Source organism: Mastigoproctus giganteus, chromosome 8 (assembly GCF_048544385.1).
Source record: "Mastigoproctus giganteus isolate SK-2022 chromosome 8, ASM4854438v1, whole genome shotgun sequence".
In the NCBI taxonomy this organism is placed as follows: domain Eukaryota; kingdom Metazoa; phylum Arthropoda; class Arachnida; order Uropygi; family Thelyphonidae; genus Mastigoproctus; species Mastigoproctus giganteus.
Genome location: NC_143582.1, coordinates 97,590,408 through 97,734,586, shown reverse-complemented (window position 1 = coordinate 97,734,586; position 144,179 = coordinate 97,590,408). Strand labels below are relative to the sequence as shown.

Sequence of the window (144,179 nt, the reverse complement as noted above, 5' to 3'; positions counted from 1 at the left end):
AAAGAGAGTCATTGAGAAAGTCCAATTGCGGCCCCTTCCCTTCCATTCTTGACAGAAAGCTTCTCTTATCTTTGGTTGGCAACGAGAATCCAACTCAGGCCAATTCTACTCGACGTGAGAAAATAATAACTATTATCCACTGCACTTACTAGGATAGCGCTGTAAGTTAGTTTACAACTAGCAAACTACAAGATTATCATTGGGTGAAATTGGTCACGAGTATTGTGAACAAAGAAGTTAATGCTAAGTAATAAATTAGAACGTATTACTGTTATACGTTAGAATAGCGTTTAGTATAGATAAAGCCTACATTCTACCAACTATTGTTAATTATATTGTGTAGCTATTAACTGTCGAATTACACTAAAATTCAACCATCATACAGAAAGGTATTTATTATTGTTCTTCGATAGTAATTACTCTTATCTTTAAATTGATAATAAAGTATTTTTTTTAAAAATCGATTGTATTGAAAGATGTTTTAAACATTAAGAAACAGCACTGGGACTATTAGTTTACTATCCTTACTCGCAGGTTCTAGAATGATTTGCATTTAACTAACAAACAAGTGTCTATAAATTGGATGATTTCTGTGGTTTTCTTTTTAGATACGAAAATTGTGGAAAAAAAAATCTGAGATATTCGAGTTCGGTGTATAAAATTTTTAAAAATCAGAATAATACTATTCGATTAGACTGAGATTTCGGATTCTTCCCAACAGGAAGGTTGCTGGATAGGTCTGGCTGTTGCGTGTCCACTAGGCAACCATTTGTGGGTAGAAGGCGGTTAACTATTAAATCAGCGAGTGCCAAATTATGTTAATATGATCTTAAAAAAGCTGTATGTAGACGCACACATGACTGCTTATATAACCTGCTTTCTAGAAGAGCAAACAAGTTTACGACTATTTGAACAAAAACTGTTTTTATTGAAACAGTCATAAAATTGTTTGCTTTTGTACTTTTTGTATGCTCTCTCGCGGAGAATGCATTCAGAATGACAGTCATATAAGTTGTTAAGATCAAGGTGTTAAGCTGGTTTGTTAGGCCAGCAGCTGGTACCGATCATTAAATTCGCTAGTTCTGTAATGGGTCAAATGTTTACTGACAAAATAAGCCACTAACGATGTATGAGCACTCTGTACTATATGAGCACTGTTGCCTAGAAAAATGCATGACATATACCAGGTTTACATTATAAGAAACTGCCCTTAAAACAGGTTGGAGATCATTATCCGTTATTTTGGGTGAATGTGTTTCTCTGAGACAATTTCTTCATCTAATGAACGTCATGCTGTTGAGTAGGTGTCAAAAGGTACTGACGCTCTATATAGCAATGCTAAGAAAAAGAAAAAAAAGGTTTTCGACCCTATGTATTACGAAACGCTTTAATATAGGTTATTCTTTGCCTGCAACCTGTAAAAGAATGTAATGCATGTATTTCGGGCAGAATATATTTTTATTTATAAATTATAAACTGATGTAATTAGTTCAGTAACTTTTCTGATCATCATCTGGTTATTTACTTATCAAATGGCAAGTTGAACAGAAACAATGCTTGTATTTCACTTTAAGAACTTTGTGTTGAACATGATGGTTTTATCTTTTTGGAATGTCACTGTTATCCATCTGCTTGTTGAATCAGAACGACTTGAAAATGCTAATACTTTACATCTAAATCTGAACTCTTTGTATTACTTATTTCTAAATCTTTAAAGAAATAATCATTTGATATCTGTACTCTCTGGCACAAAAATTAGAAACCTTCTAAAAGTACTCCAAAAATTTTGTCCGCTATCTCACCTTCCGTAACCTTCTATTTTATCATTCAGTATACTATGAATTGCTGTGCGATTACTTTCATCTGCCACCTCTTAGCATCAGAAGAATTATTGGTCATCAACTTTCTTGCCGAAATAATCACTGAAACCTACGAAGCAACTGATATCCTAAGCAAAATCAACTTCCATCCTTCTCCTAGACAAGTCAGGAATCTTACGCTGTTTCACCTTGCTTCTTCCAACAGACTTTATGAAGTCCACTAAACATAATCATTAGATTAGCAAATGACTCTCTCATTGACTTTTTTTCATAATTCTGAATCTTGATGAACTCCAACCACAAGTATGCCTCATCTGTTGAACCCGCAAAGAGGTTAGTTCTGACAAAAGAACTCACTGTAGTATATTTTATTTACTTCTTTTTTTTCGTTTTCTTTTCTTTTTCTTTTACTTCTATTAATGTTTCTTCTACCGATAACTAAACTTGCTGTACACTTCTTTTTGTAGGTATTATTTTAATGTTTGAACCTATTTTAATGGTTTATTTTACTGTTGGATTCCTCTTTTATTATAGTTATCAACTCTGCTCCCAGATACACTGTGAATGGTTATCTGTTGAGTATCTTGTTTTCAATAAAATAAAAAATTACAGCTCCTACACGTAGTGAAACTGATTCCGTGGGCCTAGGTATCTCCGAGAATCTAGCTCCAGATTTGATTATTCTTCCACCAGGATATTTCTCAGCTGCTATATGGTGGCCGGTAGAGAACTAGTATAGCCGAACTGCTCTTTCCAACGTGTCCGAGACATTCTCAGTTGGATTCAGATCTAGAGAATTAAGCGGCCAGAGAAATTTTGGCAATGTTCCTCAAACCATTCAGATACAGTTTTTGCACGGTGGACAGTTGCGTTGACATCTTAAAAGAATCCATCGCATTCAGGGTAAAAATGAAGCATTACAAGGCGAATATTGGTTGATCCGCTATGACAGAGAGATATTCATTGCAGGTAACACCCTCTACTAATTGTATGAGGGGAACAAGTTCATACCAACAGAATATACCCCATATCGTGATATCAGTTCCAGTGGTGGACACGAAACAGTTCGGACATGGCTTCATGAGGTTCACGCCACACTTTCACCCTATCTTCGGTACAAAAATAATGTGAATTGAAATTGGTAAGACCATATATATAATCTTTTTTCCCTTTCCGCAGTCCAGTCCAGTCTTGGCGTTGGTGGCACCACTCCATTCGAATATTTAGATTTTTTACAGAAAGAAGTGACTCGTATAGGCACACAACTACCAAATCCAGATTTTTCAACTCCAGCGAAGAGTTTTGTTGAATATCGGCCTTTCTTCAGACTAATTTGAATTTTTCAGTCAGTTACTGCACACTGGACTTGCATTCCTATGCACGATTCCCGTTGAATTCCTGCGTCTCATCCTTGAAGTACTGACTTTCTGCCTCATATCTTCCTTTTAGAGCTGTTGTTTCCTTTCGTCTTCTACTCATTGCGTACTATTTAGATGGTTGCTTTCGACGCACAAGAGTTCCTTTGTTTTCTCAATTGTGTATCCTGCTAAACGTGTTCTAATAATAAAGCTTTCTGAAATCAGCAAGGTTACATGTCTTCCTCATGACCAGATCGACTAAGAGTCTCCAGAAAAACGTACAGTACTAACTGATGTCAAGGAACTTGTGATTACACCATGTGACAAATTATATTTGCAAACCGCACACTTAAAAGATTTTTAATTTTTCAGTGACTGTAGGATATAGATTAATAATTAAAGAGAAGAAGAAAGCATAAATGACAAAAAATAGTGACATTTTACAATTTATTTCATGAAGGGCGAATAAAAATGAGTTTAATTTTTTTGAGGCACATTGTACTGAAACGTTAAAACTCGTGCCATTTTTTTCAAAAAAAATTAAGAAACCTTCAGACAGAATTTAATGTCATTTGCACTTCTGCTTCCTTCTACCTTTTAACTTTTCAAGTTCAAGGTAGTCTGTATTTAAAATAAGACTTTTTATAACTTCCTTCTTCTATAAATAACCGTAAATAAATCACCTGGAGAGAAAGGGGAAAATTGGAATTCAGTGTTTCGTTTCCTGTATGAGTTTTTTGACACAATTTATAAATTACACTTCATTAACTGCGTTTTATATGCGTTTTTCCTTCGTGCACGTTCCTAAGGAATTTTACGTAACTCTTGTACTGATTTTTCATTTTAGACTTTTAGATTTTGATGAATCTAGTTCCACATAATTATCTAGTTATAAAATTACCGATCTTTTTATAAAACTGGACACTGCCATACTGTAACGTGCTTTTATAACCTAAATAAACCAGTTCTTTAAGAGCATTGAGTCTCAAGGCTTCGGGATAAAAAAATAAATAGTTCGTGTTCCGTTTAGTCGCAATGTGCTTAGCGGGATTTTGTTAGCTAATTTATATGATGAGTTAAATATATATGATTAAAAACACACGTTTTGTTATTACCTTACATTTTCAATACAATAATTACGTTTTATATACATGCAGTCTGTGATTTACTTTGCTTCGATATATATAACTTTAAAAATTATAAATTTAAAACATTTGCCTTTTCTCCTCGTTAATAAATACTGAAAAGAAGAAATCTCAAAAATAGGGTGTCTTACTTGTTTTTGACAACGTGCTCTACAAACCTGCTAACGTTGGCGACTTGTATGACAACATACATAAGTCGCTTTCATTGCAGCAAATACGACCTCTTTGTTGCAACCGATGGACCAGTGGGTAACATTCATAGGCGCGCCCACGGTGGACTGAACCCCCAATAATGCTTTATATTATGTAATATAAATAAATGTTAAAACACCAGTTCAAGAAAAGGCATAGAGTATGAAGGAAGAATGATATGTTAAATAAGTTTAAACTTAACACAAATGATTAATGTCATGGAGTAGTCGATTAAATATTACATCGAACTGCGATGTTAGAGAATACAGAGTAAGGAAAAGTTAAGCTACATATTGAAAAAAAATTGGAAAACAAATTAGTTAATACTACATGGAAAGGTATGTATATTCAAAGTTATAAACAAAAGAGAAGCCTAAAAAATAATCATAAAAATAACAAATAATATTAGTGTATACTGCATGGTACGTTATCAAGAGCTAGAACCATTCAGTACAGCCAATAACAATCAGCGATAGTTAACTGTTTCTGATTGCCATCTGCCAGAAATTGAGACTTAATAATACGCCAAAAGGCCAGAGTTAGAAAGATGAGATAAAAATGTAATAAAAGATAAACAGTTTATTAAAATTTATAAGCACACTGGCAGATTAACAGCTAGCCCAACAGATAGCAGACTGAATAAATAAATACACAAATTATATATAAGAATTGGGGGGGGGGGTAATCTAAGGATAAAAAAATGTAAAGTGAGGGAAGAAATAGGGTATAAATAGTACCCCAATCCTCATCGAATATTCTAATAATTCATGTGGCATATAAATTGGGAATATGACAGATACAGATATAAAGAGAAGATAAAAGCAGATCATCCAATGGTACTCGGACATACCGGGAGCATAACTGCCAACCCATAATATGCAGTAAAAAGAAATCAAACAAAGAAAAAGAAAAGCAAATTAAAATCTGCAGATCAGGCAAGAAAAGACATTAAAACAAATGAAACCAAACAATTACATTAATACTTATATTAATAATTACTAGGGACCCCGCCCCCTGCTCGCCTTGCTCGCCAACCCCCGCGCATGCTTTTCTACTAATATGTAAAAGTATGATGGAGTAAGTCAAATCTTTTCTACGTAGTCGTTTGGCAGTCGTTTCTACGACTGCCAAAGACACACCTGCCAAAACGCACTGATCGATATCTAATCTAATATATATATATAAGAAAATAAAAAGTGTAAGAAAAAACTATGTGAATTCTGAGTCAATGAAAGTTATTGTTAATTGTATGTTCTATCTTAGCTTCTTCACTGGACAGACTGATGGCTATGCAGGCCCTCAGGGGTCTCATGGTTATCCAAGCTGACACCATGCTGTAGCTTTTGCTAGCTGATTTGGCGTGGGATACTGACACTGGCCATTAGGGTAACCCCAGGCCAGTGTGGGACAGAGCTGCAAAAATCACGCTCCACCATAGGAATCTATTTCCCTATGTTCTTTATTTCTACCACGTGGGGTGGTTGAGTGTCCTTCCACCACCCTGGGTGGCCCCTACTTCCTTTTGCGTGATGAATCACCCCACCACCGACTTTCAACTTCCACCCTCTGGACCAGGATGGACGTTCTGTACCAGGGGGCCCCTTACTGTCTCCCCTTTCAAATCAGGTGAGTGCCTCAACTACTTCCGCCTCTGTTCTCTGCCCCTTTTATCCCACCCTCTTCCTATCTCCCCATTATCTCTCCTTTCCAATATTTTTTATTTATTTTTTTATTTTTTTGGCTCTCCTTGGATGCCTAGGCTACACCAGGGTTCACCCCGCCGGAGCTTTCTTCTCTCCTAATGTGTTCTGGCCCGAACACATCAGCATCAGGCATCTCTCATATTGTGAAGTTATACTTCATAACTGGGTTGTCACTATTGCAACACCAGGGTACCTGGTGTTGCAATACCCACCGAATGCCCACCCACCGAAGAGAAGCCAACAAGCTTTGATAGGGTGCCGTCTGGGTGGTGGTATCCGCCGAGAATAAATAACAATAGTCTTCTCCACTGAAGTGTTATTTATTCGAGGTAGTATAATACCATAGCAACTCGTTGTGAAGGCAGTCACAATATGAGATAACCAAAACCAATAAGTACAATTAACTTAATTAATTAATTCAACTATTTTGGTAGGTAGCTATGTTAAAATGATGCATTTGCACTAACCTACATATTAGTCAAATCTAACCTACATATTAGTCAAATCTAAAGATTGAAAAGGAAGAAAGGTAAAAACCCAATTTAGAATGTAAAATTCAATATTTAAAGTATTGATACTCAGCAAATGACACACTGCATTACCTATAACCTGTAGAAACAGGAAGAAAGCAAATGAAAAACTTATAACTTATTTTTGCAGAAAAACAATACTTCAAGAGCGAGGCTATCATACTCGAAGGAGGACTGTACGGAAAAATAGGATATCCAGTGTACAGCAAATAACATCTAAATTAAACCAACCCAAAAACTGCACCATTTCAACCCGTACCATACTCAGGTGAATTGAAGAAACTGGGTATTGATAATCGCCTGCCTATTCGGAATCCACTTGTTTCAGAGAAAAATAGAAATTCCGTTTGCAGTGGTGCTGAGAACGTCGTAATTTGGACTGTCGTGTGGTCAGACGAATCACGATACACTTTTTATTGCACTGATGTTATGCGGAGAGAGTGTGGCGATAACCTGAAGAAGCGATGGACACTGCTTGCTTTGTTAGAGAACAACCCAAGCATCTGGAGGTGGTATTATGGTATTGGGAAATGTTTTGTTGGCAAAGACTGGGTCTGTTGATACCGGTGGAATGTCGAATGTCATCCAGGAAGTACTTGAATTTTGTATCAGATCTACTGCACCCTGCAATGTTACACTTTTATGCCGAAGGTGATGTAATGACCATTTTATGGATGTCAATGCAACAGTGCATCGTGCTAGACTAGTGCAAGAATAGATGGAGAACATGACATGGATTTCCGTCATCTTCTCTGACCCCCACATTTATCTGACCTCAATCCTGTTGGAATTGTGGGATATGCTGGAGAGAGCTATTCGGAAACGAAGTCTTCTTCCTTCAACTTTGTCGCAGCTAAGCGATATTTTGCTGGAAGAGTCGTTACAATTAGACCTAAAGGGCACTAAAACACTTTATGGAATTCATGCCGCGCAGCACACTTTCTGTTATTCGAAACAAAGGTGCCCGATTGGATACTGAATTAAGGTTTTGGCTACTATGTGTAAAATAATAGAAGACTGTTCATTGCATCAAAAAGGCCCCGTTTTTGATGAAATGAAGGCAAACGTTCGCTCTATTGAAATTTTTATCACTTGCAGGTGTAAATTCACGATCCTGCATTACAAAAATAAGTATTCTGCAACTTTCTCGGAATTTAACTCCTGTTTTTCCTAATTTAATTATAAGTATTTACAAATCGCACGATCTCTGTCATCAGGGAAGTACATTTTTAAATAATCTTTATTACACGAAAAATTAATGTACGATTTTCCCTTCGAGGTGGTGAAAAGTAAGGTTTATTTTTTTGTCTGAACCCTCCTTTCTGAAATTTTTCTTGGCAAAGTCTCTTGGCATTTAGTCCAAGAACATCTAATAGTTTATAACATCTCACATGCTTATTTTTTGCGACGCCTCAGGCAAAAAGTACCGGCAAAGAATAATACACGGGATACAAATTGGCAGCCTCTTCCCTTTTCATTGCATGCATAAAATATTGCTGGCATCATCACTGCGCAAAGGACACGGGCCAAATTCTGCTACTTTTCTTTTGTGCCATAAAAATACTGTTTAGTTCCTCAGAAGTTTACCGATTTCATTTCATTTATTCTGTCTGTTTGTTTTGGTAAATTCATTTCTCTTTTTATATTTCTTATCATGCAGAGATGTAAAATATCTCGAGCCTTCCATTTACTCCTTCTCTATGCGCCCATTTTTATAAGTAAACTAGTTTGCTTTTTTACTTTTATGATCTTTTTATTGTAATTTCGCCTCGGTACTAAACGATTGTCCATAACATTAATATAGTAAAATAATTATTAATGTTCTTGAGTAATTCAAGGTTACTGTGAACAGTCTGTATCTCTATTTGATAATGCCGGTGCCAATTATTATCCTAAGCTTTCTTAGAAATTGTCAAGGGCAAATAGAAACGATATTACAAAACAGTTTCAGTATTTTCAAGAAAGGGCTCGATTTGCACTGATAAACTGGCCATAACAGGAATTTAAATTACTTATAAAATCCTCGGCAGAAGGTAACGACCTCTTTCTTATGGTTTCTACTGATCATGACAAGTTGAAGCATGTTTTCATAAATGCGCACAACTCTTTTCTAGCCTCAGTTTAATTGTAATGAAAAAAAAAAACAAAACGAAAGCGCGGTTGAGCGGCGAAAAAGGGACAAATCGAGAAAGTTTCTTTCATGTGAGATCAACTAGAGTTTATTTTAAATCAGATGATCGCTCATCATTTTAATGACGTCGCAAAGGAAATATATATTTAATATTTTTCGAGATGAGCTATTTTAGAGTCTTACCCTACCAGACAACAGTGTTCTCTCCCCCATAAACAATCGCCCTTTCTTTTAATGGCATCCCCTTTCCTGATGGAACAGCTGCATTAGGCAGGGGCTATTTCCAGGGTTTCCCGAACAGTGACAGAAGGCTGCGAGAAGAATTAAAATCAGAAAACTACGGTACCGCAATTTTCATAGGTTTGAAAGTTTTTTCTCTGGCGTACAGCTAAGATGAAGCTCCGTGCAAAATTTCATTAAATTTGGTCCAGTAGAAGATAAATTAAACTGGAATGAATTTTCGTAACGCATGACGGTTTTTCGTTTCAAAAATTTTGGAACAATGCCAGTAAAAACGTTTTTAACGTCAAAACCAAAAATATTTTTGTTCCTGTATTATCAACAGAACAATAAAAGTAACCAGATTGATAATACATCCAACCTTTAGTCATGAAAACGTGGATTTATCATCTTGTAATAACTCATGAAACAATCGTCTGGTACTGTTACCTGTTAATAAACTGCCGGCGTTTCGAATCCCTTTAGCTGTTGCTCGACACGCCGGCTGTGTTTTGTCGGCGTTTTAAACTGTAGCAATATTTCCAAACGTCGGGATTTCTAAATGAGGCCAAATTTTGGAATAGCTGTTTGACAGTTCAGCATTTCTGCTTTAGGTATTTTGATGGTCGATAATTTGAACTAATCGCCCCCAAGTAATGCGTCGAGGGTAGTCAATCTCGAAGTTGGCTTTCCATGAGTATGGTCTACATCCTTTTGTTGAGGGCTTCTTTCGATCATCAGCTGTAAATTGTGCAATTTTGTCCAAGAAGCCAGTAGATAAACAATATGCAAGCCTAGTTTTAGAGGGCTTCCACATTTTCGCATGTCCATCTGAAGTGTGTGCACGTCTGACATGGATTTCTGATAGTTCAGATACAAAAGAAATTAATTACCAATAGAAATAAGAAACTTAAGCATTTTGCTCACGCCTGAAATGCTAAATTATTCACAGTCGTTAAGACTGTGATTAATTTAGCATTTTTTTTCGTCACTTAGTACTGAAGACAGAAATGGGAATTAGAATACCAGTGATCAATGTTTTTTATCGCGATCTTATGTATCGCGCTTGTTGTTCTTGTTCATTATATTTTCTTTACGCATGGATGGTGTGTATTAATATTTATCCTCTGTATAAATATGTATTCACTGGCTGAATTTCATGTTTTTGGGGCAAAAAAACTTGGTATAATTCATGGGGGAAATAACCTATTTTTTTTTTTTTCTGCTGAGCAGTGGCGGATTAAGGATAGTTGGGGCCCCTAGGCAAATTATATTTGGGGCCTCCCAAAAAATAATAATAATAAAAATGAATAAAAAAAAATAAAAGTTAGGTGGCAAATAAATGAAATTTTTGTACTTTTGAATTTTTTGAACTTCTGGATTTTTCTGCCTGTTAAAGGGTTAAAGGATGATAAATAATAAAACTTTTTAGTTTAATGAATAATTTTTTATGTCGTTTTTACAAATGTACTTTGCGAATTTTTAGAATTCGCGAATTTATTGATTATGTCTTCAAAGTTTATTTTTTCGGCAAACTCGTGTTCAATGGAAATTAGGGATAAGATTTAAATAGTTGGTTTTAAATCGAGTGAATGTCTGTCAATTCTTGAAGAGACGTATATCTTTATGTTATTAATATATATTAAAATATATCGATATATATATTTATTAATATATACGTATTAATGCATATATTATTATTTAAGCATTGGCTGTTTATTACCTTATAAATTATTTTTAAACTTTAGCGTGTCTTCTAATGTATAAAGGTTTCGCGTTACCTAACTAAATAAGAGTCGTATCTGCTACTATGGCAGTTCAGGATGTCATCGTGTCTCAAAAAGGTAATTTATTATTCTCATCTATCTTTTACACTGTATTTGTTAATCTTTGTGAGCGAAGAAACAAAACCGGGAAAGCGATCTCAAACTGTATAGCACTAACGTGGTAAATAAAATTTTGGTGAGATTGAAATTATTTAATGAAACCAGTTTTCTGATATGTGCTACTTATTATATGATCAACATGACTCAAGTTCGAATAGCAAAGCTTAATAATCGGTACTCCCCTTTTATTAAGCTTTCCTATTCGAACTTGAGTCCAATCATATCGGTACTTTAAGAAATTCTATAACTTATCTAATGATCAACATGATTAACAAAAGAACAATTATTTTCAAATGTTACGCCTTGCTCAGTTTGCTCTGGCTGTAACTTTGTTCCAGTTGCAGTTTCACAAACTTTGATTTGTGAAACTTTCTGGAGCAATCGCCCCTCGCGAAAAACAAACAATTACGCCTTGAAACAAACCCATACAGCTGACTGAAAAGGCATGTAAGAATTTCTCTACTCCGTGGCGAAGTTCGAACTCCAAACGAGTTAGAAGAGGCGAACCCGCTACTTCTCCCTCGGACTTCGTTACTGCTGTTACGTAAAAGCAATGCATTTAACGTTAAGATGTTATTTCCAAGTCGTCCTGTATAAGAAATTTATAACTGCATTACTATTACCTTGTACAGGTACTGCGTTATGGTTTTTTACTAGACTAGTGGTGGCTCGAGTAATACCAGAGTGATGAATATAATTTGCAAAATGACTTATGAAACTGTCTCAAAAATACACGGCATAACTTCAGGAACGAGTTCCTAATATGTAGACAATAAAAATATTTTATTTCAACATAGTTCCGGAAATGCTTGATTCCCGAGTTATTAACTGGAATGTCTTATCTCCCGCAGGTGATTTCCTTCATCACAAGGTACTGACAGAATCTGGTGGTATTCCATTCCGACCATGTACTCAAATCAGGAACAAGCGGATATGCACTTTATGTACGGTTTGGTGGACGGCAATGCTCTGGAGACTCCTCGTTTACCACGAAATGTTCCCAGAACGAAGATGTCCAGATAAGAAAACGTTTGAAGGTATCCATCGCCGCATTTATGAACATGGGACCTTGACACCTCGTGCTGCCGACAGAGGACGACCAAGATCTACGACTCCTGAAGTAGAGGAAGAGATTTTGGATGTTGTGCATGTCACTCCTGAAATCAGCACACGCAGAATAGCAATGCAACTGGCTGTTACCACATCAGCTGCCGGAGTCGATGGGGAAACATCGACTTCGGTAGCTGATGTGGAAACTCTCCGCAATCGAATTGTGGCAGGTTGTGAGACAATACCAAACATGCCAGGAATTTGGCATCGTCTTTGCGAGTCCATGAGACGTCGATGTGAGGCCTGGATTCAGGCAGAAGGTGGACATTTCGAACAATTACTATAAGGTGATGTGAACAGTTAAATGTCGTAGACAGACCTTCAAAACTCGGAAACCAAGCATTTCCAGAACTATGTTTATATAAAATATTTTTATTGTCTACATATGAGGAACTCATTCCTGAAGTTATGCCGTGTATTTTTGAGACACCCTGTGTGTGTGTGTATATATATATATATATATATATTTTTTTTTTTTTTTATTTAAAACTAAATTATGTTCACAGAGCTGTTATAAACATGTTGCTTGTCATGTCCATACAAAGGAACTAGATGCGACATGTCACTGATACACTCAAACAGGTACTGGGACTCAAAACATTTTGCAACACAACCAAACTGTGTGGATAAAACAACGAAAATTGTCTAGACTGCAGTGCAAGCTTGGGAATACCATTGACTTTAGATCTCCACGTTCAGGTCTCATTACACTGACTACACTAACAGCGCAAGATAGCAATAGTCCGCGTATATCTTCGCCCAGGTATTATTCATCCGGAGAAGATCACGTCTTCCAAAATTTCCACCGTATCCTGCAAACGCTTCTAGACTACCTGAGACACCCACCTAGCTTTTCCAGTTACACTACTACCAGGAATAACCACATCTACCACAGTCATTGACGGACTCATTCTACCAGGACACACCGAACTTACCCTCCTGTAGAATTTGATTCATCCTGCACTTGTTTTCTAACTCCTAGACTGAACCCATTATCAACTGACCGACCCAGACTCTACATCTGGTACTCTTTTTCTCTCTTCAAGCAGACATGATATAATAAATAAAAGCTATCGTAATCACATATACGACAGCAAACCCTGAACTTTTGGTCACAGGGTAGGATACTGCTAACCCAGATCTAGGTGTGGGTAGATATTGTAGTTACGCACCATCCATTCGCCTATGGCAATAAACACGCAGCTGCATTGCTGATTGTTCCCGGGGTTTATCCCAACTTTCTTTTGCCTGATGGAGCATATGAGCTTTGCTCCACTGAAAGACCACGGGAATGCCTTCGTCTACATCCCCTTGTTCTCTCTTTACCGCCCCCATTTCTCGTTCATTCTGTACTTTCCCCATACTTTACTCTACTCTACCTTTTTTTTTTTTGTCTCCGTCCAGAAAGCTCATGTGACCCTGGTGGAGACGAGCCAGCAACCCTGACTACCTCTCAGTGGCGTGTGCAGCAACGTGGGGCCCCACGGCCAAATGCCAGGACAGTAAAACAAAACACAACACTTACATAAGCAACGCAAAACACTTCCTGTCATTCACAGTGGTACTGTTTGTCACCACAGCGTATATACGGCGCAGAAATGGGAACCACTGGAAGCGCCACACTCCCTAACGCCATGCACAGTCCTCGTATAATGCAGGAGTAAATAATACTTCGTTATAGCTGCATACCAAATATTTATAATCATATACCAACTTCATTTCGCAAAAAAGAAACTTGTGTTTGCTGAAACCTGCCACTGGCTGCTGCTGGTAGATTTACGCACGTGGCATTTTTCTCGTGGTAATAAAATAAAAAAGATTGGCATTTCCATCTATATTTATTTTGAAGACTAAATGCATAAGCCATAATATCTATATTCATAATCTTATTGCATTTTTTAATTAATAAGCATTGAAAGGCTCTCTTATAGCGTAAGTGAAGAATCTATCATCTCCACCAGTGAGTTTGTCATGAGTAGGTCTGAATAAAGCCACGTTCCACCTATTACAAGACAAAGGCACAATCATTCGTGATCTTTCAGGGTCACCATCCACGAATACAAGTACAGTAGTTTATTATTACAGCTGATATCAAATGCGCACGGATATCACAGCGAAAGAATTCATGGACGTTGTACGAATAATATTTTTTCTGATATTTCAGTGAATATAAAAAGTTTATTCAACGGCTGATTTATATTTTTGAAGGAGATGGCCTTTCACCATTCTTCAAACTTATAGAAAATTTAGGGCTAGATTGACATAATTTAATAATCTGAGTTTGATTGCAGATGAATTCATTTTGGCGACAAAATTCTCTTTAATTCCTTGAATTAAAACATTTATTTATTACTTGAACTTTTATATTATTTTAGTATATACAAAATAGGATGTTCATCGCAAAAAAAGGAAACACCCAAAAGAAACAAGCATTCCAAAATGAATTTTTTGTTATACTTTTATAAGTAAGTCAAAAATTTATCATCTAACACAGCTTTCCAGCTCATAAATATTAAAATTTTAATTTTAATATTAAAATTTCTTTTTAAATTTCCAATAGGGTAAACTTTGAATGTAAGATTCCTTCATCATCGAATATGCTTTGAAGTAATTCTAGGAAAGGATGTTGCACCTTTATATAGGAATGGTTTTAAGCTACCATATTCTTGTATGCTTCATAAACTTAAAGCCATTCACTCTTTTATTTCGCTCTCTAATGGATGCACCGCCTTGCAAAGTTTTAAATTAACACCGGAAATTCTTGAGTCGAAATCAATGGGAAACGTTTTTCGATTCACAATATTCGCCAGTCCTCATCCTCCTCTGACGTACAAGATCAACACTGGTGCGTTTTCGGTCGTATGCTAGTCCTATCCATGCCATGACATCAATGAAAAAAGTAGTGAAGTTTAATCTCCAGCCCAATTCGCTCGTTGAATAATCCCAAGGGAAGGTGTGGTGATAATTGTGAAATCCTTCTCCCATCGCTCCAAATGAAACAAAATAATTCTGACGTGCTGCGATGTGTCTGTTGTAAGGCCTGTTACCCCATAGATGGGCCGCACTGTTCACAAACCAAGTGAGATGCAAGCCCAAGCAGTATCTGAAGGCGACCATCATGAAAAATGATGTTTGATAATCCAAACCCCATAATGTTGGAAAATATCCAGGCAGGCAAATGCAGAAAACGAAGATTAATGGTTTGTAGAACCTAAAACAACAACAACAAAAAATCAGTTATTAGTCACCATTCGTAAAAATAAAGGCTATACATCACAATAATTACATAATAAAAAAGTTTAGTAAAATTAACACTCTGATTGCAATTATTGAACTTACCAAGCTTTGAAAATCTAAATTTGCTTTGAACACCTGTTCTTGAACGAGAAGCTAGGAGCGTTCACTCTTCTACTCGACCTGAAGTAAGTTACTGTTAGCTATAAGAGATTAGCTGATTACACAGATTTAAATGTACAAATGCGCAGAAGAATATTTTGAAGATGAAGGAAAGTGCGAGTTTTAAAGACTTAGATGTGTGTATACGTCATAAGTTGACCTAACCGGCCGATTGTACCATTCAGGATTTAAAGTACTGCCTAGGGATGATTTAATTTGATAATAAATGCTTTTTCATTGTGAAAAAAGCACTTAGATTGATGAATGACATTCGCTTCTTCACACGTGAATTCTTTCCAATTATATTTTCTCTATTATCTTAACCTTGCTTGAGACTTTTTTTTTTTTTTTTTTTTTTTTTTTGCTGAAGACTTGATATTTCAGTCTATTATGATGGTGTCCATCAGTTAGTAACGGTTATTCTTCCATAGTGAAACAAAGAAGATGGGAAGGAGGCTAAAGCCCCCAATAACATTTTGTTTTCTCCTAAAGTAATAATGTTTTTTACAGCCGGTCCAGAATTAGCCTCTGTGGTCATTCCGTGCGCTATCACAAAATTAAGAACTGATGCAGATCCAGAAAATCTTGGTTGCCGTTAATTTTATATGTGCATACATTCACAATTGATATGTAAACTTTTCTGTCCTTGATCACCATGAGAATAAGTAAGAATTTATTATTATATTACATAATTGCAATATCATGCGTTGATGTTTGAAAAATCTACCAATGTGCGCCACCAGTCTTCAACGGCAAGAAATTCCACGCTTAGAATCGTTCTTTATCACCATCAACGACTCTAAGAATAATAGCCAACTCAACGCGGTCAGCATCTGTAATGCATTTTAGTAATGTGGCAAGTCCACTTCACATTACTGCTGTGTGCTTGACTTTATTTGCCGTTAACATCTATCATCTCATTTTGCAATTCATGGCTTAAATAACGATCGCAGATTTCATTTTAGTGATAGGAATGCCCATGCAGCTCTGGAGTATATTTATAAGTTAATTTCAATAAATCTATTAAAAATTTCCTGAATGCAGTGATACATCTATGAATGTCTGCCTATAGCCTCTACACTAAGATCAGATTTTCTGAAATGCAGGGGCCTAGTTGCTCCACGTCCTAAAATCGCAAGAGCTCTAGGCTAACAAGATTACTCGGTCCTTGAAAAAAAGATGAAGATCTTCAAAAATGTCTGAGCCAATCTACGCGGCTTTATTTTTAGGGTATAAAAAATGTGTGTGCCTACATCTGACATTTCCCTAAACGTCAAATTTATTTGAGGCCAAAAATTGTGTAATACTTACCAAGCTTTCTAGTAAATCTTGTGAGTTCTCCCCCCACCCCTTCCTGAATGTGCAACTGCTACTCGTATCTGAAGAATTCTGTACACTAGCCACTGTGCCACTACCAATATTTTGTCAATTTATTTCTATATGATTGCATCTAAAATATTCAGTGAGTTTACGCATAGATATTCGGTTTTTTGTATTTGTTGATTATGATTCATTGAATAGTTTTATAGACCTTGTTTAAAGTTTACCTTGTTAAAATTCCGTTAATAGCATGTTTCTTCAGGAATTTAGCTCATTTTAGAAAAAAAATATGAATTATTATAAGTCTTAAGCATATTTTAACAGGGTATAATGTTTAAAATAGTAGTCTAATTTATTATAGCAGGTAGAAAAACAGCAGGCGGCTCAGATTCATTCACTCCATGGAAAATGAGGCCTTATTTAAGTTTCAAAGTTTCTCGCCTATAGATTAATTACGTTATGAAGCACTCTTATACCACGTGAGAAATTCAAAATTAGTGTAGTAAGTTAGCACCTAATTACCCTAAATTTGATAGAAAGATAAAGTTTCAGACCCTTCCTCCTTCCAGTGGTCTTTGCAATTAAAATGTATTATACAAGTCTGATATTTTAGGAAATCTAGTTTTCCTTTTCTGCAACATTTCTATGTAATTTTTTTTGCATCGGCAATTTAAAATATCCATTACTAAACTCTGCTAACCTGGCAATAAAATCGGATTGATAAGTATTTGATTAATACTATAAGTATCGTTTCTTATATTTTAACTCCATCCATGAATGCTGTAGCATGTACTGGAGGGTATCGGATAAGAAAAAGGGATAGCCTTAACGGAAAAACAAGCAATAAACGTAAGCTTCCATAAAATCGCAAACACGACACCAATAAACCTCTGTAAAAATACGAGCAGTTGTGAATTATTCATTTATGCTTCCGAATGCCCATTCCAAGTGTGATTTTACTTCTCAGAATGCGTCCTTGAAAAAAGATGCAAGGTCTTTAGAACTCTTCTTGAAGTTGGATTTACAAATTGTCCTCTGTAGAATTCTATTAATATATTAAAGTTGGACAAAAGTGTCCTTAAATTTATTTTAGCTGAAAAGAAACATAAAAACGCTTTGCTGTGTTTTTAGATACGGCCTTTATAAAGATAAGCTGGAGTTCTCTAAGAAATTAGGCGCCTACTTGAAATATGGATATCCCTTCGAAGTACTCGGGAATATCGAATCTGCATTTTGATTCCTTTTCGCGAGTGGTGGCGTGCTGTGGGTTCAAACAAATGTTTGCCTTTGTTTTATTAGTCAATTGAAGGGGCTGTTCATGCCCAAAAAATGCTGGGAGTGCTTTACTGTTCGAAATCTTTTCTAGGCTTAAAATAGTACACCGTATGATTGACTCAATTGTAAAAGTAGGCGACCTGTGCATTTAGAAAGTCAATTCCCATAATGACCTTGGCTTTACTTAGAACGATATGTGTGTGTGATACATGTATGTGCAGGAAAATAAAGCCGTATGATCCGACTAGTGTCCAAATCAGTTACCTGGCAATGGAGGGCAGACAAAATCACATGGAAATCCAAAGTGGTGTCACTGTTGGTATGCGCTTATCAGATGTTACACTGCAGAGAACGCCTCAACTTAAAATGTTCAAAAACTAAAGCCATCGTTGGAGACATTAACGAATGGAAAAACATCCGGAAAACACTGGTGAACAAACAACTAAAATAATGCGGTTACGGAGAGAGATGCTCAAACAGTCTTTGCTGAACGAAGAAATAATTAACCTTTGCATTTAATGCGGGAACATTACAATGCAATAGCACCCGCACGATGCGAAGAATCCTACAAAGGATGCACTGTGGGAGTAGGGGACATTTTGGAAACACTGATCGCGGACGGACACAACCGTCCGCGATCAGTGTTTCCAATACAGTTGCGTTGGCTCCGGGAACGCAAAGGATTGACGCAGGAAATAAGTCTTGTGTTCTGTGCCATCCGATTTACTCTTTGCGTTGTCAACGGACGCATTGGAGGGACGGAACTGTGGGTAACCACCGATACTGCTTGACCCTAAACACTATGTGCATGGTAGGGAAGGGACTCACGAGGCACTGGAACCATCCTGTTATGTACGGACAGTACAGGATGCCGAAGGACGTCTGCATACTTCATCTCTTCTTTCCCCATCCCACTTGAGGCTGCTGTGAACTCCAGAGCACAACAGAACATCATTTCTGATCAATTATACTCGGCCACGTTTATAAGTTTACCTCCCCATGGACAGAAGTACTTTCAAGATGACACTATGAAACCCTTCGTTCCGTTAAAAGTCGTTTGGGGAACACAAGACAGATTTCAGCCATCTGCCTTGCCCAATCCACTTGGGATAGAACACAGCCCTCTGCTTATGTCACTCCAAAAAGAGAGAAAAGTTTCGCCCTACCCATTTTACATGAATAGTCCAGCATTTTGCGTTGCAATTTTCAACACCTTGTTGATATATATAATCCTTATTGTAGTAATAAACAGTATACAACAATCCCCTCATACGGTGGAAACGCAGGTAGCATAGTATTTTTTTTTTTATTTCAGTCATAACTGACTGAAATAACAAAGGCACAAATTAATCAATAATTAATAGACTGTTGAAAGCTATGAGATGTGCAGGGTGATCTCTTGCGGTTCGGATCATAGGCTGGTATATTGTTGTACTGTATTACTAAATTTCGAGCAGCCTAAAAATAAGTCTCTGCTTCTTACAAATGAAATGAGTAACTGCTGCTTGCTGGCCCATGTTAGGGAGGGATAATTGAAATATTTATTTATTTTTTTAAATAAGAATTAAATAACATATTGAAGTAAGTGTGTGTGTGTGTGTGTGTGTGTGTAGGCGCTATATTGTTTTCATTATACACACACGTTAATACTATTATATTCATATTTGTATATAACGACTGACGTGTATTGTCTTGTCACATTATGCCTAAGCCTGCCAATGGGCCATAAAAAAAAAAAAAAAAAAAAAAAAAAAAAACGAAATCATCCAACCAACTAAGTGACCTGTAATATCTGGGTCTTGGAATGGACCGGAAGATGCCGGATATCGTTTTCCGCATTCATCGTTAATGTCTTATAATTACTCTTATATTTATAACTATTTTTAATAATTAAGCACACACTTGATTATTAAAAGTACCACATTTCATTAATGAGCGTTCCGTTTCTTAAAATAAAATTTTCCATTTCAATCCCTGGACTAATGACGATAATATATAGTACGAAGTGGCACTTGAGTAATACCCAATAAACTGTTGTACAACTGTGTTTTGCCACTTTAAACTTAAACGGAATTATGGGTTGTTGCGAGTTTGTAGCACATCAGCGACTCAGAGAATTTGAACCGTTGTGTATTATATCTGCATAACTGTACAAACCTGGATGTTTGGGTGCGGATTGTGTGGGCTGAAGAACCCTACTCCTCCCCGCCAGAGAACGGCTAACTACTACCGCCATTGAATTTAGAAATTCCTCAAATCTATAAGAGCACTGGACCCTTAAAGTGGTAAGCGGCGAAATTATTGTATTGTTGTCCTATGATGTCATACCGAACGAGGAAAGAGTATTTATATTAACCAGATGGTACAAAAAAGCCTCAGACTTCTGCGTCACCAACAAAAAAAAAAAAAAAAAAAAACCTACCAATGAGTTTCACTGCTCGAGTAGGCACCGATCCAGCGAACTTCTAATCCCCCCACCCCAACGTGTCGGCCTCAATACTAATTTCAGCAATTTACAATCCACTGCCTATTTTTGCTACATTCCAGTCTGTGCCACTTCAGCTGTAATTTGAATTCATGGCCCCAGTTTAAGCGGCATTTATAATCTTGAAATTTTCACATTCACTCATTTTGCTGTTCCGTCTTAGAGCCTTATAGACCTCACCTTAACCAGATCTCCTCTAAGGAACCTATTTACCAAGTTCTGTGCCTACTTGTTCAAAGTATTTCTTCATATGGACGCCATTTTCCCAATCTCAGGAAATGCCCATCTTGGACCTTCTCACGAAGCTGGATGGATATCTTCATGTTTAGGAGCGGTCTTCATTCTTGGACACAGTATTCCAAGCGTTGTCATACAATCAACTTATACATAGTGGACATAGAGTTTTTGTCAAGCGGTTCCTGTGATTCCCCACAAATCCGCGTTGAGTACTCTGTGATGTATGCACAACATTGCAAGGCCACTCAGTGTGGGTTATGTGTGAGTAGTGTGTTGTTTGACTGGCCTCTTAGTTACTGGGAGGCTCGATCACCATGGAAGGAGCCTTTCAGCATCCGTCCACCGGCACGAGGAGCCGAGCCAGGAAGGTAGAAGGAATGCCTGACGGACTCTCGCCCCACTTGCAAAGCAAAAGAGGAGAGAGGCCAAGTTAGAGGAACGGAGCGAGTTGGACAGGAAATGTAAGAAAAGGGGAAGGAAGCAAGGGTAGGCAGAGTGGGATGTTACCCCCAGCAGAGGGCCAAACGGCCTGATGATCCTACGCCTGTCAGTTGACCAGCGTCAGCAGAACCCCTTCGATGAGGATTCATCGGGGGTGGTTAAAATCCCGCTTAGGGGAGTCCCAGGCCAGCAAAAGAGCCCGAAAGCATCTAATCCCACGCCGACGGAGAGGCGGCGTCAGCAAAGGAGTTTCACGGAGAAGAGGTGAATGCAGGAATCCCATTAGTTTATCTCCTGCAGAGAAAAGTGTCGACGTCGGCAAGAATCTCTGGTGGAAGCTTTGTCAAGGGAAGTTGAGAATCACCCGGTGAAGTCTTCTAGGAGCAGCAGAGAACATGTTGGAATTAACTTATACAATGAGACTATGACATTCTTATCTCTGAAAGCAAATTTTTTGATAAATCGCCAACGACACAATGGCCGCCTAACCCCTTGTCTGCACCAAAGAACTTCAAATTTGCCTGTATTAACCCTCAAATCCATTTCTTTCTCAGTTGTTTTCAGTTCAACACTCCTCCCCCAATTGCATACGTTATTTCCGTTTGGGCTTTCCGAAATGTTAATGCCTTGCATTTCGATGCATTGAAGCAGTGCTGCCACTCTTCTGACCACCCGTGAAGCCTATCCAAGTCGTTCTGAAGGAGCGCTGTTGATGCTGCTCATTAACCACTCTCCCGATTTTGACATAATCTCCGACATTTGCCATTATTCCCTCTATCCCTTCGTCAATCACATGTAAGAAAGTCAGTAACAACCGTGGTCAGTGTACAGATCCTTGAGGGACCCTACTATCTTAACCAATCTTGAGGGACCCTATCTTAACCAATCTGAAGAGTAACCATTAATCCCTCCCCTCTGCCTGCTTTCCCGCACCCACCCTTGAGATCCATCTACAGATCTCAGGGTGCTTTCTTACATTCAATAGGGTGGATGTACGAAATATGATTTCCAACATCCACCACCTCATGATTATCTAAATAGCTTACGAGGTAGTTAAACAAGATTTTCCCTTTACATGAATCGTACTCTGATAGTTTAATGCACTCTCTCGTCGTCTCTTTCAGAAATATTGGTATATGACATTGACTCCCCTCCCGGACAGTACCTCACTTGAATTTAGGCTCGTAAGTTTTTATAATCAACACTCAGCTTTAATCTCAATATCGCTAATTTCATACCGCTTAGCTTCTCACAGTTTCTCCTTACCGCGAAATGTTTTTCTTCTACAAAGATCAATACAAAATACCCGTCAAGTTCATCTGCTCGGTTATCTAAGATTATCAAATCCATTACGCAAAGGGTTCGATGTGATTCGTTCATTTCTTCTCACTCACAAAAGTTAAAAACTCTTTATATCCTCTTTCTTTCCTCTCTTAGCCAGTGAATTCTCTACATTGTGTGTTTTTCGCATTGTATATTCAAACGTATTCAGACATGATTTCTCCGTGAATCTCCCAGGGGTCTCGAAGTAGGATCTTTTTAATTTTAGGTAATAAACTGGATTTAATTTTTAAGAATAGTTTTTTGCGAGTAATATTTTAACTCCTCTTCAGTTATAAACTGTTCATGGTTGTAATTTTCTTTGTCTCCACTTTGAAAAAAAATGTTCACGGGCATGCTAAACGCTCCGAATAACTGGGATATCTGTCAGTGGTACCCTCCGCCATTCCTGGTACACCCCTTTTCACTTATTTCGAAACATAACCGTTTTAAACTGTGATAATTTCTTATCTGCCCAATAACTTACAAAAATGCAGACACTCCTACAATTTGGAATTGGATTGTAGAAGACGACCACTGAAAAAACGTACTGTCTTATGATCTTTGAGTGGAACACATCAGTATCACATCTTGGTTAGATGCAAAATTTCATCCAAACGAGACACCAACATTTTAATCTGGCTGCAGTCAGATTGATATCCTTGAGACACAATAAAATCTTTGGTGCTGGATCCAACCAAACTTGCTCGATACATTTTTTTCAATAATGTATAACAATATTAAAGACGCTCTTTTTTCTAGCTCTGTTCAGGACTGGGAAAATCTAGCAAACCAGAGGACTGGAAACTTTAGTTCTTGAATTGCCATCCACCATAGGAGAGTGTAATGGTTGACTTCAAGGTGGTGATTTCAACCTCATAGCCTTAATAGTTTGGCGCACTGCAACCACATTAAGATTTTAAGTTAATGACTTGGTCTTCGCGGTAGCACAGTGGTTATCATCACCGCCATCCCCACACTAGGTGGAAAAGCCTTGGTTTGAATCCCATCAATGATGCGGGGAACCGTAATGAGCTTTTTTCACTCCGTGACTCAGTTAGTCATTCTTATCATGAGTCTCAAGTCAGGGAGTTTGAGTGGGATCAATTAGTTGACAATGAGATGGAGTCTGTTCCTATCACTAAAGAAGCACTAATACAGAGTATTAACTCCCTCAGGCCAACTAACACAGCTGGAGTTGATGGAGTGACCCACTTCATGGTAAAGTGTCTTAGTCCTTACCTAATTGAACCACTCCAAGCAATTTATAGCTCTATCCTTGCTTGCCGAGTTTTCCCTGAAAGCTGGAATAAGTACGCTGTAATTCCAATGCCGAAAATTACAAAGCCTAACCTTGTGGAGCATTATAGGCCAATATCTACTTCATCTATCCTGTTAAAAGTACTGGAGAAAGCTCTGTTGCCAAAGTTGTCGAATCAGATACTGGCTGGGCAACCTCAACAAATTCATTATTCAATGACTGCAAGATCAACAATAACTAACCTCCTCACAGTTCAGGCCACGATACTAAATGCTTTCCAAGCCAGAAAGGAAATGACAATAATTTATGCCGATATAAAAGCAGCCTTCGATAGTCTGGATGTACATGCCTTACTTCATCTGCTCCAACACACCTTCCAAATAAAAGGAAATTTGCTGAAGTTCCTACAGACCCTACTTACTTGTCGGTCCATTTATTACCGCACAGATAGTCAGATCCTCCAACGCCAACTCCATGCAGGAGTTCCACAGGGTGGAGTTTTATCAGGACTCCTCTTTACCGCCATGATGATCCCGTTTTGCAACGGTAGGGATGATGTATGCACTTATGCAGATGACATTAAGATCCTAACACCCATCCAACCGTCCATGAACAACAGGGCATTGTGTGAGCAGATTAATTATAAGCTTCTGAACTTATTCGTGTACTTAGACAAATTTGGCTTGACCCTAAATCCGCAGAAGACAGTAATCATGGTGTACTCGCTCAAAAAATCGCCTACGCTCGTACACCCCAAACTTAATGGCAAACCTATCCCAGTTGTTGAGACGCATAGAGATCTGGGAGTAACATTTGATACGAAACTTACGTTCAACTCTCATATTGACCTGATTGTGAAGAAAATGAACTACTTACGGTGGGCAACAAAACAGCACCTCTTGCACGTGAAACAGACTGCAACAACCTCATAGCCATTTCGGCCATTTTGTATGGCGCTGAATTGTGGGCGTCAGCCACCCCTACCCACATTAGGAGAATATATGCGAGTGAATTCTGGCTGCTGAAGTGGGCAAACCATAAGCACCACCTCCCTCAACAGTTAAGGACCACGCAGCTCTCTGAACAGCTTAAACTGCAGCGTTTACCAGACATCATTTCCTGGAAACGATTAATAACTACAATCAAAATGATGACTGGCACGATATCATCACCATGCTTCTGGCAGCTTTGTGAGTGGCACATCCCGCCATCTGCATTAAGAGGTACAAAATCCTTGAGAATGAAGACCAACAGACTGAAAATGGCCGACAGGTTTATACCCGCCAGTGCGTTAGAATCAATTCAGTGCCTAACACATATCGGAATTGACCTACTAAGGCTCATAGAAGACCCGAAATATAGGAAACAAACCGCAGTGTGGCTCGCTGAGGCTACTGTTGCCTAGTAGTTGTGTGAATTTCTGTCGAACTGTGTGTACGCAATTGAATAATGTATATCTCGCACAAGTTGATCAGTGGATGTGATGTTAAGATGAACTTTTGTATTACAATTTCCAGGACTCTAGACAGAAATGTAGTGAAGAGTAATGTAGTTTAAATGTCATCTTTTCGTGTATATTTAACCTTTCGTGTATATTTTAGACATTCTTTTATTCGCATTTTATGATAATCCCCTGGCATTGTCTGCCGTGAAGGGAATTTGTCACTTACCAATGTACACCTATATTTTAAATTTGGTAGGACAAATAAAGATTTATTTAGGCAAAGCTGGAATCGTCCCCCACCGGCAGGTTCGGGCAGCAAAGCGGGCAAATCGATCAGAGGACATATGTAATTTGCAGATATAATACGGTAAACACGGTGAGATGAGGTAATACTCGTGTTTTTCAGAGAGAAAAATATGAGCATTTTTTTTCTTATTGTTTTTTTGTGAGATAGATCAATGACTCCACAAAAATGTTTTCTTTATTCTCCTACACGACCACTAGTTCCAGGAGCTTACAGTTTATCATTTTTGGAAATGAATACAATCGTTAACTGTATTTAGTTGTCTCGCTGGCCTTGAATCACGTTCCCCTCAACGCGTATTTGACAGCAGTACTTGACCGCTCGAATGTATCCGAGTGTTGGAGTGTACAATAACCGATGGATTACACAATTTCGAGTTCCACGATGGACTCAGGCCGTTAAACACCTCTATTATTTAGCAAATATATTTATAACATCCGCACGGTAACTTTCAACCTTTTGTATTTGCCCATATGCCACCTAAGAAGAAATTAACAGTTCAGTGAAATGGAACCTTCTCAACACTCATACACAGAAAAAGGCTACATTCTAGGAAAAAAAAAGGCTACTATTGTATAGTATTACCTACAATAGGACAGTTATAGAGAGTAGAGGCAGGTTTTGGACGCTCATCCATTGCACCAAACCTGGGCATCTACTTAATTTGTTTAATTTCTGTAATATTATCGGTTTAATTTCTACAAATTTGTAAATTTAATTTATGGAATCTTGTAAATTTATAAAATTATTTTCTGTAACACAGTAAATTTAAACTATCTTCATTAAAGTTAGTTCTTATAAACTATTAATTTTGTGTTTTGTAAGTTTTAATTTAACAATAGAAACTTAATTATCCGCTTAATTTGTGTAATATATTGCAAGTTAACTTACCTTAATTACAATGATTGCTAGAAGATCAATTTTAAATACTTCATCTGAGGATAGCATGACTCAGATGAGAATGGTTGTGGCAATTCACCTGTGGGTCATTAGTTAATCGCAGACAATCCTAGTTCAACTGATGAGCGTGTTGTAAGGAGTGTACCGATCTAAAATTAACTTGGCACACACATTGCTAAATGAAAGTGAAGAAGCGAATGGATGTCCACAGAAATAAATTGAGGACTCGACAGACTCAATTAACAGTGCACGAGATTTAATATATTGTGTCCGTTCTTCCTCTGGATATTTATCAAATTATAGATATTTTCCCTTAACTTTACAGTACGATTCAAGTACTAATGTATTCCTCTTCCTCTGCCCAAGAACGATGGACTATCGTCTTCTTAATCATATAAACAGGCATTTTTCATATTTCTGCAAACGCCCGAATGTGTCCATTGCGTTATACGTGCAGCTCTAAACTTATGTATCAAGGAAACTCTCTAATACCCTAAAAACGTAAGATAAGAATGCCATCAACCTTGCCTTATTCCCCCACGGAGGTCACACATTGCTGCTTCCTTCAGATTTAACAAAATTAGGTGTTGACAAGAGTGTCAGCGATCTCTGCAGAAACGATTGCTACCCAAACAACAGTCCAGAAATAAATAAACAGCAGGAATTAAAGATTTATTCTTCAAAAAGCATGTACAAAGTTATGATCATTCCTATTCTCACACTCGTGGGTAAAACTTTATAATAGGAAAGGAGATGATCTCTCCCTCTACCTACCAAGTAACGCAATATAAGCGTTCAGACTCTCGAATACCAGCAGCACAGTAAAGTAAATTTATTATACTGTATATTTTAAACTAAATGCGAAGTATGGCGGAATGAGAAATTGCAACAAGCATCCAACGTGTTCTCCTTGCGAAGATCATATTGGAGTGCATACTGTCTGCCTTTTACAGTGGAACCTGCACTAACCAAAATCGTTTCAGCAAGCAGCGATGTCATAAGTATATTTGCCAACTTTGCGAATAAATTAATTTGAATGAAGAGGAATGATAGGACAATTATGAGAGATTGTACGGATAACCAAGACGACTAGGAGCAAGGAAACACGCAACTGTCAAATACCTAAATATCGAACTTAATTTAGACCAACGAAGCGCACAACATAGTGACAGATAACTCCTGGCGTAAGGTTGGCCTAGAGTTCTGCATGCTGACAACAGTAAACCCCTAAGACACGCTAAAACTCCAAGGACAATGAGAAGGAAAGCCAAGAAGAGATAAATCATCGATGGAATGTTTGTAGAATACACGCGATATTTTTATATATTTATTTTTTTTTGCGCAAATTAATAAATTCAACAAAATATAAATTCAGATCAAAAATCCTACAATCTACAGAATTGACGTGAAGAAAGTCAACAGCATCGTGCGCAGAACAGTGCCATGAATAGGTCTCCTAAAAAACGAGAGTACATAATTTATTTTGTATGAAAATCCCAAACACGATAGATATTAGAACCTGTAGTATTTAGTATCGTGCATGGATTGAAGGTTGAGAAGATGAAAGAAGATACGTGTTTACGTTACACTTGAACTTCTGTGCTTAGTAATTTTCAGGAAATACGTACGAAGGAAACATTTTCCAGAAAGTGGAAGTTGAATGAATAAATGAGGAAGAAGAAAAGTTGGTTCTGTGAGTTTGAAGTTTGGCTGTAAATGGATGTTGACTGTTTGCGACACGCATTCGGACTGGAAGAGAGAGCGGGCACGTGTTCGGACTGCTGCTTTGGAAAAGAGAGCGGGAATTATAGAAGCCAGTTCAGAAGAATAATGCCCATGGAAATGTCTATAGAAAAGGCAAGCAGCAGAAACAAAATGTCTGTGAGATAGAGTGGAGAGATTCTGTTAGAGATGTCATTAATCAACCTAACTGCCCTGTTTTGAATGGAATCTAGAAGCCTGAAAGAGGTTTTTCGAGCCCCAGATGTACGAACAATATTCCATGGTAGGAACTTAGAAGAAAAGGAACTCTATGAGCGTCAGTGAGAGGAAGCAATATTTGTGATGTGCTTATGCCAAGACAGATTAGAAGTTAGAGCAATTTCTAATGGAAATATATGATCCTGTCTAGAAATCTGAGTGTCACTGAATATGATACGCATAGAAGCTGAAGAATCCTTTTTGCGAGATATAAGATAGGACTGAGTTTTAGAAGGATTGAAATCAGCTAAGTTATCTTTGCTCCACTGGAGATCAGTATTTAAGGAATTGGCAGAGGATATTCGAGAAGTTGAAGCTTCTCAAGGCAAAGATCAGGGCAAAGTTTCTCAAGCTGGAAGTTGGAATGCGATGTGCTATCATCAGCAAAACTATGGATAGGGTTTCCCAATGATAGACGGTCATTAATATACAAGAGGAAAAGAGTGGGAGAAAGAACTATATCTTGGGAAACACCAGAATTAGTGGAGAAGTTATAACACAGAGAATCATCTACCATCACCCGCGGTGAGCGATTAAAGAGAAAACTGGATATCCAATTACAAAACCAGTTGCATAACCATAAGATGGAAGCCTTATTTAGAAGACCTTTATGCTAAACACGATCAAAAGCCTTTGAAATCTCAAGAGCAAATGCCTGAGTTTCATCAAACTATATCAACTAGTAGTCTTATTGATATTCAAAGAAAGAAATATAACCAATAATGCTTCATTTAATGTGACCCATGTATTTTTAAAACAACAATCTAGATGTAGCTATGGTACGTGATTCTAATGTTCAAATGAACCAGTTTCCCATGGTTATATTGTGATGCTACATAGAACCGTTACAATTGGTCCTCTGACAGATAAAACATAATACAAATCAATCCCAAGAGGATTGCATGGTGTACGGCTCAAGGAAGTAAACTCTTCAAATCTTGCCACTAACATTGCTATCAATAACTACTCAAAAAACCTCTCGCCTGATTCTCTCTACAACACTAACCCAAAATAATGCTAAAGCTAGTAGAGAAGGCAGTACCCGCTGTAAATCTAGCGTCAAAATCCACATTCATCGACCGAATCGGACTCTAAATATCTAGAACTCACTGGCAAGGTCCATAGACCTCGTCAGCAACTCCCTGCCAAAGTATCTCTAATCTGTCAACAGACTCACTCAAAAGAAACCCAGATGATAAACTTAACTAACAGACATATGCTAAGGTGGTAAATATGCACCCGGAAAAGCACGACAGGTTAACCTCAAGGTCAGTAAAGTGTAAAGTGTGTTTAGGGTCAAACGGCACCAGGGGTTTCCCCCATCTCCGCGTAGTTTACATTGTAGGTGAACCAGTTTACTGGAAAAGCCAGAGATTTAAAAGTGTATGGACTTTGTATATGTGTGATGCCTTGTACCGTTGTTCATCTGGTCATTTAGCCGCCAGACCTCTACTGAGGCCCGACGTTGCCCCACTTTCGCCCCGTGGAGGCAGACCAGGTATCCACTAGAATATAGTTCACTCTGGCAGGTCCTGCCACCTAATTTCCTGAGATTTCAGTGGCTAGGACCTAAAAAAAAATAATAATAAATAAAATAAATAAATAAATAAATTAAAAAAATAAAAAATAAATAAATAAATTAAAAAAATAAAAAAATAATAAATAAAAATGTGATCACGTTGAGGAGGAAGCGCTAGGAGGTCAAAAGAAATGGTGGGCGAAATTGATTTTCCGTTGTAGAATTTAGATTGTGTGGGGCGTTCACTAGCGTGCAGGTAGAGTGGGGAGGGAGACTGAAGACTGGGGGGGGGAGATAGAAGTATGGAGCCGATAGGGAAGACAACTCCAGTTTACAGTGGGGCATGCCCATGCCCCACCAGAAGGAAAAGAAGGGGTGGCGAGAAGGGGGGGGTGACAGCAGGGCTGTCCCCTCATCCCCTGCCAGGGAAGGGTAGAAAGTAGGCCAGGCAAGGGAGCTTTCCTATTCGCCAACAGGGCATACATGTGGGGTGGCTTCAGTCGGGCGCCAAGGTGTCAGGGCTGCCCCATTTGGTATTCCCAGGAGTGGAGTGAAGATATCTCTGTCCAGGTTTTCAGTCCAGGTCTGTCTGACATTTGTGCAGATCATGCTTGGTCTTTTATTAAGTAGTTACTCGTGGGATCCAGGTCCGTCCACTGGTAGATATTCAGTAGGATAGGCTTCAGTCACAGTCAGGGTGGACTCCCGAAGGTCCGATTGTAGTCAATGCGTTTGGTTAACAGTTCTCAAATGGAATCGGTGTCCTCCATCGGTCAGTATTTGGGAGAGTGCAGTTCAGGCACAGTCCAGTTTTATCTTGGTTCATCATTTGTTGTGATTGTTGTTGTATTTATCCTAGTTGTCCTAGGTTTTCCGGCAAAGGAAGAGTCTGGCGTCTTACAAAGAGGCACTGAGCAAGGTTGGTTAGGGCATTGTAGGTTCCCTCGTCCTCCAGTAGGTAGTGCTCCTGATTTTTGGGGTTGAACTGGACTCGTGTGATGAGGTGTCCACGCAGATCTTCGTACAGTTCACACTCGTGTAGCAGGTGGTCCCAGGTCTCGAGGGAACCACATGCGCAGGCTGGGTTATCTGTCAGTCCAAAGAGGTTTAGCCTGTGGCGGATAGCTCCATGTCCTGTGAGAAGGTAGGTGACGTGGAGACCAGGGCAGAGCCATGTCGGATATTTTGGGTACACCTTTTGCAAGTTCGGAAAGAACCTTCTCGTGATGTCTCCTTTGTCAGAAATCGTCCAGCGTTGTTGCCATATCGATGTCAAGTACGTTTGCAGCCTGTATTTCTCAACTTTACAGTTATTAGCTGGGTCCGTAGTGTGGTCCTGGAAGGTTGTGACTTTGCCACGTCTGGGTTGCTGAAGCATGCCATTGCGAGTCACCTCAAGATCAAGAGGGAGAGCGCCCGTGATCACTTGTAGTGCATAAGTAGAGACTGTCTAGTGCATGAGTAGAGACTGTCTTGCATGCTCGGGTGAGGGTCAATAGGATGGGTCTATGTATGATATCCAGTCGTCTGCGGTTTACCGCTGTCAAGGCTTTGTGGAACCAGACACCGGAGGTGTATGCGATTGCCGAGAACCCACAAGGCTGAAAAGAACAGGCTGCAGAAATACCTAAAAGAAACCTGGCAATTCCGCTGGACAAACACAACAAAAGGGAACATCACCAAAAAGTTCATCCCGGACGTAGACAGAGTATACCCCATTCTTCCAACCTGGCTGCAACCCGGACTTTACACGACCTACCTCCTTACGGGTCATGGGGCTTTCAATGCAAAGCTTACAGCATTGGGAATAGTGGAGGATCCGCGTTGTACTTGCGGGGAACAAGAAAGCTGGGTGCACATTATGTTTGAGTGTGTCCAATACGAAGACCTTAGATGCAGACTAATAACTAGAGTTCACTATTTACCGAGGGATCTCGAGTCACATCTACTAGATACACAAGAAGAATATTTAGCCTTAACTGATTTTGCCCAGGGATTATTTAGCAGGCGCCAAACACTAGCCGCCATATACCGAAGACCTTAACGGAATGAGACAAAACAAAACTGCAAATAGCAGCGAGACGACACAGAGGAACCGACTATACAGACCTTGGACCGACTACAAAATGCACTAGGAAAAGACAAGTGACAATAGATTGTCGAACTACAAGAGTCATGATTACCGCCAATAGAAGCGAAAAAACACCTTTAAATAGTTGTGACATCAGAACAAAGGGACACTGCCCCAAGACCTTGCAGCATAGACCCACTACATAATGACAAAAGGTAGTGTAAGGACTAGCAAACATCACGGAAGGGATAAAACCCCATAATGACAGCCAGTAGACTTGATTATGACCCCAAGATAATGACCAGAAAATAAGCCCCAGACCACATGCAGTCTGGAAGGATGACATCCAGATTTAACCCCCTATTAGTGTCCCACCTAGATGAGACTCAACGGCCAATTTTTTAGGGCCTGCAAACTGATGGAGACGACATACGTGGCACTCTCCCGCCGGAACAGCCTATTGGCGACCCGAATCCGCACTCTCTTGAGCGGATCTTTCTTTCCAAACTCCTGGGGAGGAGAGGCTTGCCTCTCCTTGCCTCCCCAATTTTTTCACTCTGGTGGGGCACGGGCATGCCTCACTACCTGCAGGGGCCATCTACTCTGTCGGCCCCTTATTTCCAATTTCTTCCCCCCAGTCTTCATCCTCCCCCCAAACTTTTGTCTTGCACAGCGTTTAGCCCTACATGTCAAAATCAAAAGAGAACATCAAAATTCTTGCCCGAACCTATTTGGTTTTTAAAACTCACTTTCACCGCACAGCCCCACGTCGCGCACTATTAATACTAACTTGTAAAGTATCACTAATATCAACCTCGATATTTTTTTTTTTTTTTTTTTTTTCTTGGTCCTAGCCACTAAAATCCCAGGAAAGTAAGTGGCAAGACCAGCCAGAGTACAAATATTGGTAACACCCGGCCGGCCTCCCTGTGGCAGGTATTGGTAACGTCGGGTCTCACTAGGGGCCCGGCGGCTAACAGGCCGGACGAACAATGGGCACAACAAACTACACAGTACATATCCCACACACTTTTAAATCTCTGGCTTGTCCGATACAGAGAACATACGCGGAGATGGGAGAAATCCCAGGTGCCGTCAGACCCCGAACATACCTAATACCTAATACCTAAAGTGTGCGCCTTTTCAGGCCCCAGTCGCAACGTGTGACTCTGGCAAGCATGGCAGCGTATTTTTTCATCTTAGCCTGTATATATTTTAGGTGTGGGGTGAAAGACAGATTATGGTCCAGGATAACTCCCAGGTACTTTAGTTCTGTGACTAGCTTAATTGTCCTATTGTTGATTTTTATTTGCGGCGGTCTTGTTGGGGTTAGGTAGCCCTTAAGTAAGATGGATTTAGTCTTGGTGGCCGAAATGGTGAGCCGATGCCTTTCCGTCCATTATTGCAGTGTGGTTACTGCTGCATTCGCGAGAGTTTCTAGTTGGGCTCTTGAATCTGCAGTAAGGGGTAGGGACAGGTCGTCTGCATAGGCCAATGCCTGTACACCCCCTAAAGCGAGGGAGAGGAACTCGTCCAGTGCATAGTTCCACAGGAGGGGGCCTAATACTGAGCCCTGGGGGCATCCTCGGTGTATCTGTCGATCTACCTTGCAGTAAGGGGCCTGTACCAGGATCCGTCTGTTTGTTAGGTAGCTTCTTATGCAGCTGAATAGATTTGATGGCAGTTGGGCTGCCCTGAGTCTTGCGAGGACGCTCGGCCACCAGAGGGCGTCGAACGCCCCCGCAAAGTCTATAGAGATGAGGAGAAAGTATTTTTGTCGGCAGCTCTCCGCCATGTTAAGGATACATTCCAGTGCGTCGAGGGTTGAGTTTCCAGGTTTAAAGCCAAACTGTTTGTTTGCTGTTAAGCTAGCTGTGAGGTAGTGATTTAATCCTATGTCTGAGCAGCTGCTCCAACACTTTGCTGAGCACAGACAGAAGGGCTATTGGCCGATAGGAGTCCGGCTTGTGCTGTGGTTTTGAAGGGTTTTTAAGGAGCAATTTAATGTTTGCCACCTTCCAGTCCGTGGGGAACCAGCCTGAGTGGAGACAGTGGATGTAAAGGTCCAGGAGCAGATTCGGGGTGTACTCAGCCACTTTCCTTACTATTTCCGGCTCGAGCATATCTAATCCTGGGGTTTTCCTGTTTCTTATCTTGTTAATAGCAATTTGGAGTTCTGCTTGGGTGAAGGGCTCCTCCGTCCTTGGAGATTTGTATACATCGTTGGCTTGGCATAGCAGTTGCTGTTCAGGAGTGTTGTCTCCTTCAATGGATTTAAAAGTGGCGTCTAGTATATTGTTTACAGTATCGTGCCAGTTGTTGGTCATGGCACCCTGGGGAGTGATGGTGGAAGGGGTTACCTCCCCCCTTGGCAGCTTATTTGTGACTATCCTATAGATGATACTCCAGGGGTCAGAGTTGCCGACAGTAGAGACCAGATGCTCCCAGGACAGCTTTTTCCGCTGCCTGATCGTCGCAGTATAGGTGTTCCTGGCCTCCCTGTACTGTTGCCTGAGTGGTTCCACCTCAGGGGCGGGCCAGGTCCGTCTGGCTCTTTGGAAGGCGCGTCTCTTCTGGTTCATTTCTCTTCTTAAAATATCAAGTTCTTGCGACCACCACGCAACGGCTCCCGGCCGAGGGGTCCTTTTCCTGATTGCTTGATTAGCTGCATTTACAATGGCATTGGTGACAGCGCGTTGGTGTTGGTCCGGAGTTTGTTTGTGGAGTCAGTAGTTAAACCTCCCTCTCCTCTTGTCAGGCGGTTAAACCCGCAATCAGCTGATGTGGTTCAATCAATTGACCCAGGCATCAATGTTCGCCTCCGTAGCCAAATGAGCAGGAACAGCAGTGCGTAGCACACGCTTCTTGATTAGACCGGGGTTCGAGCCCGTGACCACCAAATATGGAGGATGCCGAATGGTCAGGGAATAACCACCGCATATCCCCGGAGCAATATGGCCTTAGTTGCTAATGCTCCTAAAAACCAAATAATAACAACAACAACATCCTCACACAAATAAATATTTAACAGACACCAGATCATCGATACCTGGAAGAGACCAACACCCACAACGCTTGTCTTCCATTTATAATATAACTGCTGTCCAACTCGCAGGCCCCGAGTGCCAAGCGAGTGATCAAAGCGAATTTAAAAATTGAACTTCAAAGCGACTTCTCCAGAATCAGCAGATTACTGAGAATTTAAATCTTTATTTGCAAAATTATTTCATTTCTGCTCTTCTGAATAAAGAAGCAAGCTCTTCAAAAAAGAAAGGAAAGGTACCTTTCTTCTTGTATATTGAACTAATTTATGTAACACACTAACCACTAACCTCGGATCGCTTGGTCACTGGTGGCACCGCTCCTGCCTCTACATGGCGGGGCCGGTAACCTGTGGGAAAAGTTATCCTCCGGGGCCAAAAGGAGCAACCATGGATTTTGACAATTACCCAGCACTTGAGCCTAAACGCTCAACTCATGACCTGATTGAAACCGACATGACGTATCATAAACGAAACGACAACGTAGAAATGAGAATCAGCAGGAATTCCCAACATTCCTTACATTCCATTCTCTCTCATCCAAGCCTATGAGTGCTCTTTCACCATTTCTAATTCAGAAATGTTTAGAAAGCGTGGCTGGTTCACCGAAAATGGTGAAAAGACTCCGATCCGGAGATCTACTAATTGAAACAGCGAAATATCAACATTCTCAGGCTCTACTAAAATTATCAAATTTTGGAGGAATTCCAATACAGGTCACCACTCATGCTACACTAAATAGTTCCAAAGGAGTAATAGCTGATTGGGACCTGATGAATGTCGCTGAAAATGAGATAGTCGAAGAACTAAAAGAGCAAAAAGTCGTCCAGACAAAACGAATAATGATTAAAAAGGATGGTGAACTTGTTCCAACTAGAAACATTATTCTAACATTCGATACACCTACATTACCATCATGTGTGAAAGCCACGTACCTAAATTTCCGAGTACGTATGTACATTCCCAACCCAATCAGATGTTTTAAGTGTCAAAAATTTGGACACTCGCAAACAGTATGTCGAGGGGACACTACATTCCCGAACTCCGGCTCCAAAGATCATGCGCAAACTGACTGCACTGCAGTAAAGCCACAATGCCCAAATTGCAAAGGCCAGCATCCAGCGTATTCAAAAAATTGGGAACTCTGGAGAGTAGGCAAAAAGATCCAGAAGTATAAAGTCGAACAAAAGGTCACCTAACAGGAAGCTAGAAAGAAAGTTATTCTCAATATGCAAAAAATCACGTATGCTGCAGCAACCAAAAAATACCAGTCAACAGCAATACAAACGGCAGTAACAGTACCACCATCCATTTCAATTGCTGATTGGGCTCGATCAGTGCTATCATCCCCACAGCAGTCACCTACAGAACAATGTAAAGTAACTTCTGCTAGCAATACCCCGCTAACATTCCCCCAACTGCTTCTGATACCCTACCAGAACTTGCAAAATTAAAAGCATCACCCCCAAACAGTTCAGACCAACCATGCTCAGCAAATATGGATATTGATTCTGGTACCCTACAGAATGAGCCAATACTAGATCTACATGCAGAAAATGATATGGAAATTGGACGCCCCACTTTTCCAAAAAAAGAAAAGATGAAACTAGATCGAGTCAAACAGGCAGGATATAAAAAACAGACAGAACCATACACAACTTCTAAAATTAAATAATGCACAACATTATACAATGGAACTGTAGAGGTCTAGGAAGCAATATTTTTGATATTTATGAACTAATCAAACAATATAGCCCAGTTATCCTATGCTGAAAGAAACCAATCTAACCCCACAAGTGACTCCAGTGATCAAAAACTATAGTATCTATCAACAGGACAGAAACAAAACTAACTCAACAAGAGGAGGCGTAGCCATAATTGTCGACAACAAGGTTCCTACAAAACAGATCCCGCTGCAGACTACATTAGAGGCTGTAGCAATAAATAAATAAATTTTCTGTTTATACTCCTGGACGACCAAACGGTCAGAGGAGTTTACAAGATACACAGAATACAAGAAGCAGCAGTCACGGGCTTGAACCCCGGTCACTCAAGGCACGTGTAATTATGCACCCGCGCGCCTGACCACTAGGCTACGACGGCCTGTACAAATTGATCTGAGTGTTATGTTAACCGTAGTCTCACTGTACCTTTCCCCAAACAAAGAATTCACTGTGAAAGAGCTGGAGGAACTTATAAAGCAGTTTACATCTCCTTTTATTCTGCTAGGAGATTTCAATGGGCACCACCCTGTATGGGGATCTCCCCAGATAGACAAAAGAGGAAAACTCATTGAACCAGTTATTGATAACCAGAATCTCACATTATTAAATACTGGTGCTGACACCTATATCCACTTTCCCACCGGAGTATCTACTGCCATAGACTTATCAATATGTTCCCCAAAATTGTTCCCAATCATTCAGTGGTCAGTCTCAAATAACCCACTGAACTGCGACCATTACCCGATTATTTGCAGATTGCAAACAAACACGACCTCACATATAATCAGTCCCATAAAATGGAAATTCTCCAAAGCAGATTGGAACAAGTTCACCAATGCAATTTCCTTTGATGATCAAGTTGTTAAAAACCAGCCTATTGATGATGTTACCGACCATATTACTACACAGATAATAACAACTTCAACCAGTGCCATACCCAAAGTCACAATCGGTCCACATAGATATGCCAATATTTGGTGGAATGGTGATTGCCGTGATGCTAAAAAAGAACGGAATAAGGCATGGAATCTTTTTCGCAAGCACCCACCAACCGACAACCTAATTAAAACTCAAAGCCAAGGCACGTTACGTGTGGAAAAAAGCAAAAAAAAAAAAAAAAAAGACTCTTGGATCCGGTTTGCTTCTACCATCACTAAAAATACTGAAAGTATAAAAATATGGAATAAAATAAAGAAACTAAATGGAAACACCTCCCAGAACTAACGCCTATTCTAAGCTGGAAGGGTAAAGAGTTTTCCTCTTCAGTGGATATTGCAAATGCCCTGGCAGAATGCTTTTCTCAAATATTAGCCACATCAGCATATGATCCTGCCTTCAAACAGCATAAAGCCAACGCAGAAAAGTATAAACTGAACTTTCATACAACGGCATCTCTCTCATATAACCGACCTTTTACATTACTGGAACTAGAGAGCTCCTTAAACCAGTCAGCGAATACTGCACCAGGGCCTGATGGAATATACTACATGAAGCTTAAACATATAAACAGTTAAGCTCTGAATTCACTACTGGCATATTTCAACCAGCTATTCTCAGAAGGTTATTTCCCTCGTTCTTGGCGCCACTCAATAGTCCTAGCCTTTCCTAAACCTGGAAAGGATCAGTCAGATCCACAAAACTATCGGCCAATATGTCTCAGCAGTTGCCTTGGTAAGATAATGGAAAAAATGATTCATGCTCGATTAGTCTGGTTTCTAGAAACTTATTCGATAATGGACAAGAATCAGTACGGCTTTAAGAAAAATCGGTCAAGCCTAGACCTTATATCAAGGCAGAATCCAACCCTAGATCAAGGCAGAATCCATCATACGGAATGCTTTTATCCGTAGAGAACATCTCGTCATGGTCTGCCTGGACATTGAAAAAGCCTTTGATACAACCTGGCGCTATGGCATTCTTCAAAATCTCTATGCACAGGACTTCGGGGCCAGCAACCACTAATCATTCAGAGCTTTCTCCAAAATAGAACATTTCAGGTGCGTTACTGCAATACACTGTCCCAAAAGGTTGTTCAGGAAGAAGGGGGTCCCACAAGGATCAGTTCTTAGTGCAACGCTCTTTGCAGTTAGGCTGAACAATGCAACAGATAATATTCCGCTTAATGTCGACACTTATCTATATGCAGACGACCTTACAATATCCTACCATTCACTAAATATGCGCTCTATTGGACGGCAACTGCAACTCTGAATAAACAAAATAGAGTCATGAGCATCCCACAATGGCTATCGCCTCTCCAGAACAAAAACAACTGCTATTCACTTTTGTAAAAAGCGACAGCTTCATCCAGATCCTGAGCTAAGGTTAGGAGCCCAACCAATACTACTTAGCAAAAATATCCGGTTCTTGGGTTTAGTACTGGACACTAAACTTACCTTTCAGGCGCATATAATGCAAATGAGAACTCAGTGCATGAGAAAGATGAATATTCTCAAAGTTATCTCTTCTATGACATGGGGAGCCGATCGCTTCACACTCTTACACTTATATCGTACTTTAATAAGATCTCGTCTAGATTATAGAGCCCCAGTTTATGACTCTGCGAGTAAGACAGTACTAGCCCGGCTCAATCCAGTCCAGCATAGTGCTCTCAGGATTGCTTTAGGAGCCTTTAAGATATTCCCAGTGCAAAGTTTCTATATAGACGCCAATGAACCTCCACTACATCTTAGGAGAAAAATATTGCTCCTTAACTATGCAGCCAAATTACATAGCCTTCCTTCTCACCCCATCTGGACATATCTGTTTGAACCTCAGTGGGAAAATTTGTATAAAAACAAACCTGCTGGTATCCGGCTACAAGAGCTAATCAAACATTGGAACATCTGTCTAGGAAACATCTCTCAAGCTGCAGATGTAGTACAAGCACCATGGGCAATGTATATACCTCTTTGCGACAACTATTTTCTACAGGGGGGAAAACACTCCCTATCAGACCACAATCTTAGACAGTTACATGCGAACCATGCATTAACCAATGCTCACCGTCTTCAGATATACACAGACGGATCCAAACCTGATATATCCGTGGGAGCTGCAGTAATCAGTCCTACATCCGCTGTTTCTGTACAATTACCATGTGAATTCAGTGTATTCACATGGTAATTGTACTTCCGAATGTAATATTTACTGCCGAATTATATGCAATGAAAATGGCTCTAAATCTCCTTAATGATCTTCTAAATACCCAGGTCATAATATACACAGATTCTTTAAGTGCAATGAATGCCCTACAGGAAAAACCACAAAATTCCCATCCACTTCTCACAAAAATCAGATCACAGTTATGTCGCCTCAATAAAAATAAGCTGACTGTCACGTTCTGCTAGATACCCAGCCACGTTGGAATTCCAGGAAACGAGTGTGCAGACGAAGCAGCAAAACACCCTTCTTGCTTCGATCCCATCCCAGTTCCTTTTTCTGATTACAGGCCAATCATACGGAGGATATGTGCAGAGATGGTCTGAAAAGTGGCATACTCAGATATGGAGAAAATAGCTGTGGAGAAAATCTCCACAGTTATGGAGATCTAGTTCCCGATTAACCAGGCACGAAGAGGTGAGGTCGTGCTTGCAAGAGCACGAATTGGCCATACGCACCTAACGCATCTTTTTTTACTGCTAGAAGAGCCTCCTCTCTGCTCGCATTGTAGTTCCATTCTTACAGTGAAACATATTATTATTGAATGTGCACACTATGATTCAGCTAGAATTGAATGTTTCAGATCTTTAATCAACTCACAAAAACCCTTGCAACTAGCTCATTACTTGGAGATGATGCCAATTTATCAGAGCTGTTTAAATATCTAAAAATGATAAACGTATACAGTCACTTCTAGAACAATTCCTTTCATATATTGACCAACAATCTTAAGTTATAGGCGCATTTTGGCCATAGCAGCCCTTGCGCCAATAAATCCCACTTCAACAACAACCCAACTCGCGGGAAAATTTTCGTCTCAAGATTGAGACCAGCTACAACGGGCGAAAACATCAAGATGATGTTGGCCACCGAGTTCGCAGCACAGGTAGAAGCGAAAACCGTCAAAACAAGGCGCCCAAGTTATACCTCATTTGTCATCCTCTGTCCTCCGGATAAACAAAGTATAATTCTAGATCTCAAAATGTGGCCGCCAGGAACCCTAGTTAAACCATTTATTGACAGGGTTCATAGAGAAAATTTCTCCACCAAAGAAATCAACCTTTCGACATAGCAACCAACAGACCAGGAACATATGAACCCGAAATGCCTTCAGCTCAGTTGCTTCATCCAAAACGTCAGAAGTCTCACCAACAAACTAAATACACTTCAATCCCTGCTCCTCATGGAAGGATATGAAATTATATGTATTACAGAAACATATAGCAATCACCTAGATACACTCTCGCAGCCAACAAGGTGAAGCACTCTAGAGAATTCCAGAAGATGAGGTGGAGTCGCCCTGGTTTTCAGAGAACATTTTCAACCCACTAAAACCAGCCAAACACCTACCTTTGAATCTATTTCCACAGTGTTATCGTTCAATGATACTCAGATTCAAGTCTGTGTAATATATTTTCCCCCGATCATACTGAAGATTCAAGAGTGGAGCTACACAACTGGATAGCCACAAACTTAGAAACAAACCTCAAAACCAGAGTGAAAGGTGACTTCAACATGCCTACACCACGCCATGAAGAAGCTAGGAAAGAACTGGACGACATATTTGCTTCCCTGGGCCTAGTGCAAATTATTGAGTCCAACCAGAGGTAATAGCACGCTCGACCTCGTATTCCATAATCTTGACAGCATCTCTATGATCAGCTTGGGACACCAGGACTAATAGATTAACAGTAGCCACTGGCAGAGATGAAAGTGATTCTTGCACTACTTCTATTGGAATGAGCAGCAGCCTGGAAAACAAGATGCAGGATATTTCAAAGACTGCTGGGAGTCATTGCGGTACAAGTAAATACACCTGTTTTTACCAGTTTGCAGCAAAACTTACATTTTATTTTATTTAAATTGTGAAGCATAAATATTTCAACATGAATTTTCCCAACCTCGTAGGCCTGTTTAGAGACATGGGTTGTGTTAGGGTAGATAAGAATAGGAACAGGGGCATGTATATTTGCGTGTACACCAATGCTAGGAGTTTGGTAAATAAATTTGATGAATGTGAGGTGGTACTCAAAACATCAAAGGAAGATATTGTTGAGATATCAGACACGTGGTGTCACACAGATATAAGGAACGCAGAACTGGAATTTGGGGAGTACATTGTGTACAGAAAGGATAGACAGGATAGGAAGGGAGGAGGGGTTATGCTATTAGTTAAGAAACACACAAAATCCAAGGAAGTGAAGCCAGTCGACATCGCTGGTCAGTGCAGTGCCGAGTCAGATTGGTGTGACATAAGCATTGGGAGATCAAAATTGAGAGTATGAGTGTGCAATAGGCCTAATGACTCTGATCAGCATAATAAGAAACTGTACAGGGAAATAGAGTGAGCCAGTAAATCAGAGAGACTTATAATGGGGGATTTTAATTTCCCAGATATTGATTGGAATTTGTGGGTTGGTCACTCACACACTAGCAAGGCTTTTGTGGATTTATTGGATGATTGTGTTCTACATCAGCATGTTCGGGAGGCAACTAGAAGGAGCAATACTCTTGATTTGATTATCAGTAGTGATTCTTCATGCATTAAGAATCTGCAGATAAATGAACCACTAGGTGGCAGTGACCGCAGTGTGCTGAAGTGGGATTTACTCAAAGAGGTAACTACCATTAGGGGTAAAGGGAAGGGTTATTGCTTTCCTAAAGGCGACTACGATGGTCTGAGACAGTATTTAAATTCTATACAGTGGGACCACCTGATGATGTTACCAACAGCAAATTCAAAATGGGAAGCATTCAAAGAACTTATCTTGGAAGCTACTAGGCTTTACATACCAACTACGAAATATTGTTCAAAGTTTAGGCCTAAATGTATGTCAGATGAAACTAATGAGACATATGTCAGCGAATAAAAATGAATGGGATACATACAAATTAATGGGTGACATGGAAGCCTATGTAAGCTGGTCTGTAACCAAGTCACAAAGGAGATTAGACAGGCAAAGACAGATTATGAGAAATCCTTCACAAAGGATGCAAAGAAAAACAGAAAAGAGTTCTTTACCTATGTACACTCTAGAAGGAAAGGGATGAATCAGATTGGTCCACTGGATATTGATGGTTCAACAGTTGAGGATCCTGCTCAGGTGGCTAACAAACTAAACGAGTATTTTGCATCGACATTCACACATAAGGAGTTATTCAGCGAGGGGAATGCCAGAGGTGTATTCAACTCTAGCAGTAAGCTAGAGAATCTTGTAATAACTGAGAGTAAAGTGGAGGAGAAATTGTTGAAGATAAACACAAGAAAGGCACCTGGGGTGGATGGAATCTATCCAGTTATATTAAAGGAGGCGGCAAAGGAAGTAAGCAAACCCTTAGCCATAATTATGAGAGCTTCTTTGGACTAAGGGGAAGTACCTATAGACTGGAGATGTGCAAATGTGACCCCAATTCACAAAGGAGGATCAAAGGCTGACACAAGTAATTATAAACCAGTGAGTTTAACTTCTGTTCCAGGAAATTTAATGGAGGCACTGGTTAAAGAAGCACTCCAGGATCATCTAGACAAGACTTCAGTTATAGCTTGGACGCAGCATGGTTTTGTTAAGGGAAAGTCTTGCCTGACCAATTTGATTGGATACTATGATGCAGTCACAAAAGAACTGGATGCAGGGAATAACTTTGATATTATATATTTGGATCTTAGAAAGGCTTTTGATACTGTTGCACCTGGAAGACTGCTGCACAAATTGGAGCAGTGTGGCATTAGAGGCAAATTGCTGCTGTGGATAAAGGGAAGGCTGAGGCGGAGAACACAGAGAGTGGTAATCAATGGACACTGCTCATCGTGGACTAATGTTATTAGTGGAGTCCCTCAGGGTTCAGTGTTGGGTCCATTGTTGTTTTCTGTATTTATAAATGATATTGCTAATGATATATCAAGCTTAATGTCCAAGTTGGCAGACAATACAAAAGTTGGCAGGGTTGTTAAGGACACTACTGACGCTATGCTACAACAGAATCTGGAAAGGTTGAGCAGATGGGCTGAGAGGTGGAAAATAAAGTTTAACATTGACAAATGTAAAGTACTACGTATGGGAAACTGTAACCCCAGAGCAACGTATCAACTATGTGGTACTACGCTGACAGTGGTAGAGAATGAAAAGGACCTGGGGTAATTGTGCAGGTAAATATTAAGTTCTCAGAGAGTGCAGACGGGTCTGCAAGAGTAGCTCATGGTGAATTGTAAATGATATACAGGAATTTTTCTAGCAGGGATAAGGAGGTGATTATTCGCTTGTATAAAACAATGGTCAGGCCACACCTTGAGTACTGTATACAGGTCTAGAGGCCTCATTTCAAGAAGGATGTAGAACTGCTGGAAAGAGTACAGAGAAGGGCAGTAAGATTAGTGAATGGAACAAAGGGTTGTTCTTACGAAGAAAGGCTTAAGTTTTGCAAATTACAGTGTCTGGCGACTAGGCACCGGCATCGGCATTGAACATGCTCAAACCATTCAAGGCTTTATACACCTCTGACAGAGGTGTATAAAGCCTTGAATGGTTTGAGCATGTTCAATGCCGATGGGATTCTTTCTCTTGCTCAGAATAATCTCCTGAGAGGGCATAAATTCAAATTGAGGAAAGACAGATGTAGGACAGATGTGAGGAAATTTGCCTTTAGCCAGCGGGTAGTTGGTTTGTGGAACAGAATTCAATCCCTTGTTGTGGAAGTTGATAGCCTAAATAAATTTAAGCATCAGCTGGACAGGTATTTCGAACGAACGGAGGGGTGAAATGGGAGTGTTTTATTTATTTTTTTTTTGGCTGAAGACGCATAAAACCTGCTTTCTTGCATCATATGCCTCTACTAATGCTAATCTCTTCTTTTAAATTCAACTCTGACCACAATCTTATCACATGTGAAATCGCCTTACAAAAAAATCACAATCATCACTTGCCTAGGAAAGAGAACCAACCTGAGAGAGAACTAACCTTTTCTACAAAATTTCTGAAACCAGAAATCATCCTCAGACGTCTCAGAGAATTCAGCTGGACACACCTGTTTACTGTCTCTCCCGAAGATCTTTATGGAATAGCCAAAGAGGAAGCTGCAAAAGAAATACGCATCTGTATTGTTTAACCAAACAACCAAGCAAACTTTCCTCCGGAAGCAGAAGGCTTACCGACGGTGGAGAAAATCAGCTGACGCCGAAGACTTCAGCGCCTATAAAAAGGCAAGGGCTCTCTTCTTAAGACAAAACCAACTTTTCTGCAGCCAACTTGCCCTGGACAAGCTGAAAAGATCTAAAAGACTCCAGAAACAGAGCCATAAGCAAATAATTATGAAGGAAGAAATATTTAAAGAATGGACTGAGCTCACTTTTCAACAGACCGACCAGTTACATGCACAACCCCCTGTTACACTTTTTGGCCCTCCCTGCAAACGTCCAATATCACTTATAACCATAACCCGAAGCCATCTGATGGAGATCTTCAAAAAACCTCTACTGAAAGCTGTTGTGGGTCCCGACCGGTTTCCTCTGTTTCTAATTAAAATCCGTAGTTCATATATTATAGACACCCTAGTCCATATTTTCAATAAAATCTTAGAAAATGGAGAGATTCCAAATATCTGGAACACATACTTTGTTCGGCCAGTCCCTAAATGCAGGTACCCCAAGCGGCCTCTAGATTTCACACCTATTGCCATCGGCTGTGGGTTCCTCAAGATATTCTAAAAAGCAATCCAGCCCACCCTTGCAGACCACTGTTTCAATCACAGGCCTCCGTACCTCCACACTGTGATTAAGGCGAGATCTACTAATAGCAATCTCCTGGACACCCTTATCAGAATCCAGAAAGCCCTCAACAACAGGACACAGCTTGATGTTAGTTTCTTTGACATAAAAGCGGCCTATGACAAAATAGACATAACAGATCTAATCACTATTCTCCAGCAGTACTTCAGCATCACTCGAAGGACTCTCAGTATCATTAAATCAATCCTGAAGCATAGACATCTCATAATCTCACATCGCAGCTTTCGCACAACTTGCATTACTAATAGGGGTGTCCCACAAGGGGGAGTTCTATCATCAACCCTATTTGCCGCAGTGCTGGATCCCTTCCTGGCATCCCCAACTGACTTCCAATCATACGCTGATGACCTGAAACTTTATATCATATCTTCTGACCAAACTCAGGTTCTTAGCACTACCTTGCAGGCAAGTAGAACCATACATAACCTCCAACAATATCCGGCTTCCATCGGATTTCAGATTAATCAAGCAAAGACAGCTCAAATGTCTTTCACCTGGAAGAAGTCACCCAATGACATTCATCTTACCATCACTGGATCACCCATTCAAAAAGTTAAAACACACAAGGATCTCGGATTAGTATGGGATGAGGGGCTGACATTCCAGGCTCACCTCCTGAACACAAAAACCAAAATGTACTCCACAATGTCGGCGATCCGCCAGGAACTAACGGGAATTCATGACGCCGACCTGGTAAAGAAATATGTTGTTCGATGTGTCTATCCCATACCTCTCTATGCAGTAACCATTTTCCTCTGCGCTCACAATACACGTCAACAAGTTCCTTAGCATGGAATACTGACTCCTGAAATGACTCAACTGGCGGACTGGCAACCAATACATCATTTCTAGGGCCCAGCTCTACATAAATCTGGAAGTCAACCCATGGAAACAACAGATTGTGGCAGCACACCTTCTTACACTTGCCAGACTAATCACAAGACGACTCGACGCCCCTAACATTACTGACCTAATAAAAACTCCCCGCATTGCCGGAAGGAATTAAATGGACCCAAGGCTCCCACTCACTCACAATCAATTTGAACAACCTGAAATGATTGAGACGCATATTCCCAGGAAAGACGGTAGATTTGATCAGCAATCTAGCCATCGACCTGGATAAATTCTGCGAGCAGCATACATACAGACGTCAGAATTTGACAGACACATATGCAAACGTACACTTATGAGAAGCCACCAGCAGGAAAATTGTCACGACAATGCATCCCGTGAAAGATGAATGAAAAATAAAATAAAATGAAGCCACCACTGGTCCTCTCCCTTAGAATCTACTACTCCAAACATGCCTGGCTGTGAGCACCAGGACAGTCAAGATTGAAGAGTTACCACGGGCAACAACCGGTGAAGGACTGCCTCATTTCTCTATATTATGTACAAATTTCTCATAGTTTTGTAATTTACAGCACTTTTGAGAAAATAATATCCTTTAATTCGAAACACTTCGGTTTTACACAACTTTGAAGTTTGTAAAATAATAAACAGTTCTGTACCTTTCGGGTTAAGCATACATATGCTCCATGTAACCGCCCGACAAATGTCCCTGATTTAACCTCTGAATGTAAATATCACCCCCCCCCCCCAGCTTACTGCAGTCCAGGGGGTGGCTCTTGAGCAGTGCAATAAACAAATTTAATAAATAAATAATTAAAAATTAAAATTTGGAAGACTACTGTACAATACAGACGTTGATGTATCTTTCTGCTAAGGAATACATTCATAAAATATTCCAGCGGTTTGGACACATCAACCAATCTTTGTCCTGAGTTGGACAGACTGCCAAACCAGGGAGCTTTAAGGTCATGTTCGCGGAGGTTCATGAAATAAATACTGATGTGAGAAAAAGAAGAACCATTTACCCAAGATGCCTCGTGCTCATCCTCAGTAACAGATGAAGCAATTTGCGCAGAACTGAAAGATAAAGGAGCGAATGTAGTAAAGCGTATTTCTCTCAGAAGAGAGGGAGATAGACCCAACCAGAAATATAATTCTGGTATTCAGTACTCCTCCCCAACCTACACCAAATGTTATAACAGAACATCTTAGCAGCCGAGTTTCAGATGCCAAAATTATAGCCATTCACAAACGGCGTGTAGGAGCATACAGTATATCCTTGTGCGGATCTAAAGAACATATTAGTAAAGATGGCAGAAAAAACCAAACCCATGTCCAAAGAGCAAAGGAGTAAATCAATCGCATTCGTGAGCGTGTGGAAAATTAAACAAGAAAAAGAAATTAAAAACGGAAAACTGATATGCCCAAATAGTATCAAAACAGTGATCAGTTGCAACACAAACGGAAACCACTTTTCAGTTTTTTTCTTTTCATGTGTAATGCACCATAAAATCTTTAGATTTTATGGTGCATTACACAGATATTACATAGATTATAATCTGAAGAAAAGAGCATGCAGTTAAAACACCATCTCAATTCGTTTAGAAGATACGCCCTTTAAGCTCAATAATTATGAAAAACAGCTACGCCAGCAGGCCCGTCAAAGCAAACGTAAAAAGAAGAACAATAAACATACGAATCTATTTTAGATTTTTTTTTTATGAATGAACATATAGATACAAGAATGCCTGCATCCTTAAATTGATTATTTCAGACTGTTTTCGATGTATATAGGATTTATGTAGGAAAGCATTAGTCACTCCCTTCGAAAACAATCGGAAGGAATCGATAGATCTAACTAATGAAATAAATAAATAATAACATTAAATATGAGAGAACATCTCATACCTTTTTGTAGGAAAATTATTTGATCCAACGCTCACATCCAGTTAATACATTACGCAAAAGGCCCAAGTTAAAAACGCGATATAAACCATTAAAATATTGTTAATTTAACCCGATTTTCTAAACACTAATCTTGTATTCAGTTCCCATTATCCACTCACCGCTAAGAAGGAAGAGCAAAGCGCAGCTGATTCACACCAACCCACCCAAAACTAAACTAACCAGCAATAAACAGACTGGAAACCAAAGACAGTTGTCAAATTCTACATTAAAATCTTTTTGACTAAACTTCTTTATAAGTGACCAGATTATTTCGGCTGCGATCCGTGCTCACAAGAAGTAAAGCAACACACTTAACAAAACGCACTCTCTTATAAAGTCGAATTCAATTAAAATAAGGAACACGCGACTAGATTATTTTTGTTAACCAATGCAAATAGCGTTATTCACACATGCGCGTGAACTGAATACAAGATTAGTTTTTAGAAATTCGGGTTAAATTAACAATATTTTAATGATTTATATCGCGTTTTTAACTTGGGTCTTTTCGTATCAATTGGATGTGAGCGTTTGGTTGAAGAATTTTCCTACAAAAAGGTAAAAGATGTTCTCTTATATTTAACAATATTATTTATGTAGGAAAGATTGAGCTTTATTGCTCTTATATTTTGTAATCTAAAATAAATAATAATGAACTGTAAAGGTTTATCTAGATGACGTGCAGCTACTGTCAGAAACAGGTATACCTTTTTTTACTAGAAACATGTCTTAGTAAACAATAATAAAATTCATCCTCTTCACATTACATACAAAGTATTTCGTAAGGATAGAACTGGCGCTGGATCAACACATACAGTTGAGGAAATTCTAGTGAATAATTATATGCCAGGCCAAAAAATCTGCATTAATAGAAACCTACAAGTAGTTTCAGTGAGATTAGCAGCAGGCGTCTTCCTAATAGTGAGTTCCATATCTATCGGCAGGATCTGACATCACTCGTAATGATATTGATAATCTTCTCCTTCTTCAAGACGAGTGTTTCAATTTACAATGGGTTTCCTCAGCCTTCAAGTCATTTTTTGGTAGGATTGTTTTCCCATTACAAAGTGCAGTTCAAGGTGTCAAGGTGCGGTCGTTGATCCATAGTGCTGGAGAATTGTCTTGATTGAGCATCCAGCCATCCTTCCACAATTCATGTCTCTTCTTTGAATTTTTCAGGCAGACTGGTCAGAACTTAAATGTGGTATTTTTGATCATTAAATCCTATCAAACATATACGTTTGATAGGATTTAAGTCTAGTGATATAGCTGGCCACGGCAGTCGCTAGATATCTTCAGTTTCATGTGCTATATGTGCAGTGGCGTTGTCGTGCATGAAAAGAAAATCTGCGCCACCTGCACTCCTAAAAAGCCGCACATAGGGTTCGATGATCTGTTCTCGGTACCTCTGCCCACTTACAGTACCCCTATCAAAAACATTAAGAGGGATGCGTGCGGCCGTTGATCCTTATTCCATTCCACACGAGAACATCGCCTCCACCGTAAGTGTCCCTTCCTCTGATGTTGGAGGGATGGTACCGAATTCTTCGTTGTCTCCAGATGAAATAACGTCTAGAATCTGTTTGTGGGCTAAAACGGGACTCATCAGAGAACATAACTGCACCCCATTTGTCAGGGATCCAAGTCACATGTTCATGTCACCAGTTTTGACGAGCTTAGCGGTGGTTTGCGGTTAATGGGATACAAACCACTGGCTTCCTTGAGCAGAGTCCACTTCATTTGGGCTTTCTGAACACAGTCGTTTGTAAATACTTTCATCTGTGGCCGCAGCGACTTCAAGAGACAGTTGACGACAGGACATCGTAGGGATCCGTCCTGCTATTAAACCCAGTTAGCGGTCTGTTGTGACCTTCTGGCGTCCTTAGCCAGCTCTTCTTGTAATGGTTCCTTTCTCTTGAAACTGTTTCCATATAGTGTATAGTTTGTTTAGGGTCTAACGGCACCAGGCGTTTCCCCCCATCTCCGCGTAGTATACATTGTGGTGTGATACAGAACACTGTAGAGGCCAGAGGTTTAAAAGTGTATGGATATTGTGGTGTGTAATGTTTTGTACCGTTGTTCATCTGGTCTTTTAGCCGTTGGGTCTCAAATGAGACCCACCGTTGCCCACACTATACCTCGTGGAGGCAGACCAGGTACACCAGTATTTTAGAGATTTACTATTTACTCTGGGAGGTCCTGCCACCTAATTTCCTGAGATTTCAGTGGCTAGGACCTGAAAAAAAAAAAAAAAAAAAGTGGGGGGGGGGGGGGGAAGAAACGCTAGAAATTGGGTCAGGCCGAAAGAGATATAAGTTATGCGGTTAGAGTTTTTTTTTTTTTTTTTAAGTGTGGGGCTTGTGTAGTTTTCACAAGGGTCAAACGCTAGTTACAAGATAGCTAGAGAAGGAAGAGAGACTGAAGACTGGGGGGGTGAAAGACAGAAATATGGGGTCAGTAGTGAAGATAACCCCAAAAGTCGGTGGGGCAGGCCCATGCCTCACCAGGTGAAGATAGGGGATGGCAGGGGGAGGGTACAGAGTAACCATCCCCCTGCCAAGGGAAGGGAAAATAAGTGAACCGAGTGAGGGTACCTGGTTCAGATCGCCTAATGATGTTTCGGCAGCAAACTGCACAATGTCTTTGTCAGGTCTTCGTATGCCATTCCTGGGACATGTTGTCCCGTCCGTGTGAGTGGTTAAGTCCAGATAATGACTCCAGTTTAAGCCAGTGGTCAGATCCAGGTTAAGTTAATGATTAGTTGTTCTTCAGATTGTAGCTGTTAGGTTTTTGTTTGGTTAACACATCTAAGGATCTTTATTATGGATGACGAGTGGTTAGTTTGTGGGAAAATTCCTGCTTAGGTTGTGGGTATGTTCTTCTTCTAGTAAAAATAACCTGCGCAAACTGCGCTAAGGCTTTATAATTGTCCTCGCTCTCCAGGAGATATTGTTCTTGGTTTATTGGCGAGAAACGTATTCTGGTTATTAAGAGGCGGCGGAGGTCTTCGTATAATTGGCAGTGGTGCATGAGGTGCTCCCACGTCTCTGATTGTCCACAGTGGCAGAGAGGAGTTCCATAATGCTCAGACGACACTGCTTCATATATTAAGCCAACGTGCCACCTCCAGCGGATTCAAGTGGTCCAACGGCCCGTCATCTAAACGACGATGACTTTCCGCCATCGTCGTTTAGATGACGGGAAGGAGATTTGGCTGTCCCACTGAGTAAGCCAAAAAACATGAATGAAGTGGATGGTCGCAAGCCGTGTTTTTATAGGCATGAATGATTTGCATAATGTGCGGCTCAGTAAGGTGGTAGATCGATTTTAATTACATACTCGGCATTTGCATGCAGTAATTCCTATTATCTCTCTGTATAATGCTTAGGTAGGCTGCCCAAAATTTTCCAACTGCTAATTTAGTGGTTTTCAACCGGGGCGCTGCAACAACATTCCAGGGATGCCACGTAATTTGGGTTTAAGTTACTTCAACAAGCTGTAATTAATTAATGTGGAACAGCATGACATAGGAAATATGTGTTACAACTGTGAGTATTGTAATGCAAGATATCGGGGACATGAGTTAAACACATCGAAAAATACACTAAATGCTGTCATGATGGATCTAATAGACCGAAACGAGAGTACGAAGACGGACAGAAAACATTTTTCACTCGACCCACTGTCTGAGACACCTACTCTATTAGGAGAGCTGCTTACAGGGGATACACGTGAAACAAATAACTACAGAGAACATATACGAGAGTACAACTCAGCAATGGCGTTCGCATCAATGGACGCAGAGATTAAATTACCGCCTGGAAGTGGTCCCTACTGTTTTAGAATACACGGCCAAATTTACCATTTGGTCTCACCGCTATATCCAAATCAGGCAAATAAGCTAGGATATGGACAACTTTATATTTTCGATTCTGCAGAAGCAACAACAAAACGGCTTGAAAAACAATCAAACCAAGGGGTGTATGGCCTTGGTGTACTTGTTGGAGAAGATGGGGAACCATCTGCAAATAGAGACCTATATCCCATAGGTGACTGCTGTAGAATTATATCACCGCTAAACAAGAATGGTGAACACTGAAGGACTTAGATTAAACTATTTACTCGATAATCAGAAAGATGGCGTATGTTACGCCTGGTGCATCTAGTACCTAATATTCGCCTTTGGTGACACTGTTCACAATAAAATATTCATGAAAAACATTTTGTTCTGTTAATTCTGGAGAACTTATAATATCGAAGAAAACTAGAAACATAGTTTTGATTTTGGATTCTTGCTCTTTTGGTCTCTGGCATTATTTTGTTTTCCATTGCATTGACTTACTTTTAGTTTCTGGGTCGTACTGGAACAGCCAATTTTCATAATAAGTAATTACAGTACTCATAAAGTCTGGATCTTCTATTTTTTTTTTTTTTTTTTGCAAACATCTTTTCATTCTTTCATTTTCATTCAAAAATATTTGGCACCAATCGTGACACACTTTTCTCATGCCTTAATTTTCACTTAAGATTTTGCTAACTGTTTCTTTGTCCATATTGAGTTCTAATGCTTAACCGACGATCAATTCCAATCAGTATCCTTACCCGCTCCACATTTGCATTAATTTTAATGGACACCTGACGGCCTTGGCTTTCATCGTCTACCGCATTCTGTCTTCCTTCTAAAAATCTTTATTGGGCTATACAGACATGTGAGTTCTTGACGTAGTGGGGAAGATACTAACAACTCATAACTTTCAGCTGTAGTTTGTTTCAGTTTTGTTAAAATGACGTTGATTCGTTATTCGATTCTTTTCTGTCATTTTTCCAGCCAACTACAAAAACAAAAGGTAACGAGAAACCTGTCTCACTGGAAAGCGAATGAGCGTGTTCGAACTTAATTTAGTATTTGCAATAGTATTAGTAGAGTCATATGATGCGATGCAAGAAAACAAGCTTATACAGCAGCCAAAAAAAAAAAAAAAAAAATCTTCCCGTTTCACCCATCCATTTTCTCCAAAAGTTTGTCTAGTTCGGCCTTGAATTATTTAAGCTATCAACTTCCACAACGACAGTTGGAAGTTTGTTCCAGCAAGTAACTAACCGCTGGATAAAGGCAAATTTCCACATATCTATTCTACAACTGTCCTTCCTCAATTTGAATTTATAACCCCTCAGGTGCAAAATTTGAGCAAGATTAATCCCATCAGCATTGAGCTTGCTCAAACCATTCACGGCCTTATATACCTCAATCAGATCACCTCGCCGGTATCTAGCCTCCAGACGCTGAAATTTGCAGAAATTAAGCGTTTCTTGGTAACAGCAACCCTTTGTTCCACTCACCAATCTCGTTGCTCTTCTCTGTACTCGATCCAGCAGCTCTACATCCTCCTTAAAATGAGGCTTCCAGACCTGTATGCAGTACTCATGATGTAGCCTGACCATTGCCTTATAAAAGGGGACAATCACCTCCTTATCCCTGCTAGCAAAATTCCTGTATATCATTGACAAGACACCACGAGTTACTATTGCACCCTGTCTGCACTGCTCAGAAAACTTCATATCTGACTGCACAATTACCCTCAGGTCCTTCTCATTCTCCACTATCCCGAGTGCAGTACCACCCGGTTGGTACGTTACTGTGAGGTTACTGCTACCCATATGCAGCACTTTACATTTGTCAATGTTAAACTTCATTTGCCATCTCTCAGCCAATCTGCTCAACCTTTCCATATCCTGATGCAGTAATGTACAGTACTATCATTAGTGTCATTCACAAACCCGCCAACCTTCGTATCGTTTGAACACTTTGCCATTAACTCTTATACACCTTCATCAATATCATTGATAAATACAGAAAACAACAATGGATCCAAAACCGAACTCTGGGCGGGGGGAAAATAAACTTAGTCTACGAAGAGCAGTGTCCATTGATTATCACTCTTTTCCCACTCAACCATCCATTTATCCATTGTAGCAACTTGCCCTTAACGCCATACTGTTCCAATTTGTACAGTAGTCTTCCATGTGCAATAGTGTCAAAATTCCTTCTAAAATCCAAGTATATGATATCAAAATTATTTTTTGCATCCAGTTCCTTTGTGACCACATCATGGCATCGATTCAAATTTATCAGACAAGACTTCTTAATAAATCAATGCTGTGTCTGAATTATCATTTCTGTCTTCTCCAGATGATCCCGCATTGCTTCTTTAACCAGTGACTCCATTATTTCCCCTGGAACAGAAGTTCTGTCTTTACTCACTCGTGTCCCCCTTTGTGAATTGTGGACACATTTGCATATCTCCAGTCCATGGGAACTTCTCCTGAGTCCAAGGAAGCTCTCATAATTATGGCTAAGAGTTTCTTGCTTCCTTTGCTGCTTCCTTTGATATAACTGGACAGATCCCATCCACCTCCAGGTGCCCTTATGTTCAATTTCAATAATTTCTCCTCCACTTTGATCTTAGTTATTACAAAATCATTTAGCTCCCCGCCAAAGTTTGATAGGCTTCTGCCTCTACTTCCCTACGGACTTCCGTATCCGTCAGTGACCTCAGCAGATTCATCAACAATCGAATCGTCGATGTCAAGTGGACCAATCTGATTCATCCTCTTCCTTCTAGAGTTTACATAAGTAAAGACGTCTTTACTGTTTTTGCTTTGCATCCTTTGCAAAAGATTTCTCGTAATCCGCCTTTGATTGCCTAATGCCCCTTGTGATTTGATCACACTATTTTATATCTACTATAGGCCTCTCTCTCTTCCGATAATTTATATGTGCCCCATGCATTTATTTCGCTGCCGCGAGTCTCATCACTTCGTCTGACATCTATTTAGGCCTAAACCTTGAACAGTATATCTTAATTGGTATGAAAAGCCTAGCAGCTTCCAAGATTAATTCCTTTAATGATTCCCATTTAGAATTTGCTGTTGGTAACATCATCAGTTAGTCCCACTGAATAGAATTTAAAAAATCTCTGAGACCACTGTAGTCACCTTTACGAAAGCAAACACCCTTCCCTTTACCCCTGATGGTAGTTATCTTTAAGTAAATCCCACATCAGTACACTATGATCACTGCCTCCCAGTGGTTCCTTTATCCGCAGATTCTTAATACATGAATTATCACCGCTGATAATCAGATCAAGAGATATTACTCCCTCTGGTTGCCACCCTCTCGAATATGCTGATGTAGAAATCATCCAATAAATCCACAAAAGTCTTGCTAGTGTGTGAGTGACGTACCTACAAGTTCCAGTCTATATCTGGGAAGTTAAAATCTCCCATTATAAGACAATCTGATTTACTAGGCCACCCTTATGTTTCTCTGTACAGTTGTTCGTTGTACTCATTAGAATCGTTAGGCCTATAACATACTCCTATTCTCAACTTGGTTTCCTCTGTGCTTATGTCACACCAAACTGACTCAACACTACACTGTCTACCCTTGTCAACTGGATGCACTTAGATTTTGTGTGTTTCTTATGTATTTCTTCATTTAATCGATGCTGTTAAGCACCACTATTCCTCTCCTTCTACCCTCCTATCTATCCTTTCCGTGCACAATGTACTCACCAAATTCCAATTCTATATTCCGTATCTCTTTGTGACAGAGTGTCTCTGATATTCCAACAATATCAGCCTTTGATGTCTTCACTAGCACCTCAAATTCACCAAATTTATTTACTGTACTCCTAGCATTGTTGTACATGGAAATATACATGCCCCTGTTCATACTTTTATTTACCCTAACACAACCCATGTATTTGCTTATTCCATGATGACTCTCAGCAGTCTCGGAAATCCCCCGCATCTTGTTTTCCAGGCTGCTGCTCATTCCAATAAAAGCAGTGCAAGGATTACTTCCACCTCTGTCTGTGGCTACTATTAATCTATTAGCCTGTGAGTCCCCCAAACTAGTAATTTTCCGCCCCATCTAATACTGCCTCGATAGCATCAGCAAATATTCTTGCACCCTTTCTATTTAAGTGTATCCTATCCTTGTAGAAACAATCTGCCCTGTTGACTTGGGAGACAACTAGGGAAAAGTTCGTAGTCAACTGCTGTGCCTTTGTTTCGCAGGTGGTGGTTGTTGTATAGTGGCTGCGTGCACAGACTCTTTATTTAATAGCCACACCATGTATTAGTACATCGGCATTGACAATGATAACAGAATATCAACACAAAAAACGGTCTATGTCTACTTCAGTAGTAAATGGAAACTTCATCTTGATCTACATTAAAGACTTTTTGGGCGACCCCCTCCTGTCGCTTCAAGCTAAAATTCCGAGGTCAACATTTCTCCAATATACCCTTCAAAAATCATTATCTATATGAACAAAAAAAAAAAAAAAAAACCCAACATATTGTGAGTTCTGTCAACGTCATGAGGAATAATCGATGTACTCTTCTTCCTTTGTATCCAATCCAAACTAAACTAGGAAGTCAGTGTTTGATTCTGCCAAGAAAAGTGTTCTCCTGTGGTTAGAATCGGTTCACCACAGTGCTATACGCATCGCCCCAGGAGCCTCTCGCACATCTCCCGCACACAGCTTATACCAAAACCCCCAAATTTGTTTTTAAACTTCATTCCACGCCAGCGCATCCGACTTAGTATTATTTTTACACCACAATGGAAAATTTTATATAATGCACTCCAGAATAGCAAGAAACCCCTGGATATTTGATTTTGAGAATATTTGGAAGACTCAGCATTGGCCACTGGTCAAACTAAGTCTTCATCTTGCTGCCACCATGGACTGTAAGTGCACCTTTTCGCTACCTTTCCTTTCTTTTCTGAAATAGAGAAAAGCATGTGCGTATTTATATTTTTGAACAACGTGCTATCCATTACTCCTAGTTATCAGTCTTTTTTGCAGTCTGCATTTGCACTGATTGTCTCAAAAACCGACAGTCTGGTATCGTTAGCAACACTTGTTCCAGGGTACGTTTGTTTACATACTTATACCTGTTAAAAACAGAAGATTCACTTGCAGTCTAGTCATGTGAATGAGACTCCTGCATCTGTCGGGAACCCCTGGATTAGGTCTTCAGTAATATTTTGGTTCGCGTTTCGTGCTGTTTTTGAATGTAAATAATTCATCACACCAAAAATTAATATATTAACTCATAAAGTAACTGCTTTTACTATTTTTTTTCTAATTAATGTAGCTTAATTTTATTGCTTAAATTGAATTACACACAACACTACTCTGTATATTAATTCTCTCTCTTTCAATGTCGCGTTGTTAAGCATGAGAAGTAAAAAAAAATAGACATCCTTTTTCGATTTCCGAATTGTCTCCGATTGTGATGTTATTTGTTGTTTCTATTTCCAATTTGCGCTCTTGATTATGAAATTTTCCCTCAGTGCCTGCAGAATTAGAAGCTAAATCGACTCCCACAATCAAATTTTTCTACACAAAACTAACAATACATCAGTAACAGTTTACTAAAAATTGCAGCTATGTATATATAAAGTGCTTTAGCATCATAATACATAGCCATTTCTGAATAAACAGAAAATTTTTAAGGCGGCATCGTTTTAGGTTATATCTCATATTGTGAATACCTTCACAACGAGTTGCCATGATATTGCACTACTTTGAATAAGTAACGCTTCACCTAAGGAGAAGACTAATGTTACTTATTCTCAGATAGGTACCACCACCCAGACGGCACCATTTTGAAATATGGTATGGGATAATAGTTCTCGGTTATCCTCATACTATCCCTATTAGACTAAGAAAAGCAGTAAAGATGTAGGAAGGTGATAGTAGGAGAGGTAGAGGAAGGAAATGCCTTAGAAGGAAGAAAGGGACAGTTTCTCCTTCAACTCACACACAAAGCTCATATATTCCTCGAATAGACAACGCTTCCCCAGTGGAGAAAACTGTTGTTACCTATTCGAGGAAACTCCGGACATCATCAGGCTCCCCTGGTGCCGTTTCAGGGCTATTTTGTATATGTGTGGGATAATAACTCGACTATCCACTTGTCCCTATTAGACTTAGAAAAGCAAAAAGGTAGAGGGAAAGTTATAGTAGGAGTGGAAGAGGAAAAGAAACGGTGTAGAAGAATGAAAGGGACAATAACTCCTTCAACTCACACCACTCATCGAATAGGCAACGCTTCCCCAGTGGAGAAGGCTGTTGTTACCTATTCTTGGAAACTCCGGACATCATCAGGTGCCCCCTGGTGCTGTTTCAGGGCTATTTTGAATTTAATGTGAAAAAAAAACCCATTGGACCAGATCTAGTAAACCAGACCAATGAATTATATCATTCAAATCTAAATCATAAAATCTAAACCTAGACGATCGTCTCAAAACTATTGTAAATTAAAGATGAAAAACCCAGAGCTATTTAACCAAACAAATTGAGTTATAAAATTCAAACCTATATCATGGAACTGTTTTGATAAGAACCTAAGACGTCTGGATTTAATCGAGAAAACTGAATTTTGTAATTAACGAAAAAGAAACCCAGGTGCTGCTTTTTTTTTTTTTCCTCCAAATAACTAGAACCAGTACTTTAGATGAACCTCATCTCCAACCAAACTGCACAAAAGAGGTGGCTCTCCCCACCTTTTCAGAAACTTATCAGACCCTAAACGCCATTTTTCCAATTGTAAAAACCTTTGCATGGAAGCAGACATTGTTTGTTTCAAGTCCCAAAGAGAACCCCTGAAGGTCCCGAACCTTTTCCGTTTTCGGAGCTTCCACACATGATATTTTGTCTCTGTAATTAAAAATATGGTGAACATTTTTTTCTTGCCCAAGAGATGATCGAGTTGCAAGTAAATTACCTCCTCCAACGTGAACTGTCTTATCCTTAGAAATCGACAAATTCTCTTCCAAACTTCCTGCGCGAATCGACAGTAATAAAATAAGTGGTACACTGTTTCATTTTCGGTACAAAATTCGCATAATCTGTTGCCTGTCTGACTAAATCTATACGTGATATCGTTCACCGGTATATTTCCATAACCAACCCTCCACGAAAAATCAATACGTGATGGGTAATTTCCGCCAATTTTTAGATTTTTAAAAAACAACTGTGCATTAAGGTTTCCTAAATTTGGTTTTTCTGGATTTCCCGAGTTAAACAGTGCCCAGTAGAGATGTTTTAAACCACCCTTAAAAGGATCTATACCTTTCTCTCTGAACTGTGTGCACATATCCTCAATTTTTTTGTAATATATAGGAATTGTCTCTGCTTTAGGCCCCAAATAAGCGCCTCCTTTAATTAAGGCTGTATTGAATCCCATAAAATATTTTATCAATACCGCTACTAAATGGTTAGATTGCACCATGCTAGCCACATCCAGTAGTCTCTTACAGCTACACCTCAAATTAATTTTTGGAATACTTATTCCCCCCTCTTCCCACGGTAAAAATAAATATTTCGGCGCTATCTCTTGCCGTTTACCTCCCCATAGAAACTGAAATGTTGGAACGTAAAATCGTCTCATTGTCCTAGCTGTGATTCCTGTTATAAACACCGTGTATAAGATTATAGGAAAAATTACGGTCTTAACGATAATAGATTTGTTCGCAAAGGAAAATTGTCCCACTTCCCACTCTTTTAAACTTTCCCGTATTTTTGTGGTAAGTCTTCCTACAGGTAGCATGGGACTCTCTCTAAATGGAACTCCCAATATTTGGATCGATTTATCTGACTCCACTTCTCGTTGTGGTAAAGGGCGATGTACCCATTCCCCTAACAATTTAATCCTAGTTTTATCTTCGTTAATTTTTAACCCCGACTTCTTACCAAAAGAAGTAACGAGTGACATAAACTCTTCCACCGCATAACTCGTAGTGAGGGTGGCGGTAACATCATCCGCATATGCTATACATTTACACTGTTCTGCCGGCTGTGGCAACGGTATCCCCTGAATAGCCTCAGTTCTGTCTATTCTTTCCAGTAGTGGTTCCAGAGCTAACGTAAATAATAAAGGACTAAGCGGACATCCTTGTTTAACTCCCCTTTCAATTTTAATGTTTTTCGAGATTTCTCCATTTATCAAAAGTCGTGTATTACTACGTGTATATAAATTTCTGAGAACTGTAAACAACTGAGATCCTATATTCGTATCTTTAAGTATAGAGAAAAGGTAGTCGTGATCAATTCTATCGAAAGCCTTTTCTAGGTCGATTGCCACTAACGCTAAATTGTAACTTTTCCGTTTCCGATATTCTAATATATCTTTCAATAGCCAAAGGTTATATTCTATCCGCCTCCCCGGTATACCGTAGCACTGTGTGCTTCTAACTACCTGGGTTACGTCGCGTTTTAACTTAGTTGTCAAAATCTTTGTAAATATTTTGTAGTCACAATTAGCCAAAGTTATAGGTCGCCAGTTAGCAATTTTCGTTAAATCCCGTCCATGCTTCGGAATGAAAGTAGTATAGGCACTTAAAAAGCCTTCGGGTACAACCCCTTCCTGAAAAAATTTGTTAAAAACGGCCAAAAGAATAGGCGCTAACAAGTTCCAAAATTTCTTATAAAATTCTACCCCCAAACCATCCGGTCCCGGCACGCGTCGTAATTGACATGATTTTAGAGCCACACTTAGATCCCCCATAATTATTTCTCTGTCCTGTAATGCTTTTTGCTCGGGAGTGAATTGTCCAATCGCCCAAATGGAGTTGTCTCTCTCTTTTTTCTGCAAAGCAAACTCTTTTTCATAATAATTTACAAAACTATTCATAATAGTTAACGTTGTTGAATGTGTGTTGTCCTCGTCTTTAATTTCCTGAACCGTTTTGGCTAAATTATTTAGCCTTTGTCGTCTTTGGTAAAACGCAGCTGAGTATCAGCTTCCCTCAAGTTCAGCTGTAATTTCCGCGCTTTTTCTTTCTCTGCTGCCAATATTATACCGTCAATAATCGCTTGTACTTCTACTGTTGCCCTTTCTTCCCCGCACCGTTGGTAAATTCTTTTTTCTTGGAAGAGATCTTTCAGTCTATTTCTGCGTCGTTCGTTTCTTTCCTTAATTTTGGAATAATAAAATGCTTTAGCACTTTCTTTTATTTTCGCCCACATTTCCCATTCATTACCACCTTGCTCTATTATCTGTTTAACAACTGTTGTAAAGTCCCAGTCCTCTCTCTCCAGAACTGCTGGGTTGAGCTTCCAATAGCCTTTTCCCAGACTAACGTTCGTGAATAAATCTCCCTTCCACATTACTGCCATGTGATCTGAAACTTGTCGACCTCCCGCAAAATTCACATGCCGTATCATTGTTATTTTATCCTTCAACTGACTTGTTGCATAAATGCGATCTATCCTGGTTCCTATATTATTGGCTATTCTCGTGGCCGCTCGTTTCCCCGGATTTTTTTCCCTCCAAACGTCTACCAAGTCTAATTTAGTACAAACCTCGATTAATTCACGAACCCCCCCCCCCCCGTACCATGATGCGGGTTGCCTGCCAGAATTTTATCCATAATGGGGTCAGGAACGCAGTTCCAGTCTCCTGCCATTATAATCCACTGCACCCCTCTCATATAATTGCCCAGCCCCTGAAACAGAGTTTTCCTTTCTAAAGTGGAATTTGGACTATAGACACAGATTAGTCTGATTGTACGCCCCCCATAACTCCAATCCACTGCCACAACCCGACCTTCTGTATCCCTACCTGCCAGTCGTACAGTCCCTAAAATTGGAGGAACCACCACTATTCCCACACCTGTGGATCTATTTGTCCCAAAACTCCAAAATCCTAACAACCGGTATCTGTTTTGAAACTGCTGGATGTCTGCTAAGTTGGCGAAGTGGGTTTCTTGTAGAAACCAAATCTTCACCCCCATGTTCATCATAATTTGCCATATCATCATTTGTTTGTTAACCGCTTTTTTTTTTTTTTTTTTTTTCCCTTGGTTCTCGGGTTTGAGCGGCCTGAGACCAGGGATGTTGGCACCCAACAGTATTGCACTTCCTCTGTTGGGTGCAGGTTAGTGCCTTGCACTTCAGTATACAATAGTAGAGACAGGTCCGTCTCCACGTGCCAGGGTCGGGCATCAGCCTACAGCTGAAGATATCAGCTGTTTCCTGATGGCAGAGTGACCTGACATAAACAACATACTAAGTTCATAAACATTTCTTTAATACAAGTTTAACCTTTCCTATACAAAATTTGACTATTTTTCTTTAGATATAATTAGTGTAATTTATATCTAAAAATGCTCTTGTTTTGAATATTCAATTTCTTAGCTATGTTTCAGGCCCACTTTACAGTTATCTGTTTTATTTAAAGAATTAGGTGGAGATGGGCATATGCCTGGGAACCACCCCGACACAGTACACACACACACACACACACACACAGACCCTGTACGTTTAACGACATAAATGTTACTCCTGACATTATGAGCAGAACTTTACTAAAACTTCTGCTAAAGTATTTCTATGTTCGGCATTTAATTTTAATTTGTTACTGGTAAGTAACACAGTGAGATCTCCAACATTTTTGTTTTTAATATTAGAAATAACGAAATCACCCCAGGTGAACTGAATATTAACTACCTGACCCTCCTCGTTTTCATTCCAAAGAAAATTCGGTTCTCCTCGAGTTTTAACAATTTCCGCCAAGCTGCGCCTATATTCCCTGTATTCTTTTGTGTTTCCTACTACATTTAACCATTCTATCCCTTCGTATTTCCTCGTTTGTATGCCATCTGAATCCGAATCAGACCCGGAAAGTGTTTTGCAATCTTTCTTACCGCCTGACAAAATTGATAAATCTTCCCCCTCTATTTGTTTTATTTTAGTCTCTTCTTGAATTTCCTCTGTTCCCCCTTTTGCTCTTTTAGTTTTACCGCATATTTCTTCCTTCTCCCCCCGTTTATGTACATTTCGTACTGTATTTTCCGCTTCCATATCCTCTACTAGTTCTACGTTTTCCGAGTGTGTTGGCGATATATCGTACTCTATTGTAAACGTTGGTGTGATTTCTTTAATCTGCGTCTCACCCCTCTGTGCTCCTATAGTTTCCTCACTCTTAGCGTTAGACATATCTCTTGGTGGCTCGCTTGCTTCCTGCTGTCCTCCCCCACCAGCAACTCTTTCGGCAAAGGTGCGTTCCGGGCATTGAATGAATTTATGCGTGGAAGCTCCGCATTTTTTACAATTATTAAGGCAGTTGGCCGTAATATGACCGGTGCCATTACAATTAAAACAACGTGATTTTTGGCAGTCTGCTCCCAAATGGTCTTTACCTCCACACCTCAAACAAACTTTTTGAACTCCTGGGTAATTTATTAGTAACCTATGACCCATCAAATCGATGATGTTTGGCACGGGCGTTTTCATGTCCATATGTATTCGCACCGTACCTGTTTCCACGCCTGGCCATTCCTCATATTCTTTTCTATGAATCTTAACCACCTTACCAAACTTGTTAAAAAAACTCTCGACAGGACCATTAGACATTTCTACCGGAAATCTGTCAATAGTAACCACTTTGCGTATATTACCAATTTGCACAGGTTTGATCATTACGTTTCTAATAGAAAACCCTTTCAAGACCTTTTCTCTTGCCTCTATAGTTTTCAAGACCAACTGATATTTCTGCCTCGGTAAAGGAGTTAATCCTTTTATCTCGTGAACCGAAACAACCTGAGTCACTCCTTGCATGACCTCTCTAATTGGACAAACCTCTGTAGTCTGAAACTCCACTGTTCTTTCTCTAAAGAAGAACTGTGCCATAATTAATCTCGGTTCCTTAAGGAAAAATGAAAAAATCCCGTGTCCTGCCTGACACCAGCAAAACGAGAAAAAAATATCTAACTTGGCAGAAATAAATTTCACAAAATGTAAAACAAAAGAAGATCAATCACTTACTACCCTCCGAAAGGAGGTTCCCCACAAAGGGGTAACCCAAACTGAAAGGACCGCCGCTAACCTCTTGATACGATCGGACGCTTTCCTCAACCTTCAGAACGAGTAGAACCCCAACGAACGAAACAATTCACAAACTAGCCTCTAAACAGAACCGTTTCAGAGCTATTTATGTATGTATGTGAATATCTACTCGAATATCCACTTGTCCCTATTAGACTTAGAAAAGCAAAAAGTAGAGGGAAAGTTATAGTAGGAGTGGAAGAGGAAAAGAAACGGTGTAGAAGAATGAAAGGGACAATAACTCCTTCAACTCACACCACTCAAAAACTCCTCGAATAGGCAACGCTTCCCCAGTGGAGAAGGCTGTTGTTACCTATTCTTGGAAACTCCGGACATCATCAAGCTCCCCCTAGCGGCACCGTTTCAGGGCTATTTGGCCCTTCTTCGGTGGGTGGGTAGGTACCCAAGTGATGCAATGATGTCAAAAACAGTTATGAAGTATAACTCCACAATATGAGAGATGCCTGATGGTGTATGATGTATTTAGACTAAGGCGCATTTAGGGCTAGAGCCTCAAGCTTCGAACAAATTTGGACTATGTATATATAAAGTGCTTTAACATCATAATACACAGCCATTTCTGAATAAACCAAATGAATTCTGAATAAACTGAAAGGGCCAAATAGCCCTGAAACGGTGCCGTCTGGGTGTTGGTACCTATCTGAGAATAAGTAAAATTAGTCTTCTCCTTAGGTGAAGCGTTACTTATTCAAAGTAGTGCAATATCATGGCAACTCGTGAAGGTATTCACAATATGAGATATAACCTAAAACGATGCCGCCTTAAAAATTTTCTGTTTATTCAGAAATGGCTGTGTATTATGATGCTAAAGCACTTTATATATACATAGTCCAAATTTGTTCGCAGCTTGAGGCTCTAGCCCTAAATGCGCCTTAGTAAAAATTGCAGCTTGAAATAACAGGAACTTTTTAGGGTTGCATTCATCGCGGGAAAATCAAAATTACTACGTAATTTAAGGAACTTATAAGGTGAAAAATACAAAATCTTTTTCATTCTTTACTATTTATTAAAATTATTTAAAAAATATACATTCCTATCCACACCCCCTTCATGGATATAAATATGAATATAATGATATCATTTGAGTTTTTATGGTTCATGATATGCCAAATCCGAGGATATAAAGAAGTCGCAGCTGAGGTATAAGGATATATAACATAATACAGTAAAAATTAAGAAAAAATAATAAAGTACATAATTATGAAAAAATAATGAGTATTTAGGGTTTGAAATCTGAGCTGAAATTTGGAAGGAGGATTCAGGTGGGGAAAGTTCCCCCTCACTATTATGAACGGCGATTGAATTTGAGATCGAATAAAGTTGAACCCGGAAACTGTTGACGTGCTGTTTCCGCACACAAACTTATTAAAAACGAGTAAAAAATTAATTTTTTATATATTAATTTTTATATATTAATATATATATTAATTTTTTATATATTATATTCAGAAAATTATCAGTATTATTGATTGGTTAATTTAAATTAAAGCTAACTATAGTATTATTACTGATGTGAATAAAAATTAATTAATACGTCATTTTTTATTAATTTTTTTATTTATTTATTTTTGTTGATTTATGTTTTTTGGGGGTTGCGTGTAGAAATGCTCATCATCCTCGGAGACTTTAACCTTCCACTGCCAGCCACAAAGAAGCTCCTAGATACACTGTCATTGAACATGTCGGAAATGGGAATTGGTCTTATTCATATTCCTCCGTTACATGGCGATGCCACCCTGCAGCGCATCTTCTCAAACTGTTTAGTAAAGGAAACCCTGACCATAACTGAGAACTTCCTCCCGTCCGATCACGTTCCGATTGCTGCTATGATATCTCTGCAGGTACCTAAGGATGAAAGTACACAAGTACAAACTACGAACACTGTCAGGAGAGTATACAATCCAAAATACATCAACATTGAAAAGTTACTACTCTTTTCCAACTTTACCCATGGAACATACTGGCTGAGCTTAACATAAATGAGGCTGCCTACTGGCTTTCGACATGGATGGAATTCATTACAAGGCCTGCAATGTCCAAAACTTGCATCCTTGTCCCCACTCAAAGCCACGGTGGAATGACCTCCTGACTAAGGCCTTTAGGGAAAAACAGGCAGCCCATGCCTCTTACAAAAAGTCGCCTTCACGAGAGTCATACGCCAAATTTTCCAAAGCAAGGATGGATTTCCAGAAGAGTAAACAATTTGCTATTGACAATTTCATGAACGGCCGGCAATCCAGGGGAAAACGTGTGTGGTCCACAAGTCATACTTGCACCCCTCTATCTTTAGATGTCCAGGAATGGTGTGAGCATGTGCTGCGATTTAAGCGAGATCACCGTGTGTCCGAAGCATATCCTTGGAACGAAGCGTTTAACCTTTCTTCACCTTCTAGTAATACAAAAATTTCCGAAGAACAGCTAATAAAAATAATAAATTCACTACCTGACAAGTCCAATATAGGAATTAACGCAATGCCTCTTTTTAGTCTAAAAATTGCTTCTTATTTCATCAGCAAAGAGCTCACTCAACTCTACAACAAAGTACTCAAATTTGCACAGGTGCCTTCAAGCTGGTTATCATAAAGAGTCGTGGCAGTTCCGGAAAAGCCTCGTGCGAAAAGATCGGCTGACTTCAGGCCAATATCAATTGCCTCCCTTCCTGAAATGCCTCGAGAAGTGCATCTATAATGATGTAGCACTCGCAATAGGCTAGAACTTTGCGCATAGGCTAGAACATATCCATTATGCCATGCCTTATAGATCTACTGAAACCTGCCTGGTTGCAGGAAATACTTCACGCCTGGAATGATAACGAAGATCTTCACACCATTTTTCTGGACATGAAATCTGCTTTCGACTCAGTCCTAATAACACCCCTTCTTGCTTTACTTGAGAGATTCTACGGGATATCCGGAAATATGCTCGAGATCCTCAATAATTTGCATATGCCGATGATAGTGTGTGCTACTTGCCATGCAAACGAGTACATGTAGGACGAGTACAAAGTAGGGCAACAAGATCGGTGAGGGGAACAAAGCGTTTCTCTTACGAAGAAAGGCTGAAGTTCTGCAAAATGCAGCGCCTGGAGAATAGGCACCTGCGAGGTGATCTTATTGAGGTGTATGAGGACTTGAATGGGTTGAGCAAGGTGGGATTCTTCCCATTGCTCAGATTAATAACCTAAGGGGCACAGTTTCAAATTGAGGAAAGATAGTTGTAGAATAGATGTTCGGAAATTTGCCTTTAGCCAGTGGGTAGTTGATTGGTGGAACAGGCTTCCATCTTTTGCTGTGGAAGCTAATATCCTAAATAAATTTAAGGCTGAGCTGGACAGGCGTTTGGTACGAATTGAGGGGTGAAATGGGAGGGGTTTTTTTTGGCTGATGCTGCATAAGCTTGCTTTCTTGCGTCGTATCCTTGCCTCTACTAATGCTAATGCGTTTTTGTGTCATAATTAATTCATCATTAAAAAATTAATTGAAACAGCACTGCTTTAAACATAGACTTACGCCTTATGGCTTTAGCAGCTAATGTACCATAAACACCTAAACCAAACCACGTCTATTCTCTCCTTTGTGATGGGCTTCGATGCGCTGGTTATTTCACAGAAAAAGGATGTTACGATGACTGTATGAAAGCCACAAAGTACAAAAAGGACCCTTTTAAAATAGTGTCTTTATATACCATACTCTTTGAACGTCCCTCGCATATGTCATACGTTTTATCGGTATGTTTGTTTTATAAGCACATAAAGCTAATATTAAGAATAATACTGTCTTGAAAACCCCCAACTATCATTTCTGTACCATGGAAAACGTCCTTTAATTGTGTATTTATACATTAATGCTGTTTTCTGAAATACTTAGAAATTTCGTATCCAGTTTTAAGTAATACAATAGTGCAATATAATGTCATGGTACCTACCTGTTTGCTCCAAATTCGTTCAACTACAATGGCGTACCTCGAAACAAGATAACATCATCCGAATTAAGCACTCCCCCACCTTGCAAGAAAACCCTCTCCAGTTTAAGAAATCATCTAATTTCATTATTTATTACCATAAAAATCTAAAAAAAATGCAAGGTCACTTCAACTTTGATTAATTCTAACTTTTGATCATTATTAATGAAACACAGAATTCATAAAACATTTAAAAATGTCCTTTCTACCTCCGTCTGCTCCTGTCCAATAAATGACCTTGAACACCTTCTTGTGATAAATTCAAGTATTTCGATGACGGATTGAAGAAAATATTTGCGCTACGTAGGAACAACCTATTCTGGTTTTTAAAGAGTTTTCTTAAATAATAAATCAATAAATAAATGTTCTGTTTATACTCCGGAACGACCACATTACATAAATAAAATCAACGGCTTTCATTTTTTATTACTTTTACTTAGCATACTGAATTCCCTTGAAATTCAATGAATAATACAATTGTGGAATTCAATATGCTTATAAAGCATATTGAACTCCACAATTGTATTATTCATTATATCATCCAGCTTAATCTATACATTAAAAAATAGAATTACTGTTCATGAACATTTCGTTATCTTAAAGTTCTGTAATCATATTAATCTCAAAAGCAAAATAAATGTAACCGCAATTGTCAAGACAGTGACTTCCATAAACTCCACTCCTGAAAAATAGGTCCGATACTGATTAAGTACCAGACAGACAATTAATATATGAGCAATTTGGAAAATTTGTCTGTCTGCTCGTCTATCCGTTGTCGGTCTCCTCCGGCTCCACTGGGGAGATGGAGTTGAGTGCTGGCGTTCATCACCCCGGTATACCACGACTCCCTAGAGTACTACTGCAGTTTTAAGAAACCCTTTAAATAAAATTTCCATAAAACCCACCGTTTTCTTTTCAAACCGATGAAAACAAAATGACAACACTTTTTAATTACAAAACAATTCAAATTATTCAAAGATATTTATAGAAATGAACTATCAATGCATTATATGCAATCTAGTGACTACAAAAAAAAAAAAAAAACTATATGCAAACAACTGAAACCGAACCAATGTTCCTGATGCGCATGTGTTACTTTTTTTTTTTTTTTTTGAGAAATGCTTCTTTATTACAGTCTTTTAGAACAACCCAACTTCGTGTGCTATGTCGATGACCTAAGATTTACACCGATTTTACGCTGAGAAATCTGGATAGTAAAATAGGCCACCCACGAATTTAATCTTCCCTTTCTACAACGGATAAGAGCAGTGGCACAAGAACTGTGACTAAACTTGGTTGAAGAGAGAAGACCGATATTCATTACTAACTAGAATCAATCCTGGAGACAAGGTAACAGATATCAACGTTAATATCACTGCAATTCTAAGGGATCTCGAAAAATGCTTCAGGCTCTTTATCAACGCATTTAAATCGGCCCAGATTATCTTCTCACTGAAAAAGAATCCAACCCAGGCCACAGCTATTGGAGGATCCCAAATACTAAATGTGTCCCATGTTCACAGACATTAGGCATTGTCTTCGACCCTAACTTACGATTTCTCTGGCATATCGAAAAAAAACACTTCCTAAATTCCTTCAGATGCGCTGGATACAGCCAACTCCTCAGCGCCCATGAACCTGTGCTATTTCGTAAATTATGGAGACGAAATCTGGGCATCGGGTGGCTCACACTGAAGCGCATTTACGCTGAGAAATCTGGCTGGTAAAATGAACTACTCACAAATTTAATCTTCCCCTTCTACAACGGATGACGGCAATGGCACAAGAACTGTGCCTAAAACTGGTTGAAGAGAGAAGACTAGCATTAATTACTAAAATGGTCACCGGCATTATATAGGAATCCAATATATGCTTGACAGAATCCAAGAACCCGATGCTGCCCTTTATTTGCCATCGCCGAAGCTCCATGTGCTCCTGAACGCGAACTCCCCAGCTGACTGTCATCATAACTGTGTGGACTGATTCATTCAACACTTGCTGCTCTGCATCTGACTTCAGCACTTCCAGCTGTGGATGGACTCCATCATATTCTCTAGCAGGACTCCCATGCGCATGTGGCAGTCCTGCCACAGCCCTCCAAAGGGTTTTTCAACTTTCCCTCCTATACACAAATTCAAGTTCATTTTTGTACCTTCCTAACCTTACTGGATATGCATTTTGTTCTTATCTTCTTATATGTAGATAGTTTCAACACGTAGAACCATTTTTTCCTTTGAAATATCCATTTAATGTGTAAACCCCTAACAACCTGCAGTGATAGGAATGAAGATTATTTATCTTTTTTGTGCACTGTAACACAATAAGATTGTTAAAAATTAATTTTAATTTAAAAAAATAAAACATTTAAATTACATTAATTGTAATTATATTAAGTATATTGTGTCGATATTTATAGTACAGTGTCGAAACTATTAATTCTGGGCACGACGTCAAGATAGTGGCTTGGCTCCCAAGGGATCTTTAACAACCATACCAAACCAGCTATCAGTCGTCCTGGCTCTTCGGGTTTTTTCCGCAGTGGCAGATCTGTCGGTATGGCAGTTTCACCACTGCTTGTATTTAAATAAAATAAACGAAAAAATCGACTCCGTAGTTCAAACAAGCTATAAAGTGGGTGAATTATCGAACAGCGCATCTGAATAATCTTTAAATCCATTTAAATTACATAAATCGTTATTATAATTATCGATATATTAAGTATAATTGTTGTTCTTTTATATTCCTGCACGACCAATACATCAACGCAGTTTAAAACTTAGTCATCTTGAGAAGAATACAATCATCAACCGTATTTTGAGGTCATGAATTAAAATCACGGTCAACTGAAAAACGTGTAGTACAGTAAGTACTTCCGTGTCGACACTCAGTTACGTCAATCCGATGATTGTATGATGTGATTAAGTAATCTTCTACTTAAATTGGGTTGTTTGGTAACTGCAGATTGCTTCAGTCATGAAAACGTTCTGGAAATTTGCTTTTCTTCTTCGTATTTTCAAATATTGAGGAAAATATGCCGTCGCTCGTGCATAAGACGTTTACTGCTCTTTCACAGAACTTCTAATTTAGTCTATCTTTCGCAATGTCAAGTGGTTTTATGCCCAGGAAATGTTTTCTGTTTTGACCTTGACGTCACTTTACAACAAATTTCTGTCTTCAAAAACTTTCCCCAAAGTTTAATTGTCATTTCTTTCCAAATGTTTCTTTCCTCATATCTTCTATTCCAGTAATGTTATGTTCTTTAAATGCCATTTGATTGCATTTAAACAAGCTGCCACTGAAGTTCTTACTTTCTGTCATAGACGTTTCCTATCCAAAATGGACATAAAAGCACGCAATTAATGTATATCTCTAGAGGTGTCTTACAGAAACAAGTTGAAATCTAACCTACTTTGATCGATTTATTTAAAATGGAGAAAGAAAAAAAATTTATTTTTAAAATCAAGAAAGCATTTTCGTTATTAATTTTAAGAAGCATCAACATCTTAGGACGTATTGTTCCAGTTCATGTCTGTTGAAGTTGTGTTTAAGCCAAATCGAATATTGGGAGAGATGAAAAGCCATCAATAACTGAAGGGTGAGAATGGTTGACTACGGCCCCGATTAAAGAAGCCCTTATGAATTCCTCCACTCTCCAACGGGATTCGAACCCAGACCTTCCCAAACCAACAACAAACTGTGAAACCATTGTATTTTCATGAAGAACTGTGGCCGTAAGAGGGCAGAGTTCTGTACGAAACGGCACGAATATTCTTTGATTTGACGTATCAGTTATATCTTTAAATTCTTCCTTAATGTCCATTTGACTTTCTTTACCCTTCACTCGTACGACTTACCTTTAGCGAGCCATCTCTCTCTCTCTCTCTCTCTCCATTTATCTCATCTCTCTAAATTATCATTTCTCACATCGTCTCTTTCTCTCATTACTACTTTCTTTCAAACGAGCTCTCACCTTTCACCTTTGAATAATTTTATTCCGTTGCTTTGTGTTTGACGAGCCTCTTTAAAGTGGCTCCTTGCAACGAGTTGTGCTGATTGTATCTTCATAGATTATCCAACCTCGTAAAATGTACAACTCAGTATGTTTAGTTTACTTTTTTTTTATTAAAATAAACAAACATGTACATTCCTAGAGGTGTCTCTTGTTGGTAAAAGTGTTCAAGCAAGCCAACATTCACAACGACGGATCCTTTATTTCTTAAATATTATTCCAGTTAAATATTACCAAGGGTTAATATTTCTAATTATTCAAAAGTTAGAATACATCCAAAAACTATGTATACTTCATCAAAGGGATGAATCCCAAAGAGAGTTGAATGACATACTTTGATATGAAATCTGCTATGAATATAAGTTTATATAACAACACATAGGAACAGTAAGGCTTCTTTAATGAACATTTGTGCTAGTGCATTCACACAGAGAATATGGTATTGCTGTTTTTGCTACAATATTTAATTCTTTCTCTGTTACACACTTACTGTCTGTCGCTCACACTCTTTCTCAAAATCTTCCTTTTGCTTTTATTTATATACATATCTTTGTATGCTTTAGGCTGGTTAATTCCAATAGTATCAATAATTATAACAAAACACATTATTCAAGTTGTAAATCATGCATTTCTCACACACAATTGCTGTAACATTCATTCTCTGCTCCCCTTTCGTTCTCTCTCTCTCTCTCTCTCTCTCTCTCTCTCTCTCTGTTACCCCCCCCCCTTTAATTCTCTCTAGTTCCCTTTCCCCTCCCCCATTCTGTCTTTCTCTGTTTCCCGTCCTCATTCTCTCTTTCGCTCCCCACTCTCTGCCTTTCTCACCGACTATCAACTTGAATTCACACATTACTTCATTATTCTCCTTGCATTCATATGTCTCTCACACGCTTATTTTCATTCTGTAATTAAATTTTATTTTCTCAGACTCAGTTTTTTGCTTTTATGCTTTTTCTCTTCTCCCCCCCCCCGATCCCAGAGTAAATTTTCCAATTCATTTCATTATTTTGCATTTTCGCAATCATTCACTCAAGTTTCCTTTTTTCCATCCTCTCTTTCGCACGTATACCAGCACACTTCTTCACTTATCTTTATTTTCCACCATTATACTCGTTAAAATTGACTGACTTTCTCTTTCTTTTTATTTATTTAGTGCTTAACTTATAAACATATCGCCCAGTCTTTCACACACACTCTTCTGCAATCAACGCAACACTTCTCACAAAACATTAAATATAAATAATTGGTGACCAATATTCAGTGAGCACTCATGAAATGCTATGGTGCAATCCTAATTCGAAGTACATTGTTTACATTGCTACAGCATTAAGACTGGCACTAATGGTTATGTGGCACTCTGGTAATCTACGAATTTAAGGAAGTTTCTACAACGTCTTTCAAAGCAGAGCGTGAGAGGCCACTCAGTGCGCACTTTCCCCACTTCTCATCTTTCTCTGAATTACGAGCTCGACGCTGGCACGTTTTCTGTCGTACACAAGTCCTAACCATGCCATAACATCGATGAACATTGCTGTGAAGTTTAGCCTCCAACCCAGCTCGCTGGTAGAGTAGTCCCAAGGGAATGTGTGGTGGTAATTATGGAATCCTTCTCCAATTGCTCCAAGAGCAACGAATCGATTTTCCCGAGCACTGATGTATTTGTCATAAGGTTTGTTACCCCACAGATGGGCAGCACTGTTTACGAGCCACGTGGCATTCAGGCATATGCAGTATCTTAGTATTGATGCTCCGAAGAAAGACGTGGCCCAGTCTTCACCCCAGAAAGTTGGAAGATAAGCAGGTAGGAAGAAACAAAACAGGAAGGCCAATGGTACGTAGAATCTAAATGGAAAGATAAAACATTAGTTCATCAACCATACGTTTCAGCATAGCGGATTCCAGTCTTTTTTATGATTAATCCTCACTAGAATTTTGATAAGGTACATATGATGATCTACATATTCAATAATAAGAATAAAATGGTTTGTTCAATGATGACTGGCTACGTCATTAGCACAATGTGTTACATCTAAAAAATTGCATTTTAAGTATGGAGAAACCATGCATCCACCTTTCCATCCTTATTGTATCTAACTAGCAAGACAGAATAGCGATTTCACTTATACGTGAAATAGCTATTCTGTCTATCTTATAATATTTGCAAGATAGACAAAAATTTTACTAATCAAGAACCATAATCAACTTTCTTGATGGGTACTTATTCAAATAGGATTAAAATATTTTCGAATTGCTCCTACAATAATGTTGCTAGAGGGATATCCTTTAAAGTAAATAGAAATTTTTAAATACATAAGAAATAAAAAATATCTAATAACTAATATATGACATGCTCATCCCATGTTAAAGTACAAGCAGAGAAGAAGTTGGTTCTTGCGTTGCTTCTACATGCAGCAGCCTGAAAAGCAAGGTGTGGAGATTCCTGAGAAGGGTTCTCATGGAACAAGCAAAAATAAGGATTGCGTTAGCATTACTAAGATGAAAACAGGCCACGAAATCAAGGGTTCACAACTTTAAGTAATAATTAAGACGCTTAAAACCCATGGCATATTCTTAGACAAACAGTAAAAAAAAAAAAAAAAAAAAAAAAAAACTCTGTAAAAAAAACACAAATTTGAAAATTTGTTGTATTTGCCACCATGATTTTTCTAAAAAAAAATTTCCTGGCGAGGACCCAGTCCCTCCCCACTTTTTCTAGTGGGATTTCCTCAGCGTTCCGGAATTTTATATTTTACAAAAAAAAAAAAAAAAAAAACTTGGAGAGGCATTTATCCAAATATTTCTCCTCTTCACAAAATGGGATCGAACAGTGAAGTGAGTAATTATAGACCTGTTTGACAACAAACGAAAAAGACCTCAGTGTAGTTGTAAAGTCTGACCCGACCTTTTCCAAACAATGGAGACACTGCTAGGATGGCTCATTAGGTTGTATCATTGATATAAACAACGATGAAACGAATCAGTTGGAATGGGCGGAGAGAAGGGCAACGAATTAGTGAGAGGTTCAAAACAGTGCCTTAACAGTAAAGGTTAACAAATTTAAATTCTGATTTACTCTTATTTTTCATGGGACAACACACATAAGGGAACATAAATTTCCAGATCTGCGGAAATGGGAAAATTTTCTTTTAACCAAAGAATATTTGATTTTTGGAGTACACTTCTGCCTGATGCCGTGGAAGCGGATAGTTAGAATATATTTAAGGAAGATTAGACAAATGATTAAAGGAGTTGGACAGATGATCTGGATACGGTTTCTTTCTTTCTTTCTTTCTTGAATTACTGTACTTTCCATAACTAAAGAAGCTAATACCATTATTAATTCAAAAGTCTGAAACCAAAACTTAATTTATGATATTCAAATTATGACGTAATGACCAGGAGTATTGTTTTGTTTTCGCTTTTAACTTTATTTTGCAATCTAGGGGCAACAGATTTGCGAATGAAAGTTGCCATCTTGGAATATTGTGAAACAATGGCGGAATGTAAAAAATGTTCCACCTCGCTGGTACACTGACTACGATCACTGCCCTCCCGCCCTATGTAAAAAAATTCCTCGGGTTTTATTTAAACCAATCTGAATAATACATAGTTTATACCTTAAACGGCAGCATACGTCAAGGAGGAGTAAGGATATTTTCATGCCGTTTCCAAGGTGTGACGTCTCGAATAACGGTTCCGTGCCTACCCCTTTGCAGGGATACAAGTTTTTCATCCAGTAAACTATATAAACCGAATAGAAAACAGGCAATTTATCCACAATACACTGCCCCATAGCCTTAGCAGAAAAAAGGAGAAACTAGAGCTGGAAGATCAAATATTTTTGTATACCTTAAGTATCAGTACCGTCCACTTATTGAAGAACCTGATAATATTTTCTCTTATTGCCGGTGGTTTAATCTTTATATTGCATATTTTACACTGGCGAATCTCGGTTTCATCTGCCAGATTTCTTAACCAAAACACAAGGATTTGGAGCAGCTAGAATTCACATGCATTCTACGAGACAATTTCATATAAATTTAAAAGGTGTTTATATTCGTTATTCCGATCACGAACACCGTACACGTCAGGGGTGAGTGAACCGGTTTCTTTGAAAACGTGAGTAACATGTTAAAGTTTACAGATTACCAGGCTTTGTTCGATCGGCAGGATGACATAACTCGTGTTAGTAAGGTTACTTCCGACAAGATGGTGCAACATAACATACCTCACGATGTCGCAATGGCCAGTTCATTGTGTTCTATCAGTAGTATTATTTTCAGCTTTCTGATCAAAGTTAATCCACATCAATTACTGGGGATTTCTTTAAGAAACATGCGTTCAAAACCAATCATCATCAATCATTTCAGTAAAGTTTGAATTACAAATCTTACTGAAAGGATTCCTAGTGAGCCTCGTGCTTCTGACAATCTACTATCGCCAAGTGAATACGTGCATTTTGGAGGCGAATATTTTCGCCCCTTAATTATTTTCTTTGCACTAGTTTTAAATTGCATTTCTCATTTTCTTAAAAAAAACATGTTTTATACAGTTTGACTTGCCCCTGACAACTAAAATGGAGTTACTTTAATAAGTGATTATCATTATATATATCATAGGCAGTAAAAGTTTTGGTTTCTTGACTTTTGGATCAATATTTTACGAATTGTTAAGCATTTCTTTAAATTTTTAGATGAATTATCAACATCTTTACATCAGAAGTTTTTAAAATAAAAATGTTTAAATTATATGAAAATATATAAGATATTTCAGTAACTGAGCGTATGAAGAGTTCCTTAGAAGTCTTTCATCCTCGAATGATTTACCCTTTCACTCATTGCGACATTTTTTTTATCATAAGACAATAATAAGGAAACTGACAATCAAAAATAAAATTAAAATCTTGTGAAAGATTTCTTCGTAAATTAAAGAAAATATTTAGAATTGGATATTTCGATTAATTCAATTACTAGTAAAATGGTGAGAGTTGCTCCATTAGTAACACGGGCAGAAATATACCTTAAAAATTATTCAGAAGTTTTGACAAAAAAAAACCAGACACGCAAATTTCAGATATCTATTTGATTTTCAATATTTTATCTTTTCAATAATACTTTCAGTGATCGAAGAGTCGAAGTTTGTCTCACTAGATTTATCTTTAGATGTGAATACCTTGAAAGAAAGCAGACAAAAGTTACTCGCTTATGCAAAATGCTATAGTTTGACTTCGACTCTTCGATCACTGAAGGTGTGAAAAAACTCTAACTGTGCCTTCTTTGCACAGTTAGATGTCAGTTTTAAATGCATAAGAATACCTTTCCAAAATTTAAACGAAATCGCCAGATACAAACCTTAAATTTTAGCGCATAATTATTACATTAGAATTTGGAGAAACTCTTAATGTTTGGGTTTTGCAAAATAAGACCTTGTCAGTGAGAGAACCCATGGCATCTTTCAATAGCTGGAGGGAAAAACAAAGACAGTTATGCGTGATTTTATTAATTATTGGGTATTATCTGGAACTGAAAGAAACAGTTCTTATTTATAGGAGATTGATAAAAGAGTTCCTGGATTGTAATTTAAAAAATAAATTTAAAAAAGGCATTTAAGGGGTACTTCTTGAGATTTAATTTAGCAATTCTTTGGTCGTTATACGCATTTCCAGGATTCTGTGTTTTGTGATATCACCTTCTAATCAGCTTTTTCACATTTTAATTTGAACACTGACGTTAAGAGAAACTGATGGATATTTTAGTACAGATTCGTATATATTTATTTAGTATATGCATTTGAACGCTTATTAATGATATCTTACTTTCATGGATATCCCGTTTCAGTCCATTTTTTCCGAATTTCTGGGAAATCATAAACTCCGTTCTTTGAGTGCAAAATTAACGTTTTGAAACAAGGAACACTGGGAACTAATTCTGATGAATAAATTGTATGAGTGTGTGTGGAACCACAGCTATGCTATCCTTCACTAGAAATTTTCACATATTCAGATTGGTATTAGTAGTTACAAATCTCCAGCGTGCTGTTTATTCCACATTTTCGTAACACATCGTCCAGTAGAATTTCTTTATAGAAATGTTGATTGAAAGTTTGGCTCGGTGGAACAGTCTTGATGAGCAATCTCTTCAATATTAAAACACATGATCAACTTACTCCGAACAAGTTCTGGCTGAGAACTCAAGAATATGGAGAGTGTTAGGAGAATGAGACCACATGGCCGTGTCTCCCCCCACCTCTTCATATTCTTCACTTCTAACTTCAGTGATTTCGTCCTATTCTTGAAACTAAATTTGGTAATGAAATTTGAGATTGAAATGAAAGATGAGATTTCAAGACGTTTTGGAATTCATGAAAAGCTGGATTAGGCATGAAGCGCTGGATTAGCGGGTCCAAAAGAGAGACTCCAGAAATGGTTTCAGCAGTGGCAGAATACCTAGATGGTCTGTGGTAAATTCTGAAAGAGTGGGCGTTACAGTATGAAATATCCGGTAAGCGCATAGTGTTTCTTGTCAAACGGAACCGGGGTTCCCCCTAACTCCTTGTAGTATACTCTGTGTCACAGTACAGACTCTGTAGATACCAGAGACAGTGTGAGTTTTGGTGTTGGTCCGCGTAGTGTAGTGTTGGGTTTATTGATCTGTTGTTCCTCCCCGCATTTAGATGGGGGTCCCCTAGTAGGACACAACGTTGTCCATCCACCGTCACGAGCAGGAAGCCGGGTATAGTAGGGAATAAATCTAGTCTCTGGCAAGGGCGAACCTTGGACTGCGTCTGAACTTGCCAGGGAGGGGCCCCTATTTAAAAAAAAAAAAAAACGCTGGAAAATTTTTCTTTATTGGAAAGGGCGAGCTGGGGTTGATAGTTCAATTGTTGGAGAAAAAGAGGTGAAAATAAAGGAAGTAGATAATAGGAAGACTATCCACCTGGAAATTGGAAGTTAAAGAGATAGAGGGGCGCCCCAGTAAAGGGAGGTCCTTCCTGGGGGCTGTCAAAAATGTTAGAAATATCCGGTAAGTGAAAACAACTCATTATCTGGGAATACACTTTAGTTGAGAAATTTCAATAGGTAGATCAAGGTTATTTGCTAAGTATTCTGCCACACTACGATCTGTCACTCTACGATTCCACAACCTGTCAGAAACATGTGGTCCTTTTGGTGGTCACGCTGCTTACGTAACAGTCGAAACTAATTATATGGATGAAAACAATTGGAGAGAGAGAGAAGGTGCGGGAGAACGGACGAATGTTAATGAGTGTCCTTGAATGTCTACAATTTTTTTTCTCAACTTAACGTGTATTCTAACAAGTAACCCTTATTCTAAGTACAAGAGGGAGCTTGTGGCTGAAATTATAAATTTATCACTTTATAAAATATAGTGGAATTCTTGCATAACTGGCAAATTTTTGTACTCGGTAATAAATACGAGTATATATCACATTTTATTCGGAGTTTATATAAGTATCGTGTTTGCTATTAGTTTGAATGTAAATATCCATTCATTTTGAAGTCCCTGTAAATGCTGATGACAAATATTTTTTAATACAGTAGAAATAGAAAGTTTGCGCATCAGTAGACAAAAAAATAAGACCTAACTTACTTTTTTTGAAATCTCACGAGTGGATCCTGTAAGAGGTCGCTACAGTCGACACTCTTTCCCTTTTGTTTCACATCGGGGTGCTTTTTGGTCATTAGCCATCCCATGTGGGCAAAGAAAAATCCTCTGTTTACGTTATGGGGATCTGCATCTGTTTCGGAATATTTGTGATGCACCCGATGATCCCTGCTCCATTCATATATGTCGTTCTGAGGGACAAAATACACCACAAGTTAGTAACATATTCTTAAGAGGTACAAGAATAAAATTTAACTCTACTATGTGTTGTTAAATTGATCGATTCAATAACTGTTCTGGTAGACATTTGAGGTTACTGTTCCATCAAAATAACTAACCAGTTAAAATGCTCAGAGATTAGGAAAGGTCTTAGGATATATTATGGCGTATAAGTCGACTTCTACGCGAGTAAATCTCATGTAGCTGACTATTACAATAAAATATGCATTAAGAACTGCGCACTTTTTTATAATTCGTTTATTTCTGCACATTATAACGACAGCGTTGTGGGTCTCGACTGATTTCCCGTAAACCTAATGCTATTATACATAAGTCGACCTTAAAATTTAGACGATTTTTTAGTGCTTCAAAGACTTATACTCTAGAATATACCGTAAGAGCGAACGAGAAGCGAGCGTCTTCTTAATGTCGCCCTAAATAGTCCTAACATCTGAGAATCTGAAAAGACTAACCCTAATACAACAGCTCACGGTTACAGTCCAGTGAACCATGCAGACGTATGAAGTACGTGACCTCACGAAGGTTGCTTACCACATAACAGTAGGTGGTCTCGGGTGATTTTGACCTAAAGAGGAGTAGTTGGCGTTGAACTCGCTGATATCCGTAATCATTACGTAGAAGGTAAGAACTGACAATGGGCGTTCTGTGCTCAAGTGGTGGAGGTGTTTTGTCAGTAATGTTCTGTACGTGCTCACGCAGTAGGGTATGGCACCGCAAAAGGAATGGCGACAGATTCAAGGCTCGCTTCTCGATCATTTCTTATCAGATATTATTGTCAGTGGCTATCACTTTTACTTCAAAAATTAAACTGATAAGATGTTGCTACGAACTTTCTGAGATTAAACCAAAAGAAGCTACTAATTGTTAAAAACTCATAGGTTTTTTTAAGAAACGGGACTTCACCTTTTTCTTGTAGGGCAATAATATCTGTGATATTATTAAAGTAGACGAGGTTCCTGTCCCAAAATAAGGTTTAGAAATCTTTATTACAATATATAACAGATAAGGAAGTACTGCCACAAGGTCAGGGATTCAGAGCGGAAGTGAGAGGAAATATATAAAAAAAAAAATCGCGTGTATACCCGGTAAGCACGAAAGATGTTTTATGTGTAAACATCTTTAACGACACCTACTAAATTTCGAAAAGCTAGAACCGAAATCATGAATGATGCAATTTATGCTCACGCCCGCTACTTGCCTGCTGCTTACTCTACCGAATCAACGTTTGGAAGAGGTTAGGCCAATAGCCTAATTACCCATTTGATTGTAGGCATTTGTTGAATTGTACGATTGCAACAATACAAGTATTTGCATTGTTACAATCATACTATCATGTCAGATCATGTTACTCTGTCATGCTCTGTCGCAAATTACAGATGCAACGCTAACGAGATCTGCAAGAAACGTACCTTAATTTTAGGGCCCGAAATTTGAAAAAAAATGTATTATATAAAGTTATTGAACTCAAGTTTTATTCATCATAAAATTCATACAACTCCTCATCACTGTCAAAACTTCCATCCATTAGCTTGTCCTCATCTGTGTCTGATGACGAATCACTGTCTTCATATATTGCCTCGTCCTCAGTTCCATCTATGGCATTTGAAATGCCACACTTCTTAAATGACTTGAGAACCATCTCAATCTTGATATTATCCCAGGATCTTTTCACCCAGGTACAAACTTCTCCTATAGTTGGTTTCTTCACTCTTCCTTCCAGTGTCAAATTGTCCCCAGAAGACTTCATCCATTGGTTCCATTCGTCTCTCATGGCAGCTTTGAAGGGTTTGTTAATGCTGACATAAAGTGGTTGGAGCTGGGATGTCAAGCCTCCAGGTATGACGGCAAGTTTTGTTTTTTGCTCTGCAACAATCTTCTTTGTGTTTTTGTTATGTGTGCCCTGAACTGATCAAGCACCAGTAGGGCAGGTTTGCATAAAAGCCCACCTGGTCTCCTGCTCCAAACTTTCTCAAACTATCAAACTCATCCTGATCCATCCAACCCTTGTCATGGAAGTGGACAATCACTCCTCGAGGAATGTCTTCTTTTGGCATTGTTTTGCGTTTGAAAATCAGCATAGGAGGCAGCTTGGTTCCGTCGGCACAACAAGCTAGAACAACTGTATAATGGCTCTTTTCATGTCCACTTATCTTCACAGTTACAGTTTTCACCAGGCGTCTCCGTAGCCAGGTGGGAAGGAGCAGCAGTGCGTAGCACACCGTTCTTGATTAGACCGGGGTTCGAGCCCGTCACTACCAAATACGGAGGATGAGGAAAGGTCAAGGGAATGACCACCGCATATTCCCGGAGCAATATGGCCTTAGTTGCTAATGCTCCTAAAAACCAAATAACAAACAATAAACAAAACAAAACAGTTTTCACCCCCTTCTTATCAACAGTTCTGTTACTTGGGACATGAAATTGAAGGGGGACTTCGTCCATATTTGCAATCTGTCCCAACTCAAACTGATGTGTCTTCAGACATTGAATGACAAAACGATGAAATTCAAGGACCTGCTCATAGCTTTCAGGCATCTTTTGGGCAAGTCTGGTGCGTGTACGCATGCTTAATCCATTCCGTTTCATGAACCTGAAGCACCAATTGTGTCTTCCTTTGAAATCAGTAACTTATTTTTCATCAGCAATTCTTCTTGCCTCATGCTGAACCATCTTTGTGGTTCAGCATGAGGCAAGAAGCAATTCCCTCTCTAAATTAGGCCTTCTTTTGCCGTGGCGTTTTCAGTAGGGTTTCTTCTTCCCTTAGCGAGTCCCGGATTGTTTTCTCAGTTGCAGGAGGACCAAACTTACGTTCAGAAGCACGATTTCCATTCACTTTTGCAAACTGAATCACTTTTAACTTGAATTCAGTACTGTACGAAAATCATTTCTGAGCCATTTCTGGGCAGAACGTGGCAAAATGTAACCTAATATACCGGTATCAAGTGCGAAACAATGAGCGCAAAGACAACAAGCGCCAAAAAGCGGGAAATGCAAATAAAAAAATCTACAACCACTGTATAAGACGTGCCCAGTTTTTAGACCCCAATTTTTTCGAAAAAGAGTACGTCTTATACATGGGGAAATACGGGTATGTAAGACGATGTGTCAAGACAACGACGACGGTGACCCTGACGAAGCATGTGGTAATGACCTGCATAGCCTTGTAACGCGACTTTTACCTTGTAAAGAAGACCCCTTTCGAGACTTTTACAATCATCCAAACAGCGAGATGAATGAGAATCTAAAGCTCGCCACGCCCAACTCACTCAGCGCAATTGTAAAGAAACGCGACTTGATGACCAAGGAGGACTTCTGCAACTTAATGAGAATGACCAGTGACAAGCAAAAGATTCTACGCATGCATATAATTTGGAGTCTCTTATCTCCCAATCGCGAACCGATTCAAATATTCTTGACTGGCCCAGCTGGTTGCAGAAAAGTGTTTACGATTCGCCTCTTGATGTAAATATACAGCCGATTCAGTAATACAGGCGGGTACTGTAACCCCTACATTACATGCGCTTCAACTGGTAAGGCTGAAGCGCACGATCTTGGATATGGTCAGAGCTGGATTATGCTATCTCTCAGCACATCCAAGATATCCGTTTTTCTGCCACGGGTGGCAATAGTTAGCCCAAAGCAACCTAAGTGATATGCTCCGAATCATAAACGTTTTTCCGCAACCAGCTGATTTATGCCAGCTCTGATCACGTCCCATGATCTTTTGCTTTCATGATCCTTTGCTTTAAATGCTTTATTTTACTTTAAATTTTTCAGGATATCCATTTCTCTGGTTACCAAAAGGTTTCTGTCACGGGTGGCAATGGTTAGCCCAAAGCCACCTAAGTTATATTCCCCGAATCTTAAAAGTTTTTCCGCATCCAGCTACAACATCTTTTGCGCGACCCCCCCCCCCGACTCCGTTTTTCTTCGTTATGAAACGGAAATGACGTTGTTTCCGCGTCGCAAAATCGTGACAAATTGATTTTACTACCGTCCGATATTTAGTAGGTGCCACTAAAGATGTTTAAACATAAATGCTATTAACATATATTATAGTAAAATGACTATGAGAAACAGAACTTAATTACAATCAGATACACACTGAAGTGTAAACGAAAAATAGCCATTAAATTAAATTATTTATCATGGCAATCAAAAAGGTTAGATAATCATATATATATATGATTTAGCTTGAATCATTCTTTCTCTCTATTATCACTTATTCTCAAAAATCTCAATGCTCTTCTCGTTTAGATATTCCCATTTTTAGTTTCGAAAACAAATGTTCTCAATTTTTTTTCTCCATCCAAATAGATAGATAAAAAAAAAAAAAAATTCGAGTACTGTATATATATCTCGTGTTCCATCCTTCCAATATTTCTCGTCGAATAGGGAGTGGCGTGATGTGATTTGTCTGAAGCTCGCTCGACAAAACTTCCTACACATTCTGACTAGTGTAAATAGTGCTGGGAGGTTTTTCATCTTTTTTTTCTGTATTGGCAGTCAGACAGAAGGAGATAGCGTGATTTATGAATCATATCAAGCTAAAGTCGGTCACCATGGCAACTACGGTACTTCTGTCGTCTTCGGTAACAGTGTTACGAAGAAGTCAGAGTAACGAAATTAAAGAAAGAATCGATACCATGCACGTGACCGGCCTCCATGTCTCTTCTCGCCTTTTATTTTTCTTTAAAAAAAAAAAAAAAACTGCTGCAGGCGCAATGGTGTTTTGTGTTCAATAAAGTCTGGGAGGAACAAAGGACTAAACTACACTAATTCAAAGACGCCAGTGGGTGGCGTTGAGGTCTGATAAGCGAATTCTGTAATATCATCCTCGCGATGCCAAAGATTTTTATTTGTAACCATCTTTGAGTGGGAAGTCTGTTTAAATGGATATGTGGGTGTTATCGATTTAATATTTTATGCAATTAGTCCAGTTGTACAGTGCTTGCTCGTTATACAGTATTCTATATATTTTACAAATGATTTCTCTCAGGAAAACTATTTTCCAAATTGAATAGTACACATGAAAATTTCTTTCCTTTCCTTATTCTTACTACACCGAGCACGTTTGTCTGATTAGTAAGAGAATGTTCTGTGTTAATCTGCCTCGGTTTGCACTATTTTTGAATCGATGAAAAAAATTCTTGGTCTCATTATTCGAACTTCAAAGGATTCAAACCCTGGCATTTTATGAAGCAATAAATATACACCCTGGGCTTTTGCAGTTCTTCTCTGTTCAATGAGTTTAAAAATGGCTTCCTGATCAATCATTTTTGTGTGCTTTTTGCACTTTGCAACAATGCTTTTTGTATTTTCACACATTTCCTCAGGCAGCAAATCGTCATCTGGTTCTAATAGAATTTAAAATAATAGAGCTTAAAAAATTTATATATACGTTATATTTATTTATTAATATATGCGCTTTATTTATTAATATATGGGTTTTATTTATTTATATACAGTATGCTTATTTATATACAGTATTCACTATATTTATTTATAAATATAACATTATATTTATTTATTCCTATTTATCTGGACTGTTCAGTTTGAGTACTTCTTGAAGTGCAAGTGTGTTTTACGAGCATTATTGAATTGCTCGTAAAAGTAAAATTATTCTGGACTTGTTAGTTTCAAAGGTGCATCAGCAACTTTAGAAGTCATATTGAGTCACTGCGTATTATTAATAATTAAATTAAATTTTCTATTTATATTCCGGGACAGACATAGATAAGTTTACAAGATAACAATAATTTAAGAATATCACCGTGCTTAGCAGTCATGTAGGCTGACTATAGTAGACTGAAATGTACTACGGTGTCCTTCTCGTTTGACTACTCGGTTACAGCTTATGTCTACGGGTTCACGGGCCGGTTTTATTGATATTCGAGCCGAAAAATTCCGGAATAAATGAAAGGAAAACACAATTTTCCCTGTGACACAACAGCTACACCGCCTGAGATTGGTTAACGACAGCCCCGATTGAAAACGTCTTTTGGAATTCTTGCAGTCTCTGACGGGATAAAGTGGCGATCCTAAAATTTTCAAAAGATGGGGAGGCAGGCTAAACAGCGATCCGATGAACAGTAAACAAGTGGCGAAATCGCCATGCTGTGTTCGACTACTGGCTGTTTTGTACTAAATAAAATTGTGGGAATTTTTATGTGTACCGAGTATTGCTTTATATTACTCATTTTCACATCGATAGCTCCTGTACGAAACGGTGATAAGGTGAATGAACGTACTTTCCACTTTTTTTTCCGATATATTTAATAATGGAGGCTATTATAAACTTGGTTCATGCTCCTGCTGGAATACACTAGGCTAGGGACAAAGGTTCTCAACCTTTAGACGACTAGGAAAACAGGGCGGACCTACCTTAAGCATATTCATAACATTCTAAGTATTTAATCCATATTTATTTCACACAAAACTAAGCGTAAAACTTCAATTAAAGAAAAAATGGGCATTGAATATGATTATTCAATCAGGTTTCTCGTAACCTCGTATGCTTGGTCAATACCAATATTTATTATAATAAATTACATAATACTGTACATAACGCTTAACATTCGGTTTATGAGTACAGACTCATGCCTATAAGAACTATTACTGGAGCTGAAAAACATCAACTGGGACGTCATCAGTTTATGCGAGATTCGAAGAAAAGGTGACGATTTGGTCAAGCTAGGGGATGCACATTGTCCGTACTACCAAGGAACATACAATGGACGGTGTGGTGAATGGGTTTCTGATCAACAAAAGACTAACAGATTTAACCATAAAAGTAGAAAGAATTGCTTCCTGTGCTATTAAGCTAAATAGTCACTATTTTCTTCAAGTTAGAGATATAGCCAGAAGTAGCCAGAAGCGACCATCGACTGATGGTCGCTTCTGGCTACTTCTGATTGCAAAAATACTTCTGATACTACAAAAATGATTGCAAGAAAGAACGAAAGAAGATTGACACCAACCAACTATTGAAAAAACTTCGAACTAGAGCTGTCCAATCGCTTTTGTGTGCTGCAAGACTTTCCTGACCCAGATATTTCAACTGATAATGACAAAGTCGTTGAAACTATTGTAAACACTACCTATGCCTTGCACCTAGAGTAAAACTAGAAAAACCAACCAGAGTATCCAAAGAAACAATTGCCATGATGAAAAAGAGAGAGACGAGAAATGAAGAAAAGTGGTAACATAAGAAACCCGGTAATATTTAGAAATGAGCAAGACGATAAGTAAGCTCATAAAAGAAGAAATGCGCAAGTTCAATTTTGATCTCATCAGAAGAATATCAAGGGCTAAAGAAAGCAAAACGAAAAACGATCGTCACCCTTCCACACTGCAGAAATAGCCAGAATTTGAATCCATCCAAAGACGGAGCAATTTTTCCATTCTTTTTTCACATCGTGGCTAAATGAGTCAGTCTACCTGTGGCGGGGAGTAGATAGGTTTTCCTCCAGGAATTGGAAAGACTGCCTAACTTACCATGGAATACACTCAGTATACAGAAAAAAGTGTATGAAAATGGATATCAAAAGTACATAATATACTTTACGCAAAATTTCTGTAGGAATTTGAGGATCGCCTGGGAAACTCTTGAGCACTTTCAGTATAGAAAAGAAAATTCGATCTGAATTGGGCTAAAGACGTAAACGTTATCCAGTAAATGTCCAGTAATATTATTACAAAACTCTTAAGGTCTGGAAAACAGTGAAAATCTAAGCATTTAAATATGCGAGGAGTGAAATGCCTCCGATGTTTAGCAGTACTTCCTGTACTCTTCTTCAGTAATAAAATAGCTGTTCTTATTGCGCCGCGAAGTCGCACTTTTTTACACATTTTGGTTATTAATTTCTATGTTATATTTTTAATAAATTGATCTGAAGGAATTCCTTGTTTATCGACTTCTTATTTCTACAATTTTATTTGTTTGTTCACCACAGAACTTTCACTAGTGGGGTACCTCTAATTAAATACAGTGTATAAGTGAAATCAGCATGCTGTTTTGATCACACAGTGGTCATCAAAAACAATCTCTGTGGCTTATGAAGCACGTATTAATACTTTAAATTTGAATAAAGAACGTTAGAGCTTACTAAGTTGCAGTAATTTACGTGAAAACGACAAGGTAGTTGTCAGAACAGGACAACTACCTAGAGGTACTTTTGCAGCGCAATAATAAGAAAGAAACTTAATTTCTCATAGCACTATACATGTTACTTTATACGATATGGAATGCTAATATAACAGTTTCACTTACCTGACAAGCAAGGCAGTTAAAGATTACTAGGACTAGACGAAGCGGCCATCTTGCTTTATAGGACCGATGTGACCAGAGTCTGTGCGCTCCTGCTGTTACTCCGAGTCCATTGCATATACCCAACACGACTCCTGTGAAAGAAGCATTGATATTGTATAGCATTTATTTTGCTATCGTCTATCATTAACCTTTAAATCTTTTTCAAAAACTGACTAAATATAATGTAGAAGATTGTAATGGTTTTAGCACCCCAATGACACTCAACAGAAAGGTCCATTGTCGTTGCTTCTTAATTTACCAGATAGTTGAATAAATCACTGTAATCATTCCTGTTTCAATTTAAATTATTCTCAGGGCCTGCTACCGCGGTGCAAGAATTCGCAAGATGTAAGGGACCATGAAGACAGGGTTTACGGGCCCATCCCAACAATATTTTTATAAATATTATGGAAAAACTAGCAGATACTAACGGTGGCTATTATTTAAATATTTTTAAAAAATTAAAAATAATTAAAATGATAAAAGAATTAATTGAGCACAGAAGCCTTCAAAATGGCTGTTTACTTGTGTTAAATTAATTATTTTAATTAATTATTTTGTAAATGTAAAAAGAAGGGAAGGTGAATTTTTAATTAAGAACCAAATTTATAAATTAAGTATAAAGTTATAGATGATTAAATTGCTTGTTTTGATATACTACCTTTTTTTTTTTTTGTAGTTTAGGTTTGTTCAATATTACTTAGAATGTACATTACCCTCTTTTTATATTTGCATAGAGTCCCAAAAATTCTGGCTACGCCGCTCATTATTGTAATCTTATATAACCAGATGTGGGAAACAACCGGTGGCGCCTGACCCTAAATATATGCCAGTATTGTAATCTTATATTTATAAATTGCATTATTAACGGAACTATATTTAAACTTACCATTTCAAATCACGTTGGGCTTTGTTTTTTTGCCCTAAGCGTTGAATGGAGAAAAAGGTGGAGAAGATTAATTGGGTTTTCCTAATAAATGCAAAGTGAGTATTGACATACTTGGGTGCTCTGACGAAAGGAAATGGCGGTACAATTTTTCATGTCACGCTATTCGGATGCGGATGAGCGAATCTCACCGATAACTGTTATTTTCAGTTATATTACTAGAAGAATCAGCTGAATTTGAAAACAGATATCATAAATCTTTAAATCTTTTTCAAAAACTGACTAAATATAATGTAGAAAATTGTAATGGTTTTAGCACCCCAGTGACACTCAACCAGAAAGGTCCATTGTCGTTGCTTATACCGATTTTCAGTTGGTATAGGCCGTTGAAACAATCTTCATAAATTTACTTCATACAGAGCTTATGAATTCATATATCAATATATCTTTTAGTTTCCCTTTAAATTCATTTATCAATATGTATTTTATTTCAGTAATTTTGTGAAATTAATTTCGATGTATATTTTCTAAAGTTAATCCTTAACTTTTCTAAAGTAGTTCTGCTAATTTAAGTTCTTGTTTTCTGGTAACTTGGGTAGCTTAATTTTAACTTCACTAGTGGATAACTTTTGGTGTAAGTTCAATTTATGTAGTACTTTGTTAATTAATTAAGTTTTGCAATATATCGTAAATTTAAATTTCTTAATCTTTATTAAGTTCAGATTTTATCTAAATAATGGCTGTTACAAGATCCATTTACAATACAAAGTCCAAGGACATTACAACCAAGGACATTTGTATTGTAATGTCCTTGGACTTTGTATTGTAAATGGATCTTGTAACAGCCATTATTTAGATAAAATCTGAACTTAATATTTATATGACCTATGACGGAAAGAAATGCCTGTGAGTCACGACTTCATGGATTGCATGGTTTGTGGCATGTATTCTAAGGTAGCTCTAGTAGACAAACCAAGCTCAGCTGACGATTCTTTAATTTTAACAGACGTAAGGAGTGTACCGAAGCCGAACTCAAATTAGAACCTGGTGCATTAAGAGAAGAATTTGAGTCACTGAAGGAACGAATGCTTGCCATAGAAACAAATGTAATTGGGAGTTACATTCGTTTCTAGGACAAGGGACTTCTTCAGGGACTCGAGTATCTCGTAACCTGCCAAGTGATGCACCCCTACTCCGAGTCCCAGAAAAGAATAGTCAGGTGCATACTGCTCTCGTTGAAGGAGATTTCGTTTTATTTGGAGTCTTGTTGTTAGAGTAACGGGTAATACTTTTTGTAATAAAGATAGGTGGACCAGAACCAGGGTGTGTTGTTAGCTGGGAGCAACACTAACGATGTTTCCAACAGATTATCAGATTTTAAGGGGGTTAGAAGAGCATTATTATTCATGTGGGGATTGCCGGTGCCCATGATCAGGGTAGTAAACTACATCTATATATATATTGAACAATCCTAGCCCCATACCGGAGGTGCAGTACGTTACCCACTGAATCAATCCCGCAGGGTTAACATTTTGGCTTAATGCTGGCGATTATCATTCTGTGGAGATCATAGGGATTAAAGAGATTTACAATATTTATCTAATAAAAATAAAGAATTAGCCCTGAATACATGGCTATAGGTATAACCTTTTAAACAACGAATTTTCGTTAATTCGTTGTTTCAAGTCATTCGAACAAAGCAATAAAATTATATTTCAGTTCTGTGTTCGAATTAGTATAACTTACCATAGAACCACGAAAACAGACAGGCCCTTGTAATGGCTAGGTATAATCCATAAACAGCTCCAAGGTGAATAAAAGCGAATATGGCAACGTTTCTCCACACTATCTGTAACGGGGGCTGTGGCGTAGGTGGATTGTCCGTTGTGACAGTCTCAGAGATTGTTGTGGTTGCTGCCGAACGAGGTCCCATTCTAGTCTGCAAAAACAATAACGCCAGCATTATTTTTTTTTTATAACAGAATATTTTGTTTGTTTGAATGAAAAGGAAGAAACGAAAATGTTTTGAATCGCATAACCTTTTGTTTCTATTGAGGCAAAAACAACGACAAAAAAGCAGGATTATAATTTCAGTCAAATGGGAAAATCGTTGGTTCCCTGTCCCCATTCGACGTGAAATTTCCTATGCATTAAATTTTCTCAGAATTCAGACTCGTATTATAATATACGCTGTCTTCCACCGTGTGTTCGAGACAAGCGTTGAAGTAACTCTAACGAAAAACATCTGGTTAAAAAAAGAAAAGCTTAATATCGTGGATAACCTTCCTCAGCTTAAATGATATCATTAAATTAGTCTTGCTACGCCTACTATAGCATGTTATTACCGCTCCATCCGATAATGTGATCATAGCTATTTTGCATTCGTATGTTTATTAATAAGCCGCTAATAATAAAACAAAAAGACTGAATAACCCTCTTGCGTAATGTTATCAGTAGTTCTGAACACAAAATTCAACCTGAAATTTATAATAACTTATATACAGGTAAAAATTAATTAACCATTCTCCGATAAACCTCTAAAACACCATATAATTATAAATGATAATTATCAATGTAAAGATAAAATTGACATTGATAAGACGTCGTGGTTGCTGCTGTAGGATCATATGATTCAAGGTACATGTCACTGTTTTATTTATTGGATGAAAAACAATAAAAAGTAGAAAAGAAGAATGTGCATACGTATAGAGAGACAATTCAAGATCCAGGTTAAGGCGTCCAAGGCCTGCCGAAGATAGAATTTGCCAGCTCAATGAGCTGGAACTCTGTAGAATTACGAACTGCACAAGAAACTAAAGAAGCTAGCATAAGTAGAGGCATATGATGCAAAAAAAAACTTTCCATTTCACCCACCCATTCATTTCAGTTGTTTCTCTAGTTCTCTTTCTCTGCTCAACGACAGATGAAAGTCTGTTCCAGCAATCAACACATATATTCCAGCACATATATTCTACAACTGTCTTTTCTCAGTTTGAATTTATGTCCCCTCAGGCGATTAATCTGGGCAAGAGGAAGAATTCCATCAGCATTGAGCTTGCTCAAACCATTCAAGGCCTTATACACCTCAATCAGATCACCTCGCAGGTGCCTAGTCTCCAGACACTGCAGTTTGCAGAACTTAAGCCTTTCTTCGTAAGAGCAACCCTTTGTTCCATTCACCATCTCGTCGATTCTCTGTACTCGTTCCAGCAGCACTACATCCTTCTTAAAATTAGGTCTCCCGAACCTGTACGCAGTACTCAAGGTGTGGCCTGACCATTACCTTATATAAGGGGTTAATCACTTCCTCATCACTGATAGAAAAATTCCTGTAAATCATTGACAAGACACCATGAGCTACCTTATAGACTGTCTGCACTGCTCAGAAAACTTAATTTCTGACCGCACAATTGACCCCTCCCCCAAGGTCTTTTTCATTCTCTACCACCCTGAGTGTACTACCACACAGTTCATATGTTACTCTGGGGTTACTGCTACCCATTTGCAGTACTTTGCATTTGTTATTGTTAAACTTCAGTTGCCACTTCTCAGCCATCTGCTCAACTTTTCTAGATCCTGTTGCAGTAGAGTACTGTCATTAGTAACCTGACAACGTATCGTCTGCAAATTCGGACATTAAGCCTGATATACCTTCATCAGCATAATTAATAAATACAGAAAACAACAGTGGACCCAATGTGTTCTTCTAGAATCATGAATTAGTACAAGGAAGTTTTTTTTTATGTAAACCCCAATCACGAGAGGTATTAGAACCTATAGTACTTAGTACCGTACTTGGGTTGGAGGTTGAAAAGACGAAAGAAGATATTTGTTGACATTGGACTTTAACTTCTGTAGACTGTAATTGTCAGGAAATACGTATGAAGGAAGGTTGTTCCAGAAAACGGCAGTTGAATGAATAAACGAGGAAGATGAAAAGTTGGTTCTGAGAGTTTGAAGTTGGACAGTAAATGGATGTTGGCTGGTGGCAGCACATGTTCGGACTGTTTTGAAAGAAAGAGCGGGAATTAGAGAAGCCAATTCAGAAGAACAGCGTCCGTGGAAGTATCTGTAGAAGAGGCATGCAGCAGAAACAGTACGTCTATGAGACAGCGAGTGGAGAGACTCTGTTAGAGATGAATCATTAATTAACCTAACTGCCCTCTTCTGAATGGAATCAAGAAGCCTGAGAGAGGTTTTGGGGACACAATCCCTGATCTGGAAACAATGTTCCATGGTGGTGTGGATTTGCGATTTGCACAGAGTGAACAACTGTTTGGAAGAAAAGTAACGCCGAGAGCGAAAGAGAAAACCAAGTTTTTAGATGCAGAGGAAACAATATTTGTGATGTGCTTGTGACAAGAGAGATTAGATGTCAGTGTAATCCCCAAAAGAGATATATCATTTTGCCTAGAAATCGGAGTATCACCAAAGATAAGCATAGGAGCAGAAGAATGCTTTTTGCGAGATATAAGACAAGACTCAGTTTTAGAAGGATTGAAATCAATTAAGTTGTCTTTGCCCCACTGGAGAAATTTAAGTGTAATATATGACAAAATTATATAAGTATTTCCTCCTCCGTTCCATAAAATAAAATTGCAATAACAAATTACAGAAATCTCTATTTTTTTCCTTTTCCTTCGGTAATAGACTTAATATTTGCGTTACGATTTCGCAGAATTTTATTTTTAACCTTGATTCTCAACGTTATATTTGGACACCCAGAAGAAAGAAAAAGGAAATTATCTTTCCTGAAAATGATTTCTCTTCAGAATTCCAGGATTAACCGAGAAGGGTAATTACCCTTCTTGGTTCAAATAAGTGGTTAACTTTGGAAAGAAGAATACAGTTTACAATTCGTGCTTTATTACCTTTTCTGAGAAAAATTCAGTAGAAAAAGAACTCTTTATTATATACAGAAAGCACATTGCTGTATACAACTCCCTTCACGGCTACAAGCCAGGGGTTTACATAAAAGAAATCACACAACATAATAAACACACACAAAAAAAAAAAAAAAAACATTATGACTCCTGAAAAGTTTGAACACTGTGATGATGGATTCAAGGCAGTGATGAATAGGTCTTCGGGAGCAGGTTCTAATGTCCTCTGACGAGGTCCTGGGAAGGAAGTCGACCGAGTACTTTCTGCCTATATTCGTTGTCGACTGCGAATTTGTAGAGGTCGCCGGCCAAGGACTGTATGTCTTGCAGCATTTGCACGGGTAGGAACCGATCAGTTAGCTTTAACCGGTTTGGAATGGCCTGTAGGATTGGATCCCGGTCCCAAGCCCTAAGGCTTGGGACCGGGATCCAATGGAAATTTCGGGGAAGGGAAATTTTGGACCGGGCCATATGGAAATTTCGGGGAAGCCGAAATTTCCATATGGCCCACTTCAGTAGCCAAAACTGCCCCGCGAAAATCCGTCTAAGATGGGTCGTAGCAGTTGAAGTCCAGACTTCGGCGCCATAAGAGTATGACCGGATAAACACGTCTTAATATATCTGCACCCAACAGCCTTGTCATGGATGTGCATTTGTTGTTGTTTAATCATCCACCAGAGTCGGCAGAACTTAATTTGCAAGTGGTCTGTGTGCGGTAGAAAGGAAAGCTTTTGATCAAAAATAAAAAATAACTCCCAGATCTGTATGTTGTTGGACGGCAGAAATCGAGCATCCTCTTAAAATGGGTTGTACTATTGTTGGGCTCCGTTTGAGAGAGAAAGTCAACAGTTTTGACTTCTCGGGATTGAAAGTCCGAAACCGGAGAGGAAGGCCTCAAGATTCCGGATTTTCTGAAGGATTAAGGTATTGATGTATTCAGCAGTGTCTCCAGGGCTGATGGGAGTAAACAGTTTTATGTCATCGGCAAAGGTGAGGATATCAGTTCAGCCTGTCACAAATGGCACGAAATCGGCTGAGAACAAGATTCCGGACAGGACCACCTTGTGAGACTCCAGCTGTAATAGTCCTGGTATAGCGCTATCGCGAACAATAATGGTCCTGTTCTCCAGCATTGTCTGAATAAACCAGAGCACGTCTCCACCAATGAGGTAATACTCACGTAGTAGCCTTTCCGACGCGTGAACGGATACGGAATCAAATGCTGCCTGGACGTCGATATACGTAACGGTGATTTCCGAACGGTGCTCATATGCCTCAAGGATCTTGGTAGTGGTGGTGACTAGATTTGTACCAGTGGATCTGCGGTAGCTGTTGTGAAATAATTTGGATGGTTACTGTTCTTAGAAGAGATTTCTCAAAGAGCTTTAATAGGCATGATGCAGAGGAAATTGGACGGAAGTGACTGGGCTGAGAAGCAGAGCGTGTTTTCGGCAGCGGTCTTACTAGATAGACATGCCGCATAGGAGGAAAAAAAATTTTGATTAAAGATCTTGTTAAATAACGACAGGATAGGATCAACAACAAATGTACTGAGGCATTTCAGCATAAACTGAGGAATTCCGTCGGCACCTGATGCGGCCATAGGTGCTAAGCTATTCATTGCGTCGATCAGCTGGTATTTGGTGAGGTGAACTGAATTTAAGGGGTCTGTCGAAATCGGATTGATTGGAAATTCCATCGGTGTAATGGATTCTGGCTGAGCAGCGAACCTAGTTATATGGTCGAACCAACTGCTCATATTGAGTGAGTCAATGGCGTCCTCTGATTGGATTCTGCGGAAGGGCTTCCCCTTATTTATGGTATCCTCTAGGTGAAGTTTTATCGCCTCCCTCTTGTTCTGAATAAAAATCGCCCCAGCTCGGGTATAGGCAGTTGTATCCGAGGGTGAGCCGGAGTTTTTACACTTTTTGTGCAAATTATGTTTAACGTGGAAACTTTCAGAGACTTTTGGATTCCACCAGACCTTTGCATGCTCTGTGATGGTTAGTTTCTTCGTTGCAGCATAGAGAGAAACAGTGGCTATCCACCTTGTCATCAGGTCAATCCCGAGTTCGGGATGGCATTCCATGGGATTGCTTGAGCCGCATAAACACACTTTTCAGGATTAAGGTATTCGGGCGCTGTAATTGTTTTGGTTGTGACTTTCCTTCTTCCAGAAGTGATGGGCATTTCTATTTGCACAGAGAGAATGATGGGGTTATGACCAGACTGTATGTTGCTTGTAGGGTTTTGATTAGCCACACAATTTGCTGAAACGAACGGAAGGTCTAATGTGCTTTCGCCCCTCATGGGTGGTGTGCTAACCAGTTTGAGACCTAATATACCTAGACACCTAGACGCTGACTCAGTCTCCTCTTGAGGTTTTCCTGAGTATTCGGGAGATTGAAATCCCCACACACAACGTGTTTCAGTGATGAATGGAGATGGTTAAGCAGCCAATTGAGGAGTCCATCAACTACTTGTGCGTCTGGAACCGGTGGGATCACAGATTATCGTTCAGTGAAGCTTGATGAAATTTCGGTACGCACTATTGCGAGCAATTTATTCAAGGCTGAAACAATCATTATAGAAGGACTCACCAAAGATTCAGATAATGAAATTTGGTTTTAAGAAAAAATCCTTACAGCACGACTTGAGTGAAGTGTCACATAATCATAAAGATTATGCGAAATATCGAAATTATTCGCTCACGAACGTGAGATAATTGAATAAAATTTAAATAATAAAAGTAATTAAAACAAACTGAAGTAATAATATGGATTTCCATAATACAGAAATGTCTATAAGGTGGATCGCAATCAACCGGTCGATCTTAAAATTATTTTTGATCGAAACGAAACACAAGGAAGTCTTATAAAATGAGTAATGTTCTATTGGAAAACTTGCTTCTACGTTTTTAAAATTGTATTATCTGTTTCAGTTTGCGTTTCTGTTTTATTTATTAAACGTGTTAATTTGTAATTAAAACTGTTATTCGTCTGCATTCTTTATTGGCTTTCAGTTCACGAAACTTTTGCAAAGAAATATAACAGATTGCAGCTGGTAATCATAAGAAGAGATAATTTTATATCTAAAATAGTAGCAAACCGTGCCATACTAGAAGTAATGCTACTAATGCTTCTTAACCTTTCTTAGTAAAACACATTCTGTGATCCAAAACTATCACGAAAGAATTGAATTGGTTCCCATAACGGAAAGATGATGCTATACTTTCTCCAATATTTTAAATTAATTCTATTTAAAAAAAAGAGGAATTTATTGCAGCTTCGCGTTTCTAATTTATTACAAAAAACGTTGGAATTTTCATATGCACGACTATGACAAACTTTTAACAGCTAAGTCTTAGTAAAGTAGGTGGCAGTACTAACGAAGAAAAGTCAAATTAATGGTACACAAGCTCTGTGGAAATGTGGGTTCACTGACCGATTGTCATGTTGGACGGGCTGGAAAGCCCTGGATGCTCGAGGAGGAACCACTCCCTGCTGATATCCCTAACTACAGTCGCGATTGAAGAGCAGTTTAGAAATTATTGCCGAAATTGACGGGACTCGTGCTCGGAACTCTCCAAATTAGTGGCAGATGGTGATGTATTATTAATTAATTAATTTTCTGTTTGTACTCCGGTACGACCACACGATCAGAGCAATTCACATGATAGGGAGAACAGAAGAAACACAGCACCGTATTTAGTAGTCACGGGCTTGAACCCCGGTCACTCAAGGCACGTGTACCTATGCACCCTCGCGTTTGACCACTCGGCTGCGGTATGCTACCGACTAAACTCTCACGGAATACTGGCAGTACTCTTGTAAAAAAAATGTGGGCATGGAGAACTTGAGATTTTGGTAGAGAAGAACACTCGACCGAGACGAGGGATTTTTCGATATCCCAACTTTCTTCGGTGGACATTGTTCAGAACGAATTTATCTTAAGAGACACTTCTACTCTGGTGTATCTATAATTCAAGATAATAACAAGCATAAGTAGAGAATCACCAAGGATTTTTTGCTACTGTGTCTGTGAAAAATTATATACATAAAATATTCATTTTATGCAGATAATTTGGAATGAAATTTATTTTCGTGAGAATTTTTTTACTGCACTGATTAATGTCAGATTTTGACTTTGACCTCATTGATATGCAGTTATTCTGGAGGGTCATGCTTTTTATTAACTCCCCTTTTGTTATATTGTGGCGGAATGTGTTATCAGAAATGTATCATATACAGTATACATCACATAATAAATGTAGATTATGATTATTTTTCGTTAGCTGTGAGGAATTTTAATAGCCGTAATGCTAATGATATTATTGATTTTGCATAACTGCCTTCTTCTACAGGAAATCGATTTTTTATTTTTATGTGAATTAATATTTCTGCTAACCTCTGATTTGGACGAGAATGTACCGAGAACGAGTCGAAAAGCTACTAAAAACAAAAGCCAAATCGGTGTCCGGATATACTGCTGTCGTACACATTGGCGCTAAAGACATTAAGAATAGATGTGCTGACTTACTTAACAAGTACAGGACAAAACTGGAAAAAAGTCGCAAGTTCGGGTTAAATTTGAAAGTGTCTGCAATTCTGTCCATATTTTGGGATTACATATTGAGGACCTTGTAAATTAATTCCGTCCTGGAGAGGTTATGCAAAGCTCACGAGGCAGAATTTTTGTCAGCGTGGTCGCTGCTTTTTAATAGGACAGGCTGATTCTAAATCGCTGGGATACACTTAAACATAAAGGGTGCAAGAATATTTGCTGATGATGTCGAGGCAATGTTAGGTGGGTTGGAAAACTGCTAGCTTGGGAGGGGAAATACACAGACTACTAGATTAACAGTAGCCGCAGACAGTGTCACCATTTCCTGCAGAGTATTTTTGCACCGCTTCTATTGGAACGAGCAGCAGCCTGGAAAGCAAGATACTAGAGATTTCGAGGATTGCTGGGATCACAGAACAAGTAAATATATGGGCGTTGTTAGGGTAACTAAGAGTAAGAACAGGTTCGTATACTTGTAGGTAAAATGCTAATCGCTTAAATCTGATGAATTTGCAGTGCCGGTCAAGACTTCAATGCGGACATTGTTGAGATATCAGAGACGTGGTGTCAATCAGATATAAGGAATGCAGAACTTGAATATGAGGAGAACAATGTGTACAGAAAAGACAGACAGGGTAGGAAGGGAGTTATGCTCTGAGTTAAGAAGCGCATAAAATCTGAGACAGTGCATCCAGGTGACACGGGTGGCCAGTGCAAGTGCAATATTGAGTTGGTTTGATATGACGTAAGCACTGGGAAAGCAAAAATCAGAGTAGGAGTGTGTTAGAGGCCTAATGACGCTGATGGGTACAACGAATAACTGTACAAAGAAATTGATTGGGCCAGCAAATCAGAATTTCTTATAGTGGGGTATTTTAAAATTCCAGAAATTGGCTGGAACTTATGGGTTTGGTGGGCACTCGCTCAGTAGCAAGGCATTTCTGGATTGATTTGATGACTGATTTCTAGAAGAGTATGTTAGAGAGGCAACAAGAGGGAGCAATATACTTATTCTGATTATCAGCAGTGATTATTCATGCATTAAGAATCTGCAGTTAAAAGAACCACTAGGTGGCAGTGATCACAGCGTATTAATGTGGGATTTACTATATGTAACTGCCATCAAGGCTAAAGGGAAGAGTTTTTGCTTCCATAAAGTGACTAGAGTGGTCTCTGACAGTTTTTAAATTCTATACAGTGGGAACAACTGACGATGTTACCATCAGCAAATTCTAAATGGGATGGGTTCAAGGAATTAATCATAGAAGCTACCAGGATTTTCATACCAACTAAGAAATACTCTTAAAAGTATGTATGTCAGATGAACTAATGAGACTCATGGCAGAGAAGAAAAATGCATGGGATGCATATGAACTATCAGGGGATACAGAAGTTTATGGTAGATATAAATTAGTCTGTAATCTAGTCACAAAGGAAATTAGATAAGCCAAGGCAAATTAGAGAAATATTTGGCAAAGAATGCAAAGAAAAACAACAAAGACTTCTTTACTTATGCAAACACTAGAAGGAAGCAGAGGAATCAGATTGGTCCACTATATATCGATGGTTGCTGATTCTGCTCAGGTTGCTGACAAACTGAATGGATTTAATTGCATCTGCATTCACACATGAGGAATTCTTTATGGAAGTGGATGACAGAAGTTAATCAAACTCTAACAGGGAGCTAAATGATTTTGTAATAGCTGAGAGGAAACTGTAAGAGAAATTGTTGAAGTTAAACATACGAAAGGCACCCGGAGTGATTGAGATCTATCCAGTTATATTAAGGGAGACAGAGAACGAATTAAGCAAAATCCTTAGCCACAATTATGAGAACGTGCTTGTATTTGGGAGTGGTCCCCGCGCGCGAACTGGATATGTGCTATGAAAAATATATACATTGTATATATTTTTCATAACCATGGACTCCAGTACACCAGGCCCATTCGTTACAATTGGATATGTGCTAATGCACATATCCATTCCCAATTCATAATGGAGGATCAAAAGGGTGACACGAGTAATTACAGACTTGTTAGTTTAATCTCCGTTCCAGGGAAAATAATGGAGTCACGGGTTAAAGAAAAATGCAAATCATCCAGACAAGACTGCAGTTACAGTTCAGACACAGCATGGGTTTGTTAAGAGAAAATCTTGTCTGACCAATTTTATTGGACACTACGATGCGGTCACAAAGAAACTAAATGCAAAAAAATAATTTCGATAGTATATATCATATTTGATATCGTATTTCTTGATATAGAGGCAGCTTTTGATAGTTTCCTTATCTGCCCTCGAAAATATTTTGGCAGTTTACTTCCGCATTGAAGGCAAACTGTTACAGATTATGAAGACCATTTTGAAGCCAAGGCACGTAACCGTACATCAAGAATTTCATGCGGAATACACCCTCACTTGGAGAATCCCTAGGGAGGTGTTTTATCAGCTTCGCTTTTCGCAGCCACCCTGGCACCTTTTCTATCGTCGCAGAATCATAGTTTTGTTTCTTATGCTGATGATATTAACTATTTTGTTGTCCTACCGTACGAGCCCTTGTGTCCGACGTTAATTCCCACGCCAAGGCTATTTTTTGTGAACTGCATTTATTTATATTTAGGTAAGATAGGTTTGTGGCTTAACTATGACAAGTCAGCACAATTGACAATAACTAATAAGAAAATAGAGAATAGAATTGAGTTATCTATTAATGGAGCACAGGTTAAGAAATTCTACACCTACACTGGCCTTGAAGTGACGTGGGATGAGGGACTTACCTTTAAAAGGCACTTTCAGATATTAAGACAGGAGATTATTGGGATTCGAAACCAGTAACTTGTGACCCAATACATCCAGAGGTCTATCCTTCCTGTTTCCCTATATGCTTCAATTATATTAGGATTCCTATATAAGGAAGTTTCTCAGCCAGGAATACTGGGTGCTCCGGTGGTTGAATAGGATTGACGGGAAGCCCTTTTCAATTTCTAAAGCCATTCTATATATAAACTTGAATATTGCTTCTTAGATTCAGATGTTCATCATGCGCAAACATCTTTACCCTTGCACAACTTCTGACTGGGAGTTTAGATGCCCCTCAAATTGGTAACCTTGTGGTCAGGCCACACCCTGGGGCTCTGCTCCACTACCGTCATAGTCTCCGAAGCGCTCTCCACAGAGGGATTAAGGTGGCTGTTGCCTGCGAATACTCTGGAAAACCTACTGGAAGCTCATAGTAGCGGACCTGTATACTATACTACAAATTTAATGAAGAGTAGATTTTTCATGTCTTTGGAAATTGCGCCTATGAACTCTTGATTATTTGTAATGATCGATTTTTGTGTCTTCAAAAGGCTCTGTAAGAACTGAGGAAATTCCTTTCTCCAGAAATTCTATGAGATTCATTCATAGTGTTATGACTGTTGCTTTGTGACTTTTTCTCTTTATGTATTTGTGTATTTATTTTATGTATTTTCTGATTTTAATTTTCTCTGTTGCTATCTAATTTGTTGTTGGATGTCTGTATGAGTCATATTCCTAGATATTGTCTGTATGGGGGTGTTAGATAAATAAACTAAAAGAACAATACAAAACAATTTATTTTCATCAAAAGAATTTGTTTACAATAAATGAATAATAATAATAATAATATACTTGGATTTCAAGAAAGCCGAAGTGAAGCAGTGGCATTAAGGTCAAGTGGCTGCTATGGATAAAGGGATGGTTAGGTGGGAGAAGACAGAGTGGTAATCAATAATGGACACTGCTGTTCGTAGACTAGTGTTATTGGTGAGTTCCCCAAAGTTCTGTGTTTGGCCTATTGTTGTTGTTTTCTATATTTTCAATGATATTGACGAAGGTGTATATCAGGCTTAATGTCCAAATTTGCAGACAATACGAAGGTTGGTAGGGTTGTTAATGATGGTACGCTACTACAACCGGATCTAGAAAAGTTGGATAAATGGACTGAGAGGTGGCAACTGAAGTTTAACATTGACCAATACAAAATACTGCGTATGGGTAGCAGTAATCCCAGGGTAAAGTGCCAGTGCGGTACTGCACTCAGTGTAAAATTAAAAAGACCTGGAGTAATTGTGCAGTCAAATATGAAGTTCTCTGAGCTGTGCCAAAAGGCTTCCAGAGAAGTTCATGGGGTCTTGTAAATGATATACAGGAATTTTGATAGCAGGGATTAGCAGGTGATTATCCCATTGTACAAGGCAATGGTTAGGCCAGAACTGGAATACTGCATACAGATGTGGAGGCCCCATTTTAGGAAGGATATAGATCCGCTGAAACAGGTACAGAGAAGGGCAACGAGACTAGTGACGAGAACAATGGATGCTCTTACCAAGAAAGTGTTCGCTTCTGCAAAATTGCAGAATTGGAGACTGCGCACCTGCGAGGTTATCTGATTGAGGTATTTAAGGCTCTGGATGGATTGAACAAATTCAGTCCTGATGGGATTTTTTGTCTAGCCCAGACTACACACATGAGGGAACACTAATTCCATTTGAGGAAGGACAGTTGTAAAATAGATGTGTGGAAGTTTGCCTTTAGCCATCGAGTGGTTGACTCCTGGAATAAATTTCCATCTGTTGTGGAATTTAATAGCTTAAATAATTCAAAGGTGAACTACACAAAACTAGTGGAGGAAATAGATATGTGAAATGTTGTTTTCTTTGGCTGATGCTATAAGTTTGCTTTCTTGCATCATTTGCCACTACTATTGCTATATATATATTTTCTGTGTGATTCTGTTTCCGGTATGATGGTCTCTTCACATCAACTAAGGGGCATTATTAATTCCTTAAAGGGTGATTTAGCAAGTGGGCTAAGTTTCATTCCTCTTGTTTTCAATGAAGATGTCAATTTTTCAAATTATTATATTAGGATTACCCATAATTCAATACATAGACTCGTATTTGTGTCTGTGAATTGCGTATGTTCTCAGATCTATTTGCCTGTTTTGCTGTACAATCCCCACAGTTTCTGAAGGGGGGACCTTGCTATCTACGCCTCAGACCAACTAACTCAGCCACGGAGTGAAAAAAGCCCATTTAAAGTTCCTCGCGTCATCGACGGGATTCGAACCCGGGCCTTTTCCACGCGGTGTAAGGAGGACGGTGACGATACCACTGTACTACCGCACAGACCTTGCAGTGAAGATAGCAAGTTTTATATATATTTCAATTTTTTAGGTTGTCCATTAAGTCCATGATTGTTAAATGTTTGAAGCAATGTTGAGTAGTTCCGCAGTACGTTCCAGCTTATCGTCCCATATCTATATTTTCCCATTTCTTAAAAGATTGTTGATAAGTTGATGTTTAATTTATGGCATTTTTAACGCTTAAGCTTTTATCTGCTCTGTCTGCTGAGTGAATTTTGACATATGTCCTTGATGTAGAGAAAATGAGATAATTTTATTTTTGATTTATATATAAGTAGTAAGTTTTATACATATTATACATCATTTTACACAGTAATTTTTGTTTATGTAAAGAAAATTGATACGTGCATCGACAATGATTTCAATTCCCTCAACAATCTTCTCACAGTTTAGAAATTAGCAGTGGTCTAATTTCCAGTTGTTTTGAATCTGTCAGTTATGCTGACAGATTCAAAACAAATTAAGACCACATTTTGACCGCTGAACTGTGAATAATCGGTTTCATTATAAAATTTTACTGAAGCAGTGGATGGTGGAAAGTTTTCCCTAAGCCCGAAACTGTGCAGTTATTGCATAATTATTACATTTAAAATACTTTATCGCGGTATTTAGCTCATTAAGATAAAACAAAATAAGGTCAGTGAACCACGATTATTTTGCACAAGCAGGCAATGACTACCACTGTGAGGGGGTTAGCATGATGTTATCACACCACAAACTTGCATCAAGAGACTGGTTGTCTATCTATCTATCTTGGCATTATTATGCGTCTTGACACACAGTAATCCCCGAACGGTATTTCTTCATATAAAAGGTTGTTGTGCCACAATCTGATATACCTAGCACGGCCATAGCTGACTGATCAATGTACAGATATAGTTACTGAAGCTGTGTGTTCAGATCCACGTATTACATGGAAGTACGGCACTTATTCTTTCTCTCCGTTTTTCCAACCATTATGACCTTGTGTGGCTTCCCGAGTAGGAAGAGAACAATTATGTTTTTTGTACTCGTTCATGATGGTAAAATGCAGGGGACACTAAATGATAAAAAAATGTAATTTGTATATTATTTAGAATTTATGTTGTTATGTTACAAAATAGGTTGCTTTGCTAATCAAAGTTTGCTTTATAAAACAGACTTGAAACTCTACGATGTTATTCACAAGAACTGTGGCACTCCGAATAACCTACACATTTTTCTAGAAATGTGTAACTCAAAAGGGCAGTACTATCTATTCATTGTGTCAAACCGAATATCTCATATTTAAACGTGGTAACATCGAAACATCAGAGACTGGTGCTATTATGAAAAGAGCTCGTTCAAATTTTTAAATGAAATATTAGGCTTCAAATTAGACTGTTTTATACTACTAAGTGAAGTACCATAAGGCTCCCCTTTCTCTTCACTGTTTTCGTAAATGATCTTCCTTCTTTCATATGCACATCCAATATTCAAGTTGCTCTCTATGCAGATGATCTTAAGATCTACTCAGCAGTGAAGGAGATAACGGATTCTCAACAGCTTCAGTGCGCCCTCAATAAATTCTCTCTGCGGCTATCTCTGAATGGCTTGTCTGCTAACCCCTCGAAGTGCAAAGTAATCTCTTTCTCATCCGGCAGATCTCCACAACTAATAAATACGGGGTGCAATATTAACTCTGTGATCATCGAAAGGTGTGACCAACTTGGGGATTCTCTTCTCCAGCAGTGCTAAATTTGATGCCTATGTCCTTAAAATCACCAGCAAAGCATTCAAAACACGGGGATTCATCAAATGGAACACATACAAGTTCAAAAACTACAGATATGCGGTTATCCTTTATAAAACTATTGTTCTGCCAATCCTTGAATTCAGTTCACCCATCTGGAATCCTCACACAAAGACTTTTACTAACAAAACTGAAGCAGTCCAAAAAAATTTTGTCCGTTACCTTACGTACCGCAATCCTCTATTCTATCACTCAGTGTATTACGAATCGTTGTGTGATTACTTTCATCTAAGGCCTCTGTGCACTAGAAGAGTTACTGCTGATATCACCCTTCTAGCCAAAGTAATCACTGGAACTTATGAAGCATCTGATATCCTTAGCAAAATCAACTTCAATGCTCCTTGTAGACAAGTCAGGAACCTTACACCGTTTCGCCTTGACTCTGCCACCACGGACTTTATGAAGTTCAGTCCACTGAACAGAATCAGCAAATGACTCTCTCATTGACTTCTTTCACAACTCCCAACCACTGATGAACTCCATCCACAAGTTTGCCTCTTCTCTTAAACTGCAAAGTGACTAGCTCTGATCTAATTATTGCAGTTTATTATTATTATGCGTTTTATTATTTTTCTATTCTCTAACTGATTAATTATTACTTGGTTTACCGGTAACTTAACTTAATGCAATCCTCTTTTGTACATGTGATTTTAATGTTTGAATCTATATCAATGTTTATCTTCCTGTTGGATTTCATATTATTGTTATAATATTTATTGTTCTGAACTCAGATACACTATTAATGGTTACCTGTTGTGTATCTTGTTATTGATAAAAATAAAATAAATAAAATTGGGTTTCCTTGGAAACCAGGGTAATTCAATTTATACCAACTGGACATAAGTATCAATTGGGCAATTACGGTTTTACCAAATTGGCGTAAGTTTTATTACCTTTTTAGTTCAATATCTTTAATGGATGCTATTTGTAGGCTGGGAATCTTTTGGTAAGCATATTTAACTCTAATTAAATGCAGTAATATTATTCACAAGAGGACACGAACTGCCCTTAAATTTACAGCCTCATGTCTTCTGTACAGAGTTCAAATTTTGGTTCTTTCCCATCCACATTCTATGTAGAAATAAGTGATATCAGTATGCATTTTTAGCAATTAATATTTCAATAGGCAATGCTATGCACTCGTGATTTTGAATACATCAATTTTCTTTCAACTGGTTGTTCCGAAAACTATACGGAAAACAAAGTTTAAGTAAGTAAATGAAATAGGACCACCCCAAACACTCTGCTGCAAACTGTTTGTCCGAATTGTATATCAGCTATTTCTGTTTATGGGAAAAAGAACAGTGCCTAATCAGAGAGATGAAAGCTTATATCTGTCAGTGAGTTCCTGCAAGTATTGTCTAATGAACCTCATAGCAATAATTCGCATTCGTCTGTCAAAGCTTTAACAGCTCAATATCAGTTTCGTGGTCGCTTTTTGCCATCTGAAGCCGATGTAGGTTCTCTGGGTCGACCATTATAAAGCTGGCCCATAGTGTATAGAAAAAATCTCTTCAGTTCACTTTAACGATGTTTGGAGTACAGTAAATTGTTGCCCCTGATGTTGATTAACACCATATTACGTCAGAACTTAACAGGAAATGTAAAAGTTAGATATGTTGCAGTACCAAAAATTTCGAGATAATCAGCGGCCTTCTTAAGAAACACCATCAATACTTTAATGGAACTATAATTTCATTAGTTGTTGGTGTGACCTCCAGTTTATAGCGTTCGGCTATAAACTGGATTTAGCTTCAGCTAAATTATTCTGATGAGAGCTTTAGATTCTTCTGATGGGAACTTCAGCTAAATCATTCTGTGGGAGCTTCAGCTAAATCATTCTGATGGGAGCTTCAGCTAAATCATTCTGATGGGAGCTTCCGATTCTTCTGATGGGAGCTTCAGCTAAATCCAGACGCATCCTTCTGATGGGAGCAATGTAATAAACCATGCGCTAGTACTATTACTGTTGAAGTAGCCCTCTGTGAATTTGTTCTAACGGATACTGTTCTTCCAGCCACCAAAGATTAGAGATATATTTCTGTCAAAAGTTTATTCAACACATGCAAAGATTATACACCCATTTTCATTGGTTCTTGCATTCCGATGGCAGGATTAATTATGCGACTGTGGCTGTCTCAGTTTACTACTAACATTCTTGAGATCAAAAAAGAATTTCTACTTTGAAGCCAGGCAAGCCTAAAGATAGGCCGGAGAGCTATATATACACACGCTTTTCTGGACAAAATACACGCCACAATTGCACGTAAATAGATCAGAACTTTCAAAAGAGTTGGGATTATGTTATTAACATACAGTTAGCAAGCCTCAAGAACGGCAAAATTTTGTTTCATAAAGCTTCTTTTACTTATGGATGTTTGCCCCGAACAGTCGTATACTCGCATCCAACAAAAAATTCCACAATGAATAAAATGTTCTGTGCGTTGTTGGTGACAAACTCCAGGGATTGCTTACCAACTTGAAAACAAAACTGTTCATCGATTTTGACATGAACACAATCTGTTTCTCAGTCAATGGGTATACTGTACGACTGATTTATCGATTGTGAGACGCGATGTCAGTCGAATTCGAAATGCCACTTTGGCAACCATGCAACTTGGTGTATAACATAAATTATAATTCACGAAGTATTTATTTAAACAACATACTGAAGTGAAATTTAGTAGCAAAGGGGGCGTCTATAAATTAGACCTTTTTCAGTTTCATTATAAATTTGGCCTCCTTTGGACCTACTGTAATACAAATACATAAATAATTTAATTTAGGAAATTGGGGAAATTCAAGAGTATTGATAATGAATTCATACTTAAATATCATAAAAATAAAAATTATAAATCATAATAAGTTACATTAGTCGCTCGTATATGTACAATGCCTTGTCATAATTTAGTACCGAAAAGAAATAATCACATTCATCATATCTTAATAAAAATAAAATAATAAAATAAATTATAATAATTAGTGAATCTTTCGTAGATTCACTAATTAATATCATTTCAGAAGAAGTAGGGCTAAGGAATGAAAGTTAATCAGTCTCAGATGAGGAGAGCAAGTTCCCCCACGGAAGCTCTGGTTTTTCCTCCAGCAAAACACGCAAACCGACGAGAGAACACACGCAATTTAGAGAAATAATACGCATGGCTATGGGGTTAATATGACAGTTTTTTTGTTGTTTTTTTTTTGAGCTTTATATACTTTTTTGATCAAATTGCGATTATGGTATCAGCACATTAGTCGCTTGCAAAAATGGCGCTGTGGCGACTGACAGAAGAAATCACACTTGAATTACTGACGTCCACGCAAATTTCAAGAATAGAACTAATCACCTTGTGAAATTTTGCTAATATTTTCCAGGAAAACTGCAATATAATGACTATCGGTTTCTGCAGGAAGAAATTTACTATAATATCATGCATATTCGCAATCTGATCGATAAAAAAGGTCCATTTTAATAATGAAGTTGTAAATCCATTTGTCATCAGACTAAAACTGGTGTGTCAAACTCAGAAGTTCGTTCGTTTTGCGCACAATGTTCCACATGAACGGTTGGCGCAAAGCTGGTTGATCGCACAAAAGTTGCTTGGGATCGTTTGGAGAATTTGCGGGCCGAAATACTGTACACACAGCGCACACCAGTAGAATTACTGATGTGCTTTGTTAAATATTTTCACATATTTCTCAGTCACAAAAATTGCCACTTCATGACGAGGTTCGCATAATTTTAAATTTTATTTGCCCCGGTTGCCCCGCCTTAGTTCTGCCACTGCTTGAGAGACAGGAAGTCCAAGAAAAAATCATCGTGACTTTGATTTTGTTTTGTTTTGTTTTCATTGGCTTTGAATTTCATGGAGTTGTCAGGAAAAATAACGTTAGAACTAATTGAAGAACTAGAAATGTGAAGATGTTTGGGGATCCTCTTGTAATATATTACGAAGAACGAAATTAAAAAGGGACAATTTAACATCAAAACCACTTAAAACCAAACGAAATCAAGATGACAGCTAACATAATACGTAACTACTTTTTCTTGTACTTATCCATAACTCAAGGGTACATTTTTGGATAGGCAGTGGGAAAACATAAGCGGAATTTCATATGCATGACCACTCGGACTCGTACATCCGAGACAGACGATGGTCTAATTCAGGATATGCGCATGTACGGTGAGTGACACAAATCTGTCGGACAGCACTGTACACGTTTTCATTGTACTACATTGTACACATCTCAAAATCGATAGACACAGTTTTGTTGGATACATGTATGCTACTGTTCTGGACAAAAATCCTTAAGTTCAAAAAGCACTTTTAGCAAACGGAAAATTCAGCGTACATATATGTAGAAGTTCTTATTTCTCTATTGTACACTGTATAATGGACGTTTTTACGTATAGTTGTCGAAGCCTATACTATTTTAGTTGCATGGAATTATTGTAAGTTGGAAAACCGAAGAAATTGACACTGACAAGAAATTGAGTAAAGAAAATACAGAGTGTTTAGTGTTGTTGAAGCCTATGATACTCAAGTAGAATGGTTGAGCTGAAAGCAAAGAGACTTACTGGCTCAGAAAGTGGGCAAAGAAAATAAATGAAGGAATGACCTTCTTTCATTTACTTTCTCAACTTGTATTTTTTACTCTCTTTAATAACCCTCGTCTTTGCAATAAAAAGTTTCCGCTGTTTTCCCAAACCCTGAAATCATCCTTCCCCTCCCCCTCCGCCTCCAAGAAAAAAAAAAAAAGCAGTAACCTCCATTTACTATTTTGCGCTCACTTTCTGTGTCAGTAAGTCTATTCGGACCTTCTGGACTTTAATTCGCACACATAAAAGACATCAAAAAACAGACCCCTCTTCATTTATTTTATTTGCTTCTGGCATTCGTGTCAGTAGCGCCGTTTGGGTTGCTAACCCTCAACAATTACATGCTTCTGTATAGAGCAGGGTGTAATTCGAAGTCTACCACACGCTGCTGGAGTAGCGTCTAGTAGACTTCGACAACCAGCCATTAAAAAAAAAAAAAGTTGCTGACTGATTGTGTCGGGCTTTTCCGATTGCCAAATCACAAACAATACATTGTCACATACACCAAATTGCTTTACACCTATCACAAACACCGAATTGAAGTGCATCCATTGATGGCAATTTTAAGCAGTAATTACCGAAATGGGTTCCAGGAATGTACACAATAATGCTGGAGGTGCGATGTATGAAATCTGGTGAGCGCCGTGTCAATATTGGTAGGGACGGCATTATATTAAAAAAAAAATGAACCAAGGGGTCTCTAACCCGCGGCCCATTGCTTCGAATTTTGAGGTCCGCGGTCCTGTAGCCAGTGTTATGCGTCTTCCGAGCTTAAAAATTTTATGTAACAGTCAATATGTAGATATTTTATTTTCACGAAGTTTTTGTGCATCAAACCCAGTATGGTTGGTGTCATACAGAAGCCGCATGGATAATCTATCCAGCTTGCATGGTTTTTCCACAGGCACATCAATCTTCTTAGTTTCTTATATATTTTTATTTATATAGTCATTCGATTTGATTCATACGCTAATAGATAATAATTAAGATTAAGAGTTAAACATTAATAGATTGGTAAGAGAACTGCATTCAATCATAAAATTTGTTATTTAAATTAACACATAGAAAAAAATATTTAAACCAATTAAAAATTAACAGTAAAAAGATTTTTCTAATTTATACTACGATCGTGTAAATTATAACAAGTATTTTTATATAGGCATAAATAATAGCTTTCACCTAGTTTAGAAAGGAGGTGACAAATGAGTCAAGATCACTGTGTCAGAAGGTACTTCAACGGGGAAGTTGAACTGCACAGTTTTCTCAGTACAGTTCGACGAACTTAAATTGTTTAGATTTTTTTAACAGCAGTGACAGAACTATAGGTAAAGTATGATCATTAAAAAGCAACCTACAGTTGCTTTCGCAACGATCCTGGTTGTCACTTTTGACAGAAGAATATATTTTCACCATTAAAAAAATTATAGTAATTAGAAATGAACATGGGAGTATTAGTATTTATTTTTGATTATTATTATTATTATTATTATTACCTGATGGGGGGTTCCCACCCCATGAAAGGCAATGGCACTAAGTGCACAGGGTGGTTGGTATGTCGCCCTTGTTACTATTGGTATTCGTCGAAGAACTTTTTCATTATTCTAAAGGTGTTTAGGATTGCGACTTTCTGGAGTTCTTTCTAGGTGTTCCATGGCAGGCCTATTGATACTAAGTCCTTGTGTATGGTTTCGGCAATTATTCGCAATTATTCCGATGGTTGAGACGGTGATCAGGATGGTCGTTTCTTGTTCCATATGCCACATCTCTTTGACCTTCTGTCTTAGGTCTGTGTACGTCCTAATCTATTCCTCGTAGTTTTTCTGGAGTTGTCAGTGTTGGGCACTGCTATGTAGATCAGATATGTATCATTTTCGTTCTTGTTGACGAGGGTTATGTCAGGTCTGTTGTGTTGGATCGCCTTGACTGCTATAATGGTGCGGTCTCGGTATAGCTTATGGCTTGGGGGTCTCTACTCCAAGACCCCCTACAACCTGCGGTTCGTACTTGTATTACGGTATACTTTCTTTGATCAACTGGTATTTCTCGTTACCTTCTGATATTATTGTCTTGGTGGCCTGGTCGTGTCTGTAAGTGTACTCTATACCCTGGTCGTGTCTGTAAGTGGGTGATCACCCTGCATCCTACGGTGATGTACTGGAATGTTTCTGGGGCCATGTGGTATCATCGTCATGTGTTATCTATCACTCCGGGTTCCTTAACTACGAATTTTCTATAGTTCCTGGTGTGATTACCTGATCTTGGATGAGAACTTGAATCCTTTAGTCTAGGGGAAGAGTGTTCCTCTCGTGGGCCATGCATTGGAAGCCATTTTACCGACGTGGGATTAATGGAGATCATAGTGGCTGCCACGGAGTACCTTCTTTGCCCATATTTCTGTTTTCGTTTCTTCCTTCTGGGCGGAAGAGTTCTCCTTGTTTAGATTGAGTGAGGTATGCTGTTTCTCTATCTTCCTTATGGCTTGGTAGAGTAGCGCTGTGTAACCCTGCAGGTTCTCAATCGCTTTCTTTGTTGCCCGATGAGGTCTGTTAGACCATCTTCCTCTTTCTTTCCAAGCTATGGTCAGTCTATCTAAGCCGATTCTTGGTTCTGTTAGCAGCTCTTGGTCATCATTGTCCCTGTCTTTCTCATTATCTCCTCCAGCTTGGTACTAGTCCATTCCTATGACCTGGGATGAGTATATTAGAACTGGGACCATACAGGTGTTTATGGCTTTAACATTGCCCTCCGTTCAGCTTTGTTTAAAGTAGGTTTCTTTATTTCTGATGGTATTTTTCGGTCAGGCAGGCCGTGATCTCCTTCTACTCTTACTTCTCAGCCTGCATCATATACAGTTGTAGGTCTCTGACCCTGTCATAGCTTCGATCTATTTATCTATTGAGATTTCTTCTAGATAAGGTGCATTTGTACAGTAGAATTTAATTAGATTTATGAGTTCTTTTTTTTTTTTTTTTTTAATTATGTAAACCCAAACCACGAGAGGTATTAGAACCTATAGTACTTAGTACCGTGCTTTGGTTGGAGGTTGAGAAGACGAAAGAAGATATTTGTTGACATTGGACTTGAACTTCTGTAGACTGTAATTTTCAGGAAATACGTATGAAGGAAGATTACTCCAGAAAATGGCAGTTGAATGAATAAACGAGGAAGATGAAAAGTTAGTTCTGTGAGTTTGAAGTTGGACAGTAAATGGATGTTGGCTGGTGGCGGTACGTGTTCGGACTGTTCTGAAACAGTCCGAACACGTGCGGGAATTATAGAAGCCAGTTCAGAAGAACAGTGCCCATGGAAGTATCTGTAGAAGAGGCATGCAGCTGAAACAGTACGTCTATGAGACAGCGAGTGGAGAGACTCTGTTAGAGATGAATCATTAATTAACCTAACTGCCCTCTTCTGAATGGAATCAAGAAGCCTAAAAGAGGTTTTGGGGGCACCACCCCAGATGTGGGAACAATATTCCATGGTAGGGCGATTTGCGATTTGTACGGAGTGAGCAGCTGTTTGGAAGAAAAGTAAGGTAGAGAGCGAAAGAGAAAACCAAGTTTTTAGATGCAGAGGAAGAAATATTCGTAATATGTTTGTGCCAAGAGAGATTAGAAGTCAGGGTAATCCCCAAAAGAGATATATCATTTTGCGTAGAACTCGGAGTATCACTAAAGATAAGCATAGGAGCAGAAGAATCATTTTTGCCAGATATAAGAAAAGATTGAGTTTTAGAAGGGTTGAAATCAACTAAGTTGTCTTTGCCCCACTGGAGAATTACGTGAAGATCGGCATTTAAGGAATTGGTAGGATTTTCATTTAAGGATTTTCGAGAAGTTGAAGCTGATTGAGCAGGCCAATATTTCTCAAAATGGAAAGTAGAATGCAATGTGCTATCATCGGCAAAACTATGGATAGGATTTTCAGTCAATGGAAGAATGTCATTAATATACAAGAGGAAAAGAGTGGGGTAAAAAACTGAACCTTGGGGGACACCGGCATTAGTGGAGAAGTCAGAAGACCGGAGCCATCTACCATCACCCCCAGTGAGCGATCAGAGAGAAAACTGGATAAGCAATTACTACAAACAGTTGGAAAACCATAAGATGGAAGCTTGTTGAGAAGGAATTTATGCCAAACACGATCGAAACCCTCTGAGATGTCAAGAGCAACTACTTGTGCTTCACCGAACTTTCCATTGAATTAGTCCATAAATGGGTAACATAAGCCAGAATATCACCAGTGGATCGACATTGACGGAATCCATACTGGCAATCGTTGATCAGACGGAAGGTTTCTAGGTAGTTTAAGAGTTGGCGGTTAGTTGATTTCTCCATTACTTTAGAAAGAGTAGAAGTAATTGAAATGGACATTAATTGGATGGGAGGGATTTGTTAACCTTTTTAGGAACTGACTGGATATGAGAAAATTTGCAAGCAGAAGGAACAACACCTTTGGAATAAGAAAGTGAAAAAAGGCGGAAAAGAATAGGAGTAAGTTCAGGAGCACAGATTTTACGTACAAGTGGAGAAATACCATCGGGACCTGGAGCTTTCTTAGCATCAAGATTCGTCAAAATCCTTCTGACATTTGTTTGACGGAAGACCACAAGAGGCATTGAATGGAGCGTGTTGGGAATGCTGGAAGTGTTTTACCAAGATCACTAATACATGAATTGGAAGAAAAATGGTATGCTAGCAGGTCAGCTTTACCCTTGGCTGAAGTGACAACAGAACCATCTGGTTTGGACAGAGGTGGGAGCAGAGAGGGACAAAAGTTGCGGCCAATAGCTTTGGCAAGAGACCAGAATGCTCGGCTAACATTAGGGCAAGAAGCAAGTTTTCTACTCTTAGCCTGTTCAAACTCTAGTTTGGACTGATTAATAACTGCTTTACAATTGTTGCGAGCTTTGGTGTAGGCAGAAAATGAAACTGAAAAATTAGAAACAAGCCAATTACGATCTGCAACGTTCTTCTCTTGAACAGCCTTAGCACATTTATTGGAAAACCAAGGTTTAGATAAAGGACGAGATTTTAAATTGGAGTGTGGGATAAAGGATTCCATTCCTGCAAGAATAATTTCACTGACACGATCTGAGCAAACGTTGACATCAGAAGTTTTGAAACAGTAATCCGACCTAGGAAAAGAAGAAAAGAAATCTCGCAGGTAATTCCATTTTGCATTCTTGTAATGCCAAAAAACACGAGGTTTGGAATAGCCATTAGATAAAGGCTCAATTGGAGAAGAGATAATCACCAAGTTTTGATCTGAAGTGCCTAATGGACCTCTCACTTCGACTGTGTACTTAGAAGGGTTGTTTGTGAGAAAAAGATCAAGCGTGTTGGCTGTATGATTAGGATTGTCCAGTATACTTGTAGGTAAATGAACAATCTGTACAAAGCCATTAGTAATTGCAAAAGCCTCAGCATCTCGACCTGCTGGGTCGGTGTGACTAGAAAACTGAAGCCAGCTGGAGTTGTGAACATTAAAATCACCAAGGAAAATTACCTCACTGTTAGGAAAGTTGGACTGGAGAAAGTCAAGTTGCAAAAAGAGGAAGTCAAAGAGCTCCAAGTGATTAGTATAGTAGAGACAACAGATGAATTTGACACAATGAGGTAGAGAGATTTTAAGCCAGAGAAGATCAAAGAGAGGAGATTCCAAATTGCCAAGACTCTGACAAGGAATATCAGAACGGATATATGCACAAGTACCACCTTTGAAGCGAAAGGAATCATACAGTGAATAATTTGGGCATCTGAGATGAGTAGTAGTTGAATCAACCGATAACTGAGATTCTGTCAGAAAAAGTACATGCGGTTTGGCAGACTGCAAGTGGAAATGGACATCGTTGAGATTAGAATTGAGACCACGTATATTTGTGAAATGAATTAGGAAGTGCTATTTGTGAAATGAATTAGGAAGTGAGTTCGATGAAAATACAGAATTGTGTTAAACAAGAGAGAGACACACAGACATCTTTTTGTAGAAACAGTACATTGTCATTTATTTTAAAGCTATATAAAGCACTTATATAATGTGTAAATATTAGATGCAGATTACTGCAGTTTTCTCTTTCAGATGCAGAGCTCATTACAATCGATTATCCGAAATAAATTTGGTCCAAATTGTTTTAGACAACTGGAATTCTACTGTAATAAGAATGTAATAAATATTATATAATAACTCTTAGATTATCATAATTATAAAAAAATAAATTTTCGTATTTAAAAATTATTATAAAAAATAATAAAATAAAAGTTAAATTTTAACTTCGATAAGAAAAGTTCAATTCTATTTCTAAATGTTATTGGGACCTCTAAGAATCTATGCTGCCCGCGATCTGTGGAGGTCCCCTTAACCTAAGAAGGCGCCTCCTGTGCTGGAACCAAGCTCTGTTTTAAAAATATTGGAGAAAGAAAAATAAATTTTTACAGAAGGGCGTAGCGCTGGAGTACGGCGAATCATACCTATCACCATTATAAAGGAGTAACCGCCCATGAATCCTCAGTCATAATTAACGTGTACAACTAATCGTGTCGCATATTCTTATCGCTGCTGCAATAAATCAGCGAATATCGGAAATTCAACAAAATGCACCCAACCTAGACATTGCTTTTCTTCTGTCATCCAATGTTCCAGAGTTCTGTCGGAAATTCAACAAAATGCACCCAACCTAGACATTGCTTTTCTTCTATCATCCAATGTTCCAGAGTTCTGTCGGAAATTCAACAAAATGCACCCAACCTAGACATTGCTTTTCTTCTATCATCCAATGTTCCAGAGTTCTGTCGGAAATTCGATTGACTTACCCATCTATGCCCTTGATTTCCCTTGTGATTAATGTCTGTTTGGACAAATCAGGATTTTTCTTGGAAGCAGTAGGTTTCTAGCAAAAGTGAAGCTACGATTAATTGTTTAAAAAGACCGTATATTCCCCCCCTTAATTGCGTCAATGTACAGGACGCTTGACGCGGCCCTTCGCCCCCTTACACAATTTTCTAAATAAACAAAAAGAGTTTCATGAAGAAAGAATTGAAGTATTATCATTGATAGGATAAAAATCTCCATGGAGCCATAGAGTATATAAAAAAGTGACTGCAGTTTCATCTATCTGTTTTCAGTTTTTAGTAACAAACATGGAAGTTCCTTTTACTTTTCACTGTATCTTCCGTATTTTTCTGCCTTCATGCATATCCAAAATAGTCTTTTTTGTTTCTCCTAATGAACTTGAATATCCATAATTTCTTTCAAAATGAATTTTCATTTTGGCAGTTTTTGCCTAATGTTTAAAAATTGTTTAAACTTTGAGCTTTCAAGGCATATTTTCTTTCTGGTATATGAAATAGCAAAGAAAGCATTTTAATCTGCTATTAAATTCATAACCTGACGGTCAACGTGAATAATTCTAAAGAATAATCTCATTTTCAGAGAAGTGTATCCCATGATTTTTGACCTTGCCGCTACACTCTCCCGTTTAAAAAAATCTTGTAGCTAGTTAATAGAACTCTTAGTATCCGATTTGCAGAGAGAAGTACGTTACATGCATAATTTACAATTTGAAATAGATAATAGTGTAGTTTATTAAAAACGACATTCAGAAAAACAAAAAGAAATTCCAATTTAAATCCTGTGGGACCAGGGGCTTCCGCCACTGCTGCGCTGTCTGATGCATGAGTGTGGGCTCTAGCATTGAACTGGGCAACTGAATGCTTGGTGGTTCCTTCACTTTAATTCCTTCGAGAGCAATAACCTGTTCTATAAAGAACATAGTTTTGTCAGAACGTGGTTTTACAGGAACTCTGCTAGTAGAGATAAGGAGGTGATTATCTCTTTTTACGTATAAGGCCATGGTTAGACGGAATCTCGCGTACTGTATACAGGTCTGCAGGCCTCATTTTAGGAAGGATGTCTGTATGCTGGAACGGGTGCAGAGAAGGGAAACGAGATTGAAGGAAATGAAAGGGTAATCTTACAAAGAAAGGCTTCAGTTCTGCAAATTGCAGCGCTTGGTGCCTACTCTGGTCCCATTGAAGTGGTTAAGGCCATGAATGGATTGAGTAAGCACAATGTTGATGGCATTTCTTCCTCTTGCTGAAACTACACATGAGGAAGCATAAATTAAAAATGAGGACGGATGGTTGAAGGATAGATAAGGTAAGCTTCCACCTTCAACTTCAACTTCAACCAGCAGGTGGAAGGTAAGCTTCCACCTACTGGTTGAAGGTGGTTGATTGTCGAAATTTCCATCTGTTGTTGGAGCAGAGGGTGGTATGAAGAAATTCAAGAAAGAACTAGAAAAATTCTTGGAGGGGGATGGACATTGAGGTTTGATTGCGTTGTGTTTTTTTTTTTTTTTTTTGGCTGATGCTCTATAAGCTTGCTTTCTTGCATCACTTGCCACTGCCAATCAGACTGAATTTCCGCTTAGTCTTATCACACTCTTTGCATCGAAAACACACACACAAAAGAATCTCCTTTTGGCTGAATCATATCGAGCTATACATTGTTTCTTAAACTACAAGTCTCAGAATTCTCTTCAGCAAATCTCTCGCGAGCCAGTGCATTCTCATACTCAGCTTTTTGCTTTGCTGATCTAGTATGATGCACGATTTCTGATTAATTTTAAATAAAAAAAACAAAATCGTATTATCTCGTTGAACAATGCAGTGCCTCTGGCAATGTTGTTGTTGCTGTTGTGGTTGGATTTTTCTGGTGCAAAGGTTACTGTTTCTGTTTGTAAGTAAGGAGACTATCAAAATTGCACTTCGGGCAATTGCACCTCTTGGTGATGACATTTGTTTTGAAAGTAACACAATGCTAAAGCAACCAATCAAAATAGGTGTTTGCTCTATTATGAACTGTACGCCTGTTGTATTTGGTAGGCACTTTAAAATTTACTTCCCCCCCCCCCAAAAAAAAAAAAAAAACAGGAGGACGACGACAATGCGCTTGTACTTTTTATGATTCGACAGAAAATGAAAGCATTTTAATTTACAATGTAAGTTAAAGGGCCTTCAAATTGATACAGTCAGGTCACTCTCATGGTATTTATTTCCAAAGACAAGAATAAAACGCGCAGTATCTCGAAACCTTCACATACAACTAATACATTTTGTACAAAGCCTAGAGAAGGAAACCCACTAAATCAAGAACACAGATCCAACAGGTTATGAATTGGCTAATATTGACCCAAAACACACAACCTATTATCAACTCCTATTGGGTGTGTTCCACACCTTAATAAGTCCTATCGGTGGAGCGAATTGGCGAAATTTCGGTAATTCTGCTTTTCCTGTTTCTTCACTGATGAGGGCATAATAAGTCAGAATCTGCCGTATGAGCTGTGGAAATAAGTTCCTTACTTTGGGTGAATAGCAAGTTGTTGTCTCGCTCTTGGGATTTTATCTCGTCGTCAGGTTCTGAGTCTTCCTCCAACTCTTTGTAAGGTGTCCATTCTGTTGCTCTCCGTGTACATCTCTAATCTGCTGTTCTTCTTTCCAGATGTCCAGCCATCTCCATTTGTTTTCTATGATCTTTTTACTACAGCCTTTGTCCCAGTCGTCTTTCTTAATCAATTTTGCAACATACTTTATGTAAACTCTTCAGTAGGTAACAGAAATCTCATTTTATACTGTATGTATCACCCTTAGTAAGTTCTGAAATACTCACGGTATGGTCTCGCGGAAGTAAAGACAGTCGAGTCATGAAGAAATGCTAATAGTGGAGAAAAATTTTAATTTGTTGCAAGCGCGGAAACTTCTTGAATTTCTCAAATTCGCCAAACTTCTCATTAACCGTCCCACGTGGGGTGGAAAAGGCGTGTTCGAATCCCGTAAATGATGTGAGGAACTTTTATAGGCTGTATTCACTTCGTGGCTGAGATAGTCGTTCTCGGGAGAGGACAGCAAGGTTTCTTCTCCCGGAAACTCGTGTTTCTTCTAGCAAAACAGGCAAACCGACCAGAGAATGCACGCTCGCAATATATTAACATGGGTGAGATTGAAAATATTGAGAGGGTTCTCGGGTAGTCCTAGCATGACACTTCTTTTTTTTTTTTTTTTTTTGGTCCATTAACACATATTTATAGAACTAAATTGTAATTGAAGTGGCCTCTTACATATGCTGATATTCCAAAAATACTCTTGGAATAATTACTCTTATTGAATATCATATGAATCGAGGTTGTGGAAGTTTATTTTCAAACAGTTCACTAGCTGCAAATTTCTTTTTGAATGAAAAAAGGTAATCTCAGTAATTCATTATCATATGAATTGCGAAACACTCGTGATGCTAGCCCTTTTTAACAGTAATTGTATGATGCGTTTTCTTTATATATACCAAGGGACGAATAATAGCGCCGCGATCTGTGAACAAGTTACCAGCCATTGCCCTCATAAAAAGCAATCTAATTATTGGGTAATGTAGAACTCGCTTTCGATCAAACAGTCTTCCACCCCTTATGCATTTTCTGCTTTCTACGGACACGAGCTCTGTGTGCATTGGCCTACTAAATTATAACTACTGTCATTAAATCGAAATGCAATGGGTAGTAAAAAATATAATTCAAGCATTATGTATGGTATATTGTTGGTCAGTGTCCCTTGGCGTAACCCAAGTCGTATCATCATCGATTCGGATGAGCACGCATTTATGTTATCCCTACAAACACGTAAAAGCGCTGTACTGTGAAATCCTAACGATATAGAGGTTAATGTCAAGTTATCGATTGATTCCTTTCTGTAAAGATGATTCACTTCTAGAAGGAAAAAAGAAATAGCCTCGCGGCTAACACTAATTACGACAGTTGTCCTTTCACATAATAAAGAAAAAGAGAAAATTCCATGAAGGGAGTAACTTTTAGGTGACTGTTCCAATAGTGGCTGAGTTAGTCGGTTAAAGTTTGCATTTTCTCTCCATCCTGGAAATTGGTCTCTTATCCAGAAAAACTAGGAAACTGGATATAGAAAACACGTAATATACAAACACTATATACTCAGCCTCATGACCTTAGTTGTCTTGAAACAAAATCTAAAAGTACTAGCATGAGTATATAACGTATGCCCCTGTTATAACTTAGATTAATTCGTTGAAGATAAACTAGTAAAATACACAGATTATCGCTTTGAAGAATGTGATTAAAAGGATCACCGAATATCCATAAATAATTAGGAAATGTAATTGAACATTTTCTGACGTTACGTGTAGTCGCAAAAGAAAGGTTTCATTTCTTTGCTCTAGTCAAACGATTTCAGGAAGGATTTAGCAATTTATGTTATTCAAGCTTTTATTGAGAATTTTTAGAAAATACAGAAACAAAAGAGTTCGTCTCATTTGAAAAACTGCAGAAAGGCAGCCTTTAATGTTTTGTTTTGTTTATGTATAAAACCGGAATGTAAAATGATTTCATTCTAGGATGAATACTATGCATCACCAGACAACTTCATTTAATACCAAATTTTAAACACGAGTTAAATTCTCCTTGCTACTGGCTCTCAGAAAAGATCAAGAGTTGGGTGTCGCAAGAAGAGAGTTATGGGGTCAGAGCTCAAAAAGAAAACTGATGATGTAGCAATCAGCATCACTTTTGTTTTTCTGCGTAGAACAAAAGAGTAAAACGGTTGAGCGACTATAGATTCTGAATAGTTTTAACAGATATACATCGGTGAGTAGGATTGCTCTTCTCTTTTCGTGCAAAACGACACTAATCAGAGCGAAAAATAAATGTCGAAAGTGATGGGGTGGTTGGTGCCAGTTCGTGTTGCAATGAAAGAGAGACCTTTAATTTTAATGCCATGAGAGATCTCATGAGTGATACGGTCTACCGAAGAATAAATTAAAAATAAAATGAAAGGGAGATTTCATTTTAAGATAGTCAAGTCCAGTTAGTCGTTGTCCCGTGTCAATCTTCATTAACCGATAAAGATCCTTTCAACATGAACCTCACGGCCTATTCTTCAACATACTTGGGCAAAATGGTAATTAGTTATTATGTGTCCCGATCATCTGCCATAATTTAAATATGGACTTTTTTTTACTCTTTCACGCTCTGTTAAACAACTGTTACACCTGATAAAATACACAATGCACATAATATGATATATAACAGTATAACATAATGTTATTCAGATGGTAATAAAATTATTAATAGACAACAAATAACAGAGGCATCTTTGCCCAGATTCCAGGGGAACGATTTTATCAAGGCGTGGAGCAAAGATACCCTCACTATTCACATGAGTACTGTAAGATCCGCGTATGTTTGTAAGAGTAGGGGGAAAAAGTCTTCTCTTGGATATAAATTGAAATGGCTTTTTTCCAAATATCAACAAAATATTTTTAAATATTAGATTTTCGCAGCAAAAGTGTTACCTGCTTTACAAATCAATGTCTTAATATCAATGACAGCAGAGTGGTTTTGCCACTTATCACTCGTTTAGAGAGTATATCTGCGAGTACCTTCTTAGACTTCTCCAAACGACTGATAAGTGGCGAAATCGATATACTGTCACAGTGGACAACACGTAGGACATTGCTTCTAAATTTCTAAAAGCTTCTTCACTGCGGTTTTAAAATACAATCCCAGTTGAATCCAAACTCAGGCAGAGAGGATAGAATTTCCCAAGTGAGTTATTCCGGGTTTTTCAGCCCACGTGAACGTGCAAATAGGCCTGTGAACACCCAACAACTTGACGCGTTGAGCGATCGCAGACTCAATAAAGAAAAATGATATTTTAACATACTTTAAACATTAGAGAGCTTATTTTACAGAAGGAATCCTATTGTAGAATCACACCTTTGTTTAAAACTAGATTACTATCTGACAGACCAAAGACAGATAGTAACCCTTTATACCAGATTACAGAAAAATTAGCCCCTAATGTTTAAAGTATGTTAAAATGTTATTTTTCATTATTAACATTTGTATCGCCACTGTAATATACGCTGTTATTCTAAGCTTCCATATTTAAGCCTATGCAATGATGGTAAGAGACACACGGAAACAACAGTAGTTCTAATAATACGATGCATTTGGCAGGAGTTGGTCCAGTCGAAGTACTTCTCAACTTGTAAACATTTTTCGTGATGCGGAATTTGTAGAAAAGTACAAACACACACCATGGCAATTCATGTCAGTGGATTAACATAATATGTATATGTATTATATAGTAAATTATAAAACCTCGCTGAACTAGAGATACACAACCAAACGTAACATCTAAGTAGATGAGGCCTGGATTCTTGTTAAGGTCAAAGCCATTTTAGAATGGTGTACTTATTATTTTGTACTGGCTTCTTTCCTATACACACATAACCTCCCTCCCCTCCTTCTTTTGCTAGCTTAACTGTATTCGAGCAGGAGACAAAACTGAAGATAGGAATGCACTGAAGGGATCATCTGAGGCCACTGTTCTGCGCCTCTGTTCCCGTAAGGCACAATAGTAGGGAATTCGTTATCTTCCAATACTGCCATGCTGTCGTTGTTTACGTTGCTGCTCTCTTGTTGACAGGCGAGTCGTGTACCCTTTTTGTGTACCTGGCCGGATTGAACTACAACGCCAAGGAAGAGAGAGAGAGAAATGCGTTTCCAAGCGCAAGGACAACATTGCCTACAGGGAAATGCAGAGTGATAAGGTACAGTAAACTTGGCCTACTGAACAAGCACTAGTTAGAGAACCGGGGGGCGCACGATAATTATAAAGAAACAGGAACATATGAGAGAGAGAAAATGAAGATTGGTCTACTGTCCTACTTTAACCTAAAGGGTCAGTAGTCCTTGCTACCTCTACCGCTACCAGCTAAGAGCATATACGAGTTGCATCTCTTCATGCGCAATAGAGAGGTAGGTTTTTAAAGTAACCGAAAATTAAACAACGCTCGGTATGAGTTCGTTACCAGACTCCACTTTAATCACACGAAAGCCGCAAGAAGTAGCACTTCGCGTTGAGAAATTAGCCAGCTGAGTGAACAAAATGAATAAAGAATCGAAGGGTGAGCAACCTCCTGGTTCGTGTCGAAAGAGTTAACAGTCAACGAACAACACGGTTAACGGTTGGCTTGATTTCAGACATTGCGTTAAGCATGAATGTTTGAGAGTGTTCCTTTTTGAGTCGTAAGAATTCAGTTCTGTAAGAAACTGATTTTAGAATTCAACCGGAATTATTAATCAGAGAATGTTATCGTTTAAATTTAAAATATACTAAACATTATTGTAGTTAAATACACGTTAATCGTAATCGGTGCTAGAGGTCGATTTCATTGAAACACTTCGCAGATAAATCCAGTCCTCTTCTACTCTACTATCTTATTTCATTTCATTGTTTTTTTTTTTTTTTTACACGCATTATGTAGGAACGAATATATATTTATTTTCCTATTCAGCGTATGTTTGAATCCATAGAAAATTAAGCTATACAATCAATTGTTTTCCGTTTAAGGAATAAAGAGAAATATACAATTTGATACGTTGTTATATTTTCAATTGATGATGAATGCAACGTCATCCAATTTGCTGAAACTAATAAGCAGATGAGAAGTTTCTGACCAAAGGAGGGTATCGATATTATTTTTGGTACCAATAACTGCTTAAAACTGGGTAAAATCAAAACACGGTTTCATTTTTGACGTTCAGGAACGAATTACCTATTGATTGCATTGTGTTTATGGAAAAACAGTCCCCGATATACGGTTTCCGCTTAACGTCCAGCTTTTCGAAACCTATTAAGGACATTTGTGTGCATGAGAGAGAGACTGTTATTACTATGAAACTGATTAATCTGAATAAATAACACTCGCTCTTCTCTGCAAGATATCTGACTCCTTCCTGAAATAAAACAGAGCGGCAGGGGTACAAGAAAAGATGCTAGAAGCCAACATTATCATCTGTATGATGTTTTTGCGCTTCGGACACAAGAACCTCAGGCCAAAATTGCACCCATTCATGATTTATTTGTATTTAAATCACGAACGTGTATATATTTATTACACTTTGGCGCCATCTACCCGAATGTTTCGGATAATTCAAAAGCGTTGGCGTTTGTTACTTGGATACGAGTAAACAGCTGTATTGATTACTCATTAGGGCTCCACTGCCCATAGCAGAAACGTCTCGAGATGTTATTTTTCACAGCCTAACGACTGGAAAGGCACCCGCTGTATTTCTCTGCAATAAATCATTGCAAAGTGTTGGTACAGTACATTCGCGGCGATCCATTTTGTTCTTTTTTGGATAGAAGGCTGAAAATACATCCGACAATTGATATTTTGTCCTCAGTTAATTCTTCTTATTAATAGTAATCTATTAAAGAAAAGTTTTCAGTGAACGATATCGTAGAAAATGACTTAAAATAAAATTATTGGATATTACGTCACTTTATTTGTTCCTCAAATAAAGCTATATTCTTCCACAATGCAGTAATGCCGATATGTACACTAAAAATTAGCTTTCACAATGAATGGGTAGAAAGAATTAACTGATTAAAGCATATTTGTTCCGTTCTCTTGTTATAGAAATTTCCCATCTACTCAGATTCTTCAGAATACAGAGAGAGAGAGAGAGAGATGGACGGCATTTGTGGGAACATAAACAGACGCGAAGAGTGCTAGTGGCCTATCGATTTTACTGCTGTAGGGAAAATATCCTACCTCCCAGAGACTGTCACATTTATGTTTTACTTAAGCAATTACACCATCCACGTGCTGGGCTGTAGGCGGTTTTCGAAGTTAGACAATTATTGTACGAGATTTTGGATAGTCTTAAATGCGCATCAAAAGAGAAACTTAAATAAGAGATTGAACAGCGTAATGATAATAAGTGAACGTTGGTTATTTAACGAATCTGCTAAAGAACTATTCGCGTGTCATAGACACAATAATACGAAAGCTAATAGATGAATCAACGTAATCAGTTATGCTATATATAGATATCGACTGGTTTAAAATCACACGAAGAGCTTTGAATGTGAAACAATGTACGTGGGAGATCGATAAACTCAGGCAGTGTGAAGGTTTATAGCTCATATTAAATACATAATTATTTCGATGGAAACCTTGTGTTTTTGGGTATTGAACTTTAAAGAATAATCGTTTCCTTAAATAACAATAATAAATAAATCGATTACTTACTTTTTTGTTTACCTCTTACGCCAGATCACAGCCGAAGAATGAAGAAAAATCCTGAAGGAAAGAAACCCTGGCCAAAAGCGATGATTCTTTCTCAGTTTTCTTTCGTTTTTTTCCAGTCACGAGGCATATCCCAAACAACCTTCTGCCGTGGTCTCGAAGCACCGATCACGAGATGGTCATGCTGCAGACCCATTTTCACTTTTCTAGATACTCCTCAACCGCGCTGCGCACTAGATGCGCCACCTGATTGGCTAACGGGAAAGAGAGAAGCTTAAGGTGTCCTAAAAAAACGGCTCGCACGTACAACTCTGCCGCGCAGCGGAATCGAATGCTTAATGCTGCTCTCTTCCTGCGATACATTAAAGTGTTCGTGAAGTTTATCCGAAATCCCCGCACAACTGGGCTGTTCCCAGGGCGTTTAAAATATGCCTCCGACCACATATTCTATAAATTGCAGTCTGAGAACAGCCATACTTTTCCTTGAATAATAATGACACCTTACCCAAGTCAAATTGGTTTGCTTCAATTCAAAAAATAAATACATTTTCTATTAATACTACGAGGCGGACCACGTAAGATCAGAGGAGTTCACAGAGAGAGAGAATATAAGAACATCACCGTGTTTAGTAGTCATGTGAGTTTAAACCACGGTCACCCAAACGCGTGTACCTTTCTACATTCACGCCTGGCCTTTTCCTAAAAATACTAGCGTACCCTGAATTTCCAACTCTCTTTAGTTAATTATTAACTATTGTCCTCTTGTCAATTTAAAAAAAAAAAAACTGCAGATACAACTACATATATAGCACTCAATTTTTCACCTTTGTTTTTTATTTATTTTAGCATTAATGCTGTATTCTGCACTTGAAACGGAACTGACTAAATTTATCGATGATTTTAGCGAGTGGCTTCCACCCCCTTAGAATTTTTTTTCCCCGTTATCTTCTTGGTCCAGTTCAACTCCATTAGTAGTTCAGCTGAACCGATTGAAAGACAATGGTCAGGGTAACTTCTGGCACGCGATCGCAATGCTCACTGAAACAGAAATTGTAGCCCATCTTTTTTTTTGCTGAAAAAAATGGATGGGATGATGACGTTCTTAATAGATAACTTTCTTAATTACTATAGAATATCGTTAACATCCTTTGAAAAACTCGTCTCAATGATCAAAAGCACATCTGAGTTAAATAAATAAATAATGAATGGGAAAGGCGGATAAAAGCTCTTGAAGAAACCATTTTAAAATATTAAAAATGTTAATGTTAAAAAGTTATTGACTAAGACCACTCTTCTACCATGTGAATATTAAGATAGTTTATTTAGCTATTAACTAAATCTCTATACATTAAGATAACGTTTCGGGGACCTTGCGGGAACCCATCCTCACACCATACACAAGCTGTTTCGTTTTTTGTTTTTTTTAAGGACAGAAATTAAAAAGAATAAACCAACTTACTATTATATTAAAATTAATATTATATGTACAAAACTTTTAGTGGATAATTACTGTATACAATTTATGCATAGTACGTTATATATAGTTTTTACCTATTCAATTTGAGTAGCATAATTACTAGAATAAATAAGCTAAACAGAAATTAAAGTTTATCACAATTATTTCCATTGCCAACCTCCTGCTTGCTTTCTGAATGTCGCGAGGAATTTAAGAGCATTTTTCACAACGTGGCTGAGTTAGTAGGTCTCAGGCGAGTGGCACGTCTTTTTCTCCCTGAAACTAGGGTTTTTCGCCCAGAAAACAGCAAATCGATCATAAAATACCCCAAATTTATAGTCATATTATATACGGCGCAATATGGCCTAAGTTTCATTGATCTGATATCACGAAAACTATCTTAATTAAGCTTTTCTACTGATAATTGTTAAGATTCTGCAGAGGGATTGTAGAAGATTTGTAATAGTGTATCTGTGTGTGGTTAATTCTGAGTGCACGTAGCCTTATGGATGACTGAAGCAGTGATCGTTTAATTCTACCACTCTCCTTTTCAAAAATCGTAAGGAATCTACATCCAATTAAGATTGGCCTATAATCTTCGTGATTTCAAGTTAGCATTTGTAGTTTTCTTTATTTTTATTATTTTTTGGTGTACTTTTCCTAGTGATTAATTAAGACTATTAGATTTTTAGGCTGTTGGGTCGCTGTAGAACCTCAAGCACTCTTAGACACGAAGTGAAATCATCAAGATATTAAAAAGTAACCCGAGGAATATTGGACCAATTTCTAGAGTTACGTGAACAGATTATTATATTTACTAATGCGCCTTTCCATCTCATCACACGGATGCTCAATGGGGTGATCTTGTGATTCGACTGGTTAAAACCTCGTATTTATTAAACCACTCTTTCACGCATCTGGAGCGGTGGATGGTTACATTACCATCTTGGAGTATTTTTCTGCTCCAGCCTTACACTGGTGCGGGAAATAGTTACTCTGTTTTCCTCCAGCCTTCCTGGTCCATTTATTTTCATGATACCAATACAGTGGTATATCCCGGTGTCCGTGATCAGTAGCTTCCAAAAAGGTACCAGTGCCTTGCGATGGTCTCGAATGAATCGCATAAGTATTCCATCATTTGACGACGATTACACTTGAAAATCCGTAACAAACATCGAGCGCCTTTCTCCATGACGTTAGTTTTCGGCCGTAGTTGCATCTGTTCAGGATACAACCACGGGCGCTTTTGCATTCGTTAATTTGAATATTTAACACGTGATTACGTTTTCTTTGCTATAGCACTGTTCCCTATTAGGGGGGGGGGGGTTAACTGATTTGGGCACACGGCTTTATAGCATTCCCAGCACACCTGTGGCACTTTGATTTATATATTTTTAGCATATATTGCTGCATATAGCCCAAATCTCCATGGTTCTAATAATGTCGTCAGACAGTATATTTCGTAGAAAACCAATGGGATGACAGATATTTCAATTTTATTTTATATAAGCCTGATTTCCTCTGGTCAATGGTATGTCCAAAAGGGTTCCAAGTTAAGAGTTTAATTTCCAAGGTCAGTATGGAGACTGCTCCATCTCTTCTTTTGCTTCTCTAAACTTTCGCACTGTTAAAAGTACCTAAAATAGTTGTTTTGACTTCTGGATAAAGGTGGGAAGTTATCCATGAGATAAGAACTTCTTGAATGAAGGGGTGTATTGAATTTTGCTGAAAGTTATAATCCATTGTTCCACTCATAAAGAATTCAAGTTCATTAACTAAGTTCTATTAAGTAGCGATGCCACTTCCTCTCAACTACATCCTTCCGGTTGTCGAGAGCGAAGACAACCGGGTCAGCTTCCCCCCCGGACTCAAACATCATTTAGGAGCGATCCGGTTCAAACAGTGTCACCGGATCCATCTGGAGGGAGAAGATGGATCCGGTGACACTGTTTACTGTGGGCCCATAATGGCTGTCGACGTACCTGTCCACCCCATAAGTGTTAGATTAACCCCTTATTCATAGAAGTGCATATTGCCTAGGAAAACTCCATGCTGTTCTGTTATTATGGATGTGTTATACTCCGGGTTGCGTGGGCGATTTGGAGAATGGAGAGTACGTCTAAAATATGCAGAGATAGTGATGATTAGGTTTTCGTGAGGTATTAATAATATGACAGAGCATACATATATTGTCTGTACTATAGTTTGACGTCTGTCGTTAGCGATCTCTTTCCTGCGTGCATTGCTCTCTCTCTCTCGTATGTAGTTTAGTGAGAGTTACTGTTTACAATAATAAATGCAACAACTAACGTGTGTAGCAGTTCATAAATCGGAACAATGCAGGAAAGATTCTGATGTGATCTCCTCTAGTGTGTATGAACGTGTTTCTGAGGCAAATGTCTGATTACAATGCCATTAAAGTTTTAAAGTAACACACGGGAATGTACGCAATATTGAACTTCATACGAGAGAGTGTGCAAATGTTTTACGATGCCCATTACTTGTGTATGGGCGAAAACGCCATAACGTGGAATTTTCATTAAGTCCACTTTCCACGTTTCAATCAGGCTGAAGCAGTGAATTAATACTTACTCATAGATTTCTCTTAGAGCTTTAGAAAGAGAAATTAGATATTGTAGGAAAGGATTTACGTTTCAGTACAGAAGGAAATGAGAAGGCAACCACTACGGCACACGTTAGAAAATCCAACTGTTATTTCAGGAAAGGCATAATGTGATGTTCTCTACTTTGATTATCAAGTCAGCATTTGACAATATGCGCAAAAAACAAATGTTAAAAGTGCTGAACGATTATTTCAAAATAAAGCCAACAACAATATTCTCTCCTTTAATATAGTCTCTTATACATTAAGAATATTTTATCTTCGAATAGTAAGACATCACAATCCTAACTACCACAGGAACTCCACAAAGAGGTGTTTTATCGACTGTAATTTTTGCAGCAGCTGTCTGTTCACAATCGAAGTGGATTGCAGCTTTCATCTGTGAAAATCTTCCTTAAAATCCTTAAAAATCCTCATCTCCAAACCTGGAGGAGACATTATCAGGACCAATGGAGTCCCTCAGGGATCGGTGTTGAAGTCGACTTCTGTTTCTTATCTTCTTTAATGACGTTGATGTGGGAGTGCAAGAGAAGTTGTCAGAGTGTGCTGATGATTTAAAGATAGGAGGGGATGGCTAACGATCAGAACCAGACCAAATGACGTGGATTCTTGTACCAAATGGTCTGAAAAACACAGCAGCTTAAGTTTGCTTATATCAAAATGGTTTTGAACCTAGGGAACAGAAAGGCAGAAACGGAAGGAGGTATAATTAAAGTGGTCCAGGACGAAAACACTTAAGCGTTTCAATTCCTTTAGACTTGACATTTTTTATGCAGTTCAAATAAAGGGGCCTGGAAGGTCGTACACATCTTGTCTATGATATATAGAACCTCCGAAAGTAGGGAAAAGATGGTATTATTCCTTTGATAAGTTGATGGTGGGACCGCATTTATACTATTGTGTTCAGGTCTGAAAGCCACACTGGAAGATAGACATAGAACTTCCGAAAGGGTTTAGAGAAGAGCAATGAGATGGGTGCGAGGTGCTAATTGATGCCCATATGATGAGCCGCTTAGAAAGTGATGACTGAAAAATAGGAACTTTGTGGCGACGGGTAAGGTATGAATGGTGGGTTTTACAACTATGGTCATCATCTCCATTCTCTTAATCTGACCATGAATATCAATAAATCAGTCCAAAATCACTTATTACTTATATAATAAGTATATTATATAAGTATATTAGAGCAGTTTGATTAGGGTATAAGTATACCCCAATCAAACTGTCCTAAGCACCCAGGACTCTCCAGTTTAAACGTAGACTCCTACAGAGATCTTTGTTTTATATTTGTTAAAAACCTCTCTCCTTCCTGAAAATCCAAAAACATAAGATTGGAAAAGCAGGAAACTAGTTTCATCATTATCAAATGTTAATAAAAGCGGGTTCAGAGATGTACCCCATCTTTATGAAAGGAGCTGAAATTTGATCTGGAGAAACAAATGTAACATTGAAAATATTTGTAGCCCTTCATTTGTGGGTCCTCAGGTGGCGTAATTTTAAGATGGGATGTGCGGTCACAATTTTCAAAGCTTGGGTTCAGCTTTTTGACTCATCAAAGTCAAAAAGATGTACGCTCTCCCTCAGATGATGTCCCTTCCCAAACAACAGCTCCAGCAGACGGAGTTTCTTTTTCAGTTTTAACACGAGAAGCTTTTACTATGCAGTACTTAAAATTGCAATTATAACGATTAATATGTCCATTAATTTTAAAACTGGCTCAGACCAAACAATACGATTTGGAAAATTGCAAATGTCACCCGTTGTAGGAAACTTTCCTGAACATTGCGTTGTCTGTCAAAGTGAACTTCATTGAGGACTTGGACTGATTCAGGCTTGAAATTCCTTAGATCATTATTTCAGAAGAAAATTCATTTGAAGCTACAAAATTCATCTTTTGTACTAGCATTACTTCATTTGTGATTATTTTTGTATGGAAAATCTTCCGAGAAGTGGTCAAGATAATTATTATTCCAATTATTCAAGATAATTGAAAAGTATTTCAACCATCTTGGAATATTTTGTATATTTGCTTGCACCCACTCCAACTGTACAACTTTTAGAATTTAATTTGTTTTCATATACTGCAATTTAACTAATCGAATCCTTTTCTCAATAGATTTTTTTTCATTATTCCAATCGTTTTTTTTTTATTATTTTAAAAAGCTCTAAAATTAAATTTTAGTACATCCCAAAATATAAAAAAAAGCTGATATTTATCGCAGGTATTTATATAAAAAATAAATATTACATATTGTATATTAATAAATCGCTATCAAAGGATTCTCCTGGCTCAGTTCCAATATTCATTCCTTGGGTTCAAAAACAAAGTAGAATCGTAAAATTTCATGCCCCAATAACTTGGTTATAATTATCGCCATACTTAATGTATCCACTTTCTATTTTTCATATCAACATTAGTAACATCTTACAGATTACAGGCCATCTTGGTGTGCATTAAGAGAATTTTGGAACTGTTCCATGTTAAAAGATGATCGACCCATATTTCGCAAGCTTCTTTCCGGCAGCGTACAGATATGCATTAAGTCCTATCTGGAATTCGTTTAGATATAAACCCTTTTTTTTCGTTGCTAAAGCTTTCTGAGTTCTGCATTCATTAGAGAAATCAATAACTATAATGCTTTCAATTTTTATTCTTCTATTAATATATTCAAATAAGAAAAACTGTATGCTTGTCGTCATTTCCCGCCATTCTTATATTAGTATTAGTATTAGTATTAGTAACGGCCGTATGGTGCAAGAAAGCCTATGGCTTATGCTGCACCAGCCAAAAAAAAAAAAAAAAAAAAAATCCGAACAAAACAATGATAATTCCTGGCCATGGCTTATTCCTGGCCATTGGCTATGGAAAGAATGTTGCAATACATGTCTTGTAATTTAATATATTTGAGTAAAGATTTATTTCTTTTTATGAAGAATATTGTACATTTTTGCTTACAAGCTTGGAGATTTTGGGAAAACAATATGAGAAAATAATGGGCAGCAGAATGACAGAGAATTTGAGCCAGATTCCCCGCCGTCGTGGGTCGAAGAACTATGTAAATAATCAACCTTATTTTAACTTGGTAGTTTAATTTTCAAAAAGTTTAGAACGGATGCGAAGTAACGATTTAATAACGAGTATAAGTATCTGAATTACATAAATTTTAATTCTTGTTAATGTCGACTGTATTAAATAAATTTAACACAAAAAATAAAAGAGACACAGTTTAGTATATAAAGGTTAATACGCATAATTGTAAAAGAAAATATAAACGAATCGTGAAGATATTAAAATTTTATATACCACGAGAAGCTTTCAGAACTGTATGCTACTCTGTCAACTCACATCTATTGGCCAACGAAACATTGCACTTGTTAAGCGAAGCATGCATTGATGAACGAGTAAAGAAGGGGAAGGAAGAACAAACAAGAGGAGAAATCAATGAATAGCAAGCCTCTATATGGTACTGAGTCACTGGTCATGAAACTTCAAGATAACAGAAGCGTCCATTACACTGAATAACAATGCCTTTTTTTTTTTCAGTAGGATTATCATGGATTGAACTTCGTGTACTCTTTCTTTTAACTCTGATTTGGACACACGGATTTATAGGATTCCCAGCACACCCTGTGGCACTTTGATTTACATAGTTTTTTTTTTGCATAGATTGCACCATTGCACGAGTGTGCAGCCCATGTTTCTAGCACCTTCAATATCAAGATCCAGTTTTCACATTCTCTTTCTGTTTTTATTAGTTGGACTGCTGATTTAAAAGTTCTGGAGCCAGGCCTTTTCTAGATATTGCTGCAGTGGTCAATTTTATGCAGCTTCTAGACTGTTATACCTTATATGTTACCTGCATGTCACATGGATGTGCAGAGATTTCAAAATTATCGGAATCCTTTTATGTCTACAATGTGGCTATACAAAATATTGTTGCCTTTGTCCGAGTGGGACGGTCGAGCCAACTCATTCTTTACGAAACTAATTTGCCTACCTCTCATGAATTTTGTACCTGGAGGGGTAAATCTCATCTATTAGCCACTAGTTCATTGAAAAAACGTTTTATTTTAACGTTCATTCGCATAAGGTTAGGTCTAATGAAGGTTTCCTAAAAACTGTGGACAGGACTGGAGATGGTTTTCAATAATTAAAACTAATGTTTCCATGCATTAGTGATGCCAAAATCAAGGACGGTATTCGTGTATCCGCAGCTCAGACAGTTTCTGAAAGATGAACATTTTTAAAGAGTAGTAAATCGTTTAGAAATGAATTTTGGAAATACTTCAAGAAAATTTGTAAACGTTTTTCTGGACAACGACAGAGAAGTCTGTCGACAAAGTCTCGGTTGGCAATATGTGTCTGAAGATACACTTCCTCAATTCCCATTTAGACTTTTTTTCCTGATAATCGCTAGCTTGAACCCAAATAGTACTACTATGGATAAATACTTGCTATGGAAGGCGGAAATCCAGTATGCTGGCAGACATTTGAGTTTATTATAATACTTGATAAAATTTAATTAAAATTTAAATTTTCTTAACCTACATTCCTCTTTAAATCTGTGGGCGCTATGCAAATTTGACTTCATATTTGGATTCAGCTCATCAAAATACATAAGAAGTACTATATATCGGGAGGAAATAATACGTCAAATTTGTTTACCAGTGTTATACGGGGAATACTAATCCCGTTGTTTTGGGGCCCTTTCGATTTCCCAAATATACGGTAAGTAAATTGTAATATAAATACATTTAGAGGCACCCTATTTGCATTGGGTGACCACGACTACAGTGCCACTCAAAATTTTATCCAGAGCTCTTAATTGGGCCCTGACTAATATTTTAGGAAATTCTGAAATGGGTTGAAATCTTAAATTGGTTCGGGTTATCCACTACTGCAACCTCAGTGGCAGCATGTCCAGCAGCCCAGGAGTTAACTTCATTATGGACTAGAGCAATATACAGTGGAAACAAAAAAACTGGATCTTGGAAACTGTACCATAGGGTCAGAAACTGTATATTTTCGATGAAAATAGTAGAAATCCATACTATTGCAATTCACAATGCAAAACGCCATAAAAATGAAAAAGAAATACTGTATATTGCATTGTTAGATATACATTTTTTTTATTATTTGAAGTCACAGTAATTATTTTATCAATATTAGTGAGTTAGTTAAATGGTCATATGATTATCTACAAATATTTCGAAACATGATGGGAAGAAAAATTAAACCTATGCTGCAAAACATGCGTATGAAAGAGGAAATTCCAAGAATTTTTGTTTCATATTCCATGGATTTCCATATGGGCAAAAGATGTCTGCAACTGTTTTTAACAAGAGTTGGAACATGGAAGAGTTTAACAAGGAAGACCAATAGATCCCGTATTTGGAAGCGTGCTTATTCAACATAGAATGCGCGGTACCTATACGCTGAGTAGCCGACACCGAACATCAAAACGTTTTTGTTCTATCTTTAGCTGTAACAAATTTAAAATGTACAGTTTAAGAACACAAATTATCAATTTTTGAATATTTGACTTAGTAGAGTCTACGAATCCGGTGTAAATAAAGGATAATTCTTGTTATTGTAAGGTTGAGTTTCTTTTTGTGGCCAATTTTTCAAACCGACTCTGAATAAATACTGAATTATGTTTACAGAGCATTATCATACAAGAATATTGCAGAAGGAGAACATTATCAAGAAACGAGACCCCATTTGTCAGGCTGCATGCTCAGAACTAACAACAAAAAAACTTATAACGCAAGATGATGAGGCATTTCTTAGCTGTATTCAGTTTGTTTTCGCAAGAGTCGGGGAATCTTGAATGCGGAAGTCTGCCCCAAACGTCATGAGGACAAACAACGATGTAAAGTCGGTGGGATATTCCCCTTGCACGACACTTCCGGAGATGTCATTAATCGTAGGTCACTGTCTAGTAATTAGACACAGCACGAATTTGAAACGAGTGAATTGCAGGGAGAACCACTCATAAAGTCATTCACATCTACCCAAGTGGCGCCCGTGTTTGGCTGAGTTTATCTTCTCTCCGTAAAGTGCCTTTACCAGCCACGTACACTTCACCACGCATGTAATCTAACGCAGCGCGATATGTAGACGTCTTCAACGAATTGCAAATATGTGGAATTTTATGTCTCTTAGACATGAGACTACATCGCTCTGAAAAATTAACACTCACTTATATGAAAAAATGAACAACCGGATAGTACAGAGCTTCAAAAAAAATAAATAAATAAAATTCTCTTGTGAGGCCTCAACAGAAATTCAACATTTACAAAAATACGTGACATCAACGACTTCAAATTGGAACACAAAAAGCTGGCGTACTGCAAGAAAATATCAGAAAGACTATGGAAACAGTCAAAAACTTGGAAATTAACCGGGTTCAGTCGTCGAACTGTTATTTTACTTGCCGGCCAAAATAATTCCAGTATATGATAATCTTTACAATAAGAAGAGCACACCATGACAGTGGCGATTAGTTCACTCTGTTAAGAGCTACGAATATTGAATGTACACATGGTGTTTCTTTGATTGGGCCATCCAGATGTTTGTTAAACTATAAATGAATAAATGTAGGAAAGTTAATTTTGATTATTAGGTACTCTATATAATTATCAGTAGATATTTATGTCTCTAACACCACGTCTAGTTTACGGTTGAACTGTTTCAGCACAAATAAACCGTGTTCGGTTAAAATAAGATTCCGTAAAAAGAATGATTTACTAATGTGAACATCTTTACAGATTGATTTTTCTAAAAATTGCTAATCTATTTCTTTTCTTTGTATTTTCGAAAGCTTTTTAGTGCCAACAACATCATTACTTTAGAGAAAGAGTAATGATATTGTCGCACTAAACTTTTGAATAATGACTTTGTAGATTTGTTTGGCAACATGCGAATACTGGAAAGTATTCAATTTTTTGTTTCGTTTTTTGGAAATTAATGATACATTATTAATAAACGCGGATGACGCATTGAATACTGCAGAGTATTCATTGTTGCGAACCAAATCTTCAGATCTTTCCCTACAGAATAACCATGCTGTTGGTATGAAAAATTTTAAGCTTGAGAAACTGCAAAAAAAAAATAGTATCCTGTAAATGGTGTCTGGAGAAACGTCTACACACACAGTACTTGTAGAGCTACCTCTTCTCCATTGATGGATGTACTCCACATTAAAATTTATGTTCGTGCCACCCACATTTGACTTACCTCCAGTCTAAAGTAAGGAAATAAACCGCCATGGTCGCAAGGATTAGCAGACGCGACTGGGGAATCTCAATCGAATTTCCCTGGCGCTTCTGTACAACGCCGTTTTTATTCCAGTCCTTATATATTGTGCTGGTGTCTGGTATTCCTGATATGTCTATTCATTTTGAGTTTATAGTAAATATTAAAGGCGGCATAGCTAATCATCCTTCTTTAATATTCGTTGTCACTCAAAAACCAATTGAGTATTTTAGCCACGCCAACTGTAGGATTAAATTATTTGTTTTGTAGCTTTTAAAGGAAATCTACCAAAGCGCCTCATAAATGTTTTTTTTTTTTCCTTGTAGGTTGCTTTGATATTGATATATTCGAAAAAAATTGATATATTCGAACTTATCCTGATTTTAACACTTTTTTTTTTTTCGCCGTTGCTTTTATGTAGAAATTTTCTTGCTTTCGCCCGAATAGTAAATATTAAAGTTTGCGTTGCGTTGCGTTGTGATGGCTAGCGAATGAGTGACTTCCGTCATGTAGATGAATGACTTATCCCAGTAATCAAGGATCAAATGACTCGAGTCATTGAGAGAAGAGCCGTGGCTACCTAACTTCGTTTATTTGTTAAGCTGTCCAGATAAATAAATTTTCTGTTTTTACTTCGGTTCAATCATATACGGTCAAAGAGTTTTCAAGATTAAAATAGAATACAGGAACCACATCTTGTTCAAGTTATAATTGTATTTAAATAGCAACTCCTTTTACAAGGCGCGAAAATCTACTAAATTGGCGGAAACAAATCAAGATAATTTATTCCAGGCTTTTCGAATGGTCCAAAATCATTTATGCAAGTCCCTCCAAAGCAATTTTAAATTGCTCAAAATTCAGTGATCCTGGACTCAAAACTAATGTACCACCCGCATCTGACTTACCTCCACTCTAAAGTAAGGAAGCAAACCGCCATGGTCGCCAGGATTAGCAGACGCGACTGGGGAGTCGATCGACATTCTCTGGCGCTTCTGTTCAACGCCATTTTTATTCCACTCCTTAAATATTGTGCTTAAATATTGACTGGTATCTGGTATTCCTGGACGACCTTGATCTGTAGCCAGAAGAAACTTGCCTACTATACAGCGTTTCCTCCTATCTATCAAACGCGCCTCTTGCACAGTAAGCATCCCAGACCTCCACGTTTTGGCGGCGGTTATCCTTCTGGCCTTGAAAGTCATTCGTCATGTTACTGCATTACCACTTCTCAAAGGGACTTCCAGCGACCATCCTGAACTATTCCATAAATCCTAGTCTGCGTGGGTAGCACAATGGTATCGTCACCGTCCTCCCCACACCGGGTGGTAAAGGCCCGGGTTCAAATCCCATCGATGACGCGAGGAACTTTAGTGGGCTTTTTTCACTCCGTGGCTGAGTTAGTCGGTCTCAGGCGTAGATAGCAAGGTTTTTCTCCCCAGTAACTGGGGTTTTTTCCCTCAGAAACTGAGGTTTTTCGTCCAGCAAAACAGGCAAATCGACCAGAGAACACACACAATTTACAGACACGAATACGGGTTAATGTAATCATTTACGGGTAACCCTAATATAGTAATTTGATTTTTTTTTTTTTTTCATTCCATAAATCCAGCTAATGATATTAAGATAGAGAAAAAGCGCTTTGCCAAAAAAAAGATGAACTGAGACTCCGGAAGGCCTCATCACCAAAAAATTTATTCCCAACGTTGCCCAAGTCTTCCAAAGCCTTCATTTTGGTTCTCTCCTGGCTTCACGCCACTTTCCTTGTCACTGGTCATGGTTCTATCAATGGGCATCGCCGCCGACCCCAATGTCATTGCGGCCTTATTGAGAATTGGAATCAACTTACCTATGATGGTCCAAGCTACGAAGATCTTCGTTGCATCCTTACACGGGGATCCAAGACATTCCGCGTGTACAGGAACATACGGCCTTCTTGAGAATTGGAACCACCTTACCTACGATTGTCAACACATCTTTCTTTTGGCTGTCTTTTTAACAGATTGTAACTTAATTAATATTGTAAACAATTAATTTTCCCATGTATACATGTCGAAACCTAATTTATCTCCCTAATGTTAATTTATGTACTTATACTATGCCAACTCCAGGCAAGTGCATTGTCAAACTCTATCAATTGTCTTTTAATATATGTGTGTATCTATGTACACCCTTCTATTCAACCAGTTGGCTGCACATGAAGTGAAATCAGTCTTACTAATCTGAATAATAACAATAATAAGTGCGATGTTTAGGAAATATATCAATTCTGCCTTACAACCTCTCTCGCAACACTTGACAGAGTGCCGATGGGAGTTTCTGAGCCCCCATAGGACCTTGCTGTACAATATCACATTGAGCAAACAAAACCTTGCCAATGTGATCAACCAGCTCCCTAATAAAGCTGCAGTAGGAATGAAGGGCTTCTTCTCATTCATCGTCCATGTTTGCAGCGTTTATATCATCGAGCCCCTAGTAAAGGCTTTTAATAACATCATTAGGACAGCCGTTGTACCTGCAGGATGGCACACATGCTTAGTCACCCCTCTCCCGGAAAAGTCACAACCCAAGGACCACAAAGATTTCAGATCCATTTCTGTCGGTTGCTTTCTACTAAAGATTTTCTAAAAAGCCATCCCTCCCAAGCTAGTGGATCACTGCCTTCCTCATAAGCCACCTTACTTCCATAGTGCTATTAAGGGACGCTCGACAACCACCAACCTCCGAAACGCTGTTTAGAATCCAGAATGCCATCAGCTGCAAAGCCCAACTCGATATCATTTTCTTTGCAGCCTATGATTATATTAACATCATGGCGCTTCTCTTCATCCTCCAAACTTACATTAGAATATCTCAGGGAATTTTGCAGTAAGCTGATTATTTCGCATAACGACCTGTATGAGGAACTGAGTGTAATTAGAGGCGTACTGCAAGGAGGAGTTCTCTCAGCTGCCTTGGAATAATTTCTTGCCACATCAGATAACGTTCTGTGTTATGCAGATGATAGGAAGTTTTTCCTACAAACAAAGGATCAGAAGCAATTACCTGAGGCGATCCTGCATGGTGTTAACCAAATTAAGCAGCTGGAGGTTTACTGTTGAGCAATTAGCTTAAAGCGTAATCCCCTCAAATCTGCCCAAATGCCAATCACAAAAACCAAATCAGTGCATATAAAGTTCAGCTGTTTATCAGGGTAACAGAATTAAATCTGTCAATCACCACTTTCACCTGGTGCTTATCTGGGACGAGCGCCTCGCCTTCCCCCAGAACTTTTCTCACACAAAAGCAAAGACGTAAGCAGCATTTTGGGCCATTAGGCACTTTCCAGTAGTATTTTTTAATATGTACATTTGTTATTATATTTATTTGTAGCCTTCCTAGCCAGAAGGCCGTATTCGGAGCAAGCCTTGCAGATAATAAACAGATTTCATAATAATAATAATCAGGCACAGGCAAAGACGGCATGGTTTTTTCTACCGAAAACTCAAGATTCTTCATCTTGAAAAACATGCAAACACGCAATTCACAGAGAGACATTCCGGCGCCTAGTGGCCTTGAATATAAGCAAGGATCCTGAACACTCTCAGAGAGAGAGAGAGAGAGAGAGAGAGAGGGAGGAAGAATTCCAAATCCTCGAATCGATTAACTCCTGTGAGTAGTGAAGGAAGAGAAATCGAAGTACAGTATTACCGAAATGTCTCCATTCCATCAGGAACTTAGAAAGTTTTGTATTTCCCATGTGTGCTACTTAATCTTGTTTGCATTTCTTTGTATAAATATATATCCGCGTTGTTGCTAATGGAAGACTGTTATCTGAATCGGAGTTTATCAATTATATCTCATGATTAAAATAAACATTGCTAACTTCAATTATACATGTACCAATTTAAATAAATTCATAATGCGTCAGAGTGATGTTTAGCATAGAAGAGGCAGCTCGAATTAAATTAAGAAAACTTGTTATGATGCATCTACAAGTCGACAAAGTCTGGAGACATAATGTCCTAAATAACTACAAAGTGTAACTGAGATTCTGCACTAAGTGACTGTATGTAATGTCTTTGAAAAAAGAGTATTTCCTTTTAGCAGAAATGGATAAATCCTTGGCTGAAAACCAAGTGGCTGTCGGATTCAAAGATCAAGTTTCCGCGTTTTGATCGTGATTTAACGGTTCTGGTTAAAATCCATGACATTATTTTAAACAAATGTAGTAGAGAATTTTTTTCGTTCTGTATGTTTCTCAATAAATAAAGCAAAAACCAAGAATTCTTTCCCTTTTGCTTTAACAACATTTTTTTCCAACACTATCCAAAATTCTATGCTATTTTGATTAATATTTGTTGTCCCGGCTAACGTACCAAGTCAGTTACTGTTTAACTTTTATTTACCCCTAAGAGTAGCTGAATAAACAAGTGTAACAAGGCAATCTAGAAATATATACATACGAATCTCATAATGATAAAATTTTCCTAATAAACAACATTTATATATGAAATTAGAGATTTTGTCATCCTTATTTCCACTAGGTCTTCAGCGCCAGTAGATCTTCAGCTTAGTAGGATTATGCCCCTGAGTCTTAATATTTCCCATAAGATATTTATTATGTTTAATACATACCATGTGAAATTAATAATATAGTTTATTAAGCTTTTCGCCTAAACTACTATACATTAAGGTGACGTTTCAGGCATATTACTGACACCCAACATCAGACAATGCTGTTGGGGGAAGAGAAAATAGAAAGGGTTACAAATTTGAACGCATTACAATTACCAATATTAAAATTAATGTTACAATTGCAAATATACTGTTCTAAAGTATTACGTTTGAATTATGTTAAAATAGAAACCAGATATTAAGTTAGACAGACTGGTGACAAACCCCTCTTGCGATGCTCCCAGAAACCTGATGTGCAAGTAGGAATTTAATTTTCTTGTATTTACCTAAGATTTATCTAATTTAATATCTGGTTTCCATTGTAACAGTAATACAAATTTAGTACTTCAGAATCGTATATTTGTAATTGTAATTTTAACTGTAATTGCAATATTGGTAATTGGTAACATTGAAATATTGGTAATTGGTAACATTGAAATATTGGCAATGTAAAAATTGTAATATATTGAAATTTGTAACCCTTCTATTTTATGTTCCCCCAAAAACATGGCCTGATGATGGGTATCGGTAAGATGCCTGAAACGTCACCATAATGTATAGTAGTTTAGGCGAATAGCTTAATAAACTAAATTATTAATTTCTCGTAGTATATGAGTGGTATTAAATATAGTTTCCCCTAAGGTCTCCAATGGGATTACCCAAATGGGGTTCTTTGAGAAGAGGTAATAAACTTTGGCCACAAGTGTGATAAATGGAGTATGGGAATATGGAAGCATGAAAATATCTAAAATATAATAGAACTAAATCCAAACTTTATTAAAAATAATAAACTACAATTTAAATTTGATTGCACACTTTCTATTTTTAGTTAACACATCTTTCACGTCCAAATAATTGAACGGTATATTAACAAAAAAAAAAAAAAAAAAAAAAAAAAAGAAGAAGAAGAAAAGTTGCTTAATGGAGAGCTTCAACGCACAGAGTGTTAATTTTATCGGTCTATCGAAATGAAAATTGATTGCAACAGGCGAAACTTTATTATTCTGGCTATTATGAAGAACAATAAAAACTGAATAATATAATTCTACCTCACAGTTACTATAAGATAGAACTACTTTGCGAATTTTATTAAAACTCCAAAAAACTGACGTAGCTAAAATTAAAAGGACAGTTTTTTAAAATTAAACCATTTTTTTTTAATTCGAATATACTGAGCATTTGCAGATCCAGTAGTTTCTGCATTTGTTTATCGGACAGCAAGCACAAATACTGGATTGCCCGGGTTAAATTACCAATATTGCAATTACAGTTAAAATTACAATTACAAATAAATTACAAATATAGTTAATTGAGGCGCAGTTCTGGAAAGGGTACATTTATACACAAATAGCAATGTTTTGGTTACTGGATTTCAAACATATCATTTCAATTTAGGTATTAAATTTCATCGCCGATTGCCAAAGAATTTGCGAAGTTTCATATTAATGTGACTATTCTGAATTTTTTTTTTTTTTTTTATGTAAACCCCAAACACGAGAGGTATTAGAATCGATAGTACTTAGTACCGTGCTTGAGTTGCAGGTTGAGAAGACGAAAGAAGATATTTGTTGACA

The 144,179-nt window shown here is 38.3% G+C and overlaps 1 protein-coding gene across 2 annotated transcripts; it reads right to left on the bottom strand.

Annotated features, from left to right (window-relative positions):
* Positions 1-72,834: 72,834 nt before the first annotated feature.
* Positions 72,835-126,784, bottom strand: LOC150081731 (acyl-CoA desaturase-like). Of its 2 annotated transcripts, none has more exons than XM_090378833.1 (5): positions 126,619-126,784; positions 91,259-91,451; positions 88,588-88,718; positions 80,061-80,266; positions 72,835-74,292 (listed from the first exon to the last, which is right to left on the bottom strand). In XM_090378833.1, the coding sequence occupies exons 2-5, from the start codon at positions 91,443-91,445 to the stop codon at positions 73,872-73,874; spliced, it is 945 nt and encodes a 314-aa protein (XP_090234959.1). In that variant the 5' UTR covers positions 91,446-91,451; positions 126,619-126,784; the 3' UTR covers positions 72,835-73,871. The 2 variants fall into 2 exon arrangements, with proteins under 2 accessions (XP_090234959.1, XP_090234960.1); XM_090378834.1 differs by having other exon boundaries at positions 88,588-88,715.
* Positions 126,785-144,179: the final 17,395 nt, after the last annotated feature.

Coding starts and splice junctions, on each gene's coding strand:
- LOC150081731 (XM_090378833.1), bottom strand. CDS start 91,445: ATGGGACCTCGTTCGGCAGCAACCACAACAATCTCTGAGACTGTCACA. Junction 88,719..91,258: donor TCTGTTTTCGTGGTTCTATG/GTAAGTTATACT, acceptor CTTCTTTCACAG/GAGTCGTGTTGGGTATATGC. Junction 80,267..88,587: donor TTAACTGCCTTGCTTGTCAG/GTAAGTGAAACT, acceptor TTTGTCCCTCAG/AACGACATATATGAATGGAG.